This window comes from Clarias gariepinus, chromosome 27 (genome assembly GCF_024256425.1).
Source record: "Clarias gariepinus isolate MV-2021 ecotype Netherlands chromosome 27, CGAR_prim_01v2, whole genome shotgun sequence".
In the NCBI taxonomy this organism is placed as follows: Eukaryota; Metazoa; Chordata; class Actinopteri; order Siluriformes; family Clariidae; genus Clarias; species Clarias gariepinus.
In genome coordinates, this window is record NC_071126.1 from 19721276 (window position 1) to 19865454 (window position 144179).

General features: G+C 39.1%; 1 protein-coding gene across 1 annotated transcript; it reads right to left on the minus strand.

The window, feature by feature from the left end:
• Positions 1-40594: 40594 nt before the first annotated feature.
• Positions 40595-95039, minus strand: kif26aa (kinesin family member 26Aa). Its single transcript, XM_053489559.1, has 13 exons — positions 94887-95039; positions 88489-88646; positions 63401-63593; positions 56651-56854; positions 55779-55872; positions 54697-54959; positions 53877-54060; positions 52082-52241; positions 51579-51741; positions 48260-51248; positions 47395-47588; positions 44607-44757; positions 40595-41812 (listed from the first exon to the last, which is right to left on the minus strand). Exons 1-13 carry the CDS (start codon positions 95037-95039, stop codon positions 41643-41645), a joined length of 5076 nt encoding a protein of 1691 aa, XP_053345534.1. The 3' UTR covers positions 40595-41642.
• Between the last annotated feature and the right edge of the window lie 49140 nt (positions 95040-144179).

A 144179-nucleotide genomic window follows, 5' to 3' on the forward strand; every position in this document is an offset into this window, starting at 1 on the left:
TGACAGAAGTGCAGGTTTATACTGATGAGCTTGTTCAAATATGTTACTGTTTCTGTAGTAACAGCTTGTTCATAGAAACTCATATGAATGTAAATACACCAACACATACATGGAAAAGGTTTTGTAAGGAAGGAGTCTCCATCATCAGAGAAGGTTTTAGACATCTCCAGGACAGAGGAGTTACACTTTTCAGGTTCATAGTTTCCTGGCCAGTTGTGCTTTTGTTTGTTTTTGTTTGTTGGTCATACATCATACAGTATATGTACAGTATTGTTACTTTTTGTTGGTGAGAAATTAGGTGATAAATAGTCCATGGATTTTATATTCCAAATATTCACAATACACTCGATGGAAAAGTTGGAAGTAGTGGAAGAGTGGAAGTAAAGGAAGAGCGGTGTAGCGACAGGACCAAACGAGAAAACATAGCAAAAAAAAAAAAGCATATGATGCTTGTCGCCATGGCAACCACACCACAAACTGTACGTTCCGTATCATAACAATGCATCAGCGCATACATATTGTCTTTGTTGACCTTAAAATGAAAACTAGAGCGAGAATATGAAATAAATTATGCCTGACCAAATCATTACCCTGACCCAGAGTCTTCCGGCTTATTTCTGCTCATTTGCAAGTAAAATCAGCAATGAAACATGGAGTGAACGGATAGACAATGAACATAAGCAACTTCTTTACATTTTACATTTATTTATTTATTTATTTATTAATTTCTTTATTTATTTCCCCTGAATAATTCTGATCCCTATTCGAACCCTTACATCCGCTGTCAGATCTTTAGTGATGAATGTATTAAACTGTCAGGAGCAGATGGGGAGGATATCAGTAGGAAATTAAACCCCTGGTTAATGGTCTCAGGGTTTATCAGTGTGGAGTCTACACTTAACACGGCTCATATTGTACAGATCGTGGGGTCAAAGGCCATAAGATGAAGGAAATAAAACCAGATGTGCACATCTGTAATGAAAACGAGCAATCTTATATTGAATAAAGCACTGGATGGATGGATGGCTGGATGGATGGATAAATGAATATATGGAAAGCATAAATACATTAAACACCCACTACCACTACTACTACTACTTACTAGCACTTCTGGGTATCTGTGGTTGAACCCAGAGCAGGTGCTGACAGGATGGGATAGGGGTTCAAGCCCAACCACCACCAGGTTGCCACTGTTCTATCCTTAGGCAAGATCCTTAACCCTACTGTATTTCCCAAACAACCCAGCGACTCCATGCATTGCCTGTGCCAAACCTGGCTGGAAATGATCAGATGTGGTGATGACTAGCATAAAAGGGACAAAGCACAATGAACAAAAGGTTAGCTATTCAACAATTGTGACATTTTGGCTTGAGGCCACAACAGCAGTGAAGTAGCCACACCAGCAAGTAACACCTCAAGCTTGGACACAACCAAACCTTCACACCCTGGTCAAAAGCCCTCAAGTGTGCCAGGAACTGCAAAGCCCCTGGACCAGACATGATCAAGCCTCTCTGGATTAAGAGTTTTAGCTTTTGCTGCACCAAGATCTACTCATACAGTCGCAAACCAGGACTACTGGTCAGAAGGGTTCCAGGTTCAAACTCCAACACCAACAAGTTGCCACTGTCGGACCTTCAACCCTCAACTGCTCAGATGGAAAACAGGATAAAGACATCAGTAGGTGTGGATAAAGGCGTCTGCCACAATGTGTAGAGGACATTTTAATTTGTGGAGAAATAAGGAGAGAGAGAGAGAGAGAGAGAGAGAGAGAGAGTAATAACAACAATCAGGTCCATGTGACATTTAGTTTTAGGACTAACTAAATCACTGCGCTGGTTCAGACTGGTACTTCCTCCAAGGCCAGTAATCAGCATCGCTCCCCAGACGGCTCTATTTCCTGAATTATTCAAAGGTCATGTAGACTCTGCAACTATACATACTATTTCATGCTTATCCTAACAAACCATCCTTCCTTCCACACCCCCCCCCCCGCCCCCCCACCACACACACACACACACACACACAACACGATGTTGCCTATTGTGAGAAAGGTCTCTGTCAATGTTACCTTTTCACTGACAGATTAATTTTCCTGTTTGCTCGAATGTAAGCAAAAAAGCCAAACCTGAGGGAGTTTAGTCCACCAGAACAGTGTGTGTGTGTGTGTGTGTGTGTGTGTGTGTGCCAGCACGTTGTGTCCACAGCCCACGAGGTGTGTGTCTTCTTTTCACTTTTTCCCAGAATGTGTAGGTTTAAGCATGAAGGCAATAAAAGCGTCTGGCCTTAAGGGATTCACGTACAGTAAACGCTTTCACTTCTTTATGCTCCTCCATGCTCCGTGTGTGTGCGTGTGTGTGTGTGTTTGTGTGTGTGTGTATAGATGTACATTTTCTTCTAACTTCAAATGAAATGAAATCACTTTGGCCGTGAGAAATGAAATTCCTATAAGCATGAAATAAAGTTCACAAATGAAAAGTGTATTTACAATTTTATCTAGACTATCTATTTCAGATCTGTTATGTTTTATTTTTAAAAAAATTTAACAAAAAAAAAAACTTCTAGAACTTGACCATCATGTAAACAAGGCCCTCATCTAACTAAATTCTGAACTTGCTGGTTGTCACTGGTGCCACAGTAGGAAATTAAGAGTAAATAATAATAAATGTCGCCTTTGCAAGTAGCAAATACATGCTGAACCGTAACGGACTGTATACACAGTTCTTGGTTAACTGTGAGTTGAAATTCTAACAGTTCGTGAAAATTTGTATGTAAACAACAACAAATCATCATGTTCAGGACTCTACAATCCATCACAAAGAAACATGACCCATGCTGGCTGTTCGCAGGAAAGTTGTACGCTGCTCAAATGATCAAAAACGATGCAGCTTGCCAAATTTCACTTCGATCAGACAGTTCTCGAGAAAGAGTTATCTGATCTGATCTCGAAATGTTCTGGAAATTAAATCTCGAGTGTCCTGCAAGGATCCCCAAACTGAACTCAAACTCACTAAACAGCTTTGAAATCAACTGGAAATGGATCCTCCACAAAATACCAACCTCATGTAGCTGAATAAACACCAACCGACTGAAACACTGCAACATCTAGTGGAAAGTGGAGCTCATTATAACTAAAAGGACGAATCCATCTGAGATGTTCCCCGTGGATACTGTATGCGAATGGCGCCGGAAACTACTACTACAGTGGTCCTGAAGTGCAAAACAAATAATAAAAAAAAAAAAAAACTAAAAAAAACTAAAAACTAATTCAAAACAAAATTAACAAAATGTAAAACAAAATAACTATTTCAAAAACAAAATATTAAAACCCAAGACAAAATAACAAAACCCAAAACTAATTTGTTATTTTCTTTTGGGTTTTGTTGTTTTGTTAAGTCTATGGGTGTCTATATTAAAACTTTTACACCGTTTCAAGTAGCATGTAGTGTATTTCCTTTTAAAACACTATATTTAAAATGCCACTTTATTTAGCAACATGCTACATTAGCAACATTAAACAGAAAAAAAAATTACAGATGGATTAATTTTTACTAAAATAAAAAAGATTAAAGTGCTTTATATTTAACAACCTGTTATGAGCATGTGTAAAATTTGTATACACTTATCAGGTATTGTACACTGTAAAAAAGCCAACTTATAAAAAGTTATCTGAATAAAATTTAAAAAGTAAACTGGACTAATATATTTTTATTTGTAATGTCCTGAAATAATACTGAGTTCATTCAACAAATATGTTGCGTCAATGTTAAAAACTATATAATACTAAAAATGTTTTGTTGAACTTACATTAAAATGTTAGTTGTGCATTAAAGCGTGCGTTTCTTGTTGGCGCGTGCGCATGAGCGCATGGTAGTTTGAAACTTCAACTGCCGGTGTTACTGAAAGGGCAGCATCGCGCCAACAGTTCAATTGTTTCTGCCAGGTTACAGGTGAGTGCAATCAGTTTTAGCTTGTTAACGATTTCGCAGGGTTAGCTTTTTGAGTTTTGAATGATTGTGTTTGAAGAGCAAATTCAAACGAGCCATTAGTTTATGAAAAAAAAAAATACACGAATATTGCAATGAGTTCAACGTGACGTTTGCTAGTCATATGCATTTGCAAAACAAGGAATATAACGTTAACTTTAGGTCCTGTCTATCCGGATGCCTGTTGGCACTGTTTTAACGTTGCTCATATTCTTAACGGTTTTGATAAGTATATCGAGAACATCGTGTGACATTCAGACAATGTGTGTCACTTGAGACGTTTGTTAATTGGTTTCCTCGACTAAACGGCCAATAAATTGTATTGTGGCGCTGGCTATCCAGGCCAACTTTTTTTTTTTTTTGCAATTTAGTAGTCCAGAAATGAAGACACTTTTGGATAAGGAGGTACTCTTTAAGATTCTTTAATATACAATACATATATTTAAAATACTGAAGTACTTTCTTGAATAGGGTAATTAAAGCAAGTTTGCATATCTTTTGTCTGTGTTGTGTGGGAATCCAACTAAACTCGTGATTTTTAGGAATAATTGTACACTCTAAAAAATGCTGGGTTAAAAACAACCCAATCTGGGTTGTTTTTAACCCAGCTGCTGGGTAACTATTGGACTAACTAAATGCTGGGTTAATTTAACCCAGCAAAATGGGTTATTTTTTTAACCCAGCAAAATGGGTTAAATATTCAACCCAAATGCTGGGTCATATTTAACTATAATGCTGGGTTAATTCTACCACATAAAATGGTTAAATGTTCTACCCAGATGTTGGTTCATTTTAACTGGAATGTTGAGTTAATTCTACCTCACAAATAGATTATTATTATTTTCATGTTTTACAGTGAATCTGTAAAAAAAAAAAAAAAAAAAAAAAAAATACCCACGTCTATTAAACAGTTAAATTAATTTGATATAATGGTTTATTAAAAAAAAAAAAAAACTTAAAAGTTTTGCAAACCATACATATATGCAATAAACAACATCCTATTAAATGTTCATAGAAGAAAAAGTTTATTTTTCAAAAGCACAAGAACAGATAATCAACAGCGACATCATTACTATACTATTACTCACAAGGGCAGAATGGAGTAATAACACAAATAGGCTGAGGCAGCTTCTACAGAGCAGGATCTCTTTGTGACATTAGGTATCTTTTCTGCAGAACAAAACTATCCAGCCCTGGTCCCGTTTTAACATACAAACACTGTCTATGACTTTTGAAGTAGGCCTCGCTATTTCATAGCAACATTACAAAAAGTCCTCTACAGGTGCACACTACTTTAAATAGTTAATGTCAAAAATATAAAATGCCTTGAAGCACACATCAACCGCCCCAAGTAGTGTGCATTGCTCCAGAGTCAGTCCCACCAGAATGACGATTGCCTGAGAGCAGCGCTGGTCATCATCTCCCAACGTCAGGATGTACAGTAGGGGTACGGCCTTGACCCTTCAGCCTGCTGGAGGTATTCCACCATGTTGGTGCCAACCTTAAAAAGAAATGAAAAAAAGTTAAAAATTTGTTGAATAACAAAGATTAAACTGAATAAGACTATCAATTTAATGTGTAATAGGATTTATACTAAATAAAAAAATGACAAAGCTAGGGTATAGGTAACCTGAAACAAAAACATGGAGACAACTACTACCAAAACTAAAATAAGCAAAATCAGCATGGCTTTTGGGATAAAGCTCATATATATATATATTAGTCAGACTAGTTGATCTTGTGATCTGTGTTGATTTTAAGCTAATTACCGAGGAGATGCATTGTCATAGCTGGGGTCATACTGGCAAATTATAAATCACCCAAATATTAATACTTCCATCTAGTAGTTATCTGTACAGCTGACTGATAGTTAGTTTAGTCTGAGTCACAAGCAACTCTGGGTAAAGAGGGCTACCTGGTTAGCTTACATGCAGCAGTCATATTTGCATACAACTTGCCAAAGGGGTAAAGGTGTAAAATATTGTTATAACTCGGGAGAAACGCGGGCGACTTTTGACCGCGGAGTAAATTACTAGCTAGTGAAAAACGGGAGGTTAGCAGGTGTGTATATTTGTGAGAGGGTCAGTGTTTTGTAACATCCCAGCATGTTATTGTCTCAAACAGTAAGATTAATAAAGTTCTAATGTTAATGTGGTTGCTAACGCTAGCAACCTAACTAAATGCTAGCGTCATGCTAATACTACAGTTACAGTTTTGTCACCCTGCAAACATTCTACAGAGAAAGATAAAAAGCTCAGACATCTTATCCGTAGCTATTGTCAGCTAAATTATCTTACCTCAGACCAGCCTGAAAGTTTAAGTGTATATGTAACAGTAATAAATCTCACATAAAGTAATAATATTTTCAGTCATATGTGACTTAGGTGAGTGAACATGTGTATACAGACCTTGTATTTAACGTCATTTTCCCTTAAATGAACCGTCATCAGCGGTGTGGGAGCTCAAGAGAGACACGAAGCTCTGATTGACAGCCGCTGAATCCACCGGTGAACTTTGGGGGAGGAGCCAATCAAACTTCAACCCAGCAGCTGGGTTACACAAAAACTACCCAACTCTCTGTAAATAACCCAGAAAAATGACCCAACAGCGGCAACCCAGCGCTTGGGTAGAAAAAACAACCCAGCGTTTTTTAGAGTGTATAATAATTATAAACTATATAATTGTTCCCCACTGTGAAAGCATTGTGCGATTAATCACAAATGATCCTTTTTACTCTCAATTTGAGATCCATTTAATCCATAAGACTTATAAGGTGGTAAAGCATCTGCACCCTTTGTAAACTTTTTTTTTTTTTTCAGGCCAGTGATATTGTCACTCACCGAAAAAGAGCAGCTCTTGAGGGACTGTCACTCGTTCTGCATGAAAATTCGGTTTTAGTACATAGTACATACTGATTTATCACAATGTATAATTTGGTTCAATCTTTGCAGCCAATAATACCAAATCTTTGAGCTTTGCTTTTATCCGGCTGTAGAAAAACTATTTTCTTTTCTGATACAGTACACTGTCACATGCAGTAAAATAGTTCATGTTATATATAAATCATACTGTACTTTACTAAGGTTTGAGGTTTATTTAGATGCAATGTTAATTTATTCTCAAGTTGATCTGTCGAAATAATACAAAAAATCTTCATGCAGTGTTTGAATCTAGTATATTTTGACATTTACTCAGGTTTTTTGGGATTTTATGTACTTTGCTGTTCTGCCGAATAAGAATGCTTTAAACATTGTGGTTCGAGGTTTTGCTCGGATGATTTTACTTATGTTTGTTTTGGGTTTTGGGGCAAAAAATTACTTTTTTTTAGAGCTCATCTTTCAATTCATGTTAAAAAAAGTGGTAGTTTTTATAATTTTCAAATTTTCCAATTATTAACATTTCTGTACTATTTTCTATAAACATGACAAATGCAGAAGACTTCTTATGTATGGCATATCGTAGACTGTATTGTAATGTGTTCAGACAAACTATTAAAAAGAGATAGAGAGATTTGTTTTGTGGTTTATTAAATTTTAATTATGAAAATAATCATGAGCACATTATAGATCAATCTATAGTAATTGCCTTCAGCAGACAAAAAATATTTAGTTCTGTTATTTGTTAGGTAAACAAATATATTTATTAAGTTAACTCAACTTTTTTTTTTTTTACAGTATAGTAATAGCACATGGAATATGCATATAAGGGTCCAGGACTGCAGGCGGCGCTGTTTGGTTTTCATTACTACAGGAAAAAGATTTCTTCTGCTTGAAGACTTGAAAGGAATTGATGTGTGCGCCCCTTATTTTCTTTAATGAACAATGAAAGGCACACATTTATAGTTACACTTGATGATGTTGAGGAACACTCCAGAAAACCTCTTCTCACTTATGTTACAGCAGCTATAGGCAGTTGTTTCCCTCATCAGCCATTTTTGTTTGTTTGTTGTTAATTTGTCTTGTTACTGAGAAACCATAAAATTCTCTGTCTAGAAGATGGTGGAAAAAGTTTAATTTCTGCTTTAACTCTGACACTGGAGACTCCTTCCATAATCATTATTGAAAAAAATATCGTCCTTATATGAAGCAGGTGTTACCTGTGAGACTCATCGCCTATACCGTTTTATCCTGTATTCAGGGTCACGTGGGGCCTGGAGTTTAGGGCACGAGATGGGGTACAACCTGAACAGGGGGTCAATCCATCACACATACAGTATACTCACTTGCACACTCCGGGCAATTTGGAAAGGCCAATTAGTCTTATCTGCAGATCTTTGACTGTGGGAGAAAACCAGAGTACCCAGAGGAAACCCCCAAGCACAGGAGAACATGCAAACTCCATGCACACAGAGACTGGAATCGAGACTGGCCAGGAATTGAACCCGGACCCTTGAGGCCAACCACTACAACACCGTGCCACCTGGAAGGTTTACAGTGCTGACAAACCTTTGAACTTTTCAACATGAGACATTCTGCATATCCTTAGCACTACTCTACTCTACCATAGAAGCTCGCTTTTTTTCTTTATCAGTGAGAACACACGTACCTGTGAGGTGTGATGTGTCTGCCGTACCTGTCTCTCAAATTGAGCTGTTACTACAGAAACGAAAACGCTAGCACGAGTGCATTAATGTGAATTATGGCTCGTCCCTTTAAGCTAACCTCTTGGTAAGTTTTTCCTAAATGTTTGCTTCTGCCACAGTTCTGTCATATACCAAAAAGTGTTCCCATGGGGAACGTGGTGGCAGAATGAGGGTAAACATGTTTAAGTCGGATTAGCCTCGGCGAACGGATCGGCATGCTTCCAGCACACGCGAACATGTGGCCAATTTACAGTGATGGATTACACGTCGGATGACTTCTTCTGCCTCTTCATCATTCAGCGCTACGCTAAACCCTCTGCCTCCATCCCGCACAAACAATTTATAGTGTTTTAGCCTTGTAGAGCCTGGCACAGCTGCTACAGATGTTTCAATTTGTGTAAAAAGCTTCTAAAAGCCATGAGGTGTGTCATTATTCAGGGCTGATCACCGTCGTGGTGTGTAAGCTGGCTGTGATGTTTCATACCTGGGTTTGGGTTTTCACTCGTCACTGGTGCGTGAATTTAATTATTAAATCTATCCAGTATACACTGTATACATGTACATCATTTAAGTAATCAAATTCAAATAATGAAAGCCTACTAAATGGATAATCATCTACTTTTTAATTTTTTTATATAACTTAGTAGTAGTAATAGTTTGATTTGTTCAGTAAAAGCCTAATTACAGAGATTCTTATATTGTATAGGCATGTGATCATATTGTACTCTATTTACTTTAGTTTTTTCTTTCTTTCTTTACTAGTTTGTATATTGATTGTTTTATTATGTGTGTTTTTTTATGTTTTAGCCACCTTATGTTTAATCCTTTAATTAATTAACAAGACATTTCCAAAAAAAAAAAAAAATCATTTTATTAATCAATTTGCTTGTTTGTTTGTATGATGTGTAAACATTTTTAAATGAATAAAACAATATGAAACCTTTTATTACCTTATTATTAATTTAACTTTTTCCCTTTTTGTGTCTGCTTTTAATATTACGACAAGCTGAAACAATATGCTCACAGAAATTACATTTAAGTCTTCCTTTCTTTGGGTTGTATATACTGTACTGTATTCTGCTGACTTTGATCTTTTTTGAATCCCTGATTCATGGTAAAATAAAACATTATTTAAAACCTTCTTTCTTTGTTAACCTGAACATCAGAATGTAGACATGAAAGCTCTAATATAGAGACATCGTAAATTATACGATATTTTTCAATACTGAATTCATGATTTTTTATATAATAAATTATATCAATTCCCTTTAAAACTATAATGTGCTTAACAGTAGAATGTAAAGTGTATAAATGCGTCCCTAGCCTCGTCTCTCCCGACGGTGCATTGCTTCAAGGACACATGTCCATCTCCTGGCTAACACTGATGCCAACATTGTGCATTAGCATAATGGGTGTGAAAACAGCAAGTCAGAACAGCTGCTGTTCCTCGTCTCCCTCTGTCTCGCCCACCGAGCGTTTCCTCATCACTGTTAAGGTCTGGTGAGAGCCCTGCCAGGTTCACTGTGACCTGCACCGGAGTCAGAGTTACTCAGAGACGAGGCATATAACGAAATCAACAGCATTAGCACAGAAGTTCTGGCTGGATTCCTGCTCATGTGTTGAGCTTGCTTTCATACGATTACTGACATTTTTATAATGAATTGTTATCAATTTGCTTTCAAATACATTAAAAGTGCTTAATATCAATAATAATAGTGATATTATTAGTGATGAATAGGAGGATGCAGCAGCTGAATGAAAAGAGTGCAGCTTCGCGATTTCAACATCAGCATTCAGGGTGTTGCTTCAACCAAAAGGGACTCATGGACATTCCAGGAGCTTCTAACTGCTCCGTGTTCCACTAATTGATTTATTTTATTGGACAAGCTTAACAGATCTGCAACATGGCAAGAGGGAAAAGCTCCAGTTCTTATGGCTGTAGAGTCGAACCACTCATGAACATTTGAGCCAGTAAAGCCTAATGAAGTTCTTCTGAACTGATTTACCCTTTATGTGGCACTCATTCAAATACTTGGAAATTAAAATTCTTCAAAAAAAAAAAGAAGATTTTTTTCACTGTTGACATTTAGATTTATTAATGTATTTGTATTTTTTATATTTTATTATATGTAAACTCACTTTATCGTAATGCTTTATCCTGTATTCTGGTTCACTGGGATCCTGAAGCCCATCACAGGAGACTGAGGGCACGAGGCATGGAAGGAGTGCCAATGCATCAGTGGGCACACATACACACTCACACACATAATCACAATCTACATGCAATTTGTGAACACAAATTAGCCTAATCTGCAGGTCTTTGGACGATGGGAGGAACCCAAAGTACCAGGAGGAAACCCACCAAGCACGGGGAGAACATGCAAACTCCACGCACTCATAGACGGGAATCAAACCTGCACCCGGGAGGTGCGAGATGACAGTGCTAGGCACTGAGCCGCCGTGCCGCTCTATTACAGTATATTTAATTATATATATATATATAACAGTATATTTAGTATACACTTCTTGAAAAAAGTATTACCCTAGACCCTATTACCAGGCTAGGAACTAAATATGATAACCTTACTAAACAGGATTTGCAACATAAAAAATTACAACAATGAGTAGGATGGTCAGCTGAACCGGTGTGGTACAATTAATATAGCTGAAAATCAGAGTGAGTTCCTCGTCCTAGTTACGTTATAGCAGCTATAAACACACATAAAGTCTCTTACTAGATTCTCTTGAAGTTGATCCAATACAGTATGAAAAGAAAAAGCAGATTTACAGAGATACTCATTCTTTATAGCTGCACTACTGTCAGAGCCGCTGGAACAGAACATTAATCAACACCTTCTGACCAATCAGGACCTGGAATTGAGCAGCAGCGTGGTGTTAGATTGCATTAAGACCCCCGAATGAGCAGGCGATACTCAGGAATTAGAGAAATTACATTAACTCTAAATGACATCATCTCCTTCGGAAAACTGGGTTTTGTTTGATTTTATTCGACACACAGATCGGCTCCTGCTGACTTCACCACGCAGCCGGGGACTGGAGTGTACCAACAGACGTGATAACTGTATGAACAAGTGTCACTTTCTGTCACCACCTCTTCCTTTCCAGAGACTCAGAGCGTGTGTGTGTGTGTGTGTGTGTGTGTGCGCAGATCTCCCTCTCTAAGGCGTTACAGGCCCAGCGTGAGCTCAGCGTGTCAAGCGCTCACTCAGTGATCAGACAGACTGAAAGCAGTTTGAACTCAGAGAAGCAGAAGTGTTTCCTCAGGCTGAGGAGACGTCCTGAACATGCGAATCATCCATGTGTTTGTTCAGCTGTTTGTCTTCCCCGCATCATCTCATGAGGCGAAAAAAGGGGAGAAGGCACATTCTAGCATTTGAGTGTATTTTAACACAGTCCAACATGTTCACGGTTCCTCCACACTCTTAAATATTGATGTTCTATGAGAACCTCGAAGACTCTATGTTCTGTAGAAAGACAAGTAAGAGTCCAAGGAGAAATAGTTTGAAACCGAGATCTCGTAACAAACCCTTAAGAGCATGGCCATTGATTGGGCAGGTGTATGTACGAGTCAAGATTTTTCCAAAACAGTCTTGATGCACAGAGAGTTTTTGTTTGTTTGTTTTTCATGTTTAGCTCAGATAATAAACGGTTATTAGCTCAAAAAATCATTCCATATTTGACTAGAAAACATTTTGCTTCAGGTTTATACATTAAATATTGAATATAATCATTATTTGCACCCAGACCAATGTAAAAAATGAAACATTTATTAATGTTTTCATTGACCCATCTGATGTTATGTTTGTGATGTTATTCAACCATCAACCATTTTGCACTGATTAGAAAGTTTCTCCAAATGTAAGAAACCTTAAGGGTTTGGTCTTGTATCTGTCCATGTGCCAAAATACAAATTGCTGCATTTACAGAAAGATTCTTAAAATAATTATTATGAGCAATTTGTTAACACATTGCTTCTCCAAATTTTTACCTGGTAAAAATCCTTAATACATACACACATACTTTTTTTTTTATCTTAGTAAAAGGTCACCTTTTATGTTTTTTTGACTACCTTAAAAATTATTGATGATGTGTAATTGCTATACTCCATGATTTTTGTCTATTGTTTATTGTCTATGATTTATTATTATTATTATTATTATTATTATTATTATCTAACGGATGTTGGATGATCCTTAAGGGTAAATAAGGCATCTATCTATCTATCTATCTATCTATCTATCTATCTATCTATGAATTAATTAGAAATATATTTAATTTCACGCTACAGATGATTAGCTATAACTAAGCCTGAAATGAATGTTTAGTGTTTTACATGTGTGCTAGAATAAGATCATATAACAAATTCAGTCAACCTTTATTACATTTACAGTTGCAATAACATTAGAATTAGTCTTACTTTATATTGTTTAAACAAATGTAATTTTTGTACGTTTCTTTGTCTGCTAATATTTTTGTTAAACTTTATTTTAAAGGAGACCTACTGTATTATGCGAAATATCTGCCCGAATGTGACCAAATATAACAAAAGCCCCTCCCATGGCTTTTCCGCCTCCCCTGGCTGTTCTGTGGAGGGGCGTGGCTTAGGAGTAGCTCATTTACATAGATGTTGAAAATGCATATTTAAAAAGGAGTGAAACAGATGGAGAATGAAATATTTAAAATGCATTATTAGTTGTAATCAGTTGTATTTTAGCTGAAGCATTAGCGTGCATACACACACACACACGCACAAACACAAACACATTTGCTTTGAGACCGGTGTTAACTAAAGAAATAAATAAATATTGGAGTTTTTACGAGAATGTCCCTTGATCAGGCATTGACAATTCCATTGCAGACTCAGACTCCCCCTGCAGTGCCAACCTGGTTCATCTGGTTCACTAGAAGAACATGCTAAAGAAGTCAAACAGATAATGCAGGATCCTTGTAGAATTACACCATTTTCTAGACCTTTCTTAAGTGCTGCAGGAATGTAGTATACAGTACAATGGTTTCAGATGTCTGGTCCTGTAGACTTAGAACTATTAAACTAAGAACTATTGTTACTATAGAAACAATAATGGAGACAAGTAGATGAGTTTGAATCTGCTCATATACAGTAGAAAACCAATCAACACCATCTGACCGATCAGAATCCGCGATCAGCGCTCCGACTGGAGTCGGATCAGATCGGCCAGCTCTTATAGTGACATGTTTACAGTTAGCACATTAGCAACTAGCCAGTCCTGGGTGTCAGTGAGCACATGTACAGTAGGTGTAAGTCGGTGGATAGCACTTTCTGGAGGGTATGTTACGCTGCCCCCTAATGGTGTGTGAGCAGTGGTTTTAAAAAATGCATTTTGGCTGGCTTGGTTTGTAACTTTTGCCTTGATAGGTGTGCGCCTTGAACATAGGTGGGAATTGGAGATGATTAAATTTGAGAAAAAATCTGTAAACAGGAACAATCAATCAATCAATCAATTGATTGATGGATCAATTACCCATTGATCAGACTTATAACATGTTCTGAATATAAAACAGCCGGCCAATAAAAACAATCTCAAAGATTCTTTAGAACAGACGCTGTTTTGATTCAGACCTTATATTTAATATTTCATTTCAAGACTTAACTACATTACACACTTAAACTTGACTAATTCAGTGCTCATAAGTTATGCATCACAACAGCACCCCTGCCTTTAGTGCTGAAGCTTCAGTCTGATTACGGGATACTCAGAGAGTGAGAGGTGGTGTTAGTGTTTGTTATTTTTTTCTTATTATAGAGATAATACTTCTTGATAAAAGGGAGTATCTTCTGGGCATTCACACTAACATGTTTTCTCATATTTTAGTATGAATAATTTAAAGGGCATTCAGTTCTGACAAACTTGCTGAAGGGCCAGCGTTACAAACGATGAATTTCTATTTCATCCCTGCGGGTTTATATTAAATTATTAATCCGGTTGTGTACATTACGTACATGACTGTGTGCTGCTAAGAATGAAACGCTAAATGCGTAAAGGCTACATGATGCTTTTATTAGCTGTTGAAATAATGTTGTTAGCTGGTTTTACTTAAAAATCCAGGAAAAGGTTTATTTATACATTCACAGCTATTTTATAAAGTGTATTAAATACATTAAATGCTCATTTTAAAAGGAGCGGAGGTACAGCAGTACTTCTGTGCTTACAGGGTTAAACTGCAATATAAAAGAAATGTGTGCTATAATGTAAATTCCATGCAAAGGTCAATCGTAGCGTAGCTGTAATGTCAGCTTAATACAGTACATAGGAGTGTCTATTTAACCGTACTCACACACTTTCACTTATCCATACCGTTTTATTCTGTATTCAGGGACGCAGGGGCCTGGAGCCTATCCCAGCAGACTTAGGGCACGAGGCGGGGTCCACTCTGGACGGGGTGCCACAGAGCACACACATACTGTATACACATGAACACTCTATGGGCAATTTGGGAACGCTAATTAGCCTGACTGACCCGCATGTCTCTGGACTGTGGAAGGAAACTGGAGAACCTGGAGGAAACCCACCAAGCATGGGGAGAACATACAAACTCCACACACACACACACACACACACGGACCCCGGGGAATCAAACCCAGATCCTTTAAGATAAAAGGGAGGAAAAGATTTCTCATTTAGATTTGTTTGTAATTTCCATTTCATATACTTTATATAGTATATAGTGTGTGTATATATATATATATATATATATATATATATATATATATATATATAGGGCAGTGGTGGCTCAGTCAGTTAAGGCTGTGGGTTACTGACTGGAAGGTCGGGGGTTCGAGCACTGTTGAGCCCTTGAGCACTGTTGAGCCCTTGAGCAAGGTCGTTAACCCTAACTGCTCCAGGGGTGCCGTATCATGGCTGACCCCGCGCTCTGACCCCAGTTAGGCTGGGATATGCGAATAAGCAAATTCCCTCTGGGATTAATAAAGTTCTAATTATTATTATTAATTATTATTATGTTAAATGGCTTATATGGAAGGAGTCTCCAGGGTCAGCTCTTTATCTTTAAGACTGGAGGAATTATGTGAGAGAAAACACCGGCTGGTGAGGGAGTAACTGTACATTTACAAAATGGTTCTTCCTCTAGGTGTCTTTTTTCTACAGTTCATGTGTATAAAGAGGCTTTTTTTAGGGTTTACCATGAAACAAGTACGGGCTTACCTGGAAGAACATGCTCAAGAAGCCTTTAGAATCAGGTTTATTCCATAGTAAGTTTTCACATGCATGCAATTAGTCTTGATAATGTGGTGCACTGGGGACATTAATATGGCTGAAAATTCAGCGTAAAAGTTTAAAAGTAGTCAGTGTTAAATATAAACATGTACATTAAATTAAAAAGAAATGTGAACTAATGTTTTACTGTGACAGACTGCAAAGAGCCTAATGATAGAATGTAAAGAGCAGTTGTTTATGTACCAACCTCAGCAGCGACCTCATTTCCCCTCTCGTCTGCATTCCGCATCATCAGAACACTAATCATCTGTCATCATCTGCACCTGTTTCTCACTGGTTCATGCTCACAAGTTAGACGCTTTTTAATTTTTTTTTTTGGTATGCTTGAATGATTCATAGGTCACCGTGTGGCTCAACACAAGGACTGGATTAAAAGAGAAGCCTGGAGAACTTCTGATCAAGACTACATTAAACATACAAAAAGTCTGACTTTGTGGAAGTGAAATATATCAGAGCTTCTGTCATGTGTGTAGGTGCGAACACGAGCTAGTTTCACAGATGCTCCAGAACACTAATGATATTTATAAAGTGATAAAACGCACGGCGTTGTTACTGTAACTGGCTGCGTAAAGTAACTCGGCTTCATCGCAGCACATCATCGCTCGGTATTTGTTCATCCTTTAGTTATTTTCAGGATAAAACTGAGCAGGTTCCTATACGGTACTAACTCTCACCGTCACGTACGGGGTTTAAAATAAAACTGAAAGCTAGAGTTTGTCATTGTGTCTTTATCTGTTGTTGTGGATGTTTTTACTCTCGTACCGTATGTGTTGATGATCAGTAGATCTCCTAGATGTTGTGATATGTGTTATAAATACACGCACACAGAAAAAAAAGAACAAAAAAGTTAAATGTAAGTCAAAGAAAGCAGTTGGAATAAATCAACACAGAGGTCTGCTTGCTCTGTATTCGATCGTACGCTCTTGTTAAACGTTTGCGTTGAGCTCTGAGTATAAGCCTGCGCTCTGAATCCTAATAAGCTCGACTCTGCACACACTCCTGCACATGAATATTCAAACCCCGACTGTACAAAGAAAAAGGAAAGCTGTGAGCTATTTAAATAGAGCGATGGTAATTATTATCCTTCAAAAATAAATAAATTAATCAAAAACTCTGGATCATATGATGGTTCCTTCCAGTCCTGTCTCGCACCGCTTCCCAGTGTTTAATTACTCGAATACTGCTTTTTGTTTCTTTTCCTCATGGGATGATATTAACTACATTCAAGAACAGGGAACTGTGTGTCATGAAGCTGCAGCACACACTGAAGGGTGCCATTACTTTTTTATTTTACATAGAACATGTTTTTTTTTTTATTTTAGGAATGACTGCAGAGGGATGAATTAAAAGTTTTCCTAATCTTCGTATTGTTATTCCAGTCACCTCCTCGGGAAATCACACACTCGCCTCAGCACACGTCCGAGCATACACACACAAACGCACACACATCTGCACATACACACACACACACACACACGTTCTTCTAATTATGGATTTACTCTTCACAAGAAAGCAAAGTGAGAGTAATGAGTTTGTTTTTTCCTTTGTGTGTCGAGAAGATAAACGGCGATGAAATGAATTCTGCGAGAACTTCAAAACGAGAGACGTGCCGTAATAAACAGACGAGTAATCAGGCGTGGAAACCTGACGGTAGCGTTTCATCTCCCTGCTTTATGGAATGTTAGACTTCACTGAAAAGAAAGTCCAGGATTTATAGGGATTAATAAAATGATTATCCTGCTACAGTAGAAACATAAGAAACGTTCCATCCGTGATGCTCTGTGATGATGTCTCACTGCTGCATACAGAGTGGGTCTTGCTTCTGGAAACATGGACAACGACTAACCTGCTTCATACAACGTGTGCAGCGTGGTGAAGAAGGTGAAACAGTGTCAAAGCAGAGACGAAGAGCAATCCATCCATCCATCCATCCATCCATCCATCCAGAAACCTTTGTAGTCCAACTAGGTACCATGGAGGCCAATGGTGACTGTGGCATTTATTTATTCCCAATACATCTGGTCAACATTCATACTACGGGCAAATTGGGTCACTAATTAGTCTTATCTGCATGTCTTTGGACTGTGGGAGGAAACTGGAGTACCTGGAGGAAACCTACCCAAGGGTGAACATGCACACACACCCCAAGGTGGGAATCAAACCCAGACCCTGGAGGTGCGAGACCACAGTGCTGACCACTAAGAACAATAACAGACTATAAAACACCAACCTTCAGAATGCCGAATACGGACAGATCTCCAGCAGACTTCGAGACTGCAGCTAGCTGTGCTACCGATGCTAATGATGTTTACAGCACTGGTGATGCTCACAGCGCTACTGCTGAGAGTTCTGAAAACTCACTGAAATATCCAACCTCACCTGGCACAAGGGTCATCCCTCCTGATACCGGGTCACAGGGTCACAGACTAAGAGCACCAGCAGCCCAAAAAACCACTCTGTAAGGTCTCAGTTCCTTTAACGATGCTTAAGTGGACGCAGGAGCAAAAATAGGTCTTCTTGTACAGTATCAGGTGAAACACAAAAGAAGTAAAGAAACAGTATGCAGGCTTGAAGCAGGGACATGAACCATGAGCACAAACGATAATCGTGTAAGACAAACTGAGAACCGTAGTTCAGAAGGTGACCTGGGACTCGCCATGGCGGTACTCCAGTCCTGACAACAGCATCCGTCATGTACTCCGCTCTCAATACATTAAGGGAAAACTTAGTCCTGGTTTGACTTGAATCGTACACATACAGTATGAGAAGTGTTCAAGCCAGGACTAAGTGTTCCCTTAATGTTTTTTGAGCTGTGCAGCGGTACCTCGGGCATATGAACGGCCACCTCACAGAGTTTGGCCTTGAAAATGAACAATAAGATGTTATTTTAAATAAATATTTAGCATATTAATCTAATAAGTCTGAATAAAATCTATGTACAAATATTAATTAATTAACACACTTGATTTATTTCCAAATGCTTTATGTGAAATAGATTCACTATAAATATTACAGTATAAATTGTCATTGTCTGATCCTGGACTTTTATAATGAGATTAGAAAGCAACAAATTAAACACTGTTACTTTAATGTGGTTCTACAAGGTTCTACTGTACATTCGTCATTAAAATTAGGTTACAGTACATCCTCCGTGTGTTTTTCATGCTAAATAATACGAACAGGAAGTTTGATTATTAGTATAATAAGCTTGGAACAGCACACTCAGCCAAGGAGACAGAAGGACCACAGCAAGGCATGATAAATATGCTCCAGCAACCCTGTCCAATCAGCGGGACATCACTTCATTCATGTCCTCATCTGTGTCTCAGGTACAGCTACAGTGGATTATTAACCCTGGCTGGAAATACTGCTTACTCTTACTGTCTGTTATTCCTGAAGCCTGAACTGTGATGCATCAAAAAGTGCTGAGACTTGAAGGATCTTCTGCTAACGTCTTGGTGCCAGATACAACAGCACACCTTCAGAGGGCCCTGTGGAGACGTTTTGGTTGCACAAGCAGCATCTACAGTACATCCAGTAATATTAGTCACTTGGTTTTAATGTTATGGCTGATCGGTGTAGATGTTTTTCATGGAAATAGAATGTGGCGTTTTTATTTAACACGGAGGTCAGATTTTTTTCCAGGCTGGGAAACATAATGCTTCCTGTAATTGGAGACTTGATTGGATTCCACCATCCAATTACTTTTCATGTTATTATCATTACATCAGCGTAATCCTTACTAATTTATCTTTTCTTTTACTCATTATTTTTCCATCTCTCTGATGTTATAAATGAAGTGTTTTTTATATATACTCTGCTTTTATAATGAGGAACTAATCATTCTGTGAATGATGTCCAATTATTGATATTAAGTCTACAGTGTAATAAAAAGTTTATAATAATAATAAGTGTATACTGTAATCACCAATGATTTTAGAAGTTATTTTTTCTTTTTTAATACTCCATGCACTATTCTACACAGTCTTACGTGTTATAGCCGCGAGCTCTAAATGTGCTGCAGGTCCACACGTAGTAAACAGTGATATCACATCAGCATCAGGCTGAAATGAACCTCCTTAATAAAGCGTCCCTCAGCGTGCCGACGGGGAACTCGGACCGCCTGTCACTTCCCATTAACCTCCTCCTGACCACACAGGATCAACGCATCACCTCCATTAAACTCAGACTGAGCTATATGATCAGAGCTATATTAAATGGAACCAGGCAAACACTGGAAGTCATTTAACCTTACGGTACATGTAGCGGAAATGTTGTGTTGAAGGATAAAGTGAGCTTTATAATGGATTTCATTTTAGGACATTTATTGCAAGATTTGTTTTCCCTATAAAAGCAGGCTTATTTTTTTCTTACTTATGATCACCCATAAAAAAATTACAATAAACATTTTAATTGTCCACAGAGAAATAATTGTTTCCATGATTTCAGGTATGAAAAAAAGAAATGAGGGTGTAATGATGTTACGAGCTTTGCTGTTCCGAGTTGATTCTTGGCAGCGCCATGTAAATTAAACCTCAAAAACAAAACAACCATATTTCCCCCATCACTAGTATATAAAATTTTAATTTATTTAAACTCCAAAGGCCAGTTTATCTAAAGTAATCTGAGTTGAATGTACACTGACAGAGACTATTTAATAAATAATGGATGAAATAACTCTGTATACTTTGACACAAAGCTAGAGGAAATGATTATATGTTACCATATCAGTTTAATTTGTTTACTTCCATGCACTTTTGTTTCAGATTTATTCCTGTCTCTGTCCCCGCTGGTCTATTTACTGTCTTTACCCACATATTTTCTGTTCTACTCTCTTTAGATTATCTGTCCACTATCTTCTGGTGTTCTGCTTTATCATTTTTGTTCATAGATTTTCATTCATAGATTTTCTCTTACCTCAGGGCTTTACCCTGGGCCTTCCTTTGTTTTCATTGTACAGACTTTATCTTGGTTTTATCTGAAAAAGGAAAAGAAAAATACATTTCCTAGCACCAATGTCACTTTAGGATGAGTTTTTCCAGGGAATAGGAAACTGAAATTATGGTACCGCATGTGCATTTACTTCTAAAGTAATATAAAGTGCATAATAGACCAAATAAAATGTATTTAATTTCCTATCATTTAAATTCCTTTTTTTATTTAGTGTAAAGAACTTCAGCAAACACTTGTTTTTAAATGTGCCTTAAAAGTAGACCTTTGGAGTACCTCAGGGTTCTGTCATGGATCCACTTGTGTTTATTGACTGTTTTTAGTTCTATCTGCCTAAATCGCAATATATTCCATCACTACCACTTGACCTTTAAAATCTTCTAAATCTTTCTTTAAATGGCCCCAAGATCATTATTTTTATTTCATTTTTTTCACACAAGTTCCTGGAAAATAGACCTTATTTTATTAACCCAAATTTCACAATGTATTTATTAATCAGTCTTTAAACACTCTGTAATACTCTTGATCATCAGCAGGTGTGCAGACCTCTATAAAAGCAAAAGTCTTGGCAGTTTGCTGGTCTTTAGCATTCAGGTGTGTGTGTTAGCAAAATAGCGAGAGGGAAAGACATAAGCAATGGTTAGAGATAAAAAAGTAATTGTTGCTGCACATGAATTAGGAATGGATTATAGATCCATTTCCAAACAATCTGGAGTTCTCCTGTGAGAAAAATGATTTACAAATGGAAAGCCTTTTTGTTATTTTGTCTGCTTTTGTTATTAAACATCTGCATTTTATAGAGTTCTGCACGACTGCTGATCTGATATAATTAATAAAGTGCTGATGATTAGCAACACCTGTCTCCGACTCACCCCCCTTAAGGCCTGTGGTAGCAGTAAGGGTGTACTTAATATTGCAAACATGTGTTTATATATATATATAATAATAAGACATGGTTAATAATGACATGGTGATTTTTTTTTTTACACAAAAGCATAGAATTAAAAGAGGGCGTACTAACTTGTACACATGAATGTAATAGTATAAATCCAATTGACAAAACATTTTGACTCCCAAGGGTTATTATTTCACTGTAACGTGTTGTTAACTGTGTTTGGGATTTATATTCTTGGAACAAAAGCTGGACAAACTGATTTATTTCCCAATTACTGTGTGATCTATGTGTGATTTATTTATTTTATTTACACATTAGATACACATTAGATACACATTAGTATCTTTAGCAAATGTATTTGTTTACGAGCTAAGATGTGAACTACATTATGTCTCTCCCATTTTCTTCCCAAGAAATGATGCTCTATGCATTTAAACCCAGACTGAACCCAACTCTGCTCCCCCTATCCACGCTGTGGCACGTATACAAGTCATGCATTATTCAGCAGGTGTTCCTAAACATCTTCCGCATCAACCCTTTCACTGCTTCATATAAACTGACAAGCCACGAATGGGGACGGTTACAAATGAGCATGTTGTTACCAGGGCTGTTTTTTTTAAGACCAGGACTCTGTGTTACACTTCACAACACTGGGTGCAGAACTGATGCTGAATGCACAAGCAGGCAGAGATTCTACATAAGCTGTATGAGATCAAAGCCTTTTACAGACCAGATATATGGACTATTCATTTTAGCTGGCAAAAGCACTGTTATCTCTCTCGCTTGTGTGGAATTGTACAAGTGTTGAGCCGACCTTTATTATATTGGATGTGGCATGAGGAGAGGCGGGAAATGATTTTGTCCTGTTTCTACTTTTAACATTTACAAATGTCCAAAAAATACAGTCAGGGTTGAAAGGTAACTAGGTACATTTACTTTTTTACTCTAGTTATAGTATATATTTTACATATCTGTACTTTACTTAAATAGTTTTATTAGAGACTAGCTTTTTACTTTAACTTCACTACTTCCTACAGCAAATACTTGTGCTTTATACTTCACTACAGGAGGCCTTATTTCTTTTTACTGAAGTGAGTAATTCATCTTTTGCACAGGATTTGTGCACTTTGCCCACCACTGAACATACTGTAGTAGTGATGAGTGAGGAATCTATTATCTAGTAGGAAGAATGTTCAGTCACAGCCTCTCCACCAAAACTTCATAGTTATAGTGTTATTCTACACAGCAATAAAGCAGCACAATGTAAGATTTATTCCTACTGTCAAACATGGTGGTGGTAGCATCACGTTACAAGTCACCAGTGGCTTCTTGGCATTTTCTCGGACTAATTCCCTCCTTAACTGGTCATTTACTTTTTGTGAAATGCCTCCTTTAAGCGCTGCACTATGTTCATTTGTGTTATGATTTTTAACATAACTATACTTAGGATGTCGGATTAAGAATGAGTTAGAAAACACAAACTAATGATCTTACTAGCATGTGTATAAACTAAAAAAGAAGCTTAATGGGTAATGATTCCATGGTTGGGAATAAATTTCTCAATTCTTGAATTTTATTTAAACACTGAATTTAAGAAAGCTTTTAAAATTTTACATTTTGCCCTTTTTTGTTATTAAATAAGTAACAAGGATCAAGCAATAATAAAAATAATAATAATAATAATAATAATAATAATAATAATAATAAACATTTTAATGAGTTACTATATCACCTTTTGTTCAGTTTATCATTTAATTTATATTTAAAAATTTAAACAGCCAACATAAACCTAATGCTTAAAACTAATGTGAAGTCTATCATCTAAACACAGAAATACATCTAACATTATAACATGAAGAACCAAATAAACCGTAACATGCTGCAATGAATGCTGAGTTAACTGAGTATTTAAATTATAATATATTTTTAAGATAATATGCAGGTACAGTGAGCTATTCCAAGAAGGAAACCCACCAAGCACGGGGAGAACATACAAACTCCATGCACACAGACCTGAACAGGGAATTGAACCCGGGACCAGGAGGTGCGAGGCTACAGTGCTAACCACTACGACACTGTGCCGCCACTGTGAGTAAGGACAGTAATAAATGCTGTTTTATTAATGTATAATGTTATTTTCAGACACCTGCATCTAGGTTGTTTTGAAGGAAACTTTACCCGGTTTTGAAATGTATTTTTATTGAAACATCAATGGTACACAAATTGCTAAATTCAACCTGAAAGACATGAATCACACTGCGTCTGTCAGAAAGACTGACGTCTCTCTTTCTCTCTCTCTCTCTCTCCCTCTCTCTTTAAATGCTGGTCTATCTGAATTTCTCAGAGAAATGTTCAAGGAGACAATTTCCCACTTTCTCTCTCAGACGACCCGCTGCTTTTACTTGCCCTCTTGCCATATATAATTAGGGTGCAGGAGGGACAGAGACGCTGGGAATCTATTTCACCCAGACAGCGAGTGGAGAGCATGTGAGGATGGATGATAATGTCCTGAACGCAAAGAATCTGAAATGATTTATAACCTGAGACCAGAGTCTTATAGAGTCTTATCTTACACTGACTGAGTGTGAGTGTGAGAGTATCCTCTGCCATGGGGACGTTTAGCCCCGATATCAGTGTGTGTTTGGAAGTGGACCTTCTCTACTTATGAAGAAAAAAATAATAACACAGCAATAAATCACTCTTTTTTTCTATTTTGAAGAAAAGAAAAACACATAAGACACTTCCCTCCTGAGTATATTAGAAAACTTACAGCTTTTAGTTTTGACACTGGAGACTCCTTGCATAAATGTACAAATGGTGTTCAAGTCAAACCGAGAAAATTTAAGTGAAATTTAAAGCATGAATGTGATTGACATTTACAGATCAACTTCAAGCACAGTCTTGTCCTCGCTCCAATTCATTTCCACAGGTTTGGGTCATTAAAGGAGTTCCTGGGAGGCCAGTGTTTCAGACGGGAATTGGACAGACAGTCTGATCATGGCTCCATTGTAGTGAGAAAACTTTCTACCTTGATGGTGTCCAAGCACTAGTGAAACACTGGGATAAGTACATTAGTGTATCAGTGGATTATATAGAGAAATAAAGGGAGTTTTTATTCTCTACAATCAAAAGTCCCACTTTGACTTGAACACCCCTTGTAAAGTAAACATCTGCTTACAGGAAATCTAAACGTCCTCGGGAAATCCTGTGAATGAGCTGTTACTATAGAAACGGAATCATATCACAATGAGCACATTAACGTACACTTACGTCATAAATTAACACCTTCGGACCAATCAGAATCCAGAATTTACTAGCTCTACGAACACTGCATTTGACACGATTAAACATCGTACTTGAAAGCATGAGCGAGAGAGTGATGGAGGATAAGCACTTCAGCGCTGACCTTGTTCACTCAGACATGTTGTTGCTTTTTGTGTTTTCCCCTTTACAATCGCAGCATCCAGGGTTCCTCGCTCTCCGTCCACCCGAGCATGTTTATTCCCACAGAACCCCTGTGGACCTGGACCTGATTGCCACTTTATTCTAATACTGAAGACATTATCTTGAGAAATGGACTGGAACAGGACTCATCAACACTGAATGTCATGTGACCGAGAAGGATAAAAAATAAAGAAAGGTTTTTTTTTTTCCCCTCTTAACCTTAGGGTTCTGGGACATACTGGTTCAAAGAGTATTTAATGTTTCAGAGAATTTTATTTCTATATGCATTTCCGGCATGTAGTTTGAAGGAACATTGGGAATAAGGTTTCCATAATGTGAATTATTATTATTATTATTATTATTATTGTTGTTGTTGTTGTTGTTGTTGTTATTATTATTATTATTATTATTATTATTATTATTATGTAGCAGTTGTTGTTGTTTTAGTAAAGAAAGTACTAATATGATGCTTGAGCAGATAATTTGTATTAAATTATAGGCACTCTCATGTTCAACACAACAACCTCAAATTCCTAAAAGAACCTGCTGAAAGTTTACTAGACCCTTAGAAAATAAAATAAAATGGACAAAGTAATGTTATTTTTATTTAACCTGATCTGATTTGCTTACGGAAATTTCATCATTTTTGTGGTATCACATCTAGCTTTAATGACAATTCATATTTTCCCCTTTTTTTGTATTTGTACTGTATAAGTGCGTCTGTAGCAGTTTATTGTTTTACTTATTACCACGTGTGAGAGTACTGTAGGTCAGTACGGCCCGCAGTACTGAGGAGAGAGCAACCGCTTGACAAAACTCACATTCACACCCAGTCACAGAAGCACTTTCAGCAACAACACACACCTGATAACGTTATGTCGTCTTAAACAACACGCCGTCTCTGCAGTAATCACTTCTATGTCGTTCTGAATCGCCTCTAAACCATCCCTGTTTATTTATTTATAGCTACAAAGCTAACTAGCTTCTTACGCAAGGCTGAATCCCAAATCCCTCTCTAACCCCTGATCAAGGGCACTACTTGGTGTGTGGAACAAGGGATTGTACAGTGCACTATCTTTCCATTTAATGCTATTTGAAATACTGTAGGCAATAAAATGTTTTCAGATGAGCATTTAACTGTGTACAGATCACTGTACTGTATACTACTGACTCAATTAGACCACTCCGTAAATATAAGATGCTGCTGAGTCTTAAAAACTCTTTCATAATATAAGAATTTTGACTTGCACCAAGATGTTCAGAGAGTGACGTTTAACAAAAGCCACTCATTTTTAATTAGAAGACAATTTTTATTTGTGCTCTAGAGAAACTAAGCCTTAATTTTTGCCTTAAGAACTGCAAGAACTCATTCGAGCTGACAAACTAAAGTTGTTCAGGAGCTGCGTCAGTGGAAAGCCAAGCAAAGTGAGTTTACACTTTTTTTTTGCATTTTGTGCAAGATTTAGTGAAGACGTAGCACCGCGGGTCCCGAGAATGTTATCAATGATGGTAGCAAGAAGAAAAAGGAGACACTTTCAATTTGGTTTTTAAAGCAGCCGGTGCCAAGTGGAATCATAAAGTAAGATTAAGTGAGGTTTAATGTCTATTTATTTAATATTTGACTTATTTACATGTCTTTTCTAAATGTTTTGATTGTTTCTATATGCAAAAAATATGATTATAGTGTTGGAAATTGGTAATATTGGTAATATGTTTTACATTTACATTATGTTTTATGGGAAAATGTGTTTTGCAATACGTTCATCTCCGGAACGGGTTAAATTCGTATGCCAAGGTACCGCTGTATACATACAGTAGATACATACTGTACAAAGAACAAAATTAACAAAATATTAAATTCATTTATCTTTAATAGAATTAAAAAAAAAATTTTATTCTTTATTGATTGATTGCTAGAACTTGGAGCTACATGTCCCTCTCACACCTTAAGGAACCTGCAACCTCAGGGACAAATTACAAAAAAACTAGGGTGATAAATAAATGAAAACATGCTAATTAAAACATTACCGGTCACTATTTCATGGGGTTCCAAGTCTTGGTAACAATTATAGGCAAATTTAATTACTAGGAAGTTTTTACTCAATTGCACAAAAAGGAGACGCGGACGCAGCAGGCGCTTTATGAGCGCGACACAAGGCCTCTTTGTGCTTCACCGGACATTTTCATCGTTTCTTTGTTTTTTTTTAATCAAACAGGCACCGTGCCAAACACTTATCTCAATCGCTTTCAGGACTGTGTGATTTACACACACACACACTGGCACATTAATGATCTGGTCGAGACACTAGCACCCTCAATATTGCTGTGTTCACACATGAAGGCGTAAAAAGTGAAGGTTCAGGTTAAAAACCAATTTTGGTTATTTTTTTGCAAAATAATTAAAAACTGCTTTTAACCACAAAGTTAATGAATCTGCATTTCTGATTGGTCTGAAGGTGTTGAGTAATTTCCTATAAAATTAGCTTTGGCATGTGTTATTGTTGCTATAGTAACAGATTTAGGACTTAGAAATGATTTATAAAACATGTGAAGTCATTAATGAAATTTACACATTCATTTATTTTAGTAGATTAATTAATGGAAGGAGTCTCCAGTGTCAGTGCTGTTTATCAGTTAGACGTTAAACTGTAGCTTCTCTGAACAAAGAGACTCTGGTGAGGGACGAGTGTTTATAACTGCTAGAACGTAAGTGAAAAAGAAAGTTATTTTGCAGAACATGAATGGTTAAAAAAAATATGATGACATTCTTTAATAAATATGCTCGTAGTCATTAAATTTCTGTGTTACTGTATAAGGGGAATACTGTACGATACTCCACCACTTATTATTTTCCTGTAGCTGCACAACACGGAGGGTTTCAATCCTTATGACAGGGTTTTAATCCAAAGTGAGACAGAATGTAGAAGAGCGAGGTGTTAAAGATTCAGACAGTGACACGAGTGTCAGAAAATCTGACTTCACACAAACTGACTGGAGAAAGAAATAAGTGCCAGAGACAGTCGTGAGTAAAGGGTGAGTAAAATGCACCAAGTTGAAAAGTCGCTTAAACTCTGACTGATGCAAAAGATGTGCAAACGCCTCGGGGAAATCCACTCCAGAAACCTTCAGATCAAAGGAAACTTATTGTGAAAAGAAATTCGGTCAAAAAATAAAGGGAGAACTTCAGGTTTAATACATTTATTATATTCAGAAAATATTACTGAGAACATCTATCTATCCATCCACACCCGCAGGCCACCTCATTAGATACACGGTTGTATCCTAGGACTGGGTTGGAGCCCTTTTGCCTTCAGAACTGCCGGAATTCTTCATGCCATAGATTCAACACGGCGCTGGACACATTCCTTATAGAGTTTAATCCATACTGACATGAGAGCATCACGCCGGTGCTGCAGGTTTGTCAGCTGTGGGTTCATGATGCCGATCTCCTGAACCTCCACCACGTCCCAGTGCTGCTCAGATCAGGTGCCTCTGGAGGCATTGTGAGAACAGTGACCTCACTGTCATCTTCAAGAAACCGGTTTAAGATGATTTTAGTTTTGTGAAACAGTGTGTTATCCTGTGTGTATAAGGGGAAGGACACGGACAACAACAGTACTCAAACCATGCTCAAATTGTACTAAGGGGCCTAAAGTGTAGCAAGAAAATCTCCTCCACACAAAGACACCACCACCACCACCACCACCAGCCTGAACCGCTGATACAAGGCAGAACGGATCCATGTTTTTACATCGCCAGATTCTGACCCAATCATCCGGAAATCAGAGCATGAATCCAAGTAGATCAGCAGTTTGGAAAACACTCAGATCAGCCTGTCTGGCACCAACAACCATGCCACATTCAGAGTCACTTAAATCACATTTCTTCCCCATTCTGGTGATGATCGGCTTGAACTTCAGCTGCTTGTCTTGACCGTGCCCATGTGCCTAAATGCATTGAGTTGCAGCAATGTGATTGGCTGATTAGATATTTGTGTTAATGAGCAAGAGGCACAGACATGCAGAGTAGGCTAATTGGCGATTACAAACATGTGTGATTAAGTGTGTGTATGTGTGCCCTGTGATAAATTGGCACCCCATCTAGGATGTCATGCCCTGAGTCCCCTAGCATAGAGTCAAGCCTTTCTGCAACCCTGAACAGGATAATCACTATAGAGAATGAATGAGTGAGTGTTAACAAGCAGTTAAACAGATGTACCTAATAATGTGGCCGGTGAGTATGTACGTATGCATGTCTGTATCTATCCACCTACTTTTAATAGACAACTTTATTTTGTCAAAATTTACAGACTGTTTAATGATTTTCATGTTTTCCTGGGGTATTAAATGTGTTATTAATAGGTCCTTAAAAAATCTTGTTTTTTATAATGGGGGAAAACTAATGAGTTCCCAAAAAACAAACAAACAAACAAACAACAACAACAAAAATAAAAAAAACCAAGAAGATACAGACAGTAGAAAAAGACAAGGATGCAGAATAAACTTCCTGCAATCAGTTTCAAACACAAGTCTCCATCAGTAAACAGTTGGCGCTCTCAGCTAAGTGGACTTCATCTAAACTAAAACAGATTTCCTGTTATGTAACTTCATTTTGACTGTATATGTAGAACGCAGTTATAATGTGGATATATTTATGGTCTCGCTATCCGGTCTCTCCCAGGTGAGATGAGTACCTATTCCCATCTCATGCTTCCTCTCAGGGTTTCTTCCTCATGTTCATTATTGTATGAGGAAGTCTGGAGTGGCAGAGAAGTATGTTAGAGTGGTGCAGGACATGTATGAGAGCTGTAAGACAGTGGTAAGATGTGCTGTAGGTGTGACAGAAGAGTTCAGGGTGGAGGTAGGTCTGCATCAAGGATCGGCTCTAAGCCCCTTTTTGTTTGCTCTGGTGATGGACAGGTTGACAGATGAGGTAAGACAGGAGTCCCCATGGACTATGATATTTGCAGATGACATTGTGCTTTGTAGCGAGAGCAGGGAACAGGTGGAGGAAAATTTGGAGAGGTGGAGGTATGCTCTGGAAAGCAGAGGAATGAAGGTTAGCCGCAGCAAGACGGAATACATGTGTGTAAATGAGAGGGACCCAGGAGGATCGGTGAGGCTACAGGGAGCAGAGGTAAAGAAGGTGCAGGATTTTAAGTACTTGGGGTCAACGGTCCAGAGCAATGGAGAGTGTGGAAAGGAGGTGAAGAGGCGGGTACAGGCAGGTTGGAATGGGTGGAGAAAAGTGTCAGGTGTGTTGTGCGATAAAAGAGTATCAGCGAGAATGAAAGGAAAGGTGTACAGGACAGTGGTGAGACCAGCGATGCTCTACGGCTTAGAGACAGTGGCGCTGAAGAAAAGACAGGAGGCAGAGTTGGAGGTAGCAGAGCTGAAGATGTTGAGGTTCTCTTTGGGAGTGACAAGGATGGATAGGATTAAGAATGAGTTTATCAGAGGGACAACCCACATTAGATGTTTTGGAGATAAAGCCAGATTGAGGTGGTTTGGACATGTTCAGAGGAGAGATGGTGAATATATTAGTAGAAGGATGCTGAGGTTTGAACTGCCAGGCAGGAGGTCTAGAGGAAGACCAAAGAGGAGATTTATGGATACAGTGAGAGAGGACATTAAGTTAGTTGGTGTGAGAGAAGAGGATGCAGAGGATAGGGTTAGATGGAGGCAGATGATTCGCTGTGGCGACCCCTGAAAGGGAACAGCCGAAAGACAAAGTTCCACATCTCTGGCGGTGTTCCCCTCAGCACCATCACCTCCGGCTGCATGCATTTTGCATTTTAATATCCAGAAATGTATTCATGTAAAGCTGCTTTGTGACAGTATCCAAAGTTGAAAGCACTATACAGATATAACATTATTGAATTAAGTGTGTACAACATACTGATATTTAAGTCATTCAACAGCGTCATGTCTCCAAGTTCCAGAAATTCTTGCTGTTTTCCAAACACTGTATTCACCGTAGACACTGTAAACACTGGAAGCAAGTGGAGTTTCCGGTCACAGTTATCTAATTACTTACCCAACACACCTGTTCATCATTGTCCTGCTTATACTGTATTTTTGATTTTTATAATTGTGACCTCTGTTTGTTTAATCACATTTTGCCCAGACATGTTGATATTGGATTGGAATGTTTTCTGAATGCTTATAAATGAAAATGTGCATCTGCTTCCAAATGTCTGGAAAAACTCCAAATAGTTACAACTATTAAACCTCACGTCTGCTCAGATGTTTTTAATGAATTTAAGTGCATCATTTGGACTAAACTTCACTGGAAATAGAGTTGCAGATGTGTCTCGTCAAATGAGAAACAAAATGAAATGGTTTAGTCATGAGAAAACCTCTACAACAGAATACGATGAATTGTAGTCCATTCCGAGCTGTTTTCTACAGTAGCTTATGGGGAAACAGATGATTATTTGAATTCTAATGAGTAGCAGGAAGACATCCTTAAACCTGAGGAAATAAAATAACTTCAAATATGGATGTTAGAGAACAAAGATCATCTCCAACCTTATTACAGCACTGTTATTCTTTAATAAAAAAGGGCTGCCAAAATTTTCCATTCCAGTTCTCCCAAAGGTTGGTCCATCCCCAATCCCACAATGACTGATGGGTTGGTTAACAGAGTCAGGTGATAAGGTTTTAATTAAGGCTGAGAATTCATGGGTGTGAGAACGGAGAAGATTTGCCTCAGGCGAGCTGAACACACACGAGCCAATTTGCTCTTAAATGAGTCACCAAAAACCATTTGATCTGAGTCACTGAGGAACAGAAGTGATATAAGTGAGTCATTTTAAGACAGATTAATTTTCTTCTCATTTGTAGGGAAATAAAAAATCTTGTCAAAGCCGTTCCCTAATTTAAATTTAGTTCCCTAAACACTGCACGGCCAAAAAAAAAAACCCCAAAAAACCTTGAACATTTTAATATTTCACTGGACCGCCCCTTGCTTTGATTACGGTCATGGCACATCATTTTTTATATTCAATGTCGCAACATTTATTTTAATTCAAAGTTACATTAATTTCTCTCCAAGATCTTGTATTGATGTGGAGAAATTCAAAGTCTTTTCCAGTACACCCAAAAGATTCCGACTGTGGTTAAAGTCTGGACTCTGTGGTGGACGATTCATGGATAAGAATGATGTCTCATGCCCCCTGAACCACTCTTTTACTATTTGATCCTGATGACTCCTGGCATCGTCATCATCAGACCAACAGAAGCGCCCCAGATTATAACACTGCCCCCCACAAACTTGTACAGTAGGCACTATGCTTAATGAGGCAGTAGTGCATCACTACGTTCTGATCCGGACGTGCCCATCACTCTGGAACAGGATAAATCTGGACTCATTAAACCGCATGATGATTTTTTATCACCCCACAGTCAATTCTTTCTGCTTACTCAGTGATAGGTGGTTTACTTAAGGCTACGCAGCTGTTTAGTCCCAGTCCCTTGAGTTCTCTTCACATTGTGCATGTGGAAATGCTCTTAAACATCATTCTCCTTTTTTTATTTTGGATTTGATTTCACTATGCATTTAAATGATCTTTCATTATTACAATTTATCTCTTCTGGAATAAAGTAACATTTTTGCCACATCAATGGGATGTAACATAATAACTATATGCTTAGTTAAATACAGGTGGTGATTTTTTTACTTTATTTTTTGCTGGTCAGTGTATGTTTCTGTATGATTGATTTTATTAATGACTTGAAGATAAATCCTCTTTTACAGTACTTATAAGGATTAGAGATTCACTAAAAATGAGACACTGACACTGGTATCAGGTATCAGTTGATGGTAAAAAGCTCCAGTATAAACATCTGACACCAGCTGATACTACACTACGTCACCCCAGTGTACACTGTCAAGATAATAAACAGACATCATGAGACCGACATCTCGGGGTACTTTACTAATAATTAGGCCAATCAGAGTAACGCCGACCTCAGCTCGTGTTTTGTTTAAATGTCAAGATGAGAGAAGAACATCTTCAAGATAAGTCCATAAAAAATGAAAATGTCTTCAAACGAGACATGGAGAGAAGAAAAATCAGCTCTTATGTTCCAGTATATACGACCATGAAGCCATGAAAACAAACAAGTTACTCTCGGCTACACAGCTGAACGGAAACGCTAGCGTTACTTTGCTAATGTTATAAATTGCACAAACGCACACACACTGGGCTGTTATTTACCGCGGCGTGGCTAATCAGGATAGCGTGTTCTCCTCGTTTATTTTCTGTTTCCTTTCTCTAATGTATAGCTTGTGATGCTTTGTGCAACAAAAGTCTTTTCCCATAAAGAAAATGAAAGAGGCTTCATCAAGCTGATTGCACAAAAGCCTTGACTCGTTATTAGCCATCACGGAACAATAGCATCGGGACCAAACAAACACACACTGCTTTTGAGGTTCAAAAAATTAAGAGGATAGATAGAAATCCGGCCTTTTCAAGGAACCACAATGCAAACGGTTGCTATGACACTAGATTGATGGGATTAATGTGTTAGGCATGACAGGCAGGACAAAGCCACAACCCCCCTCCGCCACCACCCTACCACCACCACCATACACCAAAGACACAGAAGACACACACAGCAACAAGAACCAATTAACCTCGTCACTGTCAGACCCTCCACTTCAACACAAGAGCAAAAAACAGCATGGTCTGTCACCAGCGCGTGCCAATCATGTCGTAATCTTCACCACCCTCGCACACTGTCCGAGGAAATCCAGCGCTGCTTTCACGATTAAATGACTTCCCATTGTCCGCCGCCCCGCTTCCCGTTCTTAATCAGGAGAACAAAAGCGAGATCATCAGAACAGATGCTGCTGAACCTTCTTATCCTCCCGCTTTTACTGCTTCGGTCATCCTTCTTAAAGAATACAAATCATGTTCATGAAGCAGAAAAAGAAATAAAGACTTTTGTCTCTTGGGAAAATGTTATTTAATTCACAACACATGCTTTTAAAAATGTTTTTCAAACAGGTGGCATAGTGATAAAAGAGAATGAATAAAACACTCAGAGTGGGGATGTTTGGATAATACAATGTGGTGATGTGTTATTTTTATTCTTAAAAAAAAAAAACTTCTTATCTGTATATTAAAGGGGCGTTCAAATGAAACCAGGACTTTAAAATAAGAGAAAACACTCCCTTTATTTCTTTATATAATCCCCTGCTACACTAATGCACTTGTCCCTCTGTTTCACTAGTGCTTGGACCCCATCAAGGTAGAACGTTTTCTCAGGACGCCAGAGACATGATCAGCCTGCCTGCTCCAGGTCTGAAATGCTGGCCTCCCAGGAATTCCTCTAAAGTGGAAAGAAATGTAGAGATGTCTTGGAGTGAGGTCAGGACTGTACGAGGATGTGGCAGTAACTCCCAGCCGAGCTCCTGTAACTTGTGTGTAAGTGGGGTTGGTGAATGATTGTGTGTACAGTTCACACACACAGACGGCTACAAGTTATCCATCAATTTTGAAGGATCAGGTGTTCCGCTCGCTACATATCCACAGGAGCGAGCTCTGAGACACCTCGGCCGGGATCGTTATTCATACAGCTTTCCTTAAACATAAAACGTGTTCATGTCGTTCGTGTTGTTCAAATGTTTTACTGCGGCGTAGTTACATTTAATGACGAAGCGATTTTACATTTAATGCCGAAGGAATTTTTGTTTAATGTATAGAATAAAATATAAATTTGTCATTAATAAATTGCTGTGGTATAAAACATACAGCATAAACACACACAATTAGGTCGTGGTAATGATGATGAGTTTCTCAGTCTGTGGATTTGAAGTTAGTAAAATGTTCATGTCAACAAACCTGAGAACATACTCTGTGTCTTATCTTTACTGTTGTTATTTATTTATTTATTTATTCATTCATCCTATTATCTCCCTCGGTGTGTATAAATGCTGAATCTGGCCGATCCTCTCAGCTGGTTCGTTACAGAAACACGGTCTAGTCGATAGAAGTGGACAGTTTGGCTGCAATCAGCAGCTTTTACAGAACAGAGCCAAAATAACCCGAAGTAAACATCCAGGTTGGTTTTATTTACCTCTGTAATGAATAAAGTGCTAAAATGGTAAAGTGGAAGGTGAGCTGTAATGCTGTAATCCTGTGACGGTACCGCAGTGAACACAAAGAGGAGCTAATTGCTTCTAGGTTTTTTTTATGCTTAATTAATTTAGAAAAAATCCATTTAACAAAAAAAAAAAAAATGAACTTAGCAATTTCACACTACAGCTGCCTTTACAGTCTAAACGTCGTGTCAGAGGTCAGAAATGACATGCCACACAGCGCTACTCCATTTCCTCTCCGCTGGCACATATCCAGCATAAGAGAGGACTCAATTACGATTCCTAGCCTGAGGGAAGGAGCGCTTTCTTCTGAGCCGTCCTTCCGCCCTTCCTTCCTTCCTTCCCCCATTCATGAAAGGAAGTGAGAGAGAGTGAGAGGGGGAAAAATCACCTGGAATAATGAAGCTGCAGAAAGCTATGTCAACATTTCGGATGGAAGAAAGTGAAAAAGAAAAACCTGAATAAGGCAGAGGCTATGTTTATATTAGATTAAATCTATTATACAGTATAAAAGTAATGACTAAAACATAAACATTTACAAAGTCTCATTCCAAGATGCCAAAATAATGCCATTTATTTGGCAATTTTTGTGAAATATGTCGAGATCTAAAGTGGCTTAGTGGTTAGCACCGATCCCTGACACCACCAGGGTTCTCACCTTTGGTCTGTGTGTGGAGTTGGCATGTTGCTCCCTGTGGTTTGTGGGTTTCCTCCCTCGGAAGGAGGTGGCACGGCTTCGAGGATGACTCACTGGGATATGCTTCAGGTCCCCAGTGACCCTACCTATAAGAGTTATAGATAATGGATACATTAAAATGTCCCGACACTTTGACAGTACATAGTCAGTTCACATAAGGGTTCGCCTAAGTCAAGTTGTTGAGTGTTATAAACCTACGCTATGGTACGATAAATCTGATCGGGATCTTACATTGAAATGATTACAGTTACAGCATTGATCATCAACATCTGATTAAACAAGACGTTATTTTTGGTAGATTTTGATCAATCATTACACAAAGGGCATAAACATGCACATATGAAGCCTTATGGACACTTTCATAACCTCAGCTTGTGACACTTGACTCAGACTTTACATTAATGTTGTTTTTTTCAGCATCTCCTGTGAAGAGGTGACCACAATGGACCATCCAATCCACATACAACTTGTGTCCGAACTCTCATGACTCACAGATCACTGGTAACAAAATTCACCGCTGATGACGTAAAAAGCCTGTATAAATGTCTCTGTACGTTATATTATTTGTTATGAAAGGCTAATGTAGCTGATTAGTAGCCTCGGTGAATAATATCATAACTATTTGAATTCGGGGTCATTAAACAGGATTAATAATAATAATAATAATAATAATAATAATAATAATAATGATCTTATAAATCTTTTTTTTCCTTCATAGAACAATCCATTTAATGGTGTGACTTTGTGTGAAGGTGGCACTTAAGGATGTCCTGAAGATGGGCAGGTGGTGTTTGAGGCCAGTTGGTGCTATAAACTTCTTCACAGGTGATTACAGGAGTCCACAACAGTACACACACATATCCAGGTGCATGAATGAGACTGCGGTTCCCTCCTGAATGGTCTGGATTCATTAGGTGAACATGAATCTGACATAAATGAATGTCTGTGACTAGTGTCTAATTAAAATAACTCTGTCTATTTAACAAGGCCATCTGCTAAAGAGAAGGAGACCAGGAGGACTAGCGTGCTAGCAGATACACTCATAAACCGTGGTGCCCCTACAGGTCTATAAACCACTTCGGATTCCTGTTTGTGCTTAATGATGTTTTTATAGCCACAGCACTCGAGAGTGTAATTAAATAACTTAATTCAACGACTGGTTTTTATTGACTCACAAGCCGACGAGTCTATGGCGTAATTTAATTTTTGACTTGTGTCAATGCTGGCCAGCTGTGTGGTTGCATCACTTTAGCCCTCCTCTGTGTCTGGTAACTCATTACCATCTCTACAGTGGGTGATTGGGCTGATCTTATTCCCGGGCTGTGCAAATCATCAGTGGGCGATAGGTCTTAAAGTTCACATCTGTTGGAAGACTGGTAAGCATTTGTTGTGTTTAAAAAAAAAAAAACAGCTCACGAGGAGTCTTAGGTAAAGGACAGTTCAAGATTGAGTCAAAAATTATTCCTAAGGGACTTGAAGCGAGGTCAAGATTAAATTAAGTCTGAATCATGGATGAGTGAAACATGTCATGAACACCAAGTCAAAAACAAATTAAAACTTTTTTAAGACAAATTAAGAATCTTAAGCAAGTGAAGACAAGGGCCTGTACAGTATTTACTAAGCGTATCAGAATAAAAAATCGTTCCTAAGCGGCCAGAAATTTTCAGAATTATTCCATTTTGGTCCTACTTTTAGGAGTAGGAATAAGTGGTATTTATCGCAATTCTTAGAATAGGAAATCATTTCTTTTCCCACTAAAATGTAGCTCTGGCAGAGGAGAGACGTTTTATTAAGATTAAGTAACACGCAGCTCATAGAAGACACGTTCAGACAAAAATGGAATACTTCTTTTTTTAATCGCGTTTGGTGTTTAACTAGTCCAATAACGAACATGTCGTATGTTGTCCCACTGCTGGCTGATACTGTAGTTTTTTTTTTTAGTAACACTGAAGATGCAGCTTTAAAACAGTCACAGCAACATACAATAATGAATTCATGAAATAAACTCTTACAGCACCGCAGATCATGTGCACATTCATACAGTACATTTTCCACTCAGAGTGAACTCAACGAAAGACACGCTGCATTCATGGAGTTGTGGGCATCAATCACGGCACACACATTAAAATAATCATATTTATACGGTATATACATTTTATATTCTTATATTAAATTATTTGAATGTGCACAACTGTTTGAGATTCTTTGTTAGCATCACATCATTAACATGGCGTACCCCGTGTTTCACACTCCTCCGGGGTATGAGTGGCAAACTGACAGGGGGCATTAATGCTTTCACTAATTGCCTCCGTTCAATTTTTATCTTTAGAGAAGATAAGAGTAGGTAAGAATTTTACTTTTTTTCCTTACATTTACTTCCTACCAAAAAAGGAAATATTGTTCTGAATCTTAAGGGGGGATGAATCATGATCTTACAAGCAGTTAAGGCCAAGTAGTTAATTGTTTTCTTACCATTCTTTACTTCATCTTCCTAAAGACCCACAATTCCCAGAAACAACTTGATGACTAACGGATAAAATATTTCCTGCAAAATAAATGGTTTTAAATGTAGGCATCCCTCAAGGTTCTGTCCTAGTTACCTTCGAATGTTGAACAAAGAAATACACATAGACTAGACTAATACAGTATGCAGACACCCTGGATGGGATTCGATTTCACAAACCAGATTTTGTCTGTCAATCAGAACTCCTTCTAATGCTAATGTTGTGTCATCTGCATATGTGATTAAAGTAAAAAAAAAAATAGTATATCTTAATTAAACAACAAAATTGCTCATAAATTTCTAATTGTATTTATGCATTTATATTTTCTTTAACATATACCCCCTCATAAAGCATCTGAATGATGTATGGATTAATCATACACTAAATAGACTGAAAAAAAAAGTATACAACATGGTATTCTTCTACTGTACATACGTGAACATGTTTATGAGTGTCCCGTCTAGGATGTACCCCAACTCGTGCCCTAAGTCTCCTGGGATAGGCTCCAGGCCCCCTGCAACCCTGTCCACAGGATAAGAAGCAATATAGATGATGAAATAATAAATAAATGAATGAATGAATGAATGAATGTGCTGCTAGAGAACTGAGCTGTAGAGTTGCAGAAATGCAATATGCTCCAGAGATTTGGATTGATAGGTTTGAATGTAAAGCACGGCTGTTTCCTTTCTCTCCTCATGAAAAAGAAAAGTCAGACACTACATAAAACTTTGTCAGCCTATGGGTTTCTCACTTAAGCCTTACATAAAGCTTTACAGCATGCTTAGTTGCTCTTCAAATAAAGAGCTCCACCTTTTTTAATCCCTTTTTCTGTTCAGGTAGTTTCTTGCCCTGCTAGACTGCTCAACACACAGGATTATGCTAAAACAACCACCGTGACACGGACAACAAAATCTTATAATGGCTTATTACTATTCATTACGGTGGTGCAGAGGTGAGAGCAGGCAGGCTGAAACAACACTCGACATGCAAATTAAGAATGTTTAATATGCGAAGCAGGTTTGTCGTTCTGTAAGAAGTGTGTCGCCTGATGGAAACACTTTTCACTGCAAAAAAGTGCAGAGGTAGCTGTGGCTGTATTCTGGAAAATGGTCAAAATTATGAAACATTAGGATTCTTGACACGATTGTGTTTTTTTTTTTGTCATCAGCGAATCCTTTGGGTGGGTTGTGGGTTGAGAGGTGGGGCCTCCATGAATCTGGTGCATCCGGTGGGGTTTGATTGGATTTTGGTCTGGGGAGTTTGGAGGCTTTGGGCCCTTTGCCTGCTGGACCCCATGTGTGGCAGACTGTAGTGCACTGGGTGTTTTGGTGACTTTCTTCTATGGCCAGCAATTTAAGCTGCATTAGCTTTTCAGTGGGATTGGACAGAATGGACTGGCTTTTGGTCTCCCCGGGCTTGGGTGCCCATGATCTTGTCACCAGTTTACTGGTATATTATTGATAATCAATGCTAATGTGTTAATGCTATGTAGTGTAAATGTTACTGCATGGATATCATCAGTAGATGTAGAAGTACTGGTAAAGGTAGATGTAGCCCTGTGGCTTAGTTGTTTACAAGGGTCTCCTGCCTTCAGGTTTGTGGGTTCCAATCTCACATCAACTCTGTCTGCATGTTCTCCCTGTGCTGGGTTTCCTCTGGAAACTTTGGTTTCCTCCCAAATGTAGGCTGATTGGTGCTTCCAAATGACCTAAAATGTATTATTGGGTTCGTGAATGTGTGTGTGCTTGTGCCCTGCGATGGGTTGACAGTAGCCAAGACAATGCGGAGTGTGCTTTCAGTTCCCATGAATCAGTCCAGACCTTTCGTGACCCTACACAGGATAAGCATAAGCATAATCGATCGATGAAAAACATAGACGTAGCATTTTGCAGTGAAAATTTTCAAACTGAAAACAACAAAAATAATATTGAAGATATTTATTAAAATAGTATTTTAATATATTATTTAAAACAGTAGAATTTTAAAGTACCACCTTGCTTTTTATAATCTAAAGCAGTCAATGATTAAATATTAATAATTGAATAGATGAGAAAATGTTTCGGACAGCAAACTACAAAGTCGAAAATTGTTTTTATTCATGAACTGATGCATATGGAAGGTTCTGGACTTACAAAGTTTTAAAAAACTGTACAATATAAAGCTGAAACACTGACAAAGTCTTACATATTAGTAAAAACTCATAAAATAATGTAAATTATTAGACAAAAAAATATAAAATATCAAAGCGTTAAATAAAGGGAACTTACGCGCTCAGGTTTAAATTAATTTGTTAATAAATTTTTTTTTTTATGGGATTATTATTTTTTTTATTCAATCATTCTGATCCTCAAAGATGATCAAACATCAACAACTCAAGAGGAAACCAAGAGCCCGAGTCGATCTTAGCTTCTGTTAATCGATCATTTTTGTCTTTCGGTTCACTGAGCAACATCCAAGTGAATGAAATTACTCCAAGTCTTTAGAGACAGGTTCTGCTCCAGCAGCAAACAAAAAGTAATCAGTGTTTCATAAATTGATGAATTAATTAAAAAAAATATGTCAAGTATCACGTACAGGGCTGCTTTCATGCTTGGTATTCATTCATCTTGGGCTTTTTTTTTTAACATGACATTAATTGAAAAGACAGCAAGTTTAATTGGCAATTATTTTGAATAAATTAAAACACGTTCTTTTGGCTTCTCAAAAGCAATATGAGATTAACTAATTGTTCAGACCCAGATCATGCCGATCCACACAAAAATCTACACATACTGTATCTCACATATCACACGAATACTCGTGAAGTTTAGTGTGAAAATATGAAATAATAAACTTTTGGCAGGATTATAAATAAAATGAGCAAAATAAATAAGCACGTCAGAAAGTTTAATAAAGATGGGCAGCTCCACAGGAGGTTCTGGGATGGGCAATAAATTACCTTATTGCTTTTTTTCCCCTTTTTTCAATTTCATCATGGATTTGTTTTTACACACTACATTAAAATGCAAAATAACTATTTTTATTTTTCAAAAGGAAATCTGCTAACAGCATTGCTAACAGGTACAGTCATGATCTCGCACTAGCACCGATCAGAAACAATGATTTATTTTATTTTTAATAATTATTCAAATCAAGGCACTTCCTGGCAAATAAAGATCCACTGAAGTTTTAAGTCCTCGTCCTGATCACACTTCCAGCTCCTGCCCTGGGGATGTTGGTGCCAGGACGTCGAAGCAGGTCTCCATCATAACTCGAGACTTGCACAGATTGACACAGAACTCCAGCTCTTCCGTGGCCTGAACCAGAGCCTCCAGGTAGTCCTGTGAATCCGGATCCAGATCTGGATCCACATCAACTGAGGAGACAAAAGAACAAAATAGCATGGTGATAAAGTAGTCAAGATAATTTAAACCTCCATGTCTAGGACTGTTACCTTGTTCCCTCATATCACCAACACCCCCCCATGGATCACACACTTTGGCCAGGCAGCTCGCTCTAAGAGTGAGTCCCGGTGGTTCCTAATGTCTTTCATTTATGGATGATGGAGGCTACTGTGCTCATCTGAACCTTCAATGCTGCAGAAATCTTTCTGTACCCTTCCCTAGATCTGTGCTTCAATACGGTCTTACAATTCCTTGGACTTCATGCCTGGTTTATGCTCTGACATGCACTGTTACCTGTGGGACCTCATATACTGAAGACAGGTGTGTGTCTTTCAAAATCATGTCTAATTAACTGAGTTTACCACTGTTGGACACAATCTAGTTGTAAAAACATCTCAAGGATAATCAGAGGAAACAGGCTCAAACTTGAGCTCAATTTTGAATGTCATGGCTGTAAATACTTATGTAGATGTGTATTTTTTGTTTTTGTTTTTTATTTTTAACAAATTTGCAAAGATTGGTTGGCAGCCCCGCAAGGCGCAGAAGGATACATTTGTTTGCTGCAGAAGGAGAAAAGCAACTGGTTAAATAGAACACAAGTCATAATCCAATATGACAATAATGATAAGGAAAAAAATGTTTGTATACATATTAATTGTAAGATTTTAGCTAAGCTGTGCTAAACTGAGCTAAAAACACCATAATTCAATTTTCATTTTCTAGGATTGAATCGTATGTGGAATGAAAATCTAACCAATCACTGATGAGCCTGAATCCTTGTAACCAATCATAACACAGAAGGCAGGACGTCGAATAAACATAGGAAGTGTAACAAACATTATCATCATCAGTAATGACAGATCTATTTAAAAACAACTTTAAAAACCTGTTTTATACAAACACTGGGATTAAATAATCTCTGCATTTTGTGATAAATTGCAGTAAAACAGTATGTTTTAACTAAAAAATATAACAAACAAATGTGGCGCATTCTTTTTCTTTTTTCTCCTTCATGTTTCTTTAGAAGCTCAGGATTATACAAAGTTAGTAATATGCAAAGATGATTAGAAATGTGGCATGCTTTTACAGAAAAATAACAAATGAAAGGGAATTATCTTTAATAAACTGCAAAATTGATACCAAAAAATAAAAAATAAATAAATAATGCAATGCAGAAATACACCAGGATCAGCATTAAGCCTGGCATGCTGCGTGAGATAACGATCCTCTTTAGGCCTTTAAGTCTTTGAACTTGTACAGTGATTTGCAAGTAGTTTTATGCAGAATAAATAAATTAATAAATAAATAAATAAATAAATAAATAAAATTCTTTTCTAGTGGTTCGTCCTTCAGTAAAAGGACACATGAACTGAAAACGAACATCTGTCTCTAATTTACAGACATTAGTGCTTGATTTAGGTTTTCTCATACAGCTATACTGTACCACCAGAAATATTTTTGCATTTAATACTGATTTGGGGGCGGGGCTACAACTAAGCTCAGTTTATGATGTCATAAGAAGCCTGAACGTTTTTGAAGTTTATGATTAGTTCTTTAATCTTGTCATTTTTAATGTAATATTGGTGATAACTTTGGCACGGGTTTTATGCCGGATGCCCTTCCCTTTTATCCGGGCGTGGGACTGGCACTGTGGCTGGGGTTTGGGCCTTGGGTGGGAGTTGAACCTGAACCTTTTACATGGAAGGCGAGAAACATACTTGATCAATTAGTTAATTCCCTGCTTAGTTTTTTTTAAATGTATTTAAGGCATGATTGGATCAGAATCTGTCTAAATTTTCATCCCACTTCTACACAATTACCATAAATATTCCTTGGACCAATCCTGTGGTGTGTGTGGTGCTACCTTTCCTCAGTTCCCCATCCACAAATGTAGCTCCTACAAGCAATTAGTGCCGGTGATTTCATGAGAACAAAGCCAGGATGAAACTGGCCATGTCACCTCTGAATCAAACAACCAGTTCTCACACACGTTAATTTCGAGGCTACAGTAAATATAGTGTAGGTAGCTGTTCTATATACTTCCATTTGGATTATGAAAAAAATAGCTGGACAGGCCACGCCCACAAGTGACAACAGCTTGCTAGTGTAATAGTAAGATGCAACAGGACTAGCGGTGGAGATCATTGAGTTCAGTCTGTGTGGGTTCAGTGTTTGTCTGAAAAAAAAAGCGAGGACACAAAGACGACAAAAAGCTTCAACGTTATTGATATAAAAATAGCAACTTGCAGTGCTGTTACTGAAATATGGAGCTGCACTTGCAAAGTCAGTGAAGAGAGCAAGTCTGAGAAATAATGTCTGTGTGTGTCTGAGTGTGTGTGTGTGTGTGTGTGTGTGTGTGTGTGTTCAGCATGTCCTTGAATCAATAGCCTGTTATTTTCCCTCCTGCAATCAGACTAGAAGATGTTTCGGCAGTGAAGCCGTGATGGTATCTGTCATGCTTTATAAATCCATGTCCTCTTCAGCAAAGAGGCCAAATCAAGTTGGTGTGTGTGTGTGTGTTTGTGTGTGTGTGTGTGTTTGTGTGTGTGTGTGTTTGTTTCCCATCACCTTCTCACTTTTAAGTCTGCATCAGGAACTGATTTATTCAAATCAAGGAACATTTATCTAACCTATCTTAAAAGTTCAGAATTCCTGCTCACAAAGAGATGAGCTCTCCATCATCTACCGTAAACAAATCACCTTTTCATTATTAAATGAGATCCTCATCACCTCATCTTTACCGCACACTAAACGAAGGGAACTCACACTCTCCGGTCCACTTGTCGGGGTGGAGCATCAGCCGAGTTTTGGCGTCCTCCAGTTCCCTCCTCAGGCTCTCGTGCTTCACCCTGAGCTCCCGGATCTGCTGCTGTCTCTTCTCCAGCATCCTGAGGCGAGCGCTGAAATACTGCAAGCCCTGCGATGAGAAACCGAGCGGCCGAGCCGCGTTTAGAGCCAAACGACTGCCTGGCACTAGCCCTTTCACATCACAGCATGCTCTGGGCTTAGACTACATTGAGTCAGGAATCTCGCTAAGTCTAAATCCCTAAGGAGAAAAGCTGACGTGTCCAGGATAGAGGAGCTTTCAAATACAAATTGCAGAAAATACAGATTACCGTAAAGATACACAGCCTGATGAATTAATATCTAAGGCAATTCTTAAAGTGGGGCCCATGGTCTATGGAACATAACCAGTGATGACGATGATTTTTGTTTTTTGTAAAGTTTTTGGAAAACTACTTGGTGTTCTACTGCTTCAGAAAGCTCTCTACATTGTCTTGCAAAAGTATTCACCCCTTGAGAGTTCAGTGAAATTAAAATAGATTAAAATAGAAAAAACCCAATGTTAAAAGGTTAGACTTCATATGGCATGGCGTGAATATTCTTACAAACCCATCCCATCTAATTTAAAGCTGGACCAGTTGCACCTTGAAGAAAGGGCAAAGAAATAAATAACCAGTTGCTGGATGCGCCAAGATAATGGAGACATGTCTCAATTTTTGACCTGAAGAGAAATATAACTTAATCAAAAGTTGGCTCGACAAATAATTGACTTTGGAGGTTGTTGCGAGTGGTGAGGGTACACTTAAGATCGCCCGTTTGTGCCACAATACTAAAAAAATATTTTTCACCTTCAAAAGGGTTGGTATGTTGTGTAAATTAAATGATAGACGCCTTCCCCTTTCCCTTAAAAATCCTTTTCTATTCCAGATTGTAAAGGACCAAAAAAACACCAAGGGGTTGAATCCTTTTGCAAGACACTGGAGCTCCAAAAATGTTATTTGAATCAATCCAAAAGTGTCCATTGAATTTCTAATCTAATTTAATTACAGTTAAAGACGACCCTAATTAGCTACACAATCTTTAATTAAAAGCCATTCACTGTCACTGGAGCTGACACCCTGATGTTGATTATTTTCCTATAACACCATGCACTGAAGGATTTTAATCCTCTTATACCACAGCAACTCTCTCTTGAAGCTAATATGGCAACAAAAACGCAGATTGTCATTTTACCTAGAAACTAGAAAACCTAGAAAGAAGTGTAAATTCCTCTGTCCTGGGGATATAAAAAAAAAAAAAAAGCTACTGCTTTACCTCTGACACTAGAGACACCCTTCAAAATTCTTATATACATATCTTCATTACCATATCAATGATTTCCAATCTGTTTATTAACAGTCAAGCGTCTGCTATTTAAGTTCCGTTACAGAGCGATAACGTATTAGAACAAGCATTTTAATACGAACCTGAGCTACAGTCAGAGCTGCTGTTACAAAAAATTAATCATCGCATTCTGACCAATCAGAATACAGAATTTTAGCCAACACTGTCATGGTATACAATATTTCACTTTAATTAACCCATCCTGAAACGGCTGACAGAAGACAGATGGGCGGATGTTTGCGTATGCTAATGTGAATATAATTGTCAGATGAAAAATCCGTCTCTTTGTCTCAGGCAATCAAATAAAGTAAATGAGAGGAGTCTCTCGATCATAAAACGGCTCCCCCTCCCCGTCCAACTTCCCCCGCGACTGCAGAGAGAACCCTTTCTCTTACCCTGAACGGCTGAGGTCTTTAAAGATGAACTGAAGCTTATTCGAGAATAAATCATTCCACGTTCCGCAGGCATTGCGGGTCACACTAGCAGGAAAGGTTAATGATCCGTGGACGTGCAGCACAGCGCTGGCTGTAAAGAGCCATCAGACAGATTGCGGATTGAGAGAACTCACCTCGTTCATCATCGCACCACAAGCTCAAAGTATCTGTCATATTTAGATGAGACGTCGCTAATTGTTCCTGAGATCACCTCTGCGCATGCAAATTCCTGCCGCAGTCACGGTGGTCAAAGAGAAGGATATACTCGGGGACCACTGCAGGTGCTTAGGAGTTTTAATTAACATCATGCTCAATTAGGAATGATGAGCTCGGCTGCCCCTTGCAAGTCATCACACTGGAACAGTACTGGAAGCAGGAATGCACTCATTCTTGCAAACACCTGTATGCACTTTTTCATGCGTTTTTTGGGCTTTCTATCATCCTCAGCTCTGAAATTAATTGAGGCAGTTGCCGAAAGGATGCATATATAATATATATATGCATTCATTATATATATTTTGCAAAGTAATGTTGGGAAAACAGTTTACTAAGAATGTTACCCAGTAAACGATTAAAATAAAAAAATAACAAGGTTTTCCTTTTTTTTATAACACCAGCTCAGACAACAGTGCACCTGCAAATTGCAGGTTTTCATTAAAACAAATCTATATTAATAAACAAGGAGTCATAGTAATAGTAATAGTAATAGTGCTTTTTTACTACCAGAGGTAAAGCTTAAATTTAAGTTTCTTGACATTTTAGCATGGATATATACTGTACATAAAATATGTTTTAATGTGAATATGGAACTGATATAAAACTTTTTTTAGGGAGGTGTTTTATACGGTTGTTTCACTCACAAACACAACGCAGGCTCTTAACTTTCCACACAGTTCTTACCAACCACATGGCAAAAAAAATTTAAATCAAGCATGTACACTGAGTCTTCTCACCTCAGTCACCATCCCCTCCTTGCGTCTCTGCAGTCGCTCCACGTCGTCTATCTCGTACACTTTAATTTCAAAAGCATCCTTCAGGGAACCTCCCAGCGGAGGCAGGTCCACCCACTGACCTGCAGCTCCAGCCTTCCTGCCAGGGGAGGAATTATCCGGCAGGGGAGCAGGGATCAGCCGCCGCCGCTGCAGGCCTGGAGAGGTCAGACAGGGTAATGCTCTACATCTGGGCCGTAGGTGCACACCAGGAATATCCAAGGAGCTTATAGGCATGCTTTTTTAATATGTATGTGAATGTTACAGCATTTAAAAGTGGATGAAACATCAAAATAGTCCAGAGTGGGGCCGATTATATTGGGATTAAGGGCAAGATGGAATGATTGTCTCTTTGTGCAAGCTATATGAAGAAGCAATTAAACAAAGATTTCTAATAAGAATACAAAACATAGTCCACGTGTACACCACAATGTGGTCTTGAGTCTTGGTAATAAATATTTTTAACTTTTTTACATGCATACAGTATAATAAGTAGTATAATATGAGTACTTCTGGTGAACATAGTGCCAAAGAATGCATGCAATGTGACAATATTTCAAACTAGCATCTCTAGACATAAAGGTCTGAAGATGTTATAGAATATCAGCAGTATTATCAGTGAAACATGGTTAGCTGAAGCAATCTAGACATGAGAAATGGATATGTCCTTGAAAGAAAGTGTCAGGCTCCTACTCGCAACCTTTCATCTAAAAGCAAGATTTCTAAAAACAAATGCTGACAATTCCTGGTATTTATATCAGATATCATTTCTTAGGAAAGTTCAGAGAAAATGGCATTAATTCCTGGGTGACTTGGAAGCGAAACCTACCATTGGCTCTCTTTTTGGGAGACTTTGACACCTTGGTTCGGCTGGAGGAAGATACTCCGCTCTCACTCATGGAGTCGTGGGTGGATGATGCACTACCTGTGGTTTCACTATCTCTGATCATGCTTTCATAGCCACTGCTGCCTCCACTGTGGTAAAACAGAGCAGTGCGGCCCATGGCCGGAGGTAACTCCCCACTAAGAACACTGCTGTTGTCACTACCATGCCCGCTGCTGTAGCGTTGTGGTCGTCGGGGAGCAGTGATCTTACTGTATGGTGATGGCAATGAAGAAGGCAGTAAAAGTTCAGCAGACACACTTGTCTGATCATCGTTAACTTTGCTGTGTTTCTTGGGGCTGCTTGATGCTAGCTCACTAACTCGGCTATTAGCAGCTCGAATGGCTTGCTTTGTGCCCATGACGGTGCCTTTACCTGCTTTGTTACTTGCGCTCATAACTGAACGAGTTGATGATTTTCCACTTGGAGGTAGGTTGACAGTCCGTACACTTGAGACAGAAAATGATTTCGTGGCACTCAAAGGTTTGGAACCATTGTTAGACAAGGACTTTGTTCTGTTTCCATTGCCAACCATGGCTCTAGGACTCACATTAGCTTTAATCTGCCCTAATTTGCTGAATCCAGAAGTACTGGTTGATGGAGGGGATAGGGGTGCAGAGGTGGAGCTGGTAACCCCAAGTCTTGGTACCATCCTATTACTCTTGCCATTACCAGCTAGGTTAACACTGTTGCTCTCTCTTATCATTCCTTGTTTAGATCCAATAGATGACAAGCTGTCACATCTTTCAAGGGAGAAAAGACTTCCAAAGTATCTTCCACTGTCTCCTTTTGTGCCTCGTGTCTGAAGACTGGATCCTGCCTTTAAGCTGAATGATTTAAAGCTAAATGAGTCCCCTCTAAGCCGAACATCAAAATCCCCCTCAGAGACTGTCACTTTGGATGATGAGGATCTGGATGCATCATTGCTCAATGACCGTAAGGCACTAGGAGACACCAAATCGCGCGTTTTCTGGTCCAGGCTAGACTTTCTAATGGGTGGAGCAGGTGGTGACATGCTGCCAGACTTTGGGAGTAAGCTGCTCTTTTGCCCATTTGGACGTTTCCCTAAGGATGAATATTTCAATGTTGTACTTGTTGGTATGGCATCGTGGCCCCACTTGGACTCTGGGGAGCTTTGAGGCACTGTGATCATGCCAAGTGTTGTAGCCCCTCGTCTAAACTGAGGCATCCTGCTCAAAGTCTCTCCTTTTTTAACACTGGATTTTTCACAACCGTCCACCACCCTTTGGGAGGAACAAGATGGTGGGATTTTTGGAGAGCGTGGCATACTGCTGCAGCTTCCACCTGTGATCTTCCTGGATGGGATTCCACTGGTGCCAGATTTGGGTGGCTTTCCTGCAGAAATGAATTCTGTAGTTCTTACATCAACCTGACTGACAGTAGGCACCCAGTGTTCATCTGTCCTGCTTCCTTGCCTCTGTAACTCTCGGTTGAAGCCGCTATTTGTCTCAACAGATGAGGTAGGTTTGTTTTTTCTTGGGAGAGTAGACTGGTTCATACTAGATATCTGTACTGACTGTGAGGAGCAAGTGGCATTAGATTTCACAGATTTTTGACCTCTGAATGATGTTTTATTTGTATCAAAAACTGGTGGGCACTTGGCTATAGGATTTTTCTCAAAGGTCCCTGATTGGTAATCAAACTGTGAAAAAAAAATTGCACTGTTACCGAAAGAGCTCTTTGTGCCTTGCTGGGAGGAAGACTCCAAACATAAAGCACCAGGTATATTTGTGGTTGAAATCTTATCATGTATGTTCACCCCCTTTGATGAAAAACCTCTAGGCGAGTGTATAGCATCAGGATTCAGTGTTTTTCTGATAAATGAGCCTTTGGAAGATGTGCTGTGGTCAGATGACACCTCTTCTTTTGACCTTGCATGCCCTTTTTGTGCACTGTCTACTTGTGATACATATGCGTCAAACTCATCATTGATGCTGCTAATTATACTGACTGGACGTGATGCAGATGCTATAGTCTGTGGGGAGCAGTCACTGTTGAAGCTGATTATGCTAGAGGGTCGGCCATTGTCTGGAATCAGACCACTGGGTAACTCCTCAACCACGGTAAACACTAGTTCGTCTTCACCGTTCAGTTCAACAGGTTGCTGTAAAGTGACAGTAGTCCTCAAGACATCTCTTTCAAGACATCTGCTCTGAAAAGCTGCTCGGAGATGGCTCAATTCCACTGGGCTCTTACTTGGATGATATGGTACTCCTTGCCTGAGGGCTGGCTGGCTCATACCGACTGGAGGTGTCCTTGTGGCTAAAATACTATCACTGGCCAAATTTGAGGTCTTTTCTAATAATAGTGAGGATTCCTTGTCGAGGATGTCCTTCTCTCGAACAACTGACTCAGGGGCTTGAGCTGAGGTTTGACCAGATACAGCCGGTTCTGAGAGCACTTTGGAGTTCTCCATGTAAGAAAGATTTTGGAGGGAGGATTTTATCATCTTGGTACATGCATCTGTTGCTTTAGGAGCTCCTCCTTGAGTCTTAGAGACTGTCTGAGGTCCTTTTACCTCACTGATGAAAGTAGCTGTGCTCTCACTTCCATCAATACACTCAAGGCGTTCTTGTAACTCTGCAAATGTGTTGCACTTCAGATGATCTCCGTCTGATTTGGGAGCCTCTTTTGCACGCTTTTTGTTCAATGAAGGAATGATAGGAACAAAGGCTGGAGGGCCCTCATTGTCGCTGAGTTCACAGTCAGAAATATGGGCTCCTCCAGGACCGACATAAATAACTGTGTCACATGAGTGCTCACTGCTGGAGGAGTAGTCCGGATCACTGGATAGAAGTGCCGGGTGGTCTGGGTCTAGAGCCACTGTTCTGGGGTGAAATGGTTTTAAATGAGGTGGTCGTCGTGTTTGTCCTTCCTCACAAGAGCTCTCTCCTCCTGAAGAACTGGAGGCATACTAAAAAAAAATCCCGAAAGATAAACATGTCAAAAGACTATATTGACTCGACTAAATCTACCAAATATTAATAAAAGCTGTCAATATGCCTTTGTAAATTAAACGCATGTACCTCTGGCCTACACTATTGATTACCACTACAACTGACTGATGCTCTCAAAGAAATCTATCAACCCACCTTTAGTAGACTGCTTTTATAGATATATCCACTGAGGTGACATACACAATTTTAATGATTTCTCCATTAATCTATAATGCAAAAGTAAACACATGTGCTGTATGCATGAAGCAGTAAACCAGCCAAAAGAAGAGATGAAAAAGAGATCCTGCCTTGGATTTCTTCTTCCTCATGCGATGAATACGAGAGGCTAACTGCACAGTGGAGAGTGACTCAGGAAAACTGGCCGGTGAATCTGAGATGTGGGCGATCATTGTGGTTCTGCAGTTGATGTTGCCCAATGATTCCCTCAGAAGCATAGTGAGCTTGCTATCCCTGAATAATACATCAAAAATCACTTTGTTAGACAAAAAGCAAGGCAGAAATCTATGCGCTTTTCTCCCTTAAAATCAAAGAAAGCTGATCTCATCTCAGTGCAGTGCACATGCTGGTTGTAGAAAATGAGCATTTCGATGAAACCTTTTACACGTTCTACTGTACTCATCCAGTTGTTTTCTACCAGGGGGTACACAAGGTTTCTTACACAGTTTGTAACTTAAGTGGCTTGATGACCCGAGGATGCGCATGCAAATTAGCGTGTCTATGGTTCTCGATGCTGCGAGATATACTGTACCTTACATTTAATTGATATTTGACATGTTGCACACTGACATACCTGTAAGGAACATGCTTGGCCCCATTGGCTAAAGCAAGGATGACGTTCCCCAGAGCGGCCAGCGACAGACACTGTCCTCCACCTCCATCTCTTGTTCGAGTGAAGTCAGATTCACAACTCCCCAGGTCCAGAAGATGTAGACGACTCCGACCCCCAGACACTGAACCAGAAAGGAGATGTATGTTAACAAAACATAACCTTCTTTACAGCAATGGCCTAGGACAATGTTTTTTTATGTATATATCTATGTCTAAATGTTATCTTCCATTAAACACAAGTAGTAATACAATTAACATACTGTACAGACTGGATAAGATTCATAGACAGTATAACTATTAAGTAAAAGAATGTGTGTACATGATTGATTTACACAGCATGAGCGATCTACGTGGATTCATCCACCCAGCCAAAAAATTCAATACGGGCACTTGCAGCTCACTTGGCAATGAAAATAATGACGGAATCTGGGATTACAATTACATTCCAAAGTCGTCCAATATAAAGTCAAGCACTAATGCACACAAAGTAGTGATTCAGAAGGCACATTTCCAACTGCTATTCCTTTAAACATGGTGCGTTTACTGTAAATGTAGGTCACTAACCCAAAGACGCCCAGGATCATTACAGCATTTTACATTTTACATTTACATTTAGGCATTTGGCAGACGCTCTTATCCAGAGCGACTTACATTTTTATCTCATTATACATCTGAGCAGTTGAGGGTTAAGGGCCTTGCTCAAGGGCCCAACAGTGGCAACTTGGTGGTTGTGGGGTTTGAACCTGGGATCTTCCGAACCGTAGTCCAATGCCTTAACCACTGAGCTACCCCTGGCCCCAGCAGATAGATGAGGCACTTATTTAGCTTTGCATCAGCAGGATTTAAATCTCTGAGCTGAGAATGCCAACCAGGTTCTCGCTTGTGCCAAGCTCTATAAACATTCCACAGGAGGAGGCTGAAGTGCATTAGGTATTGAAATGTATTCTAACAATGGCAGAGGGACGTGTTCTGTGGTCAGGACAAGAATGAAATACGCATAATCGGATAAATGGCGATTTCATGTTGGGATGTAACAAAAGAGCTTGCACGATTAGAAGTGCTGTCATTAAGTTATTTAGAGCGGAAAGAAAATTGGGGAAATTGAATGCAAATGGAAGAAAATTGTCTTTTTTTATTTACTAAGACTACCATTAATATAGCTCCACCCACTTTTCATTCTGATCTACAATAGACCTGCCAAGCTTTAGTGATTGTTTGCATGAGATCTGAATTTTAACATTCAAATATACAATAAATAAATAAATAAATAAATAAGAAAGAACACCATAAAGCGGGAATGATTAACAGTTGCAAAGATATTTAAAATATTTGATAACTGACATTCTGGTGGCTCCACCTCCTTTCTCCTGTTAATATGTTGTATTTTCAGGATTTTTATCTTATAAGCTGATATGTTTGTTGGCTACTTCTGTCACGGTATTGCAAAAATGTTTTGATTTCCTTCACAAAAAATTAAATAAATGATTGTGTTCAATTAAACATTACACTGTCTATCTGTTAACGTCCTACTGTATATAAAATAATGCTGCCAAAATTCTCAGTTAAAAAAAGAGTCAAATGTGCCAATCTTTTTGGCTGAACGAGTGAAAGAGGCACTTTTAGGAGTTTTACACCCCTCTTGATAAATCTGACATCTTTTAGTGCCAAGTCTGCTTAATAGGAAAATATTCAAGAGGTATGAAAACGCCTGGTGTGAGTCTCTGATTAGACACAGATACAGTAGGATGATGTCGTACTTCCTCCTTTGGCGCTCTTCTCCATGCGGTACTGGGTGACGTGGAGGGTGAAGAGCATGTGAGAGTTGCACTGCTGCTCCTCAGCGCTGTCGAGTCTGCTAGTGCTCCGTGCCGATAAAGCCGAGTCCAGAAAGAAGGCGGCTCGCTCTGCTGTGGACGCCCTCAGCTCACTCTGATTCTGAAGCTGGAATAAAAAAAACAAAACAAGATCTGTTAGGATGATAAGGAAGGGGACAATAAAGCCTGGATATTCAGTATGCAGAAGTAGACTTCCATTTAAAACCTTTAAACAGTGGACAGTCCTGAACCTAAACCTAAACATTTTTAAATTCTGTATATTCTGTGCAGTCGGACGTACAATAGTGAATCATTTAATAACAAAAAACTGCATAAAGATTTTCTTATAAAAAGTATCAATACAAATAACACTGTTTGCATTTATGATAATAAAACAGCTTAAAAAACAATAAACATAATAAAAAAAATTATATTAAATTTTTTTTTTGTTGTTGTTTAGACACTTTTGGATGGAAGACAAATGTTATTTATTTACATTAACAATATTGACAATAAACATGTTATTTATTTATTTATCTATTTATTTATTGTTCATGTATTTGTTGGTATGTTTGCTTGTTTGTTTGTTTACCACCGTATTAATAGACTATGTTTTCCAGTCAAGTGGGATTTAATAGATTTTTATACACAATAAACCCTTGAATTTTCATTTTACATGTGAGTTTGTGTAACAGAAATGAATGTTTTTACCAAGAGAAGATATAAATAGAGAAAACACAGCACCCTTCCCTGACCCAGTTACCTGTGAACCCGAGATGGGGTCCTCCTTGAGGTAGACGCCCGCACCCTGGACATCCTGGAGAGTTCCTGTAGGAAAGTCGGCCAGGAGGTCCGTCAGCACTTCGTCCCGCCCGCTGATCTCCACAGCCGAGACGCGCACAGAGAATTGAGCACCGGCTTTCTCTTTCCTCTCCTCGATCAGCTTGAAGAGCCAGGAGATGGCACACGGGGCGACGCCCAGACTCTGAGTGGAGCAGTCTTTACCAATCATGGTGTAGGTTTTACCTGTAGGAAAGAAGCAGTGCTGATTCAGGGAGGGTGCTGAAGCTTAAAGGTGTGGAGGTTAGACAAAAAGCAAGCAAATGGGAGGATAAATGGAGGCATTTATAATGTACTCAAAGTCATGAGAAAAAATGGTAATAATATTCTTTTTAAAATGTTATCCATAATAAACCTGGAGCTGTATTATGGCTATAAAGAGACTGGTGATAATTAATAAGATATAAAATATCACGCTGGGTCAGGCACAGGCTCACTGTGGGGGACTGGTGTAACACAACAGGAGGGAAACACTTTCACACAGTGTGCAAAAAAAAAAAAAAAAAAAAAAGGAAAAAAAAAAATTAGAAGGAAAAAAAAACATTGAAAAGAGCCTGCAGTGATTTCCCTGTGACCAACAAAGACATCAGGACTAATTAGGCCATCAATTAACCACGTCGAGCTGTCTTTGCTTAAATACGGCATCAGAGCACCGTGGCATCTTGTGTGATGTGATGTGATGTGATGTGATGTGATGTGATGTAATTTAACTCACTAAAGCTGTCAGTTTGTACAGTAAAATAATCAGCGGAGTCACTGTTCCCAACACGCATTTTAATGCGCACATCCATTAGTGTTTTATTTCTCTTTTACTACAGCACATTAGCCAGTCAGTGTCATTTTTTATTTATTAAAGAATGACATCATCTTTTTTTTTTTTTTTTACACTTTTTGTATATTTAAAATTTATACTTAAGGTTTATTAAAGGATTATTAAAGGTGCTTTCACTAAAATCTCTGGAGTGAAGTGAAAAAAACCATAAAGAATAGTAGATGAGCTCTGACCGAGGTTGGCGTGCCCGAAACAGAAGATGCACCCGTCAGCGCCGTTGACGACAGACTGAATGACCTCCGCCACCGTCCCTGAACACACCTCCGGCTGTGAATATTCAACAGATATGCAAATGAGTCTCTGACATCATCAGTTTTTTGAGCATACATTATCTAGGTCCCCATGAAAGAAGATAGCAGCACTGGGGGATACAGCTCCGGAGAGATAAATGACTTCTGAACCCTTACTGTAGTATTATCTAACGGAAGGACAGATGAGTGATTAATGAATTAATATTAAATGACAGACATTTCACGCGTTGCATCACATGTCGCCAAAGCCTCCGAGGCTTTTAATAAGGATCTCACTGCACCACGCTGCACCACAGAGAGCGAGGCATGATTACGACCTTTGCCTTCAGGCTGACAAACATAAAGAGACGGGAAATGTGATGCTTTTTCTTTTGAAATTACAGATTTGTATAAGTGTGTGTCTGCCTGAGGAAAGGGCTTGTACTGCCTCTGATGTCGGCTTCATCAAAGCCTTCTTTCTTTTGAACAACGTGGAACTGCCGCTGATGATGTTGAGGCAGGAAGTGGTGGAACCTGCTGTAATTAAATATATATATATATATATATATATATATATATATATATATATATCTCCTGCTTCACACACACATAAATATATACACCTCCTACTCAGTAACATTCTCCTTAAGGGTGGTGTTCAAAAGGAATTATCAAGGCTTGGAATAAGGACATTATAACCTTATAACATTAGAGCATCATGACGACTTACATTCACTGTATGTACAGGAAAATATATTCAGTCACAGAGTCTTCATTTTTTGTATAATAAATGTTTAAGAGGAACATAAACATACTTGTGAGGCATCCTGGGTGAAGACTGCATCGAAGTTGAAGATCTTTGGGGCCGTGCTGGAGGAAATGCGTCTCTGACCCGCACCGCTAGGTGGAGGCTCGCAGAAGGTCAGTTGCTTCTTATGAGCATCCACCTTCAGGAGGGACATGGACTCGGACGTGTCCTGTTCCCCTTTAGCAGGACAGATACGCACCATAACTTTAACCTGTCAAGTTTACAAATGGAAGAAAACATTGCTATATGAATATACAACACATATTAAATAAATGCATCCCAAAGATGGATTGATTTGGTTTGTTATTCAATTTAAATTGCTTTTCACAAATAGATTGCCTAACCATTTAACATTCTCTCGAAGGAATAAAAAAAAAGAAGAAAATGTTTGTTTTTTTATTATTTGTTTAATCAGCCCCCTGTAGAGGCCTCTTCCAAATGGTTGAGATGTCACTTCATGGTATTCTCCAGTTAAACTGGGCTATGTGATGAACTTCTGGGAAATTGAGGAATAAAAGTGATTAAGATTTACAGAAGACTTCAAGCAGGTGTGCTCGGAGCCCATGAACATTCTATGTTCATTGTATGTGTGAACTGTAGACACAATCATTCACCAACACCACTTTATACAATACAGAAACTCGGCTGGGAAGTTAACGCCACATAACCCGTACAGTCCTGACCTCGCTCCAAGACATTTCCACATGTGGGCAGCATTACAGATCTGAAGGCAGTCGCATTTAACTTTAACACTCCATCAAATTCTCCACTACAGTAGGAAAGGAATTTTTTTAAGTTTAGCATTCCTCAACCGAATGGTAGATATGGCTCAATCAGCTTAACTTGAACACATGTTTAATGAGGTATAGTGCCTCAAAATTATATTATAATATTAGGGAAAAAATAACAATAAAGTGAAGCAAGCATCAATCAAGTGTATGTAGAAATCCCAAAATCCCCAGAGTTTGGCCTGTCCGAATCTCCAGAACACATGACACTTCTGTAAAAATCCTGCTTTCCGGACAGTCCACTTAAACTCCAAATCTTTGTTAAAATCTCATCATTGTTTCAGGCTTACAGCTGATTACATTGTAATTAAGGTGATGCTCATTTCCACCTCCGTGGGCTGGTAAAGTCCTGTCAGTCTGTGTTTAGCGTTTGGCTTTTATAGTCTTCCCACCAGGGACGGTTTCAGAGTCTGGAGCTATAAAGGTCTGAACTGCCTTCACTTCATGCTAGTGATGAACGAATTCGTTTGTCAGAAAGTGAAAGGCTCGACATGCTGAATGTAACTCACACACATGCTTTGTTCATCTTCTGGTTGTGAGGCATGTTTATTTATTTTTTATTCCTAAACATTACATTTTTTATTTACATGCAACATGTTTTCAAACGAACACAATAAAGTGTAATATAATATTTAGCATTGTACATTTACACCTGTACAGTGTCAGCTGTATTTGAGTGTGATATGAAATGGAGTGTTTTTGCTAATCCACTAGTACTGAACCAGTTCTTGAGAACATTTACCTTTCTTGTAGACATTCTAATAAATGTAATTTTTTTTTACTCTCATTTCCACAATCTGTTTTATTTTAGTTGTTTTTTTTATATTAAGGTTTTATTTCTGCATGAAGCAAGAATGGCCTTTCATGGTCCACCAGCTGATTTAATTGGAAAATACGATCAACCAATCAGCATAGTACAATTCTCAGTTTTTTTCTAAAAGACAATGATGAAGTACAGAAGGTTTTAGCATTCTGGTTTTATATGAAATAATTTTTTCTCCATTAACTAATATTTCAAAATTTCAGCTGAGTGCGGAAAGGAAATGGAGAAGATTGCGCAAACCATTTGAGCTTTATGAAGGAAATAAAAACGGAATTCACACAGCAATGAACTGATTTTACACGCGAGCAGTTGTTTTTATTAAACAAAAATTCCTACTGAACCACTTTGGAAAAGCTTTTACTTTTACTCCAATTTTTAAAACCACAAAAAACCTAACATTCTGCATAATTAAAGCCTCCTCTCTGGACCAATCAAAAGGTGAATGCACTAGGACTAATAACTCGAGACTGTAGGTGAACACTTTTAAAAGTGATATGTTTCATATTACTAATCTACATTTTTAAACACTTTTTTAAAAGGTATAATATTTGCTATGCCCGTTAATCTTATTGATATGGCAAAATTGTTTAATGATAGATTATGAACTAAATATATAAATTACATCCTTGATGATATCTCTGCTTTTTTTTCCATTGGGCATCCACCCAATACACATGAGCGAGTCACACTTATCATTAATTGTAGTCACTTTGCTATCTGCCCTGAAATTAATTTCAGCCTATGCCATTGGCTGAGTATCTTGGCTGTCCATCAAGCAAGAAGACAGGCGGTAAACAGCAAGGCGTGATGTGTGACACATTAATCTGAGAGTCTGGATGCTGGCCCACACCTCATCCTTCTGCCAACATAAATGCAGTCAGAGGACAGACAGGGACTCCTCCATGGGGTCATGCCAAATTCTCTGGCTGGCTGCCACATCACACACGAAGAGGGAAAGGTGATTGCTGTAAGTCTACTAGAATACGGTGACATTCATGTAGTAGCAGAAACTCTCTGGCTCCTTTGAATGCGAGTGCCATGTGCATGGTTGCCCTGAGAAATCCAGATGTGGAAGAAGCTACAAACATCTACAGAAATGTAGTAAACATGAGGTGGTTGTTGGAATCACCCCACCGGTTGGTAACAAATTTTATCAACAATGCTTTTTTTGGGCCGATATAAAGCTTTCATATAAATAACTAAATAATTCCTGTTCAGTTGTTACTGCTTTAAATATCCCCATGATAAACCTCAAACATCATTCTGCTAAGCTCAGCCCACTACAGCCGCGTAGCACGACTTCAAGATAACTAAGCTGCTTGCAGGTTGAGTTTCAGTCCCATACACAACAGGATCCAGCGATTAAAAAAGTCTAGAGCCTAGAGTCCGAACATCGTGTACATTTATACCTTAAATGGGAATAAATCCTTCATACAACTGGAGAACTTTCCATCTGATGCATTCAGCGACAAACTGAAGTACAAATTAATGTCAATATTACATTTTCTTGTTTACACGATTACACTGCTGATGCACCAATATGTTCTCATATCTCATACATTATCACTCACAGTTCTGTATATTTCAGCATAATCTGCATTTTATTTTTCTCAGCAGAATTGCGCAATAGTAACTCGGTGGACCTCATTAGGAGTTACTTCATTCTGCCTTGATGCAAAGCTCATTAGGAAGTTGCAGCTGCCAGCTTGTAATGCCAGCTGTCCATTTGTACAACAATGCTTGAAACATTTTTCCTAACAACGATCTATGAAACAGGTAAGACTCCTACCTGTGCAGGTCTCAAAATAACCAACAAACCAAACCCCAAGGTCTCCATCTAAAAATATGTGCTACACTACCAAACCAAACTTCTCTGCTTTTAGCTGTGGCATGACTCAAAACTCTGGGTACTCTGGTGTTTCAGTGGCTGATATTAACTCTATATTAATGCAACTACCTACAGTACAGTATGCTTACAGTACTTACTTTACTTACTATAGTTTACCATGGGAAAAGATCCAGTGAGCTTTGCTACAGTACAAAGCTATTCTAATAGATGTTGTTGGGTTGTGAAAAATTTGCCCTAGAACTTTTATTTGTAACAAGGAAAAGCTAAAATGCTCACACATAACATAAATAAGAAAAATCCAGGTGTAACCATTCATTTGTTTATTAAAGGAGCAAGGGAACAGACTCTACTGATTTAGGGTGAACTCACCCATTGGTACACATAGATTGCATTTAGGATAAAAGACTCCAATTGTACTGGGAACATCTTTTCTTTTAAATAGGTGACAACACAATCTAGTATTGAGAGTCTGGCTCTCTTTATTTGGGGCAGCCCATGGTACTGGGGAAATCCTTATATCAGGGGGACATAGCAACAGCTACAGAGCTACTTCCACCGGTTTCAGGGGATACCTTTCCCTTGTATTGGGAGAAGACCCCTTTTAGTGTCAAGTGTTTAATTTCCCTCACTGCTTAGTCTGCTCTTGCCTCTACTTTGCCCTCCATGCTATACTGCTAACTAGACAAGTTCTTGTATCGACTTGTTTTTGAAGGTGAGCTAAGGACATGTGTTGCTCATGATGGCTAGATTTAGGGGGTCCCCAAGGATCTCCTTAGTGAAACCTGAGGTGGTGATGTCATCGTCCTTGGTGGAGCAGTTGTGGGAAACCATTTCCCTGGAGAGTTTCCTGCATGGTGAACCTGTGCCACCTGGTTCATTGCTCTGGCTAAAACCGTGTGACGAAACAATTCACCTATTCTTTAGTTGGTGATGGGAGTGGAGTTTCTAACTCAGTTTACTATAGTTTAATACATAGAGCCTTAAAACCAACTGGGATGATGCAGGGAGTTGGGAGCGTTTTAATAGAACCTAGATCATGTGAGACATCGTTCAGCTGACGATGCTACAGTACTGTATAGATGCTATAAATGTTGACTAGCAGATGTCTCGTCAGTCTTGTTCACACATCCTGATGCTAGGTGTGAGACGTGTGTGATGCGAGACTGCCTGGTGCTGATATATTACTATAATGTCTATGTGGCAGACAAAATCAACATCGCCTCACGTTAAGATTCAGCACACAGCTTTGGCAAGCACTGGACTGAAAAACAGCCACGGCTGAAAGCACATTTCCAATGCTAGTCACGGGATAGTAAACAGATACGGTTACATGATTTGCACAAAAATGGTGGATTGCAATACTATCCCTAAACTCTCCCTACACAATGCTAAGAGCAAAACATAAAATAATGTTTGTTCCTGTTCTTACTCACGTTATAAGCAGTTATTAAAAAGTCATTCCCTCATCAGGCTGTCTGTCTGTCTGTTCTCTTTTGAAAGTAATAGGAGAAAATGAAAAACGAAGCTGATCATGTTACTGAGAAACCACAAAGTGCTGCAACTTCAGAAAGCTTTACAAGCCCTGATACTGCAGACTCCTTCCATAAATGTCCATAAAAACCTTCATACAAATGCTGGATCTTCAAACATTGTATAGGATAAGATCAAGGAAATGATCTCTACTGATGCTTTCTTTCTGATTTAATTCAAAGTGTATTTTTAAATTTGTTAAACGCCATGTGATAATGATGTACTACAGTGAGTAATGCACAATAATTGTAATTTCCAGTCCTCTAAATACCACTGACACACTAATTAACTCGACTGTTGCTGAAATGAGTTTGATAACGAATAAGTATTGCTGCACAAATCTTAAGTCTAAATCATATTAATCTGATTAGTGGCTTAATCAATACGCCGACTAATTTAATTACAGCGCAGTTTAAGTTCTGGAGTTCACCGTTATGACTCGAGACTGTTTAATCGGAGTCTGCGTTACCGTGGGGACGTGCTACAGAGACTTGCCTAATATGTTTTATTCTGAGTATGACTATTTTAATAACAGTTTACAGTTTTAATAAACCTTGCCATGCTTTTTTGATTTTTTGTTTACTTTTTTCTATTTACAAAGACCGAGATGAAGTCATTATATTTGGAATTCGCAATGGCAAGATGAGCACGCTGTATATTAAAGCTATAAAAAAAAAAAAAATTATAATAAAATAAAAATAAAATAATGCAGTAAATACTACTACTACACAATAATAATAATAATAATAATAATAATAATAGTAATACTGTACTTTCTAGTGTTTAGTAAAAGCAAAAGTAAATGCTTTTCTTATTTTCTATATATTTCCCCAAAATGCTTGTATTTTAAACATTATAACAACTTATAATAATAGTTTTATCATATTTGATATTTCTATTTAATAGATTCATACTGATAGCATATCAAATTGATATATTATTTAATATTTGAATTTATTTTTACTAATTTTAAACTAAAATATTTATCATTGGCCTTACTTCTTTTTTTTAGCATTAATTTATTTCATGTTAAAAAGAAAAGTAGCTAAGAAATATATATATTGTTTAAACTTCTTTTATGTATTATCGTTATGTTTAATTTAAAGTCCTGCTCTTTATTTTTAAATAAACTTTATATTTGGTTCCATGTTTACAAGTTCAAATTATAATGTGTATATTCTATATAAAATTAATCATTGTATTTTTTTATTTAATATTTTCCCCACTCAATTAAAATTGTTTCTAAGACGTCTGATCACCTGAAAAATCATTTTGTTGTTACTAATTTGATATAAAAAGCTGAAAACCCAAGTCAACTGTATGTGTGTGGATTATGATATCATCACTCCGATTCACAACTTTGTGGCTTTTCTTGCGCTTTCTAGAGTGAAACGTGCTCTTTTTCTCCACCTGCCCCCTGATACGACCTTTGACCCGTTCGGGTTTTCCCACTCCCACTAGCTGCTCAACCCTCACATTCAAGAATGCCCTTGGTATTCCCAGATAGCTACTTGGAATTCCATCCCCCTGGGAATGGGGACCAGCGCTCTCTCCCTAACCATCTCACACACACAGACGTCTTTGATGGTGACTTGACAACTGTCCAAGATGACATTCTTACAGATCAATCTACAACTCAAACGTTTTTCCTCCAAAAAAAGACAAACTCGAGCATTGTTACAGTCCAAGGCAAATGTTGACGAACCAGCATTACATCATCGCGCCGTCCTGAATACCAGGGCAGCAGCCTCGGATACGCGACCGTACCTTTCCCATCCCGGGGCAGTCTTTGACCTTCGACCCCGCCCTGAGTAGGCATGGTGGGACAGGTGGGGGCGAGAGCTGCAGGGCGGCGCTGAAGCCGTCAGTGTAGAAGAACGGTTCATCGGGGTCAGGCGGCGACGGCGGCGGAGGAGGCTGAGGCTTCTTCCGTTTGGAGAGGTTCAGCTTCTGAGCAGCCCTGAGCAAAATAACAACATAGAGCAGATGGAGGTCAGGGAGAGGTCACTGCTGTGGAACAGAAATGGAGTAAATAATGAACTGCGCTCTTTTCCCCTCCGAGGATTATTGTTTAATACCGAATAATCTGCTTTTAGCTGTTTAACATGTAACGATAATTGCTTTTAGTCTAGACTTGTGAGTTTATTTTCCTTACAAAGCTCTACAAATGCTTTCCTTAAATTTACATGCAATTAAAATACTACAAAGCACACACACACACACACACATACAGACAGGTATTACTAAGCATAGCGTTCAAAAAGCTGCATGAGTACAGATTGTCCCAGTATATTAATATTTATTAATTAATATTTCCATTATGTTGGTTTATTTTCATTGATAAAGTGTCGGTATGCCTTTTTGCCTGTCTGTCTGTCTGTCTGTCTGACTTTCCTGTCTATCTGCCTGTCTAACTCACTGGGTGCCTCTACCTTTCTATCAGTCAGTCTCCCTGTCTCAATCCAACAGCCTGTCTATTCTTTTGCCTGTCTGTCTTCTCTTTCTGTGCCTAATTGTCTTTCCATTCTTCTGTCTAGTCTCTGTCTGCTTGTCTGTCCAGCCTTCTGTCTATCTGTCTGGCTGTAATCTTTTCTGTATATCTGTCTGTATGACTCACTGTGTGCCTCCGTCTGTCACTATGTCTGTCTGACTTTCTGCCTTTTTTTAAATGTCTGTCCGTCTGTGTGCCCAAATGTCCATCTGCGCGTCTGACCCTCTTTGCGCCTTTGTTTGTCTTTCAGTCGGTCTGTCTGTCCGTCTGACAGCCTTTAATAACCCTCTGTCTGTTTGTGTTTGGCGATGTAGATCTGTGTGAGCTCCATGACACACATACAGCGCAGTGACATGGCAGAGTAACACACAATCAATGCAAAAAAAAAAAAAAAACTGTTTTGTTGCGCTGTAACAAACACACACTTATTTACACCACTTCAGGAAGGGCTTTGATCTCAGATCTTTTATTCGACAGACTGGTTTCCACTACGACATCGACGTCCCTACAGCAGCACACACCACGGATTTACATTTTTACCCTTTATATTAATCAGCCGTCTGTGTCATGAGTCAGTTATGTCCGAGTGTGTGATTTCTGATTAGTTCAAAGGGGTTAAAATATCTCATAATCTCTATAATTTATTTAACACGTATGGAAGGAGTCTCCAGTGTCAGAGCGTTATAAATGTGTAATGTTTGTGAATTTTCAGCTTTTGTTAAGTGTTGCTGTATGGATTGTTAGAGCAGAGCCTGAGCTGATTAAAAGCTTCCTCCTTCCTTGTCTTTCTCTATTTCTTTTTCTTTTTTTCATGGTCTCTCGGTCGTCCTCGTTTTCACTCCACCCTCTGTAGTGCAGCGACTTCAGGAGTGCAGAATCACTGTGTAATTACAGCCTCGGTAAAGGACACAGAGCAAGAAAGCCAGGGGATTCAAATGTGTGTGCGTGTGTATGTATGAGATAATGACCCAAGAGCAACTCCTACAGGGTTTTGGATAAAAAACACACACACACACACACACAAAGTGTTGGAATGGTGTTATTATACATTCGCATTAAAAATTTAGAAACGGACTGGATGGAGGGTAAACACGTCCCGGCAGTCATGTGCCAGTTCGTATTCTCCGTGGCAGGAATATTGAATTTCCATCAGAGGCGTGAAGGAGCGCGGCAGGCCGAGGAGGAGGGAGGCCAATCAGATGAGCATGAGCGTAGAAAGAGAGGGAAGAAAAAAAGACCAAGAGAAAGGAGGAGGCTTTTTATTGGCATGTAGACCCATGTCTGGGGACAAAGCCTGCTTCTCACCTCGCAGACATGCGCATGCTTTCTCTCAGCCTGACAAGAAAACCCCTCTGTATAATGTAGGAAAGAATGAAGATATCCTTCAGGAGCATATCACGTTCACGCACCACATCTTGGGCTACAGTAAGCTCTGACACGCTAGACTGAGCTTTGACAAGATGCAGCCACCTGTGAAATCTCTTTCCCTCTAAGAACTCACACTGGAGAACTCCTGGACCGGAGACGGAACTTCAGCAGTGGAGAAGAAGAAGGCATGAAGTTTGATTTAAAAAAAAGAAAAAGTGAAGTTAAGATGTTACAGAGTTCATACTGAACACCATGCAAATTTATTGATCTCAAGAAGTCAATTTTCGATTAAAAAAAACACAGATCTGACAACCACATCACCTATTTTAACCAGGCACTGTACACTGTAAGACCTGGACAAGCCCTCTGTGATGTCACCTATAGGTTCTTTGAGGAGCGGTTTTGAAGCTAAATTGTGCTAGCTCTGGTTGTCGCCATCTTGGAAGGAGCATACTCCGCCAAAACGAAGGTTAACGTAGGAATGGGGCGGAGCTGTTGGTTGAAACACAAATACCTACCTTAGTTACCATAGGCTAGCTATTTTAGCTAATTCTAACTTTAATTTCTATGCTAACGTTAATTTGTATACTCCTTTATTCGTAGTTGAACTGCAGTGATTCCAGATAGCTGGTGAGCTAAATGCAGTACATTGCAGCTGTCAATCTAATCAGCCACGCCCCTAATTATTCATCATTGCATGGTTCAATAATTCTAACATACTGTTGTTATGAAACAGAAATGTAGCTATGGAGACAAAAGCCATTTTTTTTGTTTAGAGGTAAAGTTGGGCATTTTAACATGGGGCTCTATTGGCATAGCCTCACTTTTGGATCCTAGTGGTCATTCAAGGAACTGCGTGCTTTAGCGTGTTCAACTGTATGTTTTTGTATGTCGGTTTATCATCATCTATCGCTGTTTGTGGCCTCCTTTTCTGAATATTAGGCATTCGTAGGCAGCCAAGAGGTACAAAAACCTAAATAGGCCTACAGCAGGGCTATGGAGTAATTACAGTGGCAATTAGGTTTAGCTCTGATGGGCTAGATTGAACAATTCACTACAAATCACTAACTGTCATACGAGTGCAATGTCATGTGACGGCAAAGTACCAGGATTGAGACAGTTGGCTATCATAGATCTCACAGTAAAAACATCTAAGAGCTATACATGCATACAGTTAGTCCCCCACATATGAACAAGTTCCGTTCTGAGAGCTCGTTCATAAGTCCAATTTGTTCATAAGTACAACCTATGGTACTAGGAACACAATTGCTCTGAAAGAGGCACGGCTACTGTACAGTGTGTCATAGAAAGGCTCCAATTTGGAAACCCTGATACATGGCAAAAATCCTGAAACTCTAAAGCTGGACTTTACAGAAGTGTTCTGTGGTCTTAGCCTTAGGCTAGTTCAAAAACCTTGTTGAAGAGTAGTGCATGAAAAAAAAACAAGGATAAACAAACAACTTAAAAATAGATAAACAAAGGGGCGGTGGTAGTATTAAGGCTTTGGGTAACTGACCAGAAGGTCAGTGTTTCAATGTCATTGTTGGGCCCTTGAGCCAGGCCCTAACCCTGTTTGCTCCACAGGCACTGTATCTATTGACCTTGTGCTTTGACCCCAACTCTACCTGAGAGCCTGATCGCATTGAAGACAATAAAGCACAGACTGAAAGTTTCTGCCAAAACCAGCAAAATTACCAAAATGTACCCCAAGTTACTAAAAGCGTCTTAACTCCATTCTCTATGCATTACCACTAATCCAGATATTCATTATTTTTTTCTCATTTAATTTTTTTGCTCAGGTTGCAAGTTTTGCTGTAATCTAAAGTGACGAAAATGCGACAGATTTTAATTAATATTATAAAACCAAGCAGTTAATCTTCATGTTCAATTTAATTCAAAAGCGTTATAGTTATTTTGCAAACACAACAGAATCACAACACTAACGCTACCCAGCTGGCTAGTTTGCTAATGTATTAGTTCATTCATCTTTTATATCTCTTTATCCTGTATACAGTGTCGCGGAGGGCCTGGAGCGTATCCCAGGAGACTTAGAGCATGAGGCGGGGTACTGTACACACTGGATGGGATGCTAATCCATAACAGGACACACACATACTTGGGGAAATTTGGGAACGGCAATTAACCTAACCTGCATGTCTTTGGACTGTGGGAGGAAACCGGGGTACCCGGAGGAAACCCATTAAGCACGGGGAGAACTTTTAAACTCAACACAATGAGACCCCGAGGAAAGACTTGAACCCCAACCCTAAAGGTGTTAGGCCACAGCACTAAGCGCTACAGCATGCCACAGTGCCACTCTTGCTAATTTAAAAAGTACTAAATAGCAAAATTTCAAAAACGAAGCGAGTTATGTGCCGTCTTTTAGACAGAAAATATTCTCATTATATTTTTTAGGGTTAAAAACGTGCATGTCATGTTGTAATAGATAACTAAGCAACGATTGGGTGAGGTGGGGTGGGGTGTGGTGGGGTGGGGTGAAGAAAAGGTACTGTGTATGATTATATATACTGTATATATATATATATATATATATATATATATATATATATATTTTTTTTTTTTTTTTTTTTTTTTTTTTAATGTGTGTAGATAACTGCATTACTGTCAGAGCTCATATTACAGGAAATTAATTAACACCTTCTAACCAGCTAGGGGGCGTAGCAGGTGGAGGTTAGACGGATCAAGTGTCGGAGAACCTGAGTGACTCCCTCAGAGGCAAAAATGCTGTTTCAGTGTCTGCCACCTGGAAATCTCAGACTAAATGTACCAGCTCATGTGGAAATGAAAACCCTGCCATTAACACCTACAGGCGACCAGACAGTGAGGATGAGGATGAAGGATGAAGGATGAGGGCTGCTCGACAGGATGGACAGGGATCTGTGAATGAGCGTACTTACAGTTCTCTCCAGTCCATTGTCTCTGCTCAGAGTTCATAACAGCAAAGCGATGACTGAGCTTGAGTTTGCCAGACGTTTATCTGCTCCACACTCTCGCACTCTGGGTCCATGCTTTCCTGCAGACGGGAGGAAGCGGACGGGCGAAGAGCATCGGGTGTAGCGGAGGTCCTGAGGATGAGGATGTCATCCGAGGTTTCAAGCAACTAAGCTTAAGCTCGAATGTGGGAATGGATGAAGAAGTAGAAGAAGAAGAAAGGACTGTCAGAAAGTGAGGCTGGAAAAGTTTCCCGGTGTGGAAAGAAAATCCGATCGCTGGGATGCACCATTCCTGGACAACTCCAAAAGGGAACGATCTCTTCATTACCGTGTGATCTTTTTTTTTTTTTTAAACTCACTTCTTGCCATCAAAAAAACTCTTAAGATTACCAAAACAAATGATAAAAATCTTCCTTTGATCTACACCAAAGTCAGATTCTGGAAATTTACTTTCTTGTCCATCTCTTATCCGTGTCTGTTCCTAAATTGGGTGCGTCTCTGGCTCTTCACTCAAACTCCACACCTTTCTTCTGCACTGCTCTCTCTCTCTCTCTCTCCGGTGTCCCTCTTTTCCTTCAGAACGTGAGATGAAGAGAGTCCGGGATCACACAAGAGGGGCGGAATACCACCGGGAATTCATCGGGAGATGGAATCGGAGGCAAATCTTTTTTTTTCGCTCCCCCCTGTTGCTGGGAAACCCTGGCAGAAGTCCAACGGTCCCTCCTTTCCTCCCTTCTTCTCCTCTCCACGTCTCTCTCAATCTGTGTGCTGCTCTCACCTCTCTCCTCCGCTCTCTCTCTCTCTCTCTCTCTCTCTCTCTCTCTCGCTCTCCTCCCAGCCCAGCCCCCTTTCACACACACTTCTTCAGCCGCAGCGGTGCACGAATGCTGCGCCAAGCGGCTCTCGATAGACGCCTCTGACACGCAAAACCCACCCACCTGCACCTACACACACACACACACACACACACACACACACACACACACCCTTCTCGATCACATACACACGTTGTGCGACATGAATACTGCATGAACACTGGCGAGCCCCTTCACTCATTCTGCTGGACTTCAAAGAGATTAGGATAGTGTGTGTGTGTGTGTGTGTGTGTGTGCTTACACCACTGAGTAAATCTACAGTACTTCCTATTGTGTACTGACATGTATTTAAAATAAAAACTGGATGAGAAGATGAAGAGAAGCTGCTGATGGACAGGAGCGTGTGTGTAGAACTAACTTGGGTGAGAGCGTCATTAATCAATGATGTCATAAGACTATCACACCTAATAAAACCCAGTTTAAGCTAAATTAGTTTTAATCTTCTATGTTTTGTTTGTTCGTCTTCTCACAGCACTGATCTCTGGATTCTGATTGGTCACAAGGCACAGATTAGTTTGCTGCTATAAATGGCGATTCCGACACTAGAGCAGGTTTATATTAATATAATACTTTAATATAATAATGTAATATTGTTTCCATAGCAACAGCTCATTCACTGGGACACTGAACAGAAATAAAAAAAGAGGTTTATGGTCAACTATTTAAGGAATAAGTCTCCAGTTTTAGAGATACAGCTCTAACTTCACACACCTTCAGGACAGAGGAGTTTCTTCTTTGCTTTAATTTAATATCATGACAAACTCTTCTTTTGTTGATGCTGTTGTTGTTGTTGTTGTTTTTTGGTTGTGGTGTGTTTTTTGGTTATTAATGTCAAAAGACTATTAAATTTATAGCTGCTATAATGTCAGTGAAAACAATTTGTTTCATTAAAATCTCATTAAGAGCGATGATGTATTAACAGTCCTATCCCAGACGACTCAGGGCACTAGACAGGGTACATCTTGAATGGGGTGCCAATCCATCACAGGGCACCAAGCACACACACACACAGACACTTACACACTCACTCACACACTACAAGCAATTTGGAAACGCCAATTAGCCTTGTCTTTGGACAGTGGGAGGAAACCGGAGGACCTGGAGGAAACCCAGCAAGCACAGGGAGACAGACTCCATGCACACAGACCCCGAGGTGGGAATCGAACCCTTGACCTTAGAGGTGCAAAGCTACTATGTCACCGTGCCACCATGTATATCAATACAACAATGATAAATAATTATTGTAATAAAGTGTTTTCTCATGTCAAAGGAATTGACCAAGATCAAGAAATTTACGATAATTTTATTTAGAAAACCTCACTGCATTCTTACCAGTGTTGGGTGTAACGCATTACAAAGTATGTAGGAACGTAACGAGTAATCTAACGCGTTATGTCCGCCATTTAACTACTCAGTTATTTGCTCATTTTTTCAAAAAATTCAAATAATTTATATAATCCATGAGCCAGACAGCAGTCGTTTTTCAATCCACTAGTTTGTGTGTAAAAGTTGTCCTACAAGCCCCGCCCCTGATACCCCACCCCCCTCTGTTATTCCTGCTGTTATACCCCGATCTCACCTATGCGGTTTGACTATGCGAGAAGTGACGCGCGAAAAGATGAAAACCTACAGTAATCACGGTGCCAAAACTTACGGTGACGCATGATGAACCGTACTTACGGCCACTCTGCAAAACCGCGTAGGTGAGATAGGGGTGTTAGTAGGTGAGATAGGGGGATTAGAAGGTGAGATAGGGGGATTAGTAGGTGAGATAGGGGTATTTGTAGGTGATAGGGGTATTAGTAGGTGAGATGGGGGTATTAGTAGGTGAGATGGGGGTATTAGTAGGTGAGATGGGGGTATTAGTGGGTGAGATGGGGTATTAGTAGGTGAGATGGGGTATTAGTAGGTGAGATGGGGGTATTAGTAGGTGAGATGGGGGTATTAGTGGGTGAGATGGGGTATTAGTAGGTGAGATAGGGGTATTAGTAGGTGAGATGGGGGTATTAGTAGGTGAGATGGGGTATTAGTAGGTGAGATAGGGGTATTAGTAGGTGAGATGGGGGTATTAGTAGGTGAGATGGGGGTATTAGTAGGTGAGATAGGGGTATTAGTAGGTGAGATGGGGGTATTAGTAGGTGAGATAGGGGTATTAGTAGGTGAGATGGGGGTATTAGTAGGTGAGATGGGGTATTAGTAGGTGAGATGGGGTATTAGTAGGTGAGATGGGGGTATTAGTAGGTGAGATGGGGGTATTAGTGGGTGAGATGGGGTATTAGTAGGTGAGATGGGGTATTAGTAGGTGAGATGGGGGTATTAGTAGGTGAGATGGGGGTATTAGTGGGTGAGATGGGGTATTAGTAGGTGAGATAGGGGTATTAGTAGGTGAGATGGGGTATTAGTAGGTGAGATAGGGGTATTAGTAGGTGAGATGGGGGTATTAGTAGGTGAGATGGGGGTATTAGTAGGTGAGATAGGGGTATTAGTAGGTGAGATGGGGGTATTAGTAGGTGAGATAGGGGTATTAGTAGGTGAGATGGGGGTATTAGTAGGTGAGATGGGGTATTAGTAGGTGAGATGGGGGTATTAGTAGGTGAGATGGGGTATTAGTAGGTGAGATTGGGGTATTAGTAGGTGAGATTGGGGTATTAGTAGGTGAGATAGTCATCTTAAATAACTGGCATAATGACAACGTTGTTATCAATTAAAATTTCTAAAAGGTGAATGATTAAGACAGTGTTATCGCGTGCAGACGGATGACTCAGGTCTTTATATAAGGACTGTCTTCTTGCTGCCTTCCTGCTTTTTAATGAAAGCTATTGGTCAACCTGACATAGCTTGACTCTGCTTAGTCATCTCACAGAGATGGAGAAACACACACACACACACACACACACACACACACTAAAATAAACCTGTTTTACAGTCGGTGATGGTGATGTCATGCCCAGATGAGGTTGTCTGCATGATTCAGCATCTAATTAAAAACACACGGCCATGACTCAGTGTTCACTCACTCACTTATTCAAAGTTTTATATTAAACTTTATTGAAAAATATTAGTGTTGAGAAATGTTAATTATTATTTATTCACTGTTATTGGGACTTATAAGGTGACATTACATCTTAATGACATGTACAGTATTTATACAGTACAACGCATAGCTAATAGAGACGGGAATGACCAGGGACCTCCCGATACGATATTATCACAATACCTTGAAGAGATTATTATTATCATTATTATTATTATTATTATTATTATTATTAAACAGAAGCCTTGAACAGAAACAAAAATCCAATCGAGCTCAGGCAATGAAAGAGTGATGACGTGGTCAGAATCGCACCGTTGCACAGCTCCTGATATACACAGGATAATGTCTTTTGGCACGCTGACTTATGAAGGTCGGCGCTCCCTGTGGCTGTACATGTGTCTGCTGTGCTGCCATCTGTGTGCATGTTACAAACCCAGTCTTGAAACTTTTTGATACTACCTCATAAAGTAAATCATTGTTACTGTCAGAATTTTAAATGCCAGCCATGAAAGTGTCATAAAGCGAGTTTCTTTGAGTTCCAAATGTCATAAATCTCATACACAGAATATGTGACTGGTACATATTTATATAGATTATTGCCAGTGATTATGAACTGCTTATTGCATGCAAGTGTACTAAAGCCTTTTATACTGAGACTCATACATGTGTACGAGCTGATGAATGTTAAAATAAGACATAATAAATATTTATGTGTTTGATTTTACTCATCAAAGAGGACACGTGGGTATCATGTAGCGTTGATTTCAGGTTACTCATTATTCAGACAAAAACACAAGGATCACAAGGCCAGCATCTGAGTAAAGAAGTGATGCGACTCGTGCTGGAGGAGATTCGAACATGCACTGTGGTGGTGTTGGTGTGTTGGTGTGAGCTGCTGAACCCAGCCAAAGCACCGAGCTGTAGCACGGCAGTGTGATCTGCAGACCTGCACAAACAAACCAGAGAAAATGAAACGCTGGATCTGACTCACAGCGTTTTAAACTTAATTATGTAATTACTTAAAGGTCAACTTGTAATAAGTTGTTCATGCTCGAGTGATTTTTCTGATTTGCATACACATGTGTAATGATGATCTGTTTACGTTTTTGCTTCAGGGTTTACACACCTTTCAAATAATGGCTTTTTTATTTATTTTTATATTTTTTATTATTATATTTGATTTGTTTTGTTTTGAATCGAATGAAGCAAATGAATCAAAAGAAGCGATTTGCTTTGATTTATACACAAGGACATTTAGTTTTTTTTTTTTCTTTCTGCAGTAACAGACCCCCGCATTAGTGGATTTAACATGAAATACTTCCTTAGATGACGACTCCGGAGGCGACAAAGACAAAGCGGATGGTGATTAAGGAGCTCAATGGAGGTTCAGACAAAAGGCCGTCTCAGTGTCCTGAATCGCTTTTCCGTCAATGTGGACATTAAGCTATCACAGTCTTTAGCCAAATTATATATTGACTGAGTGTTTGAGTCATTCTTTCCCTCTCACCATCACTTGCTATTGATTTAGATCAAACCAACATTCAGCAAGACAAATGCCAATCCATAACATCAAACATCAGGCCACTGATCCGTCCCAGTCCAAACTGGGATCTCTAGACAATATCTGTACCTTAAGTATTTAACTGGATGGATGGAGGTGTTTTGAGGAGCAGGACTTAATCGCACGTCCTAACAAAGGTGCACAGAGCAAGGCAACGATCAGAGGTCTGATAAAGGCTCATCCGTCACCTTGGTAAGAAAATCAGGCTTAAACAGAAACAAACACCCAGTCCAGCTCTGTGAATGAAGGAGTGATGAAGTGCAGCACGATGATATCAGTCTTAGTGAAAGAGGAGAGAACAGTGCAATAAAGCTAGCTGTAAAGAGGAAAAGCGGAATGGTTGTGTACGAAGCTCTACATACAGTATGCTTTATAACATAATGATGATAATGTGTTATGAATATGATTTTCCTAATGATATGATGGGAGACTCTGTCACTCACTCATCTTAACATTTCTTAAACTATTAAGTTTGTTGCTTGCTCCATAATTCCTTTGTTTTGCTTTTCTCTCATGATTTTTGGTTTTACTGTCATGTTTCCATATTTGTCGCTGTGTTTACGAATGTGCTGTATATGAATCTTCAATTTGCTGTTGTGTTTTATGTCATAACCATATTGTCATGCTTTATCTTTTGATGTCATGTTTCCAAGTACAATGTAGTCTTTGTGAGTATGATGTCATTTCCACATTTAATCACCTGCCTAATACAGAGTAGATGCCCTTTTTCCTGCCAAAACAGGACAACACAATTGTAATGTTCCTCATTCTGTTCCTGAACAATGTCTGCAGAGTGTCAGAGAGAGAGAGACCCAGGATTATCCTGCTGAAAGAACACACTGCCCTCAGGGAACACCATTTGCATGAAGTTGTGTACTCGGTCAGCAACAATATTTAGGTACTGTAGGTGGTACAAGTCCAAGTAACATCCACATGAACAGCAGGACTCAAGCTTTCTCACTTTCCTTCCCATAGTGCGTCCTCGTGTCATCGCTTCCCCAGGTACAGTAAGTGACGCACACACACCCACATGATGTGAAAGAAAACGTGATTCATTAGACCAGGTCACCTTCTTCCATTGCTCCGTGGTCCAGTTCTGATATTAACGTGTCCATTGTAGGAGCTTTTAGAGGAAGACGCAGGTTAGCATGGACTCCATGACCAGCCTGCAGCTTCACAGCCCTGTAGACACCAAACTGAGCAGCACTGTGTGTTCTGATTTCTTTCTCTCAGAGCCAGCATTCGCTTGTTTAGCAATTTAAGATACAGTAGCTCTTCTTTTGGATCAGCCTAAATGGGCCAGTCTTCACTCCTCATCTGCAGTTTTGGACTTGCTCTGAGCAGGTTGTCTAGCCATCACTGTGTTCAACTCGTCAAAATCACTTGACTCCTTACGCTTGCCCATGTTTTCTGCGTCCAAAACATCAAGTTCAGGGACAAAAGGTTGACTTACTGCCCAATATATCCCACCTACTTTCAGGTGCCATTGGAACAAGATAATGTCAGTAAGTAAGTTACTCATAAAACATGGTCTTTCTTGAGGTTACATTGTGTCATGACATCATCTAGTTGCCTCGTGTTGCAAAAACAATGTTTCCTAAATTGTATAAGATCTAGCTCTGAGATCTGACTGAGACCGAGAAGGTACATGAAGCTGAATCAAAAGCACTATCCATCTGTGGGTTTCGTCCCAACCTGTAAGAACACACGCTTTTGTTAAGAGTTAATGAATAAGACGATGCTTCCTGTAGAGCTGAAGGATCTCAAGTACTTACTTTTGGTAAGGTTGAAGGCATTAATCCCCTTCCTGGGCCCCACGTCTCACAGCTTGCTGGCATGTCTTGGTTTGCTAGTGACAAATAAGACTCATTTCATCCATCCCTGCTCATTTTTAAAGAAATCCTCCCTGCGGTGCCACAGATCAGCTAGAGCTCCGGGCCAAGTGCAGGGCTGGCTTCTAATCAGACATTAGCACTCGTGTGGTGGTGTGATGTGTGGGCTCAGCTGGTATTCAGCTAACTGCCATCTCTTTTACCATTTTACCCAACCATCCTGTGTTTGTGCTGTCATAGTTATGGATTTGCTGTCATGCTTATCGTTTTTTGGTGTTGCCTAAATGTCCTGTTGTGTTAAGAAATGGTACATCAGTTTTTTTTTTCTTTTTTCGACATTTTAATATCATGATTCTGTTTTGTTCTGTCCTGTTTTTAGATTTTTGTTTGTTTGTTTCAACTTTTCCTGCTGTGTTGGCAGTTGGCTGTGTTTGGACGTCTGTCGTGTTTCCTAATTCGCTGTCGAGTTTTTGAATGTTTTGTCCTTTTACTAAATTAGCTTTTCTGCTTTAAAATGTTTAGACACTTTGCTTTTACTTATTCAATTTAATTCAATTCAATCGATCAAAATGATTATTTAAATTTCTATGAGATGTGAATGTGTATGAATCAAAATGATAATGATCGTCCCTGATGAACGAGCCGAGGGTGACGGCGACAGTGACAAAGGAAAAACTCCCTGAGATGGTAATAGGAAGAAACATTGGGAGGAACCAGACTCAACAGGGAACCCATCCTCATCTGGGTGATAACGGGTAAAGGGATTGATCTGCATCATACTGTGTGAGAATTTTCCAAATTTATGTTGTTTTTTGTAAAAAAAAATAAATAAATAATAATCTGTACAGTAACTTATGTTGTTCATCCCAAAAATTTCACCTTTGATTTTCTGTCATATTTCAAAAATTGGTTTTGTGTTTCTAAATGTGTAAAAATGTTGCTCTATTTATTTATTTATTTTTTCGGTTTTATGTTACGAAATTTGCTGTTGCGTTTCCGAATTTACTGTCATGTTTAGAACGTTTTCCCATCTTACTAAATTTGTTTTTCTGCCTCCGAATACTTAAACATTTTGATTTTAGTTTATAAAATTTATTTTTCCAAATATTTCTGCCTTATTATCAGATTTGCTTTTATGCTTCCAAATTTTCCATCCAGTTACTGAACCTGATGCTCTGCTTTCAAATGTTGACGGATTTGCATTTGTTTTTCTTACATAAAATGTTGTTTATTACAGTAAATATCTATCGTGATATTGAATTCACAGTAATTTTTTTTTAATTTGCTTTTACGTTTCCAAATGTACTGTCGTGTTTCACAAATTGGTGTCATGTTGCTCAGTTTGCTGCCATGTTTGATGTCGCGTTTTCAAATTGTATTTCCAAATTTTCTCTCACACTCACACGCTTGCTGCTGCTTTTCTGAAATTCCTGCCATCTTTCCAAATGTTCTGATGATGTTTTTCTGATGTGTTGCCAAATTTGCACTGCTGCTTCTAAATTTGCTTTTATGGTTTTGTTTTCATTTGTGGTAATTTTAAATGTCCATTAGTACCACAGCACACATAACTGCATTAGGAATTCTCAAATCAAGAAATGAAATTTTGCAATAAATTTGCCTCTGCATGTAAAGCATTTCCGGCATACGAGTGACCGAATGCAGCCGAAACGAACAGCGGCTAAGTTACGCGTCCGGGAGCCGTTCAAAACTTATTTGCATTATTGGAAAGCCAAGCAAATTGAGTTTACAGTACGTATTTTTTTATTTTGTATAAGATTTTGTGATGGGTCCCAGGAAGGTTATCATGGACGGTAGCAAAAAGAAAAGGGAGCCGATTTCAGTTTGGTTTTTAAAGCAGCCGGTGCCGAGAGGAATCATAAATTAAGCTTAAGTGAGGTTTATTTATTTAACATTTCACTTCATTTACTGTACATGTCTTTTCTAAATGTTTTAATTGTTTTGGTATGCAAAAAAAATATGAATATAGTGTTGGAAATTGGTAATATTGATTAATTTACGCTAAGATCTCTCCTCCAGAACGGGTTAAACTTGTATGCTGAGGTATCGCTGTACTTGTTGTTTTTGTACGTTAATGTGCACGTACACCATACTTTTCTTTTCAACGATGAGCCCCAGGAGTAGCATTTCACCCCCCATCAATTTCACAAGCCTGGTCTTCTGCCAGATATCATTCCTGTCAATATCCAGACGAGTTATGTTGCTTTATTGTTCCTCATTTTCCCCCCTCACCATCTAGAATGAAAAAAAAAACTAAAAGAGTCCACATGCTTCAGTCTAAAGCATGAGTGTGTTCTCATGAGGCTAAACTCTAATAACAGGTTAAAATGCTCAGGGTTTTTTTTTTTTCTTTAGAGTGTGAAGGGTTATTTAAAAATGAAAAGCAGGTAATTTCCACTGATCATATTAGCATTCATCGACTGTGGCAGACGGTATGAAACGAGAGGCAGGATTAGGCAAGTACCTCAGGAGAGGAGGCACAGGGGGAGGAACGGGGGGGGGGGGGTGATGGGAGGTACGTAATGGGGGGGGGGGGGGGGGGGGGTTGGTGACGGGGGTTTAGTGGAGTATTTCTGGCGGATTGCCAGCATGAAAGCCCGATAAATTACAGTGAATAAATTTTAACCTGAAATGATTGCGGAAGCCACAACAGACATGTTTTTTTTTTTTTCCCGAAAAGCTTTTCCAATTCCCGAGTGATGACTGCCTTGGCACGAAAAATAAATTAAACTGTTAACACTAAATGAGAAGGATTCACATTTGAATAATAATACCAATCTGCAACATAACTGCGCACATAAACAACGACGAGACGCTAAACATCAACAGCTGAGCGACACCGAATCTGAGAAAATAACGATTTTATTCAGTCTCGCTCTTGTACTGTACAGTATGTTACACTTTGTTTTACTGATTGTGAAGACTTTAACGGCAAGTGTAGTTGATTAGTTATCTTTGGATGAATGAAGCGCGATCAGATGGAGGACTCTGATTGGTCAGAAGAGGTTCATTATGTCTCTCACGGTAGTGCAGCTGCACATCACACGTTTATATCAATCATTTAAATATGGTTTTCTACATCTAGCAACTACAGTATAGACTTTATGCGTCTATGTGTCTACTATGTAGGAGATGGATATTGTCTCCAGCGTCAGTTCAACACTGTAGTATGTTGTTCAACTTCCTTTAGCTTTAATTACATCGTGTCCAGTTTATATGTAAAAATGATTCCTTATGCTCCCAAAACTACTTTTTTACGATTCTGAAGTGCTTGAATATAGCCGCGCCATCAGGGAAGAAAAACTCCATAGATGTGATAACCTGCTCATTCGTCAGCTGACTTTATTTTATTGCCACATACAGTAACGTTGCTGAGTCTAGACCTGACCAACCCCAGATCATAACCTCGTCTCCAGAGACTTGTACTGTACAGTGGACACTATGCATGTTCGGTGCATTGCTTCATACGCTTCCCTTCTTACCCTGAAACACCAATTAGTCTGGAATAGGGCCAATCTGGACTAATCAGATCACATGACATTTCTGCATCACTCCCTAATAAATTAAAGCTGTTTATTTTTTTTTTTCAATATCCTCACCGATTAGTGGTTTACTTAAGGCTAAACAGACGAGTCCGCCTCCGCATACAAACATGGCGGATACAAACCACACCTCCCGACTGTCATGTTCTGAGTCACGTGAGTTCTAACACACCTGCACCCAATTACCCAGGTGCTTAAATAGGACTCAGGAATGTTGAGAGTTAGGTATACATGAGTTTTCCGGACGTTACCAAGCCTTGTGTATTTGTCTTGGCTTTACTGTGATCCGTTGTTCTGGTTTCCGATTTACCGAACGCCCTGGTGTACGTGTTTTACCGATCGACCGACCCTTGCCTGTTTCTTTGACTCTGCCTCCGATGTACCCGTGTTTGGTGTTGTTGTTGTTAACCCAATAAATCCTGTCTTCCTTTTCTGCACTTGTATCCACCTCTACGTCACTCCTGACGGCGTCACAGCTGTTTAGTCCCAAACCCTTAAGCGCTTTTTGAATTATGTGTGTGGAAATGTTCTTACTTTCTTCATTAGACACCTCCATACTGATATTTTTTTTTCTGTTTTACCTTTAAGTGGTCTCTGATCATGACCTCATCTCTTTTCCTTGATGTTGACAGTTCAGTAATATCCTGGCTTGGACAGTTTGTACACCAATTTTCAGGCCAGTGATGTGACACAGGCGGTGTATAAAATAACTATGATACATGTGATATACAGTATAAGAAAAGTATATGTTTTTATATTATGTTTAAAATGATAACTCACTGCCATTGCTATGTAAATGAAACTGTAAGTGATTTAAAAGAAAAGCTTTGCTTACAGTATGTACAGGTACAGTGCAGTTATACGGGGGTTTATTATTATTATTATTATTATTATTATTATTATTGTTATTATTTACAGAAACAGAAATATAAAATGTCACGATCGTTATTGTAGCAGGCTTATGATACTATTTTGGTTATCATGAGAGCCCTGTTCACTGGTTCACGCAATAATAAGTAAAAAAGAAATGGAATTCCGGAGCTGAATATAACGGAGCGATAAGCGCAGTCATGCGAAGGCGTTTCTGATTTGGCAGCTTCAGAGTTGCGTCTGCTGGAAGTTTGTGTGTCGTATTCTTGGAGTGTGGAGATAAAGAGGTAATGCGGTACAGACGGGATAAATATAATTATCTCCTCTCACACTTCCTGCCAGCGCTCACCGCTCCTCTCTGACGGCTGAGTGCGAGGAGAATGTTTAGCCGAGTTTCTTTCTTCATCCTGACACGACTCGCATTTCACACTTTCTGTATGCTTCACCTCTGTGCTTTCGCTAGAACTTACACATCTCAACACAAGATGAACACAATTATGGGTGAGAGTCCATCGAACCTCACATGTACTGTAAACACACACACACACACACACACACACACACACACACACACACAGTAATACTGCAGTGCGATTGCTCTGAAAGACAACTCTGTCTTGAATCTCTCTATCTTTCTCACACACACACACACACACACACCTGTGAACAGCTGTTTTCAATACACTCCCTATCATGAACTACTTATGAGGCAGTGGCGGCCGGCCCATAGGGGGCGCTGGGGCACCGCCCTCCCTGATAAGAGGGGCTAAACATGTAAAATATATTTTTTACAAATTAAGTTTTTTAATTCGGTTTACCCACCAGTATGTGCCTACATGCGATATGAATAACATATACAACATTTCCCACCTAGTGACATTCATTCCTCAGTGAATTTCCACAGACAGACTTGTATCGTTTCTGTCATGGGGCGCTGAGAAAAAGCGCCCCTGAGTGCAGCCAAATAGCCAGTCATGTACTGTTGCTAGGGTAAATTAATAAATATGGGGCCAATCAGGTTCTCAGAATTTTATGGTCTTGGGGCGCTGGAAATTCTGCCCCAAGCCGCAGAAAATACCGCGAGATTTAAGGTTTTTTTTTTTCTTTTGAGGCGCGGCCAATCAGAGAGAGGCGCGGTCAATCAGAATAATGATGGCGAACTTAACGAGCGAAGAGCAGTTTCCACCAAATTCGGTGAGATCCTTATTAATATACCCGTTTTAGACTGTTGTGTTAAATTGCATTTTTAAAACTGTTTTTCTTTGTGTGAACCACTTTGAGATGCAACTTTGCTTGAAAGGTGATCCAGCTGATCATACCCTTTGATGTTGATTATTGTATTTGATACTCTCTGAAGCATGCATGGCGTATTATACAATGGAAATTTGTTCATTTACTTTATCTGTGAAACTGGTGATTTTGAGGAGGAGATTAAATCATTACTGTTAATTGTAATCATCGTCTGACTGTTGATTTTAATTCTTATATTGGACTAAGCAAAGAAATATTTTGTCACATCAGCCCCACCAGGAACAATTTTCACCAGCCGCCACTGTTATGAGGATGTGGAAAAAGCAATGAGAGAGAGAAATTGAGACGGCGCCCGAGGAGGGAGGGAGACGCTGGTCAGGGGGAGAGACTGAAGACGATGAAGAGGACAAAAAGCCAAGGACAGCATGCGAGAGTGAGGAGGAGTGTTTACAGGGGGACACGTCTAGAAGTGAATGAAGAGAAGAACAGGATTCTCCGCCTGTAAATAATAAAGCTCACAGATGACTGAGAATAGATTCATGCTGATAACACGTGTGTATACAGTAAATAAATAAATAAATAAATAAATAAGTCAGGTATGAATTAAAGATGATGCAGAAGACAGTGCTGTTACAGAAACAACCCCGAAGTTTATTTCAAATTCAAATAAAAATTTTATTTGTCACATACACAGTCATACACAGTACGAAATGTAGTGAAATGCTTAAAAAAGAAAATCTGGTCGGAGCAGTCGTGACGGCAGCCGACCTCACCGGCGCCATCTTGTTGCTATAAAACTTGTTTTATTTTCACAAAAACAAGTTATTCTTATACATAGGGTGTGTGTGTGTGTGTGTGTGTGTGTGTGTGTGTGTGTGTGTGTGTGAGCATCAGCTAAAATATCACTCATATAATCATTTCGTTTCATAGCTCATACATCAATCTCGCAGTTTTTCCACTCCTCCTCTAAACACACAGTTTCAGTGTCTATGTAAATGAGCTCCTGCTAAGCCACGCCCCCTCCAGAGAGCACCACAGCTGAGAAACAAGGCAATGCTTTTTCCCTAACTCTGGTCATCCATCCGCCATCTGAATGATTAAAAATAACTAATCATTTATTTTCATAAAAGGTGTCCTAAACTTAAAATTAAATACAACTTTAGTTTAACAAAATCAATTGCATTTTGATCAATTAAAGTTACTTTTACAGTAATTGCTTGAGGCTATTTTCTACCACTTGTGTGGCTTATGAACCTGATTTGAATATTTCCAATATATTTTTTTAAATCATGTAGGTCTTAAGATCCAGGGATATTCACTCACTCACTCACCCACTCACTGTCTGTACTGCTCATCCTGTTAGCCCATCACAGGGGACTTGGGGCACCAGGTGGGGTACACCAGCACAAACACACTCACACACTCACATACTACAGGCAATTTGGGAATGCTAGTCAGCCTTATCTGCATGTCTTTGGACTGTGGGAGGAAACCCACCAAGACTGGCAAAACATGCAAACTCCATGCACACCGAGGCGAGGATCGAACCCGGACCCTGGGGGTACGAGGCCTAAGTTTTCCCTGTTTTAAAGCTGACCTAAAGTAACAATCACTTATTAAATCTGAGATTTATTTTCAAATAGAAAGGCATAAAGTTCAGACAGTGCACTGTTCAGTGTTTCTACTGTATTTACATAATTGCTGTAAGTGATTTTGTGTAATACTGTATATAACTATTTTTTTTAAAAATACATTGAAATACAGTGTGTTTAGTGAAGACTCGGTTATGTTGAAATGAATTTGGCAACTTTTGCTATAAAAGGCCATGAAGATAATTTTACAAAAAGCAAAATGCAAAGCCGAATGTATTCCAACATAACCAACATACAGTAAGTATTTAGTGAATAGATCTGACTGTGATGTATCTAGACGGAGTGAATCATCTTAATTACACTTCATTTGTGACTTCATTTATTCAAGTGCATACATGGAACATGATGAAATGTTAAGTGAAGTAAATGAAGACACACTCGAAGTAAGCCCACTCGAAGTCAACTCACTTATTTATAATTACCATAAGTCAAAATAATAATGAGTTAATGTTACTACAGACTGATGGATTTACGTTGAATCACCTGAAAAGGCTCCCGATATCGCCTCTTTTTTCTGCTCTATTTTGTCGGGTGCTAATACTTCCGAAGCTGACTGGACCATAGTAGGCGGATGGGATAGGCGTTAAGACAAACATCACTCCCATCCTTCTGAAAGGTAGCTCTGTATTTTTGAAATGAAAATATAAAAGTGAAATATGGAGAACTCGGGAGACTCTCCTGGAATCACATGAAAGCAGCGGCAGAAGATTATTTCCAGACACCCAGAAGCCAAGCTGCTTTTATCGGGAAATCTTTAAAGGTGATAGAGATCTCATGCGACTCTACACTGGAAGGGGAAAAAAAAACAAAAAACTTCAAGAACCTGGGTTTTTATAAAGGTCCACGGCATGTTTTTCCCCTCCAAGTGTTTTCTCTAAAGCCACGCCCAGACTAAAATACACCCCGTTACTTGAAGTTTAAGAGGTGGAGCATGTGAGGTGATTAACATGTGACTCATATTACATATACATGCTGTTAAAGTCTAACACACACTCGCCTTGTTACGCAGCACTGACCTGGACTCCTCTTTAGTTGCTTCAATTCTTCATTGAATAGATCCAACAGGGCTACATTCACAGCATTTACCAGAAGCTCTTATCCAGAGCAACTCACATTTTTATCTCTTTACAACATCTGAGCAGTTAAGGGGTTAAGGGCCTTGCTCAAGGACCCACAAGGGCCCACTTGGTGGTTGAGGGATTTGACCATGGGACCTTATGAACCATCATCCAAACCCTTAACCACTAAGCTACCCTTGACCCATACAGGGCTTCCAACATTCCTTGGGTTTATTGACATGATGGAATCACGCAGTCACAGCAGATTTATCAGCTACACGTTCATGATCCAAATCTCCCAAACCTCCACCTCTTTAGAAAATCAGACCAGCCCGTCTGCACCAATGATCAGAGTCACTTAAATCACCTTTTAAGTGTGAATTCTGGTTTTCAGTTTGAACTTTAGGAGATCGTCTTGACCATGTCTAATGTCTAAATGCATTGAGTTGCTGCCGTGTGATTGGCTGACTGGGTATTTGTGTTAAGAAGCAGTTAGATTACCCAATGAAATAGCTGGTAAGTGTAATCCAAAAATCTCATTTTTAGTAAAGAAAAAAAAAACACTTTTACTCTGAGATAAATTTCTAGTTTAAGTTTACTGTAAGCGATGAAATCAGTTCTCCAAATTAAGTTCTTTTTTTAAGTAAAGCATACATGAAAGTTTCTCCGTTATATTCCCTTCATTTCAGTGTGAGAGTTCGGCAGACTGGGGACGACGTTATTACATTATAAAACAATCTAAGAGAGGAAGTGTTCAGTGCAATCACATCGAATCTCCTTCACACGCTCTCGTTTAAAGGTTTAAAGTCGTACAGTAACTCTTCATATCAGGTTGCTTTCTGTTCGTTATAGTGTTGAAATTCAGGGTTGGACCTGCTGAAGCCAGATTTTATGCAGGAACTAATCAATCTGTGTCACAGTGTGGAGTTTAACTGAGAGAATTAATTAAATAAACCAGAAATGTTGTTGTTTTGTTTGGAGGTGATTCAGTAACGGAGTTTGTTCCATTTCACTGTTACTGTTCATCATATCATGATTCTAGTGCTACTGACGTGTAACAGTATAGAAGAAATAAACGATGGAGAGCTTTGATCTAAAATGTCTAACAAACTACTTCGACCTTAAAGGGTTAAAAACAATAATCACTTTTAATATAAGAAGAAAAGAAAAAAAGTCACAATGCCTGTGACGTCTCAGGGAAGTGGATTTGAGCAATAACTAAATAACTAAAATAAAATTAGACATACACACGTTTAGTTAAAAATAACTAAACGTGTGTGTATGTGTGTGTGTGTGTGTGTGCTCACTCTCACTGACTTGTTTACCCCGATGTCAGACAGTGAAAGCGAGAGTGTCACAACAGCCGTGTCATCCACAGTGCCGTTAGTCAGCTCCTGGGGTCAAAGGTCACTGAAACCAGAGGCGGCATGTGTGATGATGTCATCCTGACTCAACCTGACATTAATAGTTCTGTGTATGAGCTGAGGGATATAAAGGTAGAGATAAAACGGTTTAGTTTTTATATCATACTGTATGTGTGCATGCGGATTATATATATATATCTGTCTTTCTATTTCGACCTACAACTGTGCATCCATGGCAACTTGCTTTCAGAAACCTTGGACAAGAAATGTGGTGTGCGTGTGTGTGTGTGTCTGTCTCTGCTGGACATCAAGCCAAATCAAGGACACCGGGTTTGCAGGACAAAGGACACATTACTGGCTGAGAAACAAATACAGCGGCCCTAGATAGAAGACAGTCTCTTTAATAGGACGATTAAAGGCGATAACATAGAAAGCAATGAGAGACAGATGAGAGAATTAGAAGAGACCTTCACCATCCTGTCCATCTCCTTTAGATTAGACACTATATACGGTAAATACCAGCGCTGTAGCTGTGGACATTAACTGATAAATACAGTACAGTACTGTAGGTGGTAGAGTGACCCCTCCTCTATATAAGGTGCTGTACGACTCCACGCAGTCTCCATCACGAGCCATGCATTTGCTCCTGAGTGTTGCCTCTCCCGATGGTCTCCCGCTGCGCTACAGAGCGTTTACGGAGATGTGACACCACTGACGAGAGCAGCGTGCACAGATGGATGATGGACGTTTAAAGAAGGAGAAACCAGCACTGAAGACAAATCACACAGTGGGAGACCATCAACTGGGACAAAGGGGATTCATGGCACGCTCAACAACAAGCAACACCAACAGCTAAAATCAAAGACCAGCTAGAAGTTAAACAGCGATGCTAACAAGGCAAAAGGACACCCAGGTGAGAGTGATAAAGGGTTAAAGGTGCCTTGTTACCAAGCATCAGAGCTCTCCATATTCTGCCTGGTAATGTTCCGGCAGTTCAAAACTGCTTTTTCTTTTGTAAAACACAAAGGACCAAAGCAACAAAGTCAAATAATGCTTTAAACTAAAAAAAAATAAAACAAATAAATTGAAATCAATGGTGGTGGCTCAGTGTTTTAAGACTCTGCATTACTGATCAGAAGGTTAGTGGTTCAAGCCCTGGGCCTCTTAACGCTGTTAGCTCCAGAGGTGCTGCATCCCGTCTGACCCCAACTTCCTACGCTAGGATATGCAAAGGAAAGTATTTCACTATGCAGTAATGTATGAGTGACAAATAAAGGGTCATGTGGCATGCAAAGGCTGATGGGTAGTTTATATCTCCTTGCATCAAAATTGCAGCATATCAACAGGAATAGCATCAATCATTTTTATGTAGCATGTGAATGCGTTATCGCTATGGAAACAGTAACCTATGAAAATAAGCACATGAAAATTAAATGAACCAATCAGAATCAAGAACTCAACAGCGTCAAGCGCTGATATAATGTAACTAATGTGATCTTAGTTGTGTTGAGCGTAGCCACATTCTAAATGCTATTACTGCGTAACCCAAGCTAGCTAGCTAACCTTGATCCATCTTTTGGTCTATAAGTATCACTACCTGACGTATTCACACTAAATATTCTCCTTCAACTGAACACGACCCTCGTGGCGGTTTGTTTTTTTTTTTTTGCTCTGTAAGACATTTGAGATCGATGACATTTCACTGCACTATTCTGTGCTGCTGTGTACGATTCTGCACATTCACTGAGACTTAGTGCTCAGCGCTGACACTATAGCCAGCGGCTTGAGAGAGAGAGAGAGAGAGAGAGAGAGTTCTTAGGGAACAGTGGTAGCAGAGGAAGGCCATGAAAAATTCACTGCATGCTAACCACACAGCATGCGAGATTCCAGGATACTGTGGTATCGGTTTACAGCTTGTTGTTTTAAATGATCTGTAAGGGAAATTTTAGAAAATGAGATGCTCCTAATGGTTCCGTGTGCTATGTTTTTTAAATTTATTGCAATCCTTCTGGACTGGTAATATTTTATAACTATAATAGAGCTCAATAGGAATCAAATGGAAACCAATAAGGACTATACTGTATAAACACAACATACATTTCAAATATTACTAATAGACTCACCTATCTATCTATCTATCTATCTATCTATCTATCTATCTATCTATCTATCTATCTATCTACAGTATCTATCTATCTTAATGTTGCATGTGGTTTGTGAACAGGAGGGGCATTACACTACCCAATGATATTGAACAGTTGCTGTTTTATATTTGTTTTCTGTTTTCTAGACCCTGTGCATATTGAAATGTCGCAGGGAAGACATATACATCGATCAGTCTAATACATAAAGTCTTAAACATGCCCATGGTGACCAAAGACCAGGTCAGATTCCACAAAAAAGCTAATCTTGCACAAATTGCCAAAAACAATAGAACCATAGAAAAAGCACCAAAACAACCAGTACACTAAAACCCACCACCAAACAGGAGGCCCAGCAGGCAAAGTGCCCAAGGCCAGACCAATCCTCCAAACCCCCCAGATCCCGATCTGATCAAGCACCCATGAGATGCACTAGATTAACACGTCCGGGCCACATTGCAACCCACAGTACCCAAAGGATCCACTGCCCAGGTCCTGGTACCTGACACCACAGGACATCCCCAGAGGGGTCAGAGCCGTTTCAGTGGCACAAGGGGAGCCTTGGTGGTTAAACTTGGCTTCTAAATAACTTTTGATTGACACGTATCAAAGATTTTATTATCATCACGTTAAAAATTGTTAAGTACCACTTTATTCAGTTCACCTTAAGTTTTTTTTATATATATAAAAATTGCATGATGTAATGCATGATGAGATACACTCACCCATCAAAACCTGACTGAAATAAAGTTCAACCAAGGTTTATTCCAAGAACTGCACTGTTGACTCCTGAATTTTATATAACTGCAGAAAATGAGATAAAAACGAATGCTTCTGGGCCTACCTGAGGAAGAACGAGGCTGCAGAGCTGCTTTGAGCTGGAAGTGGAGATGTCATCTGGCTGCTACGTCTGTTTCCTTTCAGAGGGATGGAGGGAATAGCGCTGACATGGCGAGAAGGTGAGGTTTCTGAAGTCATGCTGTTCTTGACTGGAATCAAGCTCTGGATATGATACAGAGAGCACAGAACAGAAGCTAATCAACGCTAAAGATAAAATGAAAATGATTAGTTTTGTCTAGATGTGCCATTTATATGTTAGTGAAATTGGATTATAATCATTCAAGCTGGAAATTTACATTAATCTATACATGGGGAAATCTTCTCATATCCAGTATCAGGTTACACATCCGCTGTAGGGAATTTTCTCAGTGCTGATTGTTTCAGATTATTGAAATCACCTCATTAAGTTGCTGAATATTGATGGAGTGCAATTCTAGGTACTACTTTAATAACATGAAGCTTTGCAGGAATGGCTGTAAAAGTGGCTATCATGAATAAATCAACCTGGAAGATTTCAGCACGCAATGCAGGGAAACCATCAAACGTATTACAGGAGAGGTTTCCCAGCATAACCATAAAACAGTTCAGGAGCAGAGGATGGAGAAGAGGACAGATGCCTTGAGGCAGACTTCATGGAGATCGATGGGATTTGAGAAAGTCCGTCATGGTAGAGGTCACTGGGAAATATCGGCTTAACTAGCAGAGGGGAACAGCTGTCTGATAATGTGTTCAGGTCAGTTTTTTTAGTTGCAATACTTTATATGTTAAAACCACAGCAGGGCAGTGTAAGTATCACTGTGGCCTACTGTTGAGTTTCCAGAGAACCATCAGGAAACATTTCCTCATTCTTTTGAATACAAACAGAACTAATTTATTAGAGAAGCCATAAAACAATGGTAGTATTTTATACATTAATTAGCCATAACATTAAAATCATGAATGTTAAAGTGATAAGGTTTTGGGTTGCCTTTGTGCCCCCAGGGTAGTCTTTGCCACCTGAGGGGGCAACTCTCTCCAAGAACTCAACTCCAAAAAGCACCGGATCCTTTGATTGCTGTGGTTGTGGGGGTGTTGTCTTGGTGAATTGGACTTGTTTGTTCAATTCACCAAGGCAACACCCTTGGCTTTTTGTCTGCTGGGCCCTGTGCTGGGCCAGCTGTGGTGCACTGGTTGTTCTGGTGGCTTTCTATCTCAGCCAGCACTGAAGTCGTTTGGCTGTATTGTGAGCTTAGGGGTGTTCATGATCCTGTCACCAGTTTGCTTGTCTGTAATTGGCGAATGTTGTTCAATTCACCTGTCAGAGGAAGGGAAGAAAAATCCACTGATGTTAAAACTTGGTCTTTCAGTACATTCAGGTCATCAGCTGGCCTCCTTTTGGACACACGTTGCTGAATCTAGACCTGACCAACTGAAGCAACCCCATATCATAACACTGCCTCCAAAGGCTTGTATGGTAGGCACTAGGCATGATCATGCATCACTTCATCCACTTTCTTCTTACCCTGATACCCCCAGTACTAACCCTAACCCTAACCCTAGGTAAATCTGGACTCATCAGACGACATGACCTTTTTCCACTGCTGCTCAGACCATTCTTTATGCTTCCATGCAAATTAAAGTCTTTTATTTTATTAGTCTAGCTGGTAAGTACTTTTCTTAAGGCTAAGCAGCTGTTAAGTCCCAATCCCCTGAGTTCTCTTCACATTGTCTGGTGTGTGTGGAAATGGTCTTACTTTCAGTATTAAACATGAGTTCTACTGTTGTTGGGTTTTTGTCTGTTTTATTGACAATTAGATCTCCCATCATGCTCATTCAGGATGTTTTTCAGACCACATTTCTTTGAGGAAGCTACTCACTGCATCAGTTAGGGTTACATAACTTGTTGCAACTAAAACATATTATTCACTGCAATAATTATCCAATAGAAGGCTCTTAAGTATTTGCTTAGTTAAATCTAGATAGTGACTTTGTTGGAGGGGGGGGGGGGGGCAGGCAGTGTATAATGTAATTTTAAACCTGGCGAATATTTTTTTGGACACATTTTAAACAAAGTGCTGATCAGTGTGCGAATCGGTTGTTGGATTTATCCCGCGTGCTCGGCTTTTACCTTGATTGTTCTCAGATTAGAAAAGCAAAGCAAGGTAATTGTACTAACTTTAGACAGTATATGATAATGGCTTTTATCTGATATTTTTTTTTTTTTTTTTAAAGATTGAATGAAAATGTAGCACTACAGCTCATCTGGTTTGTGAAATCACAGCTCCGTGTCACACACATCCAAAGAATGCGATGGTAGGGTTAGTAAGCTTCAGTTCCATAGAGGCTCAGTGAAATCTCCACCATCTCCTCTCCTGAAAAGAAGAGCTCAAATCCCAGCAAATCCCATCACTCTCGGTTTCACCTTATGAAATCGTTAAGCTTCCGCAGGCGACTGATAACATCTGCATCAAAGCACCCTCAGAGCTGACCTCGCTCCTGACGTACTGTAATACATACAGTTCTGACATGATTCACCCGGCTTGCTCTTGAACCATCGGTGCACACGTCTCTCACTCCTGAAATCATGCCTACCTCAGGAACCTGTCAGCATATATTACGTAACATACAATAAGCCACACACGTACACACAAAGCAGGACATGTGATCGTTACATGGAGTGTAGGGTGCCGAAAACTGCCAGAGCTGTGGTCTCCCTCTGACAGCCTGACAGAGAGATAACGAGGGCAGGAGAATCTGACTCTCTCACATGCTGGTAGAAATAAGACCCCTTGTCTGAGGACCAGAGAGCAGCTGGGCAAGTTAATTCACAATTCGAGTCTCTGTCAGTAATTACATCCTCATGTCTGAGTCCACCATTAACGCCCAGCAGGGATGGACGTGTCTACTTCACAATGGATGGCTCCGTTTCCTCCTAATTAATTTGAACGTGTGTTAAAATGTCTCAGGAAGCCCGGGAGATTGAGAAAGAGAAAGATAAAGAGAGAGGGAGAGAGATGGTGTGGATTGATAAAGGATCCGCTAGATGAAGATTCATTTCAATTAACATCAGAAATGACAGTGTATTCATTCCAGCTAATTACACAACATTAACACTGGACTCTTTAATAACCATAACGCACTCTCTGTCTTCTAAAGACCAAATTCACTTTTTTCATCCATATCTACCATTATGGAGCAACGCCTTTAAATCCTAGATTCTGATTGGTCAGATGGATTTATAGACGACGTCTCCAGTGTCAGTGCTTTCTAAAGCTTTATGACACTTTAGGACCAAGAAAAGACATTTTTTACGTTTTGTGGTTTGTTTTTTAGTCTCAATCCGCTTCACGAGACAGACAGAGAGAAAGACCAGGCTGATGAAGCAACAACTGTTTGTAGCTGATACTGGACTGGTGGCATGTTCACATTGCCGGACATTTTAATTCTGCTTTGAGCTGAGAAATTGGGGTGAGCACCCCAACAAGAGCCTCATTCATCTTCATTAAACTCTTTATCCTGGTCAGGGTCCAGGTAAATTTGGAGTCTGTCCTGGGAATGCTAAGCATGTGGTAGGGACTACCCTGGATGCTACCCCAGTCTATCACAGAGCACAATACACACACTTCTTCACAATTAAGGGTAAGTTAAAGTCACTAATTCACCTCCTGACACATTTTAGGAGAAAAAGGAAACCCATATAAACACACTGAGAACATGCACAGACGAACTGGGGACGCGGTAACTATGTGCCCTCATGATGCCCTAGGTAAGGATTAGAATAAACAAAGTAAAAGACTAGAATATTCTTTAGATGCTTGCTGTGACACAGTGTATCCAAGCTTCTTAGTTATCAGGGGGAATCTTTTAAAGCATCAGAGCAGTGCCAGGTTAACACAGTCCCAGATGGACGTCAGGTGCCATTTTTACCCTGCGCTGCGTCCGCTGTGCCATCTGTTGACAATTTGCCATGCTGGTTGCCTCCCGACCTTCACACCAGCCTTGACTCGGACACTTCGATGCCTTAAATTAGCCAGCCTGCGAGACAAGAAGTTATTTGACTGCAGGTATGACAATTAAGACACAAGGCTTATCCGGAAAAACAGACAAACCTAATGTGCGTCTCAATCGAAATTCCACTGCAGGTCCGCAGCTGTCTTGGTGCAAACACACTTCAGCATCCACAATAACATCCCACTCTGACCCGAAGCTGAAAAACATCTCAAGGTCTAATTGCTTTTTCGTCTGTGTGAGAACCTGGCTGGTTTGCCTGCACTTCTGTCTCGGAATTTGACGGCTTGTGACAGGACGGGAAGTGAACGTTCTATGTATTACTCATTTCGTTTTAAAAGAACTTTCTGTCTGGATATATTGTGAGCTTTGGTGCTCGGGTGTTGCTCTTTATACACATGATCATCCTAGTGAGCATCATGACAACCAACCTGCCAAATAAAAAATAAATATCCCCAAAAGCGGTTAGATGACTACAGTGTATGCTGTAATCTTCAGGTTATACTGTATGTCTCCATGGAAACCCTGATTATGCATAACTATATTCAGTAAAATTAAATGGTTAAAATTAATATATAAATAAATAAATTCTTCTTGACCCTCTTACCCAACTTCTTTTTATATTTGTAAATTATTGACCGGATAAACTGCTAAGGATTAACTTCAACACATACTCTCTTAATGGACTTTGTTTCATTATGGGTTGTCCCTAAAGCTCATGTAGAACCGAACAAAAATGTTTTCCATAAGATATATATATACATATATAGATAGATAGATAGATAGATAGATAGATAGATAGATAGATAGATAGATAAAGATATAAATAAGGTCTTAGGTTTTCACCCCTTTTAAAAGACGTTTTTTATTATGTGGTTATAGTTATAAATTGGGTGGTCTCTCATGGTGGTTCTTTCTTATCTATTTTGAGTAGTGGATTGGTTGTGTTGTTGGCTGGGTGGTTGGTGGGTTCATGCATGGGGTGGGAGTCATTCATTCATTGGCAGAGATAATAGCTTGGCTGGTATTCTCCTATCTCCCAATATCTGCACTGGGTCAAGGTCACTACCCAGGACAAAGCTGGTCCTCTCAATAAGTTTGTCAAGTTTGGTTGGTTAAGTAGTTGATTTTAGAGTTTGTTGGTTGTTTGGTGGGTGCATTGGTGGGGCAGTTGGTTGATTGGGTCGTGGGTGGTTGGTTGGTTGTTTTTAGGGTTATAGATAGGGTTAATTATTGAGGTCTTTTCTTTCTTTTTTCACTTATATTTTTTGTGTGTGATACAAATGTCTTGCTATCCCTTAATTGCATTCAGATGCACCAGTTTAGGTGAAAATGGTATTTTACTGCTACTCGTTGAAAATAGTCTCACTGTGAAATGATCCCCTCTGTGTATTATCTTTATACATGAAAATATCAGAAAAAAACTAAATGGCAATCACTTCAAACAATGTTACTAGGCTCAGAAAGACTCCTCTGCCAGTTTATTTAAAGTGAACTGTGTGTACATGACTATACAGTTCACCTTTGACATAAGGCTTGGCATCCGCATCATAATTTATGACCTCCTTCTGTAAGGAAATGAGGTTAGAGACGTCCATGACTGTGTTGATGGAGCAGAAAAACAAAACACTATATCCTGAAGGCAAGGTCACTTGGGGTCCACAAAGTCAATGGTGAAGGCTAATCCACTGAATAATGATGCTGAACTAATGCTAAGTCATTCAGCCAGCAGACCAAGGGAGATGCTTTACATTAAATATTAATATTAGTTGTTAAAGTGCTTTGATGTTCGAATGATCTAAGATGCAAAAGAGTTCATAATCACAGCTGATCAAAGTAAACAAAAATGCACTTTCAGAAAATAACCTCATCAAGAAACTTAATTTATAATGTAACTTGAACTAATCTTTGTGTCACCAGATCTGGTGTACTGTATATTTACAAAAATTGAATATATATATATATATATATATATATATATATATATATATATATATATATATATATATATATATATATATATATATATATATTTTATTAGGTGGGTTTCACTGTATCATACGTGTTATTATTTATAGGGAAAACAGTTGACAGGTAATTTTTCTCCTGAACAGATGAAGTGTCACACAGCTGAAATAGTTACACTTTTACCATGACAGTTATTTGACTGCAGTAATATTTTTATGGCAGTGTTTATGTTTAATCCTATCAACTTTTCCTGAAGGGCTCTATTACGCACTAAAACCTGACTACTGACAAAATATCATCTTTAACTTCTTTAAAACACTGCCATGTGGAGTGAGTGGATCTCAGGGCTTCAGCCTTGGCAGGATATAAAGCTGCAAGATAAAGAATGAATGATTATCAGGACACCGGTTTGTCCTGGACGACTGGATAGACGGTTCTGGTTCTTACCTGTGATCGTTGTTGCTGTTGAGTTCTACTGATGGTTTTCACACTCCACACCCCCTCCAAATAATTCTGAGCATATGTGGGTAATGGAGTAACAGTAGCATGGCAGCTTGGCTTTATGTCCATGCCAGAAGCTCCAGACTTGATCCAGCCCATTTCCTTAAGCTTAATACCAGCCACTGGTTCGAATCTTGAGCGATGTTGTGTGGCAGCAGATGAGGAACCCTGATTTACCCAGGAGGGTCTATGTAAGGATGCACTGGTGTGAGGTGCTACCAATCCAGAGTAAGGTCCACACTGCAGGCTAGGGGAACCATCAAGTGCCAGTCCCAGGGCTGAGTGAAGAGCCAGACGGCGCAGCTGGTGCTGTGGAGTTCCACACACTTCACAGCGGCCTTCAGCACCCTGACCTCTTGGAGGCCATTCTAAAGCCTGGAGCTTGTCAAGGATTACACTTGCAAAATTTGGGTCCTACAAGGAATAAAGAGAAAATGTAATTAAAACTTTTTTGTAATTAAAAGTTTTGAAATTTGAAAATCTGAAACCACAAAGCATATTTGGATTGATTTTTTTTAAGCAACCCTAACCTATCTAAAATAAGAGGACCTATTTAGTTACCATGCTAATAGGATAGACATTGCTGGGCTTCACCAGCTATTCTGGTTGGTGTTCCACACCCATTTTTTGGGGGGTGATTTTGGCATCATTCGCTGGTTATACATTAAATGTCCAAAATGATTAGACATTGGAGGTTTACATTGGTTACAGGTTAGTGACATACACTGGTAAGACGTCAGTGGCCTATGCTAGCTGGACATTGGTCGTCTACAGTACATTGATTAGACATTGGTGGCCCACACTGGATAAGTGTTAACTGATAATCAACTGTAGTGGTTACACTTTGGTAGTCAAGAATGTTTGGACATTGATGGTCTACACCGACTCATATTTGTGGACCACAACCTCCCTAATCTTGTTGGTTAATGTGACATTATTTATTACAGGGGCTCAACAGTTGCCCTTGTTACCCCGCACCTCCAGGGCCTCGGGTCTGTGTGCATGGAGTTTACAGTACATGCTTGGTGGCTTTACGTGTGGTGTAGGCTGATTGATGAGCATTTCCAAATCATGTTTGGCTTAGTGTGTTTGGGTGTGTGTGTGTGTGTGTGTGTGTGTGCCCTGGGATGGGTTGGTAATAGGCTCCTGTATGTGGTTTGGAAAACAGGTGGTTCTGACATAAAAGCCTAAATGAATGCTAGAAACTCTGCTTATAAATCAGTAAATGATTATGATTTATGCTGGCGGAATAAGAAATGAATAAAACTATTAGACAAGCAAAGAGATCAGATAAATTAGACTCAACGGATCTGTTTAACTATAATAAACCTCATCCAGAAAACTCAGATTAGCATAAAATGTCAGGTGTTATCTGCACAGAAAGGTCACTAGGTAAGAAATTGAATCATTGCTGCAATTGCGAATTTCGATTCAGAGAATTTGATATTATCAGTATTTCACCTCGACAGCGTTGCCATGCGGATTTCCATCGAGATGTCTAGTTGATCTTAGGGCTACAGAACGGCTGAGCGAGAGGGAAAGAAATTAATAATAAAATCAATCACCTAGAGCTGTCTTTCACTTATGAGACAAAAAGATAAGGGTATGTGCGAAGGCAGTGAGAAGAGATAACCCGTACGCCCTCTAAAACTAGACACAGGCAATATAAGTATAGACATAATATCGAAAATTCCAAAGACATAAAATGCTGCAGAGTGGCTGTGGAGTACTGAGAATAATTTTACATTTTCAACCTTGTTATTAATTTAATTGTAGCTCTTAAAATGGGGTCACTGACCAAAATTAGTTGATGAAAAGTGATGGTTTGGGAAAAATCATACAAAAGTTTACATTTTAACATTTTCTATTTTATGTAGTTTCGAAAAACTAAAAGGCTTTCTACAATTTATTTCTTTATGATTCTTTTTAATTACATGTCATGACCTAAAGTAAAGAACTACTGAAAAAGAAATTATTTTAAGGAGAAATTAATCTGACCGATATTAAAACACTTTAAGCCACGCCTATTTTTAAATATAAATGCAGAATTTTTAGGGCTAGAAATATTACTATTTAAATATTTAATCTGTAAAATCTGGCACAGGTTTTATTCCTGCCACCACCTTCCTATTTTCTAACTTAGGGCTGGCATCGCCCAAGGGCCGAACTTTGGCAGCCTGTCGGTGGCATGGCTCGAACCCCTGACCCCCCAGTCAGAAACCCACAGCCTGAACCACATGAATTACTTTGTTTTGTATGTGTTCAAAACCAGGTATTTTATTTTATTTTATTTTATTTTATTTTATTTTATTTTATTTATTTGTTTGTTTTTTTGTTTGTTTGTTTGTTTGTTTGTTAGATACACTAATACCTTTACCATGAAGCAATATCTCAACCGTTTGGAAGAGAAATGTACTACGGTCTGTTAAAAAAATAAAAATAAACATTGCCTAGTATTTTTATTTCCCCAAGGAAATAAAAATCCAAATCATTCACTTTTTTTCCCTTGTGCAAATATATATTATAGTTTATACTTGACTTGGCACTTTTATTTAACTCGGTTTGCTTTGCCCAGAACAATGGCCTTTTGCTAACTGACCAAAATGAACAAAAAGCAACAGAAATAAATTTTGTAAGTAATGACACTCCCTTACATCTGTCCCATTCAAATCCATTCTGAATTACTTCACAGTGTAGACAAATGCATGTTTGAGACTTTGTAATAAAACCACCTTTCCCTTTCCACAGACACAGCAAGACGCCATATTGTGATGTATTGCCTGTTCCCCCACTCTCATTGTTCAGGAGTGAGAGGGTGGGCCGCGGACTCGTGGTTATTGAGTGCTTGTGTCTGGAGTGCGCTGTAGGGGAGTCGGAATAAAGCCAGCATGCCAGACGTCGGCAATCTGCTTCAACCGTAACGGCATGCATCACAACCTGTTAGAGCTAAACTTCTGGCCTGAAGACATCTTACCCACTGTGTTTGGAGGGAATCAATACATGTCTTTATAACACGCCTTTCAAAAACAGGGGGGGAAAATAAACGAAACAGGACATTTTTGATAAATGGGCTTTAAAAGGTCAGTCGATAACGGAGCTGTAAAGTGATTTCATTATTATTTCAGGATTCATGATATGGACAGAAATAGTATATTACAATTATGTAACTATCCAAGAGGCAGGAAAGTCAATCATAAGGCATTTACGCTAAACTGTTAGAAGTCAGTTAGTCGTCCTCACTGTGAGAACTTCGAAAAGCTTTACAGGGGACTAGCGGAATTATTATTATTAGACACATATGTATAGTACAGTAGTCAGACTCAAAAAATTGGATTAGATTAGATTAGATTCAACTTTGTATTGTCACTGCAAATATTATGGTACTAGGCAACAAAATACAGTTAGCATCTAACCAGAAGTGCATTTGTCACCGTGCAAAATAATTTGCATATGTAAACAGTACACAGAGAAGGGGTTATATATAATAAGAAAATAAAAATTTGGAACTCTAGCAGAAAATCAGTGAAAATGCAGAATAAAATGAAGCTCCTCTGACCGGGATGTTCAGCCAGACACCTGCAGGTGCATTTTAACAGCCAGAGTGTCATCTGTTTCCTGAACAGCTTCTGGAGCTACACTGCGAGGTCAGAAGCTCATTACTCATGAGTCAGTGATGTTCAATGAGCCGGGGCCTCCGGGGCGACCGGGGCCTCCGGGGCACCGCCCTACGTGTGTCTGCATTCTGATAGACGAGATCTCGGACAGCGAGGCACGCTTTGGGAAGGCTTTCAGTGAAAATTCCTCGACTGAGCGGTGCGTCCACCACCTGTGCTGCTCTCTTCACCCCGCGTCAAACACAATAGCCAGGCTGGAGTGTGTGAAATGGGTGATATACTGGGCCAGCTGTGAACATCGTAAACTTCCTGTTCCTGTTTTATTATCCGAAGCCTTCAGGCTGATAATATCCGTACGGCTTTATAAGAAGTCTCTGTAGAAATGAAACGCTCCGTTCGCGGGTGTGTTTCCATAACTTGGGATTTGTTCTAATAAAGCCCGCAGAAACCTGAGTGATACAGGAACTTAAAGTGTAGCCGAATTTCTCCCTCGACTACCTCATCTACACTGCCGCTAGGGGAACATTACATGCAAATGACAATTTTCTGTTGTGTAAGACCAAATTAAATTCCTGAAAATAGAGTTCGAACAGAGCAAAGCAGGCAGAAGTGTAAGCTTATTACTATTATAAGCTTTTAACTTTACCCTAAGTGAGAAAATGCTAAATAAACGCAGTCAAACGTAGTGTAACATTTCACAAGAAGCAAGGGAGAAAAATAACCTTCAACTAAAAAAAAACATACAGTATATTTTCAAAAAGGAAAGAAAAACGGTGAAAAACAGGAATAAAAATTAATAAAAATATATGAGCAAAAAGATATAATACATGCAATAGAAAAATACAAAAAAAAAAAAAAAAAAGAATGTAGTCAGATGAAAAATTTTCCAAAAAATTATATTATGGTGAAAATATTATGGTCCACTTCTATATTGAGATACCGTAAGCTTTTACTGAACTTACCACTACTATGTGAATATAAAAACTGAAAGCAATAAAGGAAAAAAGATCAAGAAACACTGTTTTAATATAAAAAAAATCACATCGCGATTATTTTGACATACAGTACGTACATTGCGAATGCGATTTTATCTGCAATATGTAACTACAGTATTTAATGCATCATTTTGCATTTAAACGTATTTATCGAAGCTAACACCAAATACCAGCACAAATGATCTCATTAAGAGGATGTTTCCCGATATTTTTTATCACTTCAAAAGTATTAAAAAAATAAAAATAAATACTGAACTTATTGCCAACGTCTACAGAAATTCCAGACTATGTATATGTCACCTAGAATAAATTGCAGGTTTTTGGAGCAATTTATTGTGCAGGTCCTTATTGTGATTTAGATTTGTATGTGATCAATGTGCGGCACAAGTTTAAAAAACTTAATTTTAAAAAAGGAAGAAGAAGAAGAAGAAAAAAATGAATAAGAGGATGGTTATTATGTTAATGATGATGGTCTATTTATATGCTGCCTTTTTTGATGTTTAAGTTTGCTGTTGATAAACAAACAAACAAACAAATAAATAAATAAATAAATAGTCATTTTTATGCACATCCAGCAACACTGCAGCTAAATAAAAGTAAGCAATGTGTGTGTTATGTAGGAATAAATACATTATTTATGAAAAGCCTATCTCTAAAGTTCACACAGTTTACCCGTTTGTTTGCAAATCTGCACCGCAGTGTGATTATTCAATTCTATAAAATCACCTACAGAAATATCACCAGCTCCAACCTGCTGCAGTCTCTCGCAGTCCGACATTCGATGATTCCGCAAAGAAAATACAAACTGAATTTTTACCTTGCTTTAAAGCTGTTGTGATGTTGACAGCAATGTTTTCTCCTGAACCCGAACCCGAGTCTTTACCGGCTGTGCTGCGTGTTACTCTGTGTGATACAGACCGGAGAGTCTGGGAAGCGAGAGCTTCTTATGCACTAAAAACATAAATCACTTCAGAGGATAAATGGAGTTTGTCCTTTATAAGCGCAGTGGCAGATGGAATATTGGGGGCGGGGTCAGGGTCATAATTAATGTCTGAATTGGCAAACGGTTCAAACTCTGGGATTGTGAGGGTTTTATACACACAGTTTAATTATAAAAAGAGTCTCGAAGGCATTTCCAGTGCTCGACATCAAGTTCAGGTTGATTTAACACAAGCTGAGTGAGAGAGATGTATTAGCTGGAATAGGGCTGAGTTAGAAGATTGTCCAGGTATAATATTAACGCTGTAGATCAGTATACTTCTGGCAGCTGAGGTGTGTGAGACTGTTATGGTTGACCTGGGGATGGAGATGGACTAGTGTCCGAGTTACATAAGGGGTAAGGGGTAGGATAAGGTTAGGATGGGACTATGATATGTATAATAGTGTTGCATTGGGTGTAGGGTTATGAATAGCTAGCATTATTGTTTGTGATGGTGTCGGGTTTGGGCCAGGATTTGGGTGAAACCAGTGCTTGGGTCAGCCTGGAGTTATATTAGGGTTAGAGTGAGGGGTGTGATAGGGTAATGGGATGAGCTAGGGTAAAGTGTGATTGAGTTTAGGAGTGAGGTAGGGTCTGTAGGGGATAAGACAAGACTAGGGTTATCGTTTGGTGGGCAGGAGTAGCTCAGTGGTTAATGTGTTGGACTACTGACTAGAAGGTCCCAGGTACCACCAAGCTCCCACTGTTGGTCCCTTAAGCAACCCCATCAACTGCTCATCTGTGCAATAAAATTATGTGTTAAATGCCATCAGTTTTATTTCAACTTACAATTTGTGAAATGTAATGAAATATACACTCACCTAAAGGATTATTAGGAACACCTGTTAAATTTCTCATTAATGCAACTATCTAATTAACCAATCACATGGCAGTTGCTGTAATGCATTTAGGGGTGCGGTCCTGGTCAAGAAAATCTCCTGAACTCCAAAATAAATGTCAGAATGGGAAAGAAAGGTGATTTAGGCAATTTTGAGCATGGCATGGTTGTTGGTGCCAGACGGGCCGGTCTGAGTATTTCACAATCTGCTCAGTTACTGGGATTTTCACGTACAACCATTTCTAGGGTTTACAAAGAATGGTGTGAGAAACATCCAGTATGCAACAGTCCTGTGGGCGAAAATGCCTTGTTGATGCTAGAGGTCAGAGGAGAATGGGCCGACTGATTCAAGCTGATAGAAGAGCAACTTTGACTGAAATAACCACTCGTTACAACCGAGGTATGCAGCAAAGCATTTGTGAAGCCACAACACGCACAACCTTGAGGCGGATGGGCTTCAACAGCAGAAGACCCCACTGGGTACCACTCATCTCTACTACAAATAGGAAAAAGAGGCTACAATTTGCACGAGCTCACCAAAATTGGACAATTGAGGACTGGAAAAATGTTGCCTGGTCTGATGAGTCTCGATTTTTGTTGAGACATTCAAATGGTAGAGTCAGAATTTGGCGTAAACAGAATGAGAACATGGATCCATCATGCCTTGTTACCACTGTGCAGGCTGGTGGTGGTGGTGAGATGTTTTCTTGGCACACTTTAGGCCCCTTAGTGCCAATTGGGCATGGTTTAAATGCCACAGGCTACCTAAGCATTGTTTCTGACCATGTCCATCCCTTTAGGACCACCATGTACCCATCCTCTGATGGCTACTTCCAGCAGGATAATGCACCATGTCACAAAGCTCAAATCATTTCAAATTGGTTTCTTGAACATGACAATGAGTTCACTGTACTAAAATGGCCCCCACAGTCACCAGATCTCAACCCAATAGAGCATCTTTAGGATGTGGTGGAACGGGAGCTTCATGCCCTGGATGTGCATCCCACAAATCTCCATCAACTGCAAGATGCTATCCTATCAATATGGGCCAATATTTCTAAAGAATGTTTTCAGTACCTTGTTGAATCAATGCCACGTAGAATTAAGGCAGTTCTTAAGGCGAAAGGGGGTCAAACACAGTATTAGTATGGTGTTCCTAATAATCCTTTAGGTGAGGTGAATGTTCTTTCAACCAACAATTGCTTCAATTCTGCTAAGAACTGCGAAGGCCCTTTAACTTACTGCTAGAAACATGATATACTGTAACAATCCCATGGTGACACCATCCATATTAAAAGATTGAATGAGTCCTAACCTGACCTAGGATTTCCATCCTGTCCTACAGTATGTCTGAGTGGCTGCATTTTAAACTCCTACGTACAGGATGGGTGAAAAATAGCCAGGCATTAAAAATTGGTAATAAAGTCCATATTTCTAAAAATTGAAACAAATGTGCCATCAATTAGTTTCCTTAAACAGCCGGGGATGGAACACACAGACTTTTGAAGGAAGTGGTTGGGATTTTATTGAGAACCTCCTGAATCTGTGCCTCCAAGTCCTCCAGTGTGTAAAGCTTTGTCCTGTACACCTCCTCCTTTGCGTAGGAGTGAGATCTGGACTTCTTGAGGCCATTCATGAGGTCTGCATCATTCCAGCCAACCACACACACACACACACACACACACACTGTAAGAGCAAAATGGAGTGATGCACCATCCTGCATGGAAATAAGGTCGCCAATGTTATCCCAGCCAGATACCGTGAGCCACATGTAATCCTGTAAATACGGCCCAGTTCATGTTCACCCACCCTGTAGTACAGTACGTAAAGAGGTCTGACACTTTATTTCCACTAATGTTGTAGTGTGTTTAATAGGGAGGATGAAGCCATTTGGGACTCGACCCTAGCCTGTTCACTACATGCTCACTTTTAGCTAACGTTGCTGAGAGAGTTGTTGCGAAATAAGAAGGATGTTTATGAGATAACATGTGAAACAGTGCTGTTCAGGTCACTGCGATCAGGTTAGTTGTCAGGACAGGAATAATAACAAAAAGCCTGACATGTCTTGACAAATTGTCGCAGGTTTAAGAGAAATTGTCGCAGGTCTTGATGTTTCATAGCAAATCGCTGTAAGCACTCTTTACGTACTGTACATTGTGAATGTTTTAGATGAGATTTAAATAAAAAGTAAATTATGAATGACAATAAGATTTTGTATCCAATTCGTTTCGCATTAAAGCTTTGAGTCGAGCGAGTGAGAACCATCAAGCATTAAAACTTGGTAAATTATAGCAAGAAGCCCATGAAGGTATGAGATGCTCCCTACACGCCACGTTGCACATGTTCTACATCCCTGCTACATGAGGTACTGTACTGCACATATCCACACCGCACAAATTAGCAAGTCAACATCGCGGCTCACTCTTAGCGCCAGGTTAATGTGTGCAGCGCCTCGTCTCGAGGTCTCTGTGCTGCTCTCCAAATGAGCTTCACTCAGGTTTAAAATATTCCTGGTGCATATTCATGTCTCCATCAAAGACATAATCAAACCCCATACATGTGTGTGTGTGTGTGTGTGTGTGTGTGTGTGTGTGTGTGTGGTTCACTGGTCCTTGGAAAACTTTATTCAGAATAAACGATAAACAAGGTTAAAGCTCACACAAACAGTCATACAGTGAAATAAAGCAGGTTGCTAAAGTCAACTGCTGCAACCGGCCTTGTCGTGATGAATTCCAGAGTCTAATTGGCGAGAATTTACAAATTGATAATTATTACCTTCAAAGTCAAATGAAGAAGGTATGAAGCAAAAAAATAATAAGGGAATAATAGGGAGTGTTGACCTTGATGTGGTCGAGAACAAGATCTAAAATGTAAAATAAAATGCTATATATATATATAACCACTAGCACTGTAGCCTCGCACCTCCAGGGTCCGGGTTCGATTCCCGTCTCAGGGTCTCCCTGTGCTTGGTGGGTTTCCTCCAATACTCTGATTTCCTCCCACAGTTTAAAGACAGTGTGTGAGTGTGTACAATATGAGTGTGTACAGTATCTGTCCATTGTGTCTCGAGCCCTGAGTCCGCTGGGACAGGCACCAGGCCTCCCGTGACCCTTTACAAAACAATCGCTATAGAGAATGAGTGAGTGAGTGAGTAAATTAACCACAATATTTAAAATTAAAAAGCAGTCAGAAAGAACTTTTTCAAGGCCATATTTCACTTAGCGAATGTTTCTAGTGATGTTAAATCCTGTCAAGTTCATTCTCAGGAATTGAATATTATTATTATTATTATTTTTTTTTTCTTCAAATATAATACAAAATGTCGATGATGTTTAAACTCTTTGGTTTCTCGGTTGTTCTGCAGACCCGTCTGGTTCGTCCGACCCCACGCATAACCATGTTAACGAGACAGCCATAATCGACTGCGAGATATGGACTAATATTATATACGGAGGCACTTAATACAGCCATTATGCTCGATTACGATCACTTCCCGGCCGACGAGCTCCCATTATCGGCAGCCGGCGCTCGCTCTGTGATAACACATGGCTACATTTTCATATTCAAGAGTCCGTGCTCAAAATTGCACTTTTTAATGATTTACATAATCAGCGACGCACACGGACACACACACACACGCACACACGCACGGAAAATTCCTAGCAACCTCGCAGAGCACTTTATAGTCCCAGTGCTAATTTAGTGCAGATTTGCAAACAAATAAATGATAGTGCTGAGGTGGATTAGAGGAGAGCGGCGTGATTATCAGCCCTGAGACCTGATCCGTCTGTTTACACATTAAACATCGTTTAGGAAGACGAGTCTCTCTGCAACGTGCAAGTGATTTTTTTATTGAAAATTAAAATACATCGATGCAGCCTTCAACCACGGAGCTTAAACACTGGTGATGTGAGTGTTTAAAGAGAGAAAGAACAGGAGCTAAATTGAATCAACATTAAAATATATGTAAGTTGGTTGTGTGTCTTTAAAGTCATCCATCCATCTAGGACACAATGGACAGGGTGCAAGTCCCTGTAGGCCAACTAGGGACCGTGGAGGCCGGTGGTGACCATTGTATTTATTCTCAATTTTGTACAACCATGGTAGGACCTCCGGTCAACATTCACACATCACAATCACACACTACGAGCCTGGAGTCTATCCCAGGAGACTTAGGGCATGAGGCAAGTACAACCTGAACGAGTACCAATCCACTGCAGGGCGCAAACACACAACAGGCAATTTGGGAACGCCAATTAGCCTAATCTTCATGTCTTTGACTGTGGGAGGAAACCGGTTGCTTGCATGTTCTCCTCGTGCTTGGTGGGTCTCCTCCGGGTAGAACATGCGAACTCCACAGACACAGACTAGACAATAGAATCAAACCTAGAACCACTAGGTGCGAGGTGACAAATATACTCGTATTCTTTTGCAAATTACTTAAGTGTAGAGAAAGAACACACTTCGTGAAATGCTGTTATTAGAAAATAATCATCCTCAGGGTTGTAATTCCGGTCAATCTTTATTACTATGAGAGCACAGCTTTTTATATTTTAAATATTTGTTATATAATTTCCCACCACACTAATAAAACCCATGTACACATTTTATTCTCTCTTTTGCGGTGAGGAAAGCGATTCCGCTCCCTGAAGGCCAACACAGAGAGACTGAGGAGGAGCTTCTTGCCGCAGGCGATACGGTCTCTCAAACAGATCATTACTCAGGGCTAAACAATTTCTGCATCTTTGCACATTTCACAGTTATGGACATTATACAGGACTTATCCTCTCTGCGTTTTTGCACACTATACAGAAATGGACACTCATGCACAGTTGCACATACCCCGGACATTTACGGACACTGTACATTAAACATTCATCCACATTTGCACTTTTGCACATTGCAGATTGTGGACACTTATGGACCATAGACATCTACACACACATGGACATTTGCACACTTCCTGGACATTTTCATTTACAGTGAAACCTCGAATTACGAGTTAAGTGTTCTGCAAGACGAGCAAAGATTTTTATTCAATTTTAAATTGAAAAACATCAAGTCTTGGTTTACGAGTACCAAGTATCATGTATTATGCATGCACTTCTTGTTTTAACGCCGAGCATCACATGATCGCAACTGAGCCAATGTTATTTCTCTTTCTTGCATTTACGCCCTCAGCCTGTTATGTGTGTGTGTGCACGTAATTAGACACAGTGCCGGTTCTCACACAGTGTTCAAACAGTGTTTGTGAACCGGCACAGTGTCAAATTACGGGCGCGCACACATGAAGACAGACCCAAACACACACACACACACACAGACACACACACAGCGCCTGCGCGCGTAAACGAAATTAATTATTTTTTATTATTTCTTTCGGCTGTGGGACGAATAATGTGAGTTTCCATTATTTATTATGGGAAATTTTAATTTGGTTCACGAGTATTTTGGAATACGAGCCCACAAATTTTGCTCGTAATCCAAGGTTCCACTGTATTTTTATTTAAATTTATCTTTATATTTTCTTCTCATTGTACAGTATAGATAAGTTTTTTAAATTTTATATATATATATATATATATATATATATATATATATATAATTATTTTTTAAGTTTTTTATATTTTGTTCTATTTATTTCTTTTAACTGTTTTTACTGTACAAGGTCACGGCCGGTCATATAAGCATTTCACTGCATATTGTACTGTGTATGACTGTGTAAGTATTTTTTGTTGGAATTTTAAGGTAAAAAAGTTTATGATATAGTTTATGACATTAATGATATATATATATATATATATATATATATATATATACAGTGGTGTGAAAAACTATTTTCCCCCTTGCTGATTTCTTATTCTTTTGCATGTTTGTCACACAAAATGTTTCTGATCATCAAACACATTTAACTATTAGTCAAAGATAACACAAGTAAACACAAAATGCAGTTTTTAAATGAGGGTTTTTATTATTTAGGGAGAAAAAAAATCCAAACCTACATGGCCCTGTGTGAAAAAGTAATTGCCCCCTGAACCTAATAACTGGTTGGGCCACCCTTAGCAGCAATAACTGCAATCAAGCGTTTGCGATAACTTGCAACGAGTCTTTTACAGCGCTCTGGAGGAATTTTGGCCCACTCATCTTTGCAGAATTGTTGTAATTCAGCTTTATTTGAGGGTTTTCTAGCATGAACCGCCTTTTTAAGGTCATGCCACAACATCTCAATAGGATTCAGGTCAGGACTTTGACTAGGCCACTCCAAAGTCTTCATTTTGTTTTTCTTCAGCCATTCAGAGATGGATTTGCTGGTGTGTTTTGGGTCATTGTCCTGCTGCAGCACCCAAGATCGCTTCAGCTTGAGTTGATGAACAGATGGCCGGACATTCTCCTTCAGGATTTTTTGGTAGACAGTAGAATTCATGGTTCCATCTATCACAGCAAGCCTTCCAGGTCCTGAAGCAGCAAAACAACCCCAGACCATCACACTACCACCACCATATTTTACTGTTGGTATGATGTTCTTTTTCTGAAATGCTGTGTTACTTTTACGCCAGATGTAACGGGACACGCACCTTCCAAAAAGTTCAACTTTTGTCTCGTCGGTCCACAAGGTATTTTCCCAAAAGTCTTGGCAATCATTGAGATGTTTTTTAGCAAAATTGAGACGAGCCTTAATGTTCTTTTTGCTTAAAAGTGGTTTGCGCCTTGGAAATCTGCCATGCAGGCCGTTTTTGCCCAGTCTCTTTCTTATGGTGGAGTCGTGAACACTGACCTTAATTGAGGCAAGTGAGGCCTGCAGTTCTTTAGATGTTGTCCTGGGGTCTTTTGTGGCCTCTCGGATGAGTTGTCTCTGCGCTCTTGGGGTAATTTTGGTCGTCCGGCCACTCCTGGGAAGGTTCACCACTGTTCCATGTTTTTGCCATTTGTGGATAATGGCTCTCACTGTGGTTCGCTGGAGTCCCAAAGCTTTAGAAATGGCTTTATAACCTTTACCAGACTGATAGATCTCAATTACTTTTGTTCTCATTTGTTCCTGAATTTCTTTGGATCTTGGCATGATGTCTAGCTTTTGAGGTGCTTTTGGTCTACTTCTCTGTGTCAGGTAGCTCCTATTTAAGTGATTTCTTGATTGAAACAGGTGTGGCAGTAATCAGGCCTGGGGGTGACTACAGAAATTGAACTCAGGCGTGATAAACCACAGTTAAGTAATTTTTTAACAAGGGGGGCAATCACTTTTTCACACAGGGCCATGTAGATTTGGAGTTTTTTTTCTCCCTTAATAACGTAAACCTTCATTTAAAAACTGCATTTTGTGTTCAATTATGTTATCTTTGACTAATAGTTAACGGTTTTTGATGAGCGGAAACATTTAAGTGTGACAAACATGCAAAGGAATAAGAAATTAGGAAGGGGGCAAATAGTTTTTCACACCACTGTATATATAATATCTGTAAATAAGTAAGGAGTAAAGCAGTGTGTGTGGTGAAGCCGGGCAGCACCGTGTGGTTATACAGTATCGGTGAGTAATGTATCTCCTGCACTAATATATGTTGTGTGTATTTAATGTGGTGTGCTGTAACATCACACACTCGGTGGAGGATCATTAGCGCTACAGCGCTGCACATCACGCAGGCTAATTAGGCAAATGATGAATAAAATCACTCTGCAGAATGAGTCGAGTGAAAAATCCAATTAAAACAAATCAGCGCTAGAATCATGTCCTCCTCCATACGCCCCTCCCTCACCCTCCTACAGCTGCTCCGTGCTGGGGGTTCACACACACACACATACACACACACACACACACACACACACACACTGACTGTACATTACACAGAGGGAAAAGCGTGTCAAAGAACAGAACACAGTCTACACACTGAGTGAACTGAACTAAAGTTAGCACGTTTCAGTTTCCTCTACACGAGGATTAACCAGACTGTAGGGGATTAAACAACAGTTCAATTAATAAACGTTATTCTAAGCTCTATCTAACTAACCTGTAAGTACAGATGTGCACATAACTAATTTACACTGGTGCGTGTGAGGTTAAAGTCAGGAATGCATGAAAGGATTGAATTGATTTATTAACAGAATATCTTCCATTCGTTCCTAATACTAACCGTCCCAATATGCGTGCACGGTTAGTGCATATACATCTCCTTTCATGCATTCCTGACTTTAACCTCACACGCACCAGTGTAAATCAGTTATATATATATATATATATATATATATATATATATATATATATATATATATATATATATATATATATATAAAAACCACTAGTTAAATAACATTTGAATAAGTAATCTCTAAACAACATACAGTGGGGCAAAAAAGTATTTATTCAGCCACCAGTTGTGCAAGTTCTCCCACTTAAAAAGATGAGAGAGGCCAGGAATGTTCATCATAGGTACACCAGTGACAAATGGGAGACAAAATAAGAAAAAAAAAAAAAATCCAGAAAATTTATGCAAAATTATGGTGGAAAATAAGTATTTGGTCAATAACAAAATTTCATCCCAATACTTTGTTTATACCTTTTGTTGGCAATTACAGACGTCAAACGTTTTCTGTCTTCACAAGGTTTTCTCACACTGTTGCTGATACAGTATTTTGGCCCGTTCCTCCATGCAGATCTCCTCTAATGCAGTGATGTTTTGGGGCTGTCAACCCCTCCAAAGATTTTCTATGGGGTTGAAATCTGGAGACTCGGCCACTGAGCTCGGCCACTCCAGGACCCTGAAATGCTTCTCACGAAGCCACTCCTTCTTTGCCCGGGCGGTGTGTTTGGGATCATTGTCATGGTGAAAGACCCAGCCACGTTTCATCTTTAATGCCCTTGCTGATGGAAGGAAGTTTTCACTCAAAATCTCACGATACATGGCTCCATTCATTCTTTTCTTTACACGGATCAGTCGTCCTGGTCCCTTTGCAGAAAAACAGCTGTGAAGCCTGATGTTTCCACCCCCATGCTTCACTGTAGGTACTGTATGGTGTTCTTTGGATGCATCTTAGCATTCTTTCTGCTTTAAACATGACAAGTTGAGTTTTTACCAAAAAGTTCTATTTTGCTTTCATCTGACCATATGACATTCTCCCAATCCTCTTCTGGATCATCCAAATGCTCTCTAGCAAACTTCAGACAGGCCAGTACGTGAGCTTAAGCAGGGGGACACATCTGGCACTGCAGGATCTCAGTCCCTGGCTGCGCAGTCTGTTACTGATGGTAGCCTTTGTTACTTTGGTCCCAGCTCTCTGCAGGTCATTCACTAGGTCCCCCCGTGTGGGTCTGGGATTGAGGGTGAGATCTTGCGTGGAGCCCCAGATGGAGGGAGATTATCAGTGGTCTTGTATGTCTTCCATTTTCTAATAATTGCTCTTTTTATTGCAGATTCAGTCTTCCCAGCCTGGTGCAGATCTACAAGTTTGTTTCTGGTGTCCTTTGACAGCTCTTTGGTCTTGGTCATAGTGGAGTTTGGAGTGTGACTGTTTGAGGTTGTGGACAGTGTCTTTTATACTGATAACGAGTGGAGGACAGAGGAGCCTCTTAAAGAAGAAGTTACAGGTCTGTGAGAGCCAGAAATTGTGCTTGTAGGTGAACAAATACTTATTTTACAGAGGAATTTACCAATTAATTTTTCAAAAAAATGTGATTTTCTTATTTTGTCTCCCATAGTTGAGGTATAGCTATGATGAACATTACAGAACTCTCTCGTCTTTTTAAGTGGGAGAAGTTGCACAATTGGTGGCTGAATAAATACTTTTTTGCCCCACTGTATATATATATATATCTTCCAATAAAAAAGAAACTCCAATAGTGTGTTTTTGTTTTCTATTTGTGTGTTTTGGCTATTTAATAGTTCTTTTAAGTGTTTAGTGAAGAATACTTTGTAAATGTTCTTTTTGGAAACACAGGTCAAACTGAAACTCTAAGTTGTTTAAAAAAATAAAATAAATAAATAAATAAATAAAAAACATCAGACACTGTAAAAAGATGGACGTTATCAAGTGACAGTAGCAGCAGACTTACTACTGTAGAGACGAGTATTTGGGTTTTATTCACATAAAATGCCTTCAAAGTGAAGATCGGTCTAAACGAGCTGCCGGAGCTTCATTGATATTCATGCACGATGCAGTACGCTCGTAGTTTCTGCTGTCGCTTGTACCTGTTTGTGTTTTCGCTGACGATTAGTGGGACGTGTAATTAGCTTGCTTTGTTATTTCTTTCCTCCTGTCATTTAGATCTCTCTATTCACTCGTGTGTGTGTGTGTGTGTGTGTGTGTGTGAGATGGAGCAAAGCCGCAGGAACAGACACGGCTCACACGGGCGTGGCTTTATCTGCTGTATCGATTCTGCTGATGAAGTGAACAAGTGAAATAAAACATGAGACTAAAGTAAGATCACGCTGGTCACGCTCCTCCTGAAACGCGAACACACGCAGCGCTGGTGATGTTTCACTGTCGTGTTCCATAAACAAGACGTAAATCCTGCTCGTGCTTTTTTTTTTTACACACCTCACAGCAGGTCCATCGCTTTTTACAGCTCTGTGGGTTTTTATTTTGAAATAAAACATTCCTGATCTCCACCCGGCGAACATCAAACCCAGGTTTCCACTCCGCCCTCTCGGTCCCGCTGTCACTTCCTGTTCCAGCAAAATGATAGGAAATAATACCTTCTTTAAATGATAGAAAAAATAAACAGCTCCGGTTTAATAGGTTTGTACATCTGTGTCCTGTACTGCATACTGCAATCACTTATACGGGTGACTGCAAAAGTTTGCACACCCTCTATGGGAATGAATGGCATTAAACCATCACTGATACTACTAATACTACTACTAATAATAAGAAGAAGAAGAGGAAGAAGAAGGAGAAGGAGAATAGTAATAATGTTAAATGAAGCAGCATTATAAAGGGAAGCATTAACAGAAAAACTATGTGAAACTGTGTAAGTCTATAATGGAGATATAAAATCTGATTAAAGGTGATTAAAGTGTTTAACATTCATCAAGGGGAAAGTTTAGACCTTTATATCATTTATAGATTATGAATAAAACAAATAACAGAAATGCATTGCTATGAACTGTTCAGTATTATTGTAATACAGTATGTGGTTGATCCATTGGACCGCTGGTCAGAAGGTCTTAGGTTCAAACTCCAGCACCACCAAGTTTCCCCTGTTGGACCTTTGAGCGACGCCCTTAACCCTTAACTCCCATAAGTTTTCTTTTCATTTTATGAAGCTGCTTTGAGACAATGACCATTGGTAAAAGCGCTATATAAATAAAATAAAATAAATTAATTCATGTCTTTGGACTGTGGGAGGAAACTGGAGAACCCAGATGAAACCCACCAAGCACGGGGGGATTTTTGGAGGTGAAAGGTAACAGTGCTAACCACTATGTCACTGTTCTGCCTTTTTATAGTAGATTAAAAAATTTGTATACTGACAGTTTGCCACATAATGGACCACTTTGATGTGGTGCACAATAAAAAAACATTGCACTGCATTGCACTGTTTATTTGCCCTGATACACAAGTCTTTACTCAAACTCCGCCCCGTTATGTGTAACTTGTGTGATCTTAAAATTAGTGCCTAAAAATTCCTGACAACAGGTCATTGGTTCATGGTAGAACAAGCATCTCTCTTTCTCTCTCGCACATCTTAAGAATTTTAATGGAGGGAAATTCAGCCATCGATACACAAGAACCACAAAAAGGTCAGGGGATGGTCACGTACAACACCATGGCCGAACGTGAGAACGTGGCACTGACCTTTAGCTCACCCTCGGTAATGAACTCACAGCGCCGTTAGAGCTCTTTGTTGGTGGCGTCTGAGTTTAAAGCGCCGTAATGAAGCCGTGTGTTTCGGTCACAAGCCATAAGCCAGTGGTAAAGACTTGAGGAACGTGTGTAGAGCCGAGAGACGACTCTTCTGTGCTTGACCACATAAATTGTATTGACGTGCCTTTGTGGGCTCATTACCTCACGGACAGAATGTGAGTTTATAGTGCAGCGGAGCTCATTTCCTCTGCCTGACGGGGAGGTGAGTGTGTGAGTGTGTGTGTGAGTGTGTGAGTGTGTGTGTGTGAGTTGCTGCCTGCATGCGTGCATGTGGCTGATATGTGTTTCCTGTGCAGTGTGCAAGAGCTGAAACCACATGTTCAGGGTCACTTAGAGAACCACTGTTGGGATCCGTTGAGATCGATGTCAAAACTCGTGTCTCTGTATCACTGCAGACATCCGAGCGCTGGTGAATTCAGGGCTGATGGGTCAGAAGGTGTTGATTAATTTTCTATAACAGGAGCTTTTATCACAGGCTTTGTTATCATGCATAATCGTTTCTATAGTAACAGCTCAGTCACAGGGACGTGTGCAGTTTTCTGTATGGTTAGATGATACTGTATATATCTGCTGAGATATATCTGATATATATAGCTGGTGTGTCGCTGCACCTCTAGATTGACTGTCAGCCCAGATTGAGGCATAAAATGTTGATGTTTGGTGGAAATGTAGAACAGACCTTGGACTTTCAATTGGTTGGTGTAATTAGATAGTTTTCCTCTGAATCGTTGGCGTACACCCTTTATACCCTAACACTTTATTTTTAAAGATTGCACTGGGCTGGTATGAATCTTCTTCCAAGCAGCACTAGATGTTATGTTGGTATGAAATGGTGTGAAAAAGAGAAAATATCCAGTGAGTGTCAGATGAAAGGTGAACATGCCTTGTTGATGCCAGAGCTCAGAGAATGGACGGCTGATAGAAAGACAACAGTAACACAGTGAGCTCTGAAGCAGAGATGCTACAGCAAAACTAGACTATAGAAGATTGGAAAAACATCACCTGGTCTGATGAGTCTAGCTTTGGCATAATTAACATAAAAGCATGGATCAGTCAGACCAGGTGATGTTTTTCCAATCTTCTATTGTCCAGTTTTGGTGAGCCCATGTGACCTGTAGCATCAGTTTCCTGTCCTGCTGCTGTAGAACCTCTGCTTCAGAGTTTACTGTGTTACTGTTGTCTTTCTATCAGCCGTCCATTCCCTGAGCTGATATTTTCTCTTTTTCACACCATTTTCTTACATACAGTAACATCATTTAGACATAACATCTAGTGCTGCTTTAAACAAAATTCATACAAGCCCAGTGCAATCTTTAAAATTAAAGTGTTAGGGTATAAAGGGTGTACGCCAACGATTCAGAGGAAAACTATCTAATTACACCAACCTATTGAAAGTCCAAGGTCTGTTCTACATTTCCACCAAACATCAACATTTTATGCCTCAATCTGGGCTGACAGTCAATCTAGATGTCCAGCGACACACCAGCTGTGGTGTATTTAAGAGACAAGAATCTTCAAGAAAATGTTCACGTCTGATAATCTGTCAGCAAAAAAAAAAACATGATAAAATAAATAAATAAAAATGACAGTTTATCATGTGACTAAATCAAACAAGCGCTCCCATAAACAGCTTTATGTTTGCAAGGAAACACGGACCTGATGGAGGACGCAGGAGTGAGTTTTATCCGACGTTCCCGTGCAGCAGTCTGTTCAGCTTTACAGCTCCGGGAGCCGGAATGAAGCGAGTCTGATGGGGGCCGTAAAGCCGGGCTGAGTTTAAGTGCTTCTGCTTTGACCAGGCATGTGGGGCCTCTTAGGGTTTAAACTAGCACGTTAAAGCGTCGTGGCGGCGTAATAAAACACACTATTGAGCATCGTTCTTAGTACGGTAAGTACAGCAGTCTGGACTTTTATTGTTTAAGACAGGCCAGGCTCAGAGGAGTAGGGGAGGTGGAAATACAGCGGCCCAAGGACGAGCAAGGTGTAGAGCTGTAAAGTAATAGCAGCGCTGGGTGAACTAAATTCCTACACTGGCTGTATGTTCGGCGTCCGTGTGATTACCTGGGACACATTTGGTAGTCTAATTGCAGCGTTTCTGTCCTCCAAATGTGTTTTTAAATGAAGTCTGTATAATCACTTCTTTCAGAGATGAGATGCTGCTTTTAAAGTGTGAATTTGTTTATTTGTGGTTATGTGCTAGTGATTTGTGGGGCCCTGGCGGCTCGTGGATACGAGGAAATGTTCAGTAAAGCGTAAAGTGAACACACCATAAGCTCTGATCGAGTTACTTCTAACAGAATAAAAGCAAACCAATCTGTTCCTGTGTTATTCATGAAGCAGGCCTGCAGTTTGCTCCTGAGTAGATTAATTAGTGCTTCGGTACGTGTTTACATGTAAGTACGTAATAAACATGGAAATAAACTGTGTGCTGCTGTTATAGGAAACTAATCAACTGCTGTATCTATCCTGTATACAGGGTCATGGGGGTCTGAAGCCTATTCCAGGAAATTTAGGGCACAAGGCTGGGTCCACCCTGCACAAGGTGCCAATACATTGCAGGGCACACACCAATTATTCTGCATCTCTTTGGACTGTCAGAATAACTCCATCCACGCACAGATGGGAATCGAACCTGGGCGGAAATCGAACCTGGACCCTGGAGGTGCAAGGAGACAGTGCTAACCACAAAGCCACTGTGCCGCACATTTTAACCAATTAATGACATAATTTTGGTGATGAGACATTTGAACAGTGCAGACGTACAAGGGTCATACGTCCATGTACAGTTTTACGATCCCGGCTGAGGTGGCTCAGAGCCCACTGCAGTCGAACCCGTGAACATTCAGCGAGTGGAACGCCTGATCTTGGAAAATGATGGATAACTTGTCATCAAGAGACGCATCTGTCTGTATGAACTATACACACAATCATTCACCAACACCACTTGCTCGTTACAGGAACTCGGCTGGTTCTTATTGCCACGTCCCCTGTACAGTCCTGACCTCACTCCCAGACATTTCCACATGTTTGGGACATTAAAGGAGGTCTTGACAGGCTGGTGTTTCAGACATGTTCCAGGCCGTCTGATCGTAGCACCGGCGTACTGAGAAAGCTTTCTACCTGAATGGTGTCCAATCACTAGTGAAACACTGGGAGAAGTGCGTTAGTGTAGCAGAGGATTATATAGAGAAATAAAGGGAGTTCTTTTTATTCTGCGCAATCAAAAGTCCCGTTTTGACTTGAACACCCAAATGCAAGTTTTCAGTTTATTTATTTACATTTTATCATGTAGGATTACAGTTAGTAGAGTTTGATTGCTATAATGCACTGACACTGGAGACCAGTGGCACCGAGTGTGAGCTCGGCCGCGATCACTTGACTGCTGCTTAATCAAAAGATCAGGTCGATCTGGTCCAAGCTCTTTAACTTTGTTTCCTTCTTCGTCCGATCGCCTTGCGAAGGGGTATTTTAGCAAAGAAATTACAGAATTTTCTGTCTTGTTTAGCTGCTTCCACGTCAATCACTATTCAATACATTAACTAACAATCTGCTGAGCGTTAATAAGACTCGTTGAGAATGGACCAATCACATGAGCCCAAATATTTAAAAACAATATTGATTCACTAAAAACAAAAGTGGGAGGGTTTACCTGTCTACATAGACGCATGTTTGTCCGGCGCCCCGAGTACATGAACACAAATGACCGTAATACAGTATGGAATTTTTTGTTGTTGTTGTTAATAAATATATTGAGAAATACAGTGGAATATTGTGACTAAATGACTTTATTTCATTATTAAATAAATAATTTCTATGTGAAATAATTGCATGGTAAAGTAGCACTCTTCTCTGCCTAACTTTAAGGGGGCGGCGCCCCAGCGCCCCTTATTGACCGGACGCCCTGCTGAAGACTCCTTTCATGTTACATGTTAACAAACTACTGAGTTAAACTTCACGATATAAACAGTTCCAGGCAGAAAGTTGTTAGCCCTGCTGGTTCGCACCTGCAGGGTTGGAATGGGTTCGAATCTTGTCTCAGGACTGTGTGTGGAGTTTGCATGCTGTGCTTAGTGGGTTTCCTCAGGGTATTCGGGTTTCCTCCCGCAGTCCGAAGACTTGTGCTGTAGTCTGATTGGTGATTCCAACTTTCCCTTAGTATGTGATGGGTTGTTGAGTGTGTGTGTGTGTGTGTGTGTGTGCGTGTGTGTCCTTATGCCCTTTGAAGGGTTGGCACGGCATCTAAGGTGTACCCTGGCATGTGTGCTTTGTAATCAGTTCATGTGGAGCGTGTCCTGTACACATCCCTGTGAGTGAGCTGTTACTATGGCAACGATGCGGTATTAAATCAGATGCATTATTATAAACCTGTGACGAATTACTTAACAATTTCTGACCAATCAGAAGGTAGAAGTCAACTTGATTTGAAAAGAATCCCAGGACTGCACTCTTATTATTGTATTATGGAATAATCAATTGCCTGGTGTCCACGAGTCAGGAGGAGACCAAAGTCTTTTGTGCTTTAATTGTTTTTTCATCCGAGGTGAAGGACAGCGCGGTGATGGAGGTGTTGCCTCAGTGACAGAGCGGAATTAAGGCTAGCGAAGCCCCGGCATTGATCTGCTTCACGCCTCACTTATCCTGTCATTCACTGTTTTCCCGCACAGCTCTCTCTCTCTCTCTCTCTCTCTCTCTCTCTCGGCTTATCTGTCCCGTACCTCCACCGATTCAATCCCCACCGTCTGTCTCCTCCATCACTCCTCGTCTCGCCCCACATCACCTCCCCCCTCCGGGGCATCAGCAGCCTCACTCGCTCACACTCCCATTCCCTCAACTTAATGACAGGCTCTGATGGTAGCAATTACAGACCGCTCTATCTCCAACCTCATTCCTCTTTTTATCCCCCCTTCCAACCACTTCTTTTTGTTAGTTTTGTCACTTCTTCAGCCACAATCTCAGGAATAAAGCTCACTGACGTTTTTTTATTTATTTTTTTTTTACTCTGACCGTACAACTTCTCTATATCTTCCCTCCAGGTTCTTTCATTCTCATGTCCTTCAGGGTTTTCTTTGTGGTTTCCTCGTCTCGCTTCCATTTCCCGGAGTCTTATTGAACAGAGTGAAAAGACGTATGTCTTCCAAACCCCATGTCATAAATCTAAAATGATGAAACTTCTGCAAATATACTTCTGGCAGATATTAAAAGGAATCAGATGCCATCTCACCACCGGTGTCACTTTTCCAATTTCTAATGTACTGTCAGCAGGATCTGTCTTTTTTTTTGTGTTTGTTTGTTTTTTGTTTTCTTAGTAACACGTACTGTGACTTTTCTGTAAATCATAGCGTACATCTTATTATATAGAGCAAAATAAAAATGTCATGACATATATCTAGTCAAACTAATAGGAAATCAGAATGTCAGGTTACAATACATAATGCATTCTAACAGCTGTAACAGTGTAGTGTAGTGTAGTGTAGTGTAGTATCTGCTCTGGACGTGGTCCTGCATGAGCACCTACAATAAATCATGTATTCAAACGCATTATTTGTTGAACATGACATACTGTATATACTACATTATAGTATCCAGTGTTCGCTTCTACTTTTTAAATGCTTATAAGTTCTAACAGCTTATAAATTCATGTATTTATGTACGAATATTTTCCTAATGTCAACTCCTGCATACATTAATGCACTATAAGCTTTCTAGCATCAATTAGGAGTCGGCTGTTCCACCAGCGGGACAACTTGCATTTTTTTTTTTCTGGTAATCATGAAAATGCTCCATAATTTATATCATATACATAAGTGTAGTTCATCTGTTGAATCTAAAAAGGGTCTTCTTTTATTAATGTACACTACAATATCCAGAAAACATTGTGCTTTTGTAAAATATGGATAAAGAAAATAAACAGGGTGCGCTTTCAGTCGTCGCAGTCTCTGTTAATATCTTTCTAAAATGCGCCACTACAATGAACTGAAACTCCACAAATACTGCACACACGGACATGAGAAATATATTAAAAACAAATATCCTCAGTTTATGTAACCCATATGAATCCGAGACGAGGTACAGTCTTTATTATCTGATAATGACCCGAGACAGGACACGCCCACATACTATTCACAGGGGAAAAGTCAGGGTAATCTACATACGAGACCACGCCCCCTGAGACAAAAAGTTATTTTGCCTGACAGTTCATAATATTTTATTGTAAAATAAACTACAAACCAAAAGATATATATTTTCTTTTGTCCTGAAATTCCCCTCCTGGAGCACGTCCCTCTCTGTCACATACCTGACTGAAGGACTCATTATGCAGATCATTATGTGGGTCTTTGTCTCCTCTGGTGTGATATATCGCCTTTCTAAACAAAATGTGTCTTGAATATATTATTTCTGTGAATGAGTAAGCAGAATGATCGTCACATCCTTTTGTAGCAAAACCTCCAGGCTACAAGATCCAGTTAAATATTGTAGACAGATGTTAGGAATGTGTTTTGTAGCCTCAGTGCCATTTTTTTTTCAATAACCATGCATAACTCCAAAATACTTTATAAAAATGCTGCTCAGACTGTATTTTACTGTTTATAAGTAACTGAAAAATACACAAATGTCAGAACCCAAAACACCTGCAGACTCCAGAGGGTTTTAATGTCGTAATGCATTATAACACAGAACCTTTGCATCTGCATTGCAAATCATAATGTTTACTAAACATTTATTTGTATATGATTCGACCTCGACTTTTTTGTGGTTATAAGTAGTTAAATGCACGTTCACATTCAGTATAGTTTATAACACATGTATATGATTTATAAGTACTGTATAGCATTGGGCTGCACGAGATAAACCTGTCTATAACAGTATGGCATGAATATCATATCATAATGCTTTACATTAGTATAAGAATATAAATGTTATGATGCATTGTAAAATGATCGACACTGTCTATGAAGACTATCCATAGCCCACTATAAAGTAATTAATAATGTTTTATAGACCACATATGAAATAATGCTATATAGACCATGACTGTCATAAATCTGTATAAATATAAAAAAATTTAAATAAATTACAATGTTGTTATAAATTGGTATAATAATGCATTAGATAGTCACATCTAAAAAAAAAAAAATGTAGATTATAAAAATATAATGCTTGTATTATTACTATTACTATTATTGTTATTATTATTATTATTATTATTATTACTATAATTATTATTATTATTATTATTATTATTATTATTACTATAATTATTATTATTATTATTATTATTATTATTATTTGTAATGGATTGTGCCTGCAAATATTAAACAAATCAATTTATGAGCAATCACACAGGCATTATAAGGCATTACAGCTATTTTATATATAAAATTATAGATATGATCAAATAATCCAGCATTGTGCAAATGATGTGCTATGAATATATCATTATGGATTATAAACATACATCATAACAATAAGTATTTTTATAATTAACAGAAATATTTTGTTGCAAATAAACCTTTAGTATCTGAATATGAAACATGAATCAACTTTTGAATCAAACATGATGGAGTGAAAATAAAATTTTATTTTTAATAATGTATTTTTTTTTAAAAGTCACTTCCTCTCAGTAATTCACACAATGCCTGATTTCATCTCAAACAGGAAGTATTTAATAGGAAGGGTTCACAGGAAGTGAGAAGTGTTATTGTTTTTAATTATTATAAATATACAGTATATTGTGTGTGATATCTGCGCTCTGCATAACTGCAGCCCGGATCCGGAGCGTCTCAGCACGGCCGGCTGATCAGTCGCTCCATTACACAGCCCACTTCCTCCACGTGCCTCCACTCCACAGCCTCATCAGTCATCTCGGATTAGAGAGCCACCGCTACTCAGGAGTGATGAATGCAAATTCGGGCGCTGATCTCAGCCCCAGCTGCGGCGGGGCTTCCGCTCCTGCCTCTCCAATTCGCCAAAGAATCAAAGGTTACTCTCATTATCTTGGGCTGGTGAGAAATATCGCTAGCACGCTGGCCTTTAGCTAAAAAGCCGAGACTTTTAAAAAACGATCTGACGTACAGTAAGCTAATACATGTTTTGTACAATATGAAGGTTTTGCTCAGAGAACCAATGGGTTTTATATTCACCAGCAAATTTCATGCTTCAGCGTGCACTCACATTGGCTGATTTGCATCCGTCCCGACCGCTGCTTGAGCGTTCATCAGTGTGCTCGAGCTTGCAGGTGGAAATCATTTATTTAGAATTCATTCATTCAGTCCAGATAAAAGTGGTCTGACAAAGTGGTGCTTGTCTGCCATCTTGATAAATGAATATATGAGCAATAAGCTGGTTCAAGCAACAGCGTAAAAGTTTCCTTATTCATAAATTTTAACGCTATCGTACTGAACAACATATAACCTTTTTTAACCATTTTTATACAACACCGTTGTTGATTCCTTGAAAATTTTAGCATTGTGACAACAAAAACAAGAAGCTTCATTGATCAACTATAACCTGTGAACTGGGCACCATGACGCCAACTGCACTGCCCTCTGGGAGATGTAGCTCCACAATCTCCTGGCACTATTTTGACACTCATTAGGTTCAACCTTCCATCCATATATTCAATTCCAATTTCTTCCACTTAACCAAGTCCAGGTCATTGGGCCAGAGATCCTCAGACCTCCGACTCCATAGCTGTTCCATGGAATACCCAGACACTCCCAGACCAGATAAGATATATAATATTACTATCTAGTTCTCGGGCTGTCCTGTGGTCATCTCCCCATTGGACAAGGGAAGCCTTGAAAGTAAATCCTACGAAAATGCCCAAACAATCACAGCTACCTTTTGTTGATGCAGGAGAGCAACGACTCTACTTTGAGGTCCACCAGAATATCCAAGCTCCTCACCCTACAAAGTCCAGACACCCCACAAAGAACAGTTCCATAGCTTTTATCCATGATCCCATTCTTTTGGCCACCACCTCTCCATTGAGGTGCACATTCCAGGGTGGCCTTTTATTGTGGGCAGTATAAGGTACACCTGTGCACTACTCATGATGTCAGATCAGCATCTTGATGTGGCACACCTGTGAGGTGGGATGGATTATCTCAGCAAAGCAGAAGTGCTCACTATCACACAATTAGACTGATTTGTGAACAATGTTTGAGAGAAATGGTAATATTGTGTTTCTGTAATGAATTTTAGATCTTTAAGTCCATCTCATGAAAAATCGGAGCAGAAACAAAGGTGTTGCGTTTATATTTTTGTTGAGTGTATATTCACCTTAAATGTTTAAAAATTTGGAATACAACACAACCTTTATTTATCTTTAGTAACGGATTGTTTCGTGAGTTCCATTGCAAAAGGTTTATTTATTTATTTATTTGTATTAGCAAAAATGTGTAAATGTTCTTCTTCTTTTAAGCTTAACCTTATTGCTACATGTGACTGATGTTGAGATACAAATACTTTTCTATCTTTGATTTTTTTTGTGGACTTTTTTTATTTCCAGCTGTTCATTCGGAGTTTAATGGAGTCCAGTGTGGAAACTCATTCAAGTGATGGACGACAGACAGATAGATGGATAAACGAATAGATGGACCCTTAGATGGATGGATGGATGGAGGGATTGATGTTTCACAGACAGCTGTGCCAGATGTGCATTGTCAAGATGCTTTCAGCCTCTATCCTTCATTCAGGTTGCCACGGCAACTGGCATCCCCTCACTTTGATGGGCTGTTCTGTGATGGACAGAATGCGACCCCTTGGGTCATGACATCATCAGTTCAGCAAGAATTGCTCACTCTTAACTCAAAGACAAAGCTTCAGAAGCTGCCTTTTTTAGTCATGTACATTTTAAAATAGAACACTGTGTGTCGAGCTCTTTTATTTTATTCTTCTCTTATCACTTACACACATGCATGTATTGTTAGTTTCACTTATGTTGTAGCACTTATAAACAGTTGTTTTCTTACCAGATTCTCTTTTATTTATAAGCTAAATATTATGTCATGTTACAAAGAACTAGGAAAGTGTAAACAACTTTTTTTTTTTGCAGCTGCCCTATCATCTGAGCTGCTGTTTTAGAAAATTAATCAACACCTTCTGTCCAATCACAATCCATAATAGATAAAAAGATACTTAATTATAATGTGTTAATGAGTAAAGCCCATAAAGCTATTCACAGCTTCCGAACAAAGACGATTCAGGGGGACGTGTCCATGTTTTATGACGTCATGTAAGTATTATGTATTTCTCCCTTTATTTCTTTATATAATCCGCGGCTACACTACTGCACTTATTCCAGTGTTTCACTAGAGCTTGGACACCATCAAGGTAGAAAGTTTTCCCAGTACGCCAAGGCCATGATTGGACTGCCTTTCTGATTTATGTCTAATACACTGGCCTCCCAGGAACTCCATTAATGGCAGTGGAAATGTTTTGGAGCGAGGTCAGGACTGTAAGTGGGATGTGGGATGTCCATCACTTTTACACCTTCATTCACCAGATATTTCATCACACATTCAATCATCTCTCACATTTTCCTTCTATCATTAAGATACTTGGCCAGAAGAATATTTTAATTTCATCTTCAGGATTGTTTTTCCCCCTGCTAGCACATACAAAGAGCCTGCACTAAAATCAGAAGGTCAGCGTTTGTTGAAAACACGTCACACTGAAGGACACGCTGAGACGACCTGAGACAGAGTCCTTGCTGAAGGTGCTGGGTGTTTGCTTCATGTCCTCATCCTCATAAACCCCGGTCACGTTGTGTGATCTTGTAGCTGAGACAGCAGAGACACTGACACGTTTAATTTCTCGTCACATGGACCAGTACATCATCAGCGCCTTGGCAGATATTAAAAAATTGTGGTCCAGGGTGGGGTGAAGGGTGGGGGGGGGAGGGGGGTGATTGGGGGGAGGTAGAGTGTAAGCATGGGAGGTGGAAGGAGGGGGACCGAAGATGACCCAGTGTGATTTTGGCATCACACACACACACACACACACACACACACACACACACACACACACACACACACACACAAACATGCGTCCCAATACAATCCTAACATGATCATTTGGATTCATATTATAATCAAGATATAATAGTTTAATAATTATCCCTCACTCTTATAGCGCCCCCTGGTGGCCCGGTGGATCTAAAAACCTACTCAGCTAAAAACGATAAAAAATTATACATGAAAGTATTATTAAATTAGTGCTTCATACTCATCAAGAAGAAAAGGTTGCTGATGGAGAGCTTTTTCGTCGCAGTGATTTTATGACACACAGTGCGGTACCTTACACGCTGCTGCAGGCATTCGTCTTTCAGCATCCCTGTCCTACGCTGCGATGGTAATAAGCGCGTCTCTGAATGTGCCAGTGTGCCTCAGGATCACTTAAAACAAACCCCTTTCTAGAGAGAGAGAGCACAATATGACTGAGCATCGAGGGCACTCAGAAAAAAACCACGGCCATTCAAAAGGCTCTTCACGCGGGTCTTTAGGCTGCTGCGGAGATTCAGAAAAATAACAAGTGTTTTATTTGCCCCTCTTTCGTATACACAGCACTCACGCGGCACTCACACACCACTCACACACCACTCTCATTCCTGCTTTTTTTTTTTTAATGTGCAGTGTTTGCTGTGGGGTCAAGTCCCTAATTACTGTATTAGTATAAGTGCTGAAACGTATGGCGACCCTATACAGGTATACACCAAATTCAATTCCTCAACACACACACACACACACACAAACACAAAGTTTGCACTGTTTTTGGGAAGACTAGTTGGTTGCATCTGTATTGATGAATCATAAAGTAACTGGGGGTCAGGGGTAGCTCAGTGGTTAAGGCATTGGACTACGGTTCGGAAGATCCCAGGTTCAAACCCCACAACCACCAAGTTGCCACTGTTGGGCCCTTGAGCGCGGCCCTTAACCCTCAACTGCTTAGATGTGTAATGAGATAAAAATGTAAGTCGCTCTGGATAAGAGCGTCTGCCAAATGACTAAATGTAACTAGTAACTAAGGAAGATCATGAATCTATTTTTTGAGCTTTGTGGGGTCTGAAGAGCAGATGCTTTACTTGTTTGTTTTTTTAATTAAGAACTTTTCCACATTTTGTCATGTTACAACCACAAACTTAAATGTATTTTATTGGGATTTTATGCAATCATCATTCTAAAGTGTGATTAGAACTCCTGTTTGTAGATCCACGGTTGTCGATGGAATTCTTATGGTTTTCTTTCGACACTGGTTTTCTTCTTTCCTCTCTTCCCTAAAGGCCAGATTTATGGAGTGAGTGATAGTTGTCCTGTGGACAGGTTCTCCCACCTGAGCAGCTCCACCAGAGTTACCAGAACAGCTGTATTTATACTGGGATTAAATTACACACAGGTGGACTCTACTCATTAATCAGGTGACTTCTGAAGGCAGTTGGTTCCACTGGATGTTAGTCGGAGTAAAGGAGACTGAATATAAACGCACTAACACACTTCAGATTTTCATCTGTAAACATTTTTAAAAAACATTTATAATTTTCCCTTCACTTCACAATGAAGTGTCACTTAGTGTTGGTCTATCAGATAAAACCACAATAAAATACATTTATGTTTTTTGGCTGTAACGTGACAAAATGTGGAAAAGTTCAAGGGGGGTAAATACTTTTGCAAGGCACTGTACTTACTTTCATCTTACTAACTAACTTTCTTTTACTTACAGTAATTACTTGGTTACTTAATTACTTATTTTCTTATTTACTTACAATACTTACTTTCACTTCTTCCCTTTTTTTACTATTTTACTTACTTACTTTTACTAATTTACTTTTATCTGCGTATTTTTATTTTTTATTTACTTATAACCTATAATTCACTTTGACCTACCATTATTTACTGATGGTAGGAGTTTTGGTGGTGATGGTGGTGGTGTTGGTGTTTGTGATGATGGTGGTGCTGATGGTGCTAATGGTGGTGATGGTGATGGTGGTGATGGTGGTGCTGATGGTGGTGATAGTGGTGGTGGTGATGGTGGTGATGGTGGTGCTGATGGTGGTGATAGTGGTGGTGGTGATGGTGGTGATGGTGGTGATGGTGGTGCTGATGGTGGTGATAGTGGTGGTGATGTTGGTGGTGTTGGTGTTGGTGGTGATGGTGATGGTGGTGATGGTGATAGTGGTGGTGATGGTGATGGTGGTGGTCCTGATGGTGGTGCTGATGGTGGTGCTGATGGTGGTGATGGCAGTGGTGGTGACGGTGGTGGTGGTGACGGTGGTGATGATGATGGTGATGGTAATGGTGTTGGTGGTGATGGTGGTGGTGGTGATGGTGATAGTGGTGGTGATGGTGATGGTGGTGGTCCTGATGGTGGTGCTGATGGTGGTGCTGATGGTGGTGATGGCAGTGGTGGTGACGGTGGTGGTGGTGACGGTGGTGATGATGATGGTGATGGTAATGGTGTTGGTGGTGATGGTGGTGGTGTTTGTGGTGGTGTTGGTGATGGTGTCGGTGGCAATGCTGGTGGTCATGTGGTGATGGTGGTGGTGATAGTGGTGGTGTTGGTGTTTGTAATGATGGTGGTGGTGGTGGTGATGATGGTTATGGTGGTTATGGTGGTCGCACACTGAGTCAGTTCTACCAACAATTTTGAATTTGTTTTCTAAAATGTCATGTTGTTAGTCAGTCTCAGAAACACATTTGTTTTTATCTCGCACTATATAATTTTACACTTTTTCAAGCCGACCCAACAGGGTAGTTGTGGTCACAGGCAGTCAGGAGGGATAACCAATCAGAGGAGAGAAGTCTTAGCAATGCTAATTTTATCTCAGATAAACCAAAATACGTGTCTGGTTGTTGCAAGTTATATCAAATCTCTTTTGTTTTGTTTTGTTTTCTGTTTAGTTTTTTCTTTTAATTTGATTTGTTTTTAATAGCAACAATGCTGTGTGTATACTGTATCTCCACTAATGGGGTCTATAAAAGGGTGAAAACTGCTAAAAAGACAAAGATAAATCTATGATCTGTCCACAGACAATAAATCCATTCAAGGTATCAGAAATTATTGGATTGACTGCAGTAACATGATTATTTATGAAACCAACAAGTAAATATAACACAAAAAAAATAAGAATCATCATTTGGATACATTCGTTTTATCGTCCACATTCATTTATGTATCGATAACTGATGATGGTTTATATTTTTATGAATATTATGTAAATATAAACTGTTATTTCTGATAGCGTTGACGCGAGTCAGATCGGATCTCCTGTTCAGAAATAAGGCAGTCTTTGGTCTCTGAGTGCACTTCAAGTTCGTCCGAGATGATAAGCGTCCGTGGGGAGGAATGATGGTGTCTAGGGATGACAGCGTATTTGTGTTATAAAGTGTCTGAGGAGGCTTTATCTCGGCTGGGGTAAAGACCCGGTGCTTACACCGTGACAGTTTAGAGTGCTCTGTTTGACATCCTGGGCCTCAATCTGATCGTCTAAACTGTCCGATATGTCTTACTAAAGGGACCTGAGTGAGACATGTTTGACTTTTTAGGTGATTATCCCAAAGGAAATAAATTCTGTTTATCTTAGAACATCAACAAGATTAAAAATCATAAACGTCTCATCCTGTTATGAATGCGCTGACAATGCAGCTCTGCGTTTAACTTAGGAAGTTCTCCAACCTAAAGGACAGAGTTTCTTTGAATGAATTCCCGCTGGAGCCGTGTTCGAATGCTGTCACAGCAAAGCAGAGCTCTGAAACATTTACCTTATACGTCTATAGGCTTCCCAAGCCATGATCAGGCGTTTCTCCTGACGCTGCTGCTCAATCCGAGCTTGTCCACTGACTCAGCTCTTAAAGGACTGCGGAAGTGGCTGATTCGCAAATACAATAAAGCATAGACACACTGAGGGAAGCTGTCCATGGAAGAGAGGACAGTCCCACACCCTGAAAAAGTCTTGTCATCATTACAGATACATCATACACTATGTAGGGTTAGATCAACATGGTATAGGTATGAGTTATTATTTATTTTTTTAGAAACCTATACATTACGTCATCTACAGTAATATTCTGTATGTGCCATGGCATCAGGGATGTGTCCCATGGCATCACAAAAATGGAATACCTACACCGATCAGCCATTACACGATGACCGCCCACCTAAAATTGAGTCTAATATTGAGTAAGTTCTACCTTCTGCAACCAAAAGCTTAGAACATTTGATCTACAGAAGCTCTTCTATTGGGTCGCACTACACAGGCCAGCCTTTGCAGTGAGTCTTGGCCGCACATGATCGGGTTTCCTCCCTTGATGTTCTCTTCATACTGTATGTCCTGAGCGCTGCAGCCTGGGAACATCCCACAAGACCTGCAGTTTTGGAGTGACCCATCATCTAGCCCTCACAGTGTGGCCATTGTTACAGTAGACACAGTTACAATATCTCATTACTATGGCACTTGGGAGTGAGTGGGATATATTAGGCAGCAAATTTAACTTTTTTTCATTTTTTTCTTGAAATTGATGTCTTGGAAGCAGGAAAAAATGTCCAAGCGTAAGGATTTGAGTGACTGTGACAAGGACCAAATTATAATGGCTAGAGGACTGGACTAGAGCGACTCCAAAACTGCAGCTCTTGTGGGATGCTCCTGAGATGTTTTGGTCAGGATGGAAAACCAGTTGAACCTCTTACAGGGTCATGTGTGGCAAAGGCACACTGGTGCACATGGGGGGTGAAAGGTGGCCCTTGTAGTCCAATCTAATAAAAGAACTACTGTACTGTAGGTCAATTTGATGAACAGACTAAAGCTGGTTCCCATAGAAAGGAGTACGAGGAAAGAGAGAGGGGGTGGGATCTATGGCCGATCACTGTATATGTTATCGTATGACATCGTTAAAGATGCATTACATGCGATCACATGTAATAACAGTCTGACACATCCTACTGTTATATCACTATACAGCATGATAAGCCATCGCTTATAGATGATATGTCATTATACTGATGGGTCTCAGACGTACTCATCACGTACACTGTGCAACATCACTGATTGCTCATCCCTCATCAAAGGCTTGTCATAAGCAAATCACAGGAACATATTATGTCATCACAGACACCTCGCACGGACGATGTCTTTTTCTTAATGTGTCCACGGAAAGGTGAATCTTCTGACCCGAAAAGGTGTGTTAACACGCTCGAAGTATTTAATCAGAATCTAACCTCAATTCTGTTCATCTAAAATAAATATAACACGAAGAGGGAAATTTGATTTTATTTTATTAACTTCGAGGTTAAATTAGACTGTCAACTGCCATAAAACAAAAAGAATTTCTCAGTTAATGTTATCATTATGTATGTTATGTGGGACAAACATGAACAGAAATAGTCTATTGATTGCAACAAAATGATCCGAAATACCAAAATGATCTGCTCAAGTGTATAATTGGCAAATATTTACCTACTGACCCAATTATTAAGGGTTTACAGCCCCTCAACCCCCACAAGGCAATTATGATTGACTGTTTATTGGGTCATATCAGGTCAGACTGTTCTAAACTGAGGTGCGTTTTTGATGCTTCTTTTTTTTATCACAATTGGGTCATTTTTCAATTGATTATGCATGGTAAATGCATGTGGTGATAATCACATATAAATCATACATAGTACCATCACTAATGCAATAAATCTCACTAAATACAAGCCATGTCACTGAAGATGTATCCTAATGCCATCCTGGATGCAGCCTCGAACATCACAGACACACCATCAGCACAGACGTTATACTAAATCAGGGACAGACCTTATAGTAGAGTTGTCATACGTCATTACCGACTCATCACAGACATCACACTGTGCTATTGAAAATACATACTATGTGCAGTGGGGTCCATGGAGTTCACGTAAGCGAGCATCACGAGCTCATAAGCAGAACAAATCTCCAGCAGAGTATCACAGACACAGGCGACGTGTGAGACCGCATGGTCCAGTTTCCTTCAGAGACTGAAGAAAAATCCAGCAGGAAAACACTTTCATTATGCCATAGAAGCTTAAGTAACTTCATTTCCTACTTGCGTGCCATTAGATTTATTGTTCAGCAAACACAATGAGCCCAGGTGCAGATCTATATACACACAGCGGGAAGAATGAGCCGAAGTTCTCCCTTCCACTCAATCACAGCAGTGCACACCGATCTAAGGTCCACTGGGGTCAAATCTCAATAATGTGGACCTCGGTTGACTTCCTGACTCCATCACCTAGCCGCAGAAGGTTTTATTGGAAAGAAAAACACTGCTTTTAGGACATGAGGAATGCTTTATAGATTGCATTCGAATATCTCAACATTCATATGGTGGATCAGGGATATGTAGAAGGTCGTCACTGACATGTGGAACGTCATCGCAAACACGATGTGCATCAGTCATCCTGACATGCGATACAGTATGTTTGTTCATTCTTCTTGTTTTATGGCAATTAGCATCCAATAAGTCGTGTTACCACCACCTTCTGGTCTTGTTCTTCCTCATCACCCTTTCAGTTTAGGTCCTCTTTGATCAAATATCTTATTCCATGTTCTGGTTCTCCATTTTCTAATATACTTTTTCTCAGTGTACTCAACCTTTCCAAATTCCCATCAGTCCTCCCCTGAAGGAGAGGGCTCCCTATGGTACATGTGATATGTCATCATGAATACATCGTACATCATCCTGACATATGGACGGTGATCACAGTTATGGTGTACCGTACATCATCCCTGACATGTGGTATGTCATGACAGATATGGATGACATGTACTGTAGAGTAATCACAGTTATGCTGTATGTCTTCAATTACATTATCAAATTATCAAATATGCCGCAGGTATCATCCCTGACATGTGGTATGTGATCACAGAAACGTTGTACGTCATCACGGATATAGGGTTCAACATGACTGGTATGTGATACGTCATTATGTATATGTGATACATCACCACTGACATGTGGCATGTCATAACGAATATGGTACTCGTCTTCACTGACATGTGGTTTGTAATGATGTCACTGACACCTGGAATGTTATAAATATGGCATACGCCATCACTGACACTTGGTACATCATAACATATACTGTAATATTTCTAAAGTGTAAGATGTCATTTATTTTAAGTTTAATTACCCCTAATTGTTGCACAGATGTGATAAAGCTTAAATCTGTAATTATTCAAAAATGACAAAATCACTATTGACATGCTGTGGATTAGCACATGAATGTAATATTGATATTTCAACAACAAAGCACTTGATTTTCCCCAAACAGCTCAGAAATCACTTGATCTTCTTTCGTTTTTTTTTTCTTTTTCTAAATTCCAACATCAATACCGCATCCATTTTTTACTCCACATCAGAGAGTGCAACATGGCGCCGTGGTCCATAATCCTCTAATCACAGCGGAGATCGTCAATGACACGCACAGCCGCTCACGTTTCTGTATCTCAGCACTTTTTTTGATCGCGGCCGTTCGGTGTAAGTCATCACTCACAATTCATAGGATCATAAAATGATGCTGAGTAGGTCACCTCTGTCGCCTGGCCATCATTCATTCACACGCACACACACACACACACACACACACACACATCTGACATGTAATACAAACTAATGGCCTTACAAACTGTTCCCCATAAACAGTGATGAGAGCGTGGAGCGGCTGTAAGTCAGAGAGGACGGACTCTAACACGGATTCATTCGCCATGCTACAGAGGCAAAACAGGGCGAATCAAATAAAGCGCTGACCTTTCAGCGACCGTATAGAGACTTAAACGTGTTACATTTACACTCGGATTCAATTCTGTTACTCCAGAGCGCCGTTGAATCCGGATTCTGATTGGACAGGGAACCCTTGATAAATAAATTAGGGACAAATTAATAATAGGTTCCACTGGGTTGGCCTATTTCTCTTCTCAGCATTTCTCTTATCACAAGACTCTCTATTTGTAAGCTTTTAGGGACTTTGATAAATCCTAGAGGCAGTGCAAGCGAGGAACTTTAACGATAAGGGAACTTTTGACGTTGAGGTGTTTGGACGTGTTACCACCCCTGTCTCGAATGCTTAAGGAACTCTCTGAGTCTCTGCACGGGGATGCGAGCTCGCCCTGACAGCCCTCTCCTCATCTCCTCGTCACACATCATCGCTCTCTTCCTGTTTTATTTTACAATTCTCTTTACTGTTGGATGGCGCATGCATTTTATATACCATATGTGCGCTCTAGAAAAAAAAAAAAAAAAGGCAAAGCCTCCACATGTCGGGTAAAAGATTCACTGCTAGAAAGTAGAAAATGCTGACGCATCATGAATGTTAAATAAAAGTCTGTTCATTGCAATAATTTCAGGAAGTCTATGTACCTTCTCAAGCACAGACCATAATCCACAAACCCGTGTAAATGCTTGGTTGCTATAGAAACAATAAGACATTGATATAAAACTCGTATCAAATGTCAGAGATCTGGTGAGAAATCGCGTTAATGACTCTTTAAGACCAACCTTTCGTGTGCCGGACTGGGCCAGAGCCATCGCCTGCCTGTTCAGCTGGTTGGTGATGATGTGACACCTCTGACACGCCCTCCCAGCGCCGAGCTCCTTCACCGACACCGACCCCGCGCCTTCCGGGTTCGGGCGACGCCCATGCTGAATCTCGTCAGCCGAATGGACCTTGTTCCCCGGGCCGAGACCTCCATATTGCGGCGGCTCTTTACACTCAGAGCCTTCGATGACCTGAGACGGAGACGGAAGTGAAGAAGGAGAAGTGAAGACTGGTTTAGACGATCGGGAAGGACCACACTCACACCATCGCCCTTGTTTTTTAGTTAATTAGTTATTTAGACTATTTAAATTGACTTACTATACAAGCAAGTACAGTAAAGGTACAGAGCATTTTATATTATTCTTAACCAGAGGTTAGAACAAGGTGGGGAACAAACACAGATCCTGTGTCTGAGTAAAAGTAGAGGTTCACAAGGGCAAGTATTACGCAAGTATAAATGCAAGTCTTTCATTTACATGTGTACTTAAGTAAAAGTACATGGCTTTATAGAAAAACTATAAATCTCTCCCCCTCTCTCTCTCTCTCTCTCTCTCTCTCTGTCTGATAATGACTGTGCTGATTCAACCAGTATTACACCCCAATGGTGTTAGGTGATGCAAAGCCATGCAGAAATGTAGTTCAGTAAAAGTACAGATACTCGATGTACTTTTGAGTGGAGTCAGAGTAAAAAACATTCGATTATTAAATTATTATAATATTAGATTTAAGTATTTAAAAACAATTCTCATAAGTTTATAAAGGTTGAGTATTTGGAGTAAAAATAGCTAGTTTAATAATGGGATAATAACTTTAATTAATCTACTTCAATAATGTACCTTAAAACAGTTTAAAACTTAAGTGAATAATATGATGTAATAGTGTAAAATAAAGATATTAAATCTAAATTTGTAATTTTAGATATTTTTTGATACGGACATTGCTTTATTTTTTCCTTACTTTTTTATATCTACATTTATTTAATTCATAAAGCTGATTTGCGACAGTGATCATTATAAAGGTGCTGCACTAATTAAACTGAACTGAATTTAATTCTTTTACACATTAAAAAAGATTACTGCGACTGTGCCAGAGTTAACTAGAGGCTAATTGTCACTGGCTGTCTGACATAATATGAAAAAATAATGATTTAAAATCAGCCTAATAAAACAAATATAAGAAGACAATAAGAGGAAATAAAAACATGATATCATAGATGGTATAGTAACCTGTATCATAGTGTGAGATTGTATACAGTATGTAAAATGTATGTATATGTTAGTTTATTTTCTGTAGATTAATTTTTTTTATAAATATCCTATTTATTTATTTATTTATTAATTATTTATTTTGTAAACTTTACTGAAATGTATTGTAGTTTGATTTTATTTTAGTGAAAATGCATTCCACTGCACTTCAACCTGTGTCTGGTTTTGTGTGTGTGTGTGTGTGTGTGTGTGTGTGTGTAGTATGTATGTATGTATGTATGTACAAGACAAATAAAATTAGTTTTACAGAGCAGTTTTTTAAGTAAAACTAATAAATAATTACACTCAAACAACATGTGAAGTTAAAATAACAACGTAAGATTATGAAATTAGTTAAAAGTCAAAAGGATTTACAGAATATGGTCATGAGATTTTAAGTCCAAACAACAACACAATCATATCAAATATCTCACAACACAAAATATTATTTCTAAACAAGTTATTGAGTTGAAACTCTTTTGAAGGATATAAAGTCAAAATATGAGTCATTTAAACATAATACTAAAACTTTTTTTACATCCTTAAACAAAGAGTTATAAAGTTACATTAACTGGTCATTGATGACTGTTAAAAACAACAGTTTATCAAGTCAAAAGTTATTACATACAGTATTAAAATAATGAGTTATTACCCTGAAATAAGAAGTGCCTCTTATAGGAGTATTTTTAACAGCTTACAGTTAAGTTTTTGTTCATTTTAAAACTTTTCCAGGTACAGTAACGCTCCTCACACGCTCCTCCTGTCTCTGTCTCACTCTCTCTGAGATCTTACCGTAAATCTCCTGTAATCCAGTTTCCGTCCTGCAGATAAAAACTGACCTCTGGCATCCATTAGTCTTCCTCAGGGGTGCCAAAACATTTGAGAGATCTTGAGGTAACTTGGAAGAGAAGCAATGCTCATCTCATCTCACCAGCAGCTCTCTAAACTCTCCTCTTCACATACTGTATGTATTATTAATGATCATGATGTTTTATTAATTATCTCACAGACTCACTAATTGCTGTAATTAACTCTGTGATTAGGGAAATAAACAAGAGAGAGAGAGAGAGAGAGAGAGAGAGAGAGAGAGGCGTGTGTGCTGAGAGTCAGGAGGAGATCTGCAGCATGAAGTTGAAACTCAGGCTGGCTCTCAGCTCTTTAAATGGTTGCCAGATTGTCTAGAATCCATCCTCTCGACACTCATTCATCATTTCTCCAGTCTCTCACTCAGTGTCTCACTCTGTGTCTCACTCAGTGTCTCACTCAGTGTCTCACTCAGTGTCTCACTCTGTGTCTCACTCTGTGTCTCACTCAGTGTCTCACTCTGTGATGTGCTCACGTGTACATGATCATTTAATTTAAAGCTCAATAATAAACACAGCCCCTGTTACTAAATCATTAAACACTGTTGTTTACAGATCCATGTTTATTCCCTGAAACCAAGAAATGTTTTAACCCCTAACTGCACAGTGTTTCCACATATATTTCCAGTTTCCTTTTTTTTACACTTGCAAATGCATTATGACGTACACTATAAACAATTCGAGTGATGCTGCCTGGCTGTTTCGTCATGCAGAACGAAAAAAAGGTTTGATCTCATTTTGTGGATATAATTATTGCAAATTTAGAAATCATCCTAATAATAATGATCAGAAGAAGGGGGGCCGTCATAGTGGGCCATCTGAAACATACATGACTTTGGCACAGGGTTTACGCCGGTTGCCCTTCCTGTCACACCCCTCCTATTTTATCTAGGCCTGGGACTGCATCCTGTGGCTCGGGTTTAAGAATTGGGTGGGAATAGAACCCAGACCTTTCACATGGCAAGCGAAAAACCCTATCACTGAGCCACCAATGCTCATAATAATAATAATAATAATAATAATAATAATAATAATAATAGCAGCAGGTGCACGAAAATCTCAAGAGTAACATTTCATTGGTTCTAAGAAATATTTACATTTTAGTTTAAGGAAATTACCCAAAAAAGGTTTCATGCAAAAGGGCATCATTATTATGTAAGTGTAACCTGTTCTTATGTAAATTGGTGTTGATTTTAATGAATTATGGGTTGAAACGTGTTTTTCCTAATATTTGCTCCTACAGTATATTACCAGAGTCTTAACTAGGGAGGTTGGAGACAGAAGGAGGTTAGGATCCCATGTTAGTGAGGACCGTGAACTTCCAGGAACGAACAGTGAAGCAGAATGGCCTGTGGTCCTGCAGCCGGTTAGACAGACAGTGAAACTGGAGAATATTGGATTAACTTTGATCATCTATAGGGATCTGTGTGAATAAAAGCACAGCCAGTGTGATCACGCCAGAAAACCACTGGGAACTCATTAGAACTGAAACTAATCGATTAATTAAGAGTGTCTGAAAATTAATTGGCAAACTGCTTTCATAGTTAATTTACTGTTTTAACTTCACTTTCAAGCAAAAATGTCAACTGTTCCATGGTTACAGCTTTTAAATGTCTATGCTTTTCTGGGTTTTATTATCACGCTAAAATGAAACTCTTTGGCTTTTGCAAAAGACGAAGCAAAACATATAATTGCTTAGTACTGTAAATAACATTATAAACAGAAATATTATTGATGAAATAATGTTTAAGTAATTAAAAAATACACAAGATTCAATATTGAAATTAGTTTTGAGTTGCACTAATTTATTTCAGAGATCATAATTAATTAATAAGTTAATTGGTATTATGTAAAAAAAAAAAAAAAACCATTTTCTTGTCATTTTTATGCCTAAATAGAACGATATTGTATTAATGCAATAAAAAAATGAAGGTACTGTACTGTACTGTACTATTATTGAGTGAAAAATTGAATGAGACAGGAGGGACAAAAAAAATAATAATAATACAAAACTGCAGCAAAACAAATATATATATAAAAGAAAACAGCCCTCTTTCCTTCACAAAGTACTGTTATACGTCTCTGATCACTGAGTCCATGTGCATGATGTGGCGCCCTGATGCAGCCCTGTCCAGGTTACCCAGAGGGTCACTGACTCTCACATGCCACATGATACAGGACCAGGGGGTTGACCAAGAGGTGGAGTGACACCAAAGCCCCAGCCTCAGCCCCAGCATACAGGCGCTCTAACAGACTCTATACATTTAAATACATAAGATTTTTAGAATTTTTTTTTTTATTATTCTGAAAAAATCCCAGGAGCATCCAAACATTAAAGATATCACAAGAAAGAAACCCTCATTACACCTATAACATGACCGGCCCCTCACACTGCCAAAGTTCCCTCTAAGGTTTAAAACTGCCCTTTAAAACGACCCTACAGTAGAGCAAACATGACAGAGGGCTCTGTGGTGCTCTCCTCTATAGTCGAGCCAAGATAATAAAATGCCCTCTGAGGTGTCTGAGGTGTCACAAGGGAGAAAACATCATTTTAAAGTTTGTTCAGTGAAAACCGGGACGTTCTCCAGAGAACCTCTCGAGGTGCCGACCTGGTGTAAAGTGACTAACTGGGTCACTGTGTAGTGGATGTAAATGTGATAGTAGCCGCATAACTTACATTAGACATAAGTTTACTGTACTTTATGACAGAGATGTTTGCACAATAAATGTTTAAAAAGAAAATGTTTTTTTTTTTGTGTGTGTGTGTGTTTTTTGTACCAGGTGGGCAGCGGAGGTGGCACTGTACCGTTAATGATGTACAATAAATGTGTTGTGACACATGTGTTTAATTCAATTCAGTTCAATTCAATTCAATTTTATTTGTAAAATTTTATTTTAGCAATTGTTATTGCCGCAAAGCAGCTTCACACAATCAAAAGAATTATTTAAGTTTGTATGAAATGTGAATGTGTATAAATCAGAATAGTCAGTTTGTCCCTGGTGAGCAAGCCGAGGGCGACAGTGGCAATGTGTTTCTCTGTTTATTTGATGATGTTTGATATCTCTATGGTGTTGTTGGGATTTTTCCCACCATGCACGAGCGTGTCTGGTTTGTATAAAGTGTTCTTAGTTTCATAAAACGTTCACTGAGCTGTTAAAGTCAGTTAAAGTGTGTCAGGGGCGATGGTGCTGCTGATGAGCCGAGACTCTGATCGGACTGGATGGTTAACGAGGTTTTCCTTATATTAATAAATCACCCAATAAAATGTTGCTCTTAATTGGGGAAGTATAATTATTATTTATATATATATATATATATATATATATATATATATATATATATTTTTTTTTTTTTTTTTTTTTTTTTTAACTGATGGGGGTCTAATGAAAGTATCAGGTGCCCTTTATGTTCTGTATATTTACTACCCCTGCCCCGTTACAGGGAGACCCCACCACTGCGTTCAATAATACACTTAATAAGACACCTGCAATGATACTTATTATCTTTAATTAAAAATAAAAATAAAAATAAATAAATAAACCCTTCAGAAAGCATAACTGGGTTTATTTTCTGAATATTTTCTCATTCTTTGAACACCTGGCAACCTTAATGCTAATCTATTTACAAAAATCAATTAAACTGCATTTGGACTTTTATTGGATTTTTTTACCCTAAATGTATTTATTTACTGCACCTGTGTTTATGAACCACTTGTTTATGACGTCACAGCATTTTAATTATATCTACAGAAATAATTCAAATAACCCCTCCCACACCTTGTCACTCAGCAGCAGTGTGTGTGTGTGTGTGTGAGTGTGTGCTGGTTTCTGGTCCAGTGGCTCCACCTTGTGGCTAGACTGTAAAATATATTTGTTTGGCTCATTAGATGCTTTCTCATGCTTAGGGAGGTGGTGGATGGACACACACACAAACACACACACACATATATACACACACACACACACACACACACACACACACAGAGCATAGCAAATCCCATTAACCATCTATGTTTTGGAAGATAACAGGAGAACCCAGAGGAACTTGTACTAACACGAAGAAAACTCCAGGCTAAACCACACACACACACACACACACACACACACACACTCCTGTACTCAATACTGTGGATTGGGATGCAGCCTCATATAACAGTTTATTCATTGATGATAATAATAATAATAATAATAATAATAATAATAATAATAATAATAATAAAAACAGCAAGAACAACAATTATTATTAGTAGTAGTAATAGTAGTTGTATTATATATTGTTTTATTTATTTATTTATTTATTTATTATGACTAAAGCACTTTCAGTAAACACAGTTAACACCCGAGGAACCAAATTATAATGAAATTAATTAAAGTTTAATCTGAATGTTTTGATTCTTTAGAGGATGTTCGTCCTTTAGGAACCAAACAAGTAAGAGAATAAAAAAAAATCATTTTTAATTTAAGTATAAATGTAAATATTTACTCTATTGTTCTACTCTATATTATTCTTCACTTTGTCCTCCTGAAGGACGTCCCTGAGGTCCTAAGCCTCCCTCTCAGACCAGGGGCAGAAAGTCTCTAACCCGTGACCCGGCCGGAGACGCCTCGATCATGAGCGTGCCTTCAAATGGATTTATTTACCTTCTGCTTCCGTCTCAGGAGATGCCTGGTCAGTCCGAAAATCCCATCAGTGTGCAGAAGTATCAGGTCCAAAGGTGGTGCGTTCTCCTCCTGAGGAACCTCAGAGGAACCCTGTGTGTCCATGAGAACTCGTGTCCTGTCACAGAAACTCTCTCTCTGTCTGTCTCTCTCTCTCTGTTTCTCTGGTTCTTGAGTCTTAAGTTCTAATTAATGTAATGATCTCTGGACACACACACACACACACACGCATACACACAACAACTGACCCTCACCCTCCCATTGGCTCCTCCCCTTTCTGATGTCATTAACCATCAGTGCGGCCCACAGCGCTAACCAGAGCCGCTAATGAACAAAAACTATAAAAACCCTCAGAATCAGCTGTGATGGTTAGTTTCTCTGTTCATTTATTTTCTTTCTTTCTGTTCTTAGATATTCTGAAACTAAAGTTAATAAATTATGTTTAATACAAGAATATATATTTGTTGTAGGTTGGGGTTTCAACATTTTGCATGTTGTTATATATATATGTATATAAAATGATCTTTAAATAAATAACTTTTTAAGCATATTTTGCACCGCACTAGACACTTGCACAAACGCTAGACATTAACATTCTTTCATTACTATTTATTTTAACTCTATTCCACACAAAATCTACATAAATATATACCAACCCGTCCAGCTGCTCTTATTGTTTTATATTTCTTCATACATTCTTTAAATATTTTCTATATTGTGTATTTTTGTTGTACAGTTATTTATTTTTTTTACTTTAGTTTTTATATTTTATTTTATTCTTTCCTAGTTTTATTTACCCTTTATTTTATTTTCATATTTATTTCCTATTACTATTTATAGTCTTCTATTTAAGGTCACGAGCGGTCGTCTAAGCAACTCACTGCATATCGTACTGTGTATGACTGTGTGTGTGACAAATAAAATTTGAATTTGAATTTGAATTTGATCTCCACTCTGGCTGTAGAACACACACACACACACACACACACACACACACACACACTGTGTATGAAGCTGCTGCATTGCTTCGACTGTCTCTGTGCAGTGTTACTGTAATACACGTTACAGACGTTACATAGCTGAACTACGCTAGCGAGCTGTCGTCACGTACTGAAGCAAAACTGAAACTGGACGCTGTGAACTGAAGTGTGTGTAACTGTGTGTGAAGTGTGTGTATTGTTTCCAATCATCCTCATGTTCTTCAACAATCTTGATTAAAAACATTTCAAAACTTGTTTTCCTTCATCTAACTTTCCGTCACTACTTTCTGTTGGACTCGTTACAGAATCACCATCAAAACATGAGTTTAGATATTTTTTTATTAAAATTCCTCAAGCGTATTATTGATCTTAAATTGCAGACGTAAATAAATACAAACCAACACAACTGCAGGCTGATTTATCCAACAAAACTTGGGGAGGTGGAGTTATACAGTAGCGTTTTGCAAAAATCACACAAACCTTCCTCTGATGTGACCTGAATAATTTTATTTAAATATTCGGGTTTATGATTTGTAACAACCTTGAGACTTAAAATAATCATACAGAAAATATTCTGCATGGAATCCAAGACAAACATCTCATAACTGCAAAAATGGAGTTATCTCATTTTGCTATCAAATCATCATATTTATTCAATCAACAAAGATGTTTGTGCAAAACAAAACAAGGTTGAATTATTTTTTTGTTTTTGCATTAGAGACTTCAATAAGAAATTATTCTATTCAATAATAAATCTTTGAAGATGTTGATTTGTTTGTGTTTACTGCAGCCTGTTAGAGATGTTACTGTAGGTGGAGAGAAGTCCTCTGTCCTGGAGTGGAGTGTCTACATAAAGAAGTCAGGAACACAGTAAGACCTCAAGCACATCGTCAGTCAGGTTCGTCTTCGGTCATCCGGTCATGTGTGTCTATAACAGCAGGTCCACCTGAGAGCGCGCTCCTTCTGCTCAGGAACCCAGGAATTCAGGAACGCAGGATGGTCTCCTCAGCTCCGTATTGAGGAGGTGAATAGCACACCGCTGACGCTGAATGCTGAGTGTGTGTGCGTTTATCTCACAGTGGAGACAGATGAGGATTAAGGGTTCCAGTGGAGGATCAAACTCACAACCGTCTCATCAGTGACTCCGAACCTTCACCAGAACCTCCTGCACTATATACACTCTCTCTACTGTCTGTAGGAATATCTTAGTTGTAATTTTAACCATGCAAGTAACAAACACCTAAATGAACAATGCATTTTAGTTTGTAGATAAAAACAAAACTGTTTAAAAAGAAGGCTGAGGAATCAGAGGTGTGTGTTGGAGTAAACAAAAGCAGAAATCTCTAGAATAAACAAAACTAGACAGAGCGTCTGCACCTGGGACAATAAATCAGAGTCAGAGAGAAAATCCTGCGAAAAAGTTTATTTTAAATTTGTACAAGGAATCCATCCATAATCTCCCTCTCACACACACACACACACACACACACAGAGCGAGAACTACACCTGAATGAATCGAAGAGTCCTTGATGTAGAAAAGCGATGGAGTCTCGACGTGGCGTCTCAGCACAAAACAGACGAACATTTCCACAGTCTGCCCAAGTGGTCCTAAACATTTCACAATTTTGGTAAAGAACTGTTGAACTATTTAGAACCACTTGACCAAAGAGGGAGCCAAAAACAGGAAGTGCTAGAGTTTACCCTCCGTCCAGCTCTTCTTCCGTCCATAATCGAGATCTTCAGAACCACATTTGAAGCTGCATGACGGTGTGTGTGTGTGTGTGTGTGTGTGTGTGTGTGTGTGTGTGTGTTGTGTGTGTATGTGTTGAAGGGTTACTCCACTCTGCTCCTCAGTCGTGTTCTTCGCTTTTATAAAGAGAGGGTTAGAAGGAGAACCGGTTCGGCCTGTCAGAGAAGTTTTCACTGAAAACCAAGCCGAGCGTTCCTGCTGGACCAGTACTGTGTGTGTGTGTGTGTGTGTGTGTGTGTGTGTGTGTGTGTGTGTCTGTGTGTGTGTGTGTGTGTGTGTGGCCAGATTTAACCTCCCTTAGTTGCAAAACAAAAACACCACCAGATGACTTCTTCCATTTATCCTGTATCTTAATTCTTTGCATGTTTATTCTGTAAAGTTCTTAAAAAACATTAAAAAAATACTTTCAGTTATAGCTTATTTAGATTTAATGTATAAATAATAATAATAATAATAAAATAATAATAATAATAATAACATAATAATAATAATAATATTAATAATAATAAAATAATAATAATAATAATAACAATAATAATAATAATAATAATAATAATAATAATAATAACAATAATAATAATATTGTTATTATTATTATTATTATTATTATTATTATTATTATTATTATAAGTGTTGTGCACTAGAAGGTTGTATACTGGTGTGTTCTACTCTGTGTTGTGACTTGTTTGTATTGTATGTTGGAGTGTTTTATTCTATATTATTGTATGCTGGTGTCTCGTACACTGGCATGTTGTACTGTAAAGTGCACTGGAGTGTTGTATGATGGTGTGTTGTACTATAAAGTGTTGTATGATGGAATATTGTACTGTACACTGACATGTTGTACTGTAAAGTGTTGTACACTGCAGTGTTGTATACTAGAGTACACTTGAGTGTTGTATAACAGAGTCTTGTACTGTAAAGTGTTGTATATTGAAATGTGTTGTACTCTTGTGTGGTGTGCTCTAGAGTACTGTATATTAAAGTGCTGTACTGTAAAGTGTTGTATATTGAAATGTGTTGTACTGTAAAGTGATGTACACTGGAGTGATGTACTGTAAAGTGTTGTACTGTAAAGTGATGTACTGTAAAGTGTTGTATATTGAAGTGTTGTACTGTAAAGTGTTGTATATTGAAGTGTTGTACTGTAAAGTGTTGTACTGTAAAGTGATGTACTGTAAAGTGTTGTATATTGAAGTGTTGTACTGTAAAGTGTTGTATATTGAAGTGTTGTACTGTAAAGTGTTGTACTGTAAAGTGATGTACTGTAAAGTGTTGTATATTGAAGTGTTGTACTGTAAAGTGATGTACACTGGAGTGATGTACTGTAAAGTGTTGTACTGTAAAGTGATGTACTGTAAAGTGTTGTATATTGAAGTGTTGTACTGTAAAGTGTTGTATATTGAAGTGTTGTACTGTAAAGTGTTGTACTGTAAAGTGATGTACTGTAAAGTGTTGTATATTGAAGTGTTGTACTGTAAAGTGATGTACACTGGAGTGATGTACTGTAAAGTGTTGTACTGTAAAGTGATGTACTGTAAAGTGTTGTATATTGAAGTGTTGTACTGTAAAGTGATGTACACTGGAGTGATGTACTGTAAAGTGTTGTACTGTAAAGTGTTGTACTGTAAAGTGATGTACTGTAAAGTGTTGTATATTGAAGTGTTGTACTGTAAAGTGATGTACACTGGAGTGATGTACTGTAAAGTGTTGTACTGTAAAGTGATGTACACTGGACTGATGTACTGTAAAGTGTTGTACTGTAAAGTGTTGTACTGTAAAGTGATGTACTGTAAAGTGTTGTATATTGAAGTGTTGTACTGTAAAGTGATGTACACTGGAGTGATGTACTGTAAAGTGTTGTATATTGAAGTGTTGTACTGTAAAGTGATGTACTGTAAAGTGTTGTATAT

Excerpts from the sequence above, each read along its gene's own strand:
- kif26aa (XM_053489559.1), bottom strand. The coding sequence starts at position 95,039 with ATGGGCTGGATCAAGTCTGGAGCTTCTGGCATGGACATAAAGCCAAGC. Across the intron at positions 88,647-94,886 it reads AACAGCAACAACGATCACAG|AGCTTGATTCCAGTCAAGAA; the intron begins GTAAGAACCAGA and ends TATCATATCCAG. Across the intron at positions 56,855-63,400 it reads ACTGCCCCGGGATGGGAAAG|GTTAAAGTTATGGTGCGTAT; the intron begins GTACGGTCGCGT and ends TAAACTTGACAG.